The sequence below is a fragment of the Cupressus sempervirens genome, chromosome 9 (assembly GCF_028749045.1).
Source record: "Cupressus sempervirens isolate cs-2001-9-10 chromosome 9, ASM2874904v1, whole genome shotgun sequence".
In the NCBI taxonomy this organism is placed as follows: Eukaryota; Viridiplantae; Streptophyta; class Pinopsida; order Cupressales; family Cupressaceae; genus Cupressus; species Cupressus sempervirens.
The window spans coordinates 770452171-770596349 of record NC_143126.1 but is presented as its reverse complement, the minus strand read 5'-3'; the positions used below and the strand labels follow the sequence as shown (position 1 = coordinate 770596349).

General features: G+C 35.1%; 1 protein-coding gene and 1 pseudogene across 1 annotated transcript; one reads left to right on the top strand and one right to left on the bottom strand.

The window, feature by feature from the left end:
* Window positions 1-30204: 30204 nt before the first annotated feature.
* Window positions 30205-70022, bottom strand: LOC149540968 (uncharacterized protein At4g15970-like; annotated as a pseudogene).
* Window positions 70023-75518: 5496 nt separating this feature from the next.
* LOC149540967 (uncharacterized) lies at window positions 75519-79005 on the top strand. Its single transcript, XM_089802760.1, has 8 exons — window positions 75519-75921; window positions 76183-76405; window positions 76658-76899; window positions 77142-77260; window positions 77379-77446; window positions 77585-77771; window positions 77853-78026; window positions 78949-79005. Exons 1-8 carry the CDS (start codon window positions 75519-75521, stop codon window positions 79003-79005), a joined length of 1473 nt encoding a protein of 490 aa, XP_089658886.1.
* The last annotated feature ends 65174 nt before the right edge of the window (window positions 79006-144179 follow it).

Here is a 144179-nt window from a genome sequence, read left to right as displayed (position 1 = left end):
GCTAGATATAGCATTTGCAGTAATCTCTTAGTCAGTTCATGGTTTAAACAAAGAGAACGCATTGGACAACAACTAAGCATGTGTTGTGTTATTTACGTGGTACAATTGAGTATGAGATCATATATGTTCGAGGTGAAGGTATGAGATTGATAGCCTATACTTATACAAATTGGGTAGGTAGTACAATAGACAAAAGGAGCACTTCAAGGTGTTGTTTCAGTTTGGGATCCAAAGTTGTATCTTGGTTTAGTAAGAAGCATAAGCCTATGACCATGAGTTCAATAGAAGCAGAATACAGGGTAGCTAGCATGGCAACATGTGAAGCTATATGGCTTCGAAAATTTTTAGCGGTCTTATTTCTAGTTAGAAGGTTGATACTACTGTAATACACTATGACAATCAAATTTGCATCAAGTTGTTTGAAAATCTAGTATTTCATGATAGGTCTAAACATATAGACATCATATATCACTTCATCAAAGATTGTATCTAATGGGGGGTTATTTAGCTATAGTACATACCTACAGAGGAGCAGGTAGCAAACATTCTGTCTAAGGCATTAAAAAGGGCTAAACTCGTCTTCTTCAAAGATAAGTTGGATGGTATGTAGAACAAATTTCTTGTTAAGAGGGAGTGTTAGTTTGTTAGCTTTGGATAGTTGTTTTTCCACATGCTATTATTTAGTAAATAATAGTTTTCCTAACTAATTAGTTAGAGTGGAATAATTGACTCCTTTTAGAAGTAACTAGAAACCAACTTGGTTAGGGTTGTTAAGTTGTTTTTAATCTCGACCATTGATTGAGAAACAATCTTGACCATTGGTTTTCCAACAGGGGTTGTATAATAGAGGGTAATGGGGGCATTTGATGAACACAAGTTGTAGAAGCATTTACAGTGTTAGCAAATCATTATTCTTCATGACATCACATGTCATTTCAACCTACTTAAAATTTGAATATACATAATCGTAAATTAAAAATATAATGGTACATAATAGTGTAAAAGTGTCATGTTACTAATTCATGAACGTGGCTATCCTCTCGCAAAATATACAGTTGACCAATTTTCAAAAGATTGAAAACATCATGAATTTTTTTGAAAATTTTCAGCATTTGATTTTCATGATCTGCATAGTTTGTAGTTGAAAACAACAGAAAATTTGAAAAAAAGTCATTATGTTTTCGTGAATTTGAAAAAAAAAAGTTTAGACTTTGTTTTGTCTTTAATTTTTTTTTGTAGGAGATTAGCTTCTGCACTAATTCACAACATGCTATTATGTCCTTCCCTTGCTTTCTTGTTGGTGTCTCTGAAATTTCGTGGTAACTTGGAACCATCAAAATTAAGTTGTATACATAGGTGGCAGGGCCCACATTTACCCATCATTGTAGCTTCTTATACAAGTGAACAGCAGCTAACTATCCTATCCTCTTTGACAATAAAAGTTAAAAGGATTCATGTGTACTTAGTGAAGAGTGGCTAACTATCTTATCCTATTCGACAATAAAAGTAAAAAGGATTCATGTGTATATCAATGTTGCATTTCCCTTGTCAAGGTGAAGAAAGTGTACATTTTGCTTTTGTAGGATTTTTATTAGGAAAATTGTCGAAACATTCAGTTGGGTTCTTACGTGGAAGGTGTCTCGGTGATTGAAAAAACCTCCTCTGTTGATCGATTTCACTAATTTTGCCACTACATTTTACTTCAGCTAGGATCAATTCCGATTGAGTGGAGTTTTGCAACTCATGAAAATAGAAAGTGTGTGTAAACGACCATCATCCATCATCCAAATAGCCTTCACAGATCGCGCGATAAGTTATATAATTGTACTGACGTGTAAAAGAAAATGCACACTAGGTAAATGCCACATCTTGCTCTCAAATACGTTACATTACTTCATTTGAATTTTTCATGTTACGCTATTCAAGTACCTATAAATATAAATTATTAACTCTATATTGGTCATGTGCAAAGGCTATTTTGAAGAATTAGGGAAGGTTAAAATTTTATAATAAAATAATTGTTTAATATATAGAAGTAATAGATTGAAACGAAATGTGCATTTATTTAATATAGGTGCAAAGATTCAAGTATGACTAAACAAAGACGACAATCAGACTTCAAATTTAAAATAAAGAGAGTGGAAGAGAGAGTGAAAAATATATGAATAGAAAGAAAAGATAGAAGAGAATAATCTATGGGATAGAGAGGGATTAAGAGAGAGCTAGGAGATAGAAGTATTGGTGGAGGGAGAGGAAGAGAGAAATAAAGGGAATATATATATATATATATATATATATATATATAGAGTGTGTGTGTGTGTGTGTGTGTGTGTGTGTGTGTTAAATTGGTTATTTAGATAATTAGTTTAGAAATTATAAAATACTTTAAAGTGCATCATCCATCAACTACAATAGACATTTCAAATTTAAAGAATTTAGCTCTAATTTTTTTTTGGTAGAAAAGTCTGAATAAATTACAAATTTGATATGACGACTCCTATTAAAAAGCATAACTATCCAATTAATATTAGGGTTCCTAAATAAGGTCTCATCAAAGGAAAAATAGTACTATATAGCAATGGTGTTAGATTTGAATATGGCACCATTCTTAGCTTTTTTGACTCCCACAAAAATATTTTTTTTAAATTTGACCAAAAGCCATTTAACAATAGAAACACCAATACATAAATGTGAAGTGCACAAATTTTCATAGTAATCTTGTTTTACTTGAACTCAAGTGCAAACAATTGGTGGAAACCTTCCAAGTGTTTGGCACACCAATAAAATAAAAGGATAATGTTTCATGGAACATGACTATCAGTGTTTAGAAGACATACATTTTTTTCTTGAATGCAATCACATTGACACAAAGAACAATGATTACTAGATGCACTTTGTACACATAACTTCAATTGGCTTGCATCATTACAAATATTTATTAACCAAGATAGATCCGAAGTCTACCTTATAAATATTTATTAACCAAGATAGATCCCAAGTCCACGTTAGATGTAAAGTCTAAGAGTTTATTGCTAATTATTCTTTAATAAAGTTAGTATTTTGTTGTTTCTTTTGATTTTTTTCTATAATTGTGAAGGAATAATAACTACAATGATTATTGACCTATAATTTTTAAAGGACAAATTTTAATTAATTATTTATTGTTGTTAAATATTTCTTGTTTGTTTTGATCCATTTTTGTTGTTGTGAAGGAATCAAAGACAATAGGAATATTAATCATCAATTTAATATAAAGTTGATAAACATAAATTTAAATTTAATAATAGATTTAACCCAAAATAATTCATGTATATTGAGTTAAAGTATCACAATAAGACTAGGATATCATTATCAAGGTACATCAATGTTCATATGTCTTTAACAAAATGTAACGGTACTAACATATAGGTATCCATCGCATCCATCGTATCTCATCTAAAGGAACTTTCTCCATATTTCGACTCCAACCCATTTCAACATAAAAACCTAAAAAGTATATAAAAGATAAACAACCAACAAATAAAAGAAAATTTTCACTCACAAATTCCATGTTGAAACCAAAGAAAAGAGAAGAAAACAATAGATGTACTCTTCATATTTATTAGCATGGACAATTTGATATCATATGACTAGGACAAAGGTATCATTATTGAAGTATATCAATATCACAATAAAACTAAGGTACCATTACTAAGGTACATCAATGTTCATAACTAAATGTAAGAGTATTAACATATAGCTTTCCATCACATTCACCCTGTCCCATCTAAAATAGCTTTCACCTTATCACGAATCGAAACCCACTTCAACATCAATCTCGAATCGAAACCCACTTCAACATCAATCGAGCCGAGAACCAAACTGGAAAATCCTCCTTGTGCCGCCTCTGTATTGCTCAGGGAATTTGTCCTCACATTTTCTTCTCCTCTCTCAAGACCATGATTATGATTAATGGGCCATGTCAACTTTGGTAAAGAACCCCCGCACACATATTTGCGAGCCTTGTAAATGTTGTTGCAAATCCGGCCACCCTAAACATCACACACTAAAGAAAGAATTAAGCTTGGGAAAAAAAAATCAACTTTGACTATTTAACACTTTTGGTCTAGGAATTAAGCTTAGTGTGTGATGTTTAAGCCGTTCCCTGCAAATCCTCATGCTGCTCCACGAATCCTCCTCATAAATGCGATGGCTCCTATATACCTCTCATACTCTCAGCACAAATGCTAGATAACCCACCACACGCTCTATAACACCTTCCACGATATTCTCAGCACCATCTTCACCCTCAAGGGTAGTCTCGATGTAGTTTCTGATTATGTGTGGAAAAAGTGAATGCAACCCCACAGACGTCTCCGATTCGACTCCCTCCTGTGAGCAAACCACACTTATCTTCTCTCCCAAATGCACGCTCACCTTCAGCGCAGACCTATTCACAAGCCCAATTTTATAAATCACATCATTCCCCTGCAATAAGTCTTGCAGTGCAACTTCGAATTCGAAGCTAGAAAACATGCTCTCCATCTCAAGACTCAAACTTTACACCACTGAAGCACGTTTTTGCCATTAATGGCCGCCTGTGCGATGCCAATATTCTAGTCCTACTCTGCAGTCTGCACCAAAAAAACTGGTGGCCTAGCAGACCTCCTCGTTAATAATATTTTGTGCCTGAGGTAAAAATGCCAGCGGCTGCATGAGCTCAACAAGAATAGCAGCCGCCACTTTCGCAGCCTCTTGAGTCGCCTCTCTGGCTGTTTCGCATGCCACAGCCATGATCTCGGTGTGAAAATCTAACTATTGCAGTCACTGATTATTAATCTCCTATCATAAATTATTATTAAACTGTTGAAAACAAATTTCTAGCTAATATTGAAAAATAACACAACTCCAACTTCACTTGTAAAATACAGAAAGAAATGCGCAACGCAATAAATACAATATTTTCAGACAAATTGTCCCTAGAAAAACCCCTAAGGGAAAACCAATTCTACAGATGAGGAATTACATTAAACTTCAGCAAATCAATAGATACAAAATTCCTTGCCTCTTACTGGCAGAACTTTGACAACCTCCTAATTTATCCTGTTGATATTCCCCACTTCTATTCTTGCGCTAACACTGCGCCCTTACTAACACTGCAGGACTGTTTACTAACACTACAAACATTTCTCCAAAAATTATCTCTCCAAATGACCCAATGACCCCTTTTTATACTACTCTTGTTGGTAAACCAACGACCGAGATTAAATCAAACCAACGGCTGAGATTAAGACAACTCGATAGCCAATAATAGAATTGGTTGCAAGGTGTCCAAAAGGGAATCACTAAAATTAGTAAATAATTATCCTTGCAACAACCATTTACTAATTCCCGGCAAGTGGACAAACAGCTGTCCAAACTACCCATAACTAATGCTTCTATACATAGATAAGGATGAATAGCTATCCAAGCTACCCATAAATACTACTGCTATTTTTGGGTCAGAAATAACAGTTGTCCAGCTAACAATAATTAACACTCCCTCTTAGTGTGGAAGTTGTTCTGCAAGACACCTAACTTATCTCTGAAGAAGATAAATTTTGCCTTCCGCAATGCCTTAGTCAAAATGTCTGCTACCTGCTCATCTGTAGGTATGTGTTGTAGTCGAACAACTCCCCTTTGTACACAATCTTTGATGAAGTGATATCTGATATCTATATGTTTAGACCTTTCATGAAACACTAGATTCTCAGACAACTTGATGCAACTCTGATTGTTACAATGTATCACAGTAGTCTCAACCTTCTGACCAAACAAGGCTACTAACAACTTTCGAAGCCATATAGCTTCACATGTCGCCATGCTTACTGCTATGTATTCTGCTTCTTTTGAACTTAGAGCCACATACTTCTGCTTCCTGCTGAACCAAGATACAACTCCTGATCCCAAGCTGAAGCAACACCCTAAAGTTCTCCTTTTTTCTGTTGCACTCCCTGCCCAATCTGCGTCAGTATAGCCTATCAACCTGATACATTCACCTCGAACATATCTGATCCCATACTCGACTGTACCACGCAAGTAACTTAGCACATGCTTAGCAACTATCCAATGCATTCTCTTTGGTTCAACCATGAACTAACTAAGAGAGTTAACTACAAATGCTATATCTGGTCTAGTGTTGGCCAAATACATAAGCGAACCAATCAACTATCTATATAAAGTGGGATCTACATCTTTCTCCTTAGTTGTATCTACCTTCCTCCAATTCGTGATCATGGGTGTAGACATGGCTTTGCAATCCTCCATCCCAAATTTCTTCAAGATTTCAATGCAATATTTTCTTTGACCAAGGAAAATCTCCCCATCTGTCTATCACACTTCCATGCCTAGAAAGTAGTGCATAAGTCCTAAATCCTTCATCTTGAACTCTTCTACAAGGTTCCTCTTGCAATCCACTATGAGCCCTAGTGAACCTATAAGAAATAGGTCGTCCACATAAAGAACAAGAATGAGAATCTCACCCCTAACCATCAAGTAGTAGAGGTTAGCATCTGCTTCACTCTTCACAAAGCCCATTTTTTGTAAGTATGTATCAATGCACTCATACCACACTCTAGGAGCTTGCTTGAGTCCGTACAATGCTTTCTTCAATCTGCACATGTGGGTCTCTTTGTCGTGTGCTACAAAGCCTTCTAGTTGTTCTATGTATACCTCCTCCTTCAACTCACCATTAAGGAATGTTGTCTTGACATCCATTTGATGGATTTACCATCCCATCTGTGTTGCAAGTGAGATTACAGCTCGTATAGAAGTATACTTGGCAACAGGAGCAAATGTCTCCTCATAGTCTATTCCCTCCTTTTGAGAGAACCCCTTTGCCACGACCCTCTCCTTGTATTTCTCGATGCTACCATCTGCACCGTGCTTTATCTTATAGATCTAGCGTGATCCAACTACAACCCTATTTGTTGGTCTAGGTACTACCTCCCACACATCATTCTGCATTATTGAAGAATATTCCTCAACCATAGCATCTCGCCATACCTGATGTTCTGTAGCTTTCTGATAGCTAGAAGGCTCACTATCTACCAACTGACTTACTAATGCCACATAGTCATTGAACTTGGCTGGTTGTCTACACTGTCTAGTACTCTTCCTAGGAGCTCCCACAAACTCCTAAGTATCCCTTTGTGTATCTGGAACCACATGGTTCTTGCTGCCAACTGTAGAGGATGAAATGTCAACCTCTAAGTCTTCTAGATGCATTTCCTGTTGCACCTATTGCTCCATACTCTGTGAATCTTCACTAACTGAGTCTACACTCGTATTGGTAACTGTACTTGAGCTTTGCTGCCCTTGACTTGGTCTTGGAGCTTCTGTTGGCTGCTCACTTTGATCATCTGCTGGCAAATCTCTGGATCTCTTGAATGCCTTGTCCTCCATGAACTTGAAATCTCGTCTGAAAATAATTCTTTTAGTCCCCGAAATGAAAATCTTGAGTGCCTTTGAGGTCTCACTGTACCCAACAAAGTACCCCCTCTCCATAGTCTGATCTAACTTTGTATGTGTATCTCCAGGAATATGACAATATGCCAAACTCCCGAATATCCTGAAGTGACTAACATCTGGCTTCTTCCTTGTGAAAGCCTCGTCTGGTGTCATCTTCGCTAACACCTTGTGTGGAACTCTATTCTAAATGTAGACTGTTGTATTACACGCCTTTGCCCATAAGTAACGGGGCATGTCCTAGTCATGTAGAATAGCTCTTGCTGCCTTCGATATAGACAGTTCTTCCTCTCAGCAACTCCATTCTGCTGTGGATTGTAACGAACAATCTATTCTCCCTTGATTCCTTCTCTGGTGCAGAACTCTTGGAAGACATTTCCTTTGTACTCGCCTCCATTGTCTAACCGAAGAACCTTTATCTTCTTTCCTGTTGAATTCTCCACAAGAGCCTTGAACTCTTGGAATCGATTGAAAACCTCATCCTTAGTCTTCAAGAAGTCTATCCAGGTCTTTCTAGAGAAATAATCAATAAAAGTAACATAGTACTCATATCCTTTGAGAGATTTTGTCGACATTGGTCCACAAACATCTGAATGTACTAGATCAAGAACACCCTTAGATTTGGTGTCACTCCTTGGAAAATATGCTTTCGCAAACTTCCCCAACACACATCCCTTACATACATCATCATGCTCTGTGCTCACCTCTGGAACACCTATCACGGTCTCACGAAGCAATCTAGGTGCTCCATGATGAATATGGCCCATCCTCCTATGCCATAGCTCTCCAAGATCTCTAGGATTACTGTTGCTCATAAGTGCCTTAGGAGTATCAAACTGCAATCTATAAAGGTGACCATTCCTAACTCCAATAGTTATGGGTGATTTCCAATCCTTGTGCTTAATCAACGCATGTGTCCCTCTAAAGAGTACATTATACCCCCTATCCTGAAGAATAGATACAGAAATCAAATTCATACCTAGGGTATGTGCAAGATCATGGTGTACCAAACTATGGCCTTAAGTGGCAGTGAAAAATCAGCAAATCAGGTTTATGTCAACTTGACACATAATTTTGAAGTGGTTATGGAATTTATATCAAAAAGTTGTAAGAAAATAATTTGTAGAAAATTGAATGTAGTTTCTAAACTACTAGGCCTTATTAGGAGAAAAAAATAATTGATTGGTCAAAAGTTTGAATTTTAATGCAGTACTAAGAAAATTTCAAGGCGAAAATAAAAAGTAGGTGTATGTTTGACCACCTTCATCAAAATCAAATCATAATATGTTTTAAATATAATTATAGATATGAAAACTAGACTCATGCCCGGATGTGATGCATATTTTTTATTTTTATTCCAAATAAATAATTCAATATGAATTTTCTACCAAAACTTTTTCGGATTAAAAAAAGTCTCGTGTCTGACCACCCTAACTAATAGAAAATTTGATCAATTTTTTTTTTTCTTATACTAGGTGAAGTATAGAATGTGACGCAACTTTTAGATTTAAAAAATGTTATACCGTTTGAAAGTTATAGCTATTTTTCATTCAGCATGTCAATCAACACTTTACAATAATCTTCATTGATAATTAACTAATAAATACTTATCGAACTCAGAATTTGACAAAAATTATATTGATGGAATCTAGAGAGCGATATTAAAAAACCCATTTCGTTTCATTCAATTTCGATCAAAATAACATTGACAGACGGCTACCCGAAGTCTGAGTATCACTAAAACTCTCTATAAACACGTCTTTGGGGTTAAGCAGGCAGGCTTGGTAAATACCAAGCCTGATCAGATATCCGATTCGAAATCGGTTATCCGATTTCAAATCGGATATCCGATTTGACATCGGATATCTGATATGGCTTGTAGTCAAATTCTAAAAATCTTCAAATTTTGGAGGGGAATTCGATTTAAATGTTCTAGTTTTTTATTTTTAAATTATTTCACTTATATTAATATGTAAAGGCATATTTTAATATATTATATATATATAATCACGTAATGTAAACATACAAGATATAATCTAGTAATATATAATAATATCATATGTTAATCTTATTACAGTCTATAAATATAATATATATTATTATTATTTTTACTAAATATAATAACGTAATTTATATATATATAAAATACGTATTATATATTACTATATTAATATGTATATTAATATAATATATATATAAAAACCTAATATTTTTATTAAAATTAATATATATTATAAATATTATTATATTAATATGTATGTTATTAATATATCTATATAATAATGTAATATTTTCATTAAATATAATAATGTAATATGTATATGTATATATATATATATATATATAATTATATTAATATGCATATTATTAATATATATGTATATTATTAATATATAAGAGTCAAAGGGGGTCATAGGGTGACCTGTAACCCTCTTTGACCCATTAAATGACAATATATTTCTCTAGGGGTCCTAGGACCCCTAGGGACATATTCAAATGGGTATTATGAGTCAAAGGGGGTCATAGGGTGACCTATGACCCCCTTTGACCCATTGAATGATGACATATGTCCCTAGGGGTCCTAGGACCCCTAGGGACATATTCAAATGGGTAATATGGGTCAAAGGGGGTCATAGGGTGACCTATGACCCTCTTTGACCCATTAAATGACAACATATGTCCCTAGGGGTCCTAGGGGTCCTAGAGGGACATATTCAAATCGTTCATATGGGTCAAAGGGGGTCATAGGGTGACCTATGACCCCCTTTGACCAATTAAACGATGACATATGTCCCTACGGGTCCTATGACCCCTACGGACATAGTTGAATCGTTCATATGGGTCAAAGGGGGTCATAGGGTGACCTATGACCCTCTTTGACCCATAAAATGACGATATATGTCTCTAGGGGTCCTAGGACCCCTAGGGACATATTCGAATGGGTATTATGGGTAAAAGGGGGTCATAGGTCACCCTATGACCCTCTCTGACCCATTAAACGATGACATATGTCCCTAGGGGTCCTACGACCCCTAGGGACATAGTCGAATCGTTCGTATGGGTCAAAGGAGGTCATAGCATGACCTATGACCCCCTTTGACCCATTAAATGACGACATATGTCCCTAGGGGGGACATAGTCGAATCGTTCATATGGGTCAAAGGGGGTCATAGGTCACCCTATGACCCCCTTTGACCCATTAAATGACAACATATGTCCGTAGGGGTCCTTGGACCCCAAGGGACATATTCGAATAGGTAATATGGGTCAAAGGGGGTCATAAGGTGACCTATGACCCTCTTTGACCCATTAAACGATGACATATGTCCCTAGGGGTCCTACGACCAGTAGGGACATATTCAAATCGTTCATATGGGTCAAAGGGGGTCATAGGGTGACCTATGACTCCCTTTAACCCATTAAACGACAACATATGTCCCTAGGGGTCCTAGGACCCCTAGGGACATATTTGAATCGTTCATATGAGTTAAAGAGGGTCATAGGGTGACCTATGACCCTCTTTGACCCATTAAATGATGACATATGTCCTTAGGGGTCCTAGGACTCCTAGGGACATAGTCGAATCGTTCATATGGGTCAAAGGAGGTCATAGGGTGACCTATGACCCCCTTTGACCCATTAAACGATGAAATATGTCCCTAGGGGTCCTAGGACCCCTAGGGACATATTTGAATCATTCATATGGGTCAAAGGGCGTCATAGGGTGACCTATGACCCTTTTTGACCCATTAAATGATTATATATGTCTCTAGGGTCCTAGGACCCCTAGGGACATATTCGAATGGGTATTATGGGTCAAAGGGGTTCATAGAGTGACCTATGACCCTCTTTGATCCATTAAACAATGACATATGTCCCTAGGGGTCCTAAGACCCCTAGGGACATACTCGAATCATTCATATGGGTCAAAGGAGGTCATAGGGTAACCTATGACCCCCTTTGACCCATTAAAAGATGACATATGTCCCTAGGGGTCTTAGGACCCCTAGGGACATATTTGAATTGTTCATATGGGTCACCCTATGACCCCCTTTGACCTATTAAATGATGACATATGTCCCTAGGGGTTCTAGGACCCCTAGGGACATATTCGAATGGGTAATATGGGTCAAATGGGGTTATAGGGTAACCTATGACCCTCTTTGATCCATTAAACGACGACATATGTCCCTAGGGGTCCTAGGACCCCTACAGACATATTCGAATCGTTCATATGGGTCAAAGCAGATCATAGGTCAGGTCATAGGGTGACCTATGACCCCTTTTGAACCATTAAACAATGACATATGTCTCTAGGGGTCCTGGGACCCCTAGGGACATATTCGAATGGGTAATATGGGTCAAAGGGGGTCATAGGGTGACCTATGACCCCCTTTGACCCATTAAACGATGACATATGTCTCTAGGGGTCCTAGGTCCCCTAGGGACATATTCAAATGGGTAATATGGGTCAAAGGGGGTCATAGGGTGACCTATGACACTCTTTGACCCATTAAATGATGACATATGTCCCTAGGGGTCTTCGGACCCCAAGGGACATATTCGAATGGGTAATATGGGTCAGAGGGGGTCATACGGTGACCTATGACCCTCTTTGATCCATTAAATGATGACATATGTCCCTAGCGGTCCTAGGACCCCTAGGGACATATTTTTATAGTTCATATGGGTCAAAGGGGGTCATAAGGTGACCTATGACTCTCTTTGACCCATTAAATGATGACATATGTCCATAGGGGTCCTAAGACCCCTAGGGACATAGTCGAATCGTTCATATGGGTCAAAGGAGGTCATAGGGTGACCTGTGACCCCCCTTTGACCCATTAAACGATGACATATGTCCCTAGGGGTCCTAGGGCCCCTAGGGACATAGTCAAATTGTTCATATGGGTCAAAGGAGGTCATAGGGTGACCTATGACCCCCTTTGACCCATTAAATGACGATAGTTCATATGGGTCAAAGGGGGTCATAGATCATTGACCCATTAAATGATGACATATGTCCCTAGGTGTCCTTGGACCCCAAAGGACATATTCAAATGGGTTATATGGGTCAAAGGGTCATAGGGTGACCTATGACCCTCTTTGACCCATTAAACACGGACATATGTCTCTAGGGGTCCTAGGACCCCTAGGGACATAGTGGAATTGTTCATATGGGTCAAAAGAGGTCATAGGGTGACCTATGACCCCCTTTGACCCATTAAATGACGACATATGTCCCTAGGGGTCCTAGGACCCCTAGGGACATAGCCAAATCATTCATATGGGTCAAAGGGGGTCATAGGGTGACCTATGGTTTGACCCATTAAATGATGACTCTCTTTGTATTATATATTATTATATTAATATGTATAATAATATAATATATATATAAAAACATAATATTTTTATTAAATATAATATATATTATAAATATTGTTATATTAATATGTATGTCATTAATATATCTATATAATAACGTAATATTTTAGGATATACTATTTATACTATTTTAGGATAATAATTATAATATAAATAAACACTAAATATTAATATTATTATATGTATAGTAATAATAATAATACTATTATAGCTATAATAATAATATATATTAATACTATATATTGTAGCTTAATATAAATAAACACTATATATTTACACTATTATATCTATATTAATAATATTAATACTATTATAAGTATAATAATAATATTGATACTATAGGTATATTAATACTATTATATATTAATATTATTGATATTTTATACTAATACTAATATACTATTAACTTAGTTATAAATTAAAGTCGTTTGCCTCCAAATATTTTCGTAATATTAATATTATTGTGGCAAAGGAGGGAAACCTTAGCAAGTTTTCTCCCCGAAAGTCCTTTTCCTATATCGGATATCCGATTTTACCTGCATCAATTTCAAATATTTGACTATCCCTACAGACCTGACAACATTACTTTTTAACCTCTTTTTTCACGAGATTTGTAAAAAGTCACGTTTTGGGGCCCAACCAATCGAAAAGAATTCAAAAATATAACCTTAGGTGTTCGAATTTGTCATCTGAATGGGGAGCAGCAGTCGTCGAAAGAATAAATGTAAAAGGAAGGTATTCAATGAAGACATTCTGGCATATAAGGAAAAGGACAAAATGAAACACCGAAAAAAAAGACAAGGTATGCTAAATATCAATCAAGTTGATGATGAATTAATAGAAGGTGAAATCATAGAGTCAGATAATGAAAATGTACAGTTGGGGAATGAAAATGTACCTATTGAAAATGATAATGCGGAAATTTAAAATGTAGAGATTGAAAATTTTGAAGAAGAAATGCCACCAAGTCATAATCCAAATTGCATAATTGACTATGTTAAAGATGACAATGCACAAGAACCTTACATATCTCATAATTATAATCGACATGAAGGTTATAAAACACCAAAATGGATAATTGAAATTGATGAAACGATTATGACTAGTTTGGAAGGAAAAAAATTAGAAAGAACCATTCGGTTATGGGCTTCAAGACTATATCAGATGCTTTTCGGCAACAAGACAGTGGTAGAGCAATGTTAGCTTTTCATGCACTTATTAAAGATGCAAAAGATGAGACCTATGCTTTCCAAATTGAAAATTCGTGTCAATAAAAACTTGGAAAGAAATGCCATTATTGTGAAGAATCTTTTCAGTGCTCTCAATAGTGTTGGGAAAAATAGCAGAGAGAAGGATAATAGAGCTGATCAAAGGGTTATTACAACCTCTTTGGTAAGTCATCACTTGAGAAAGGGTAGATATATGAGACAAACTTGTATTGATTTGAATCTAAATCGTACTACTTTGAGAAGAGCACTTAGCCGATGAGAGAAAATTGATGATCCTCTTCAAAATGAAACATGGGCATTTGGTGGGAGACTTCCACGTTTTGATAAGAAGCTATCCGATGATGTGAAGGAAGAAATTACACAATTTTGGCACTCTAACTCACGAGTATCACCCAATGCTAAAGATGTCTTAAAGTTGAGAATTGGCATTAGAGACTGCACGCCACATCCTAAACACTATTTGGAGGTAAGTCAAACTATGTTGTTCAAACAATTTAGAGAGAGTCATCCAAGTTTTCATATATCACAGAAGGCTTTTGAATCTTTGAAGTCATTTTATTGTGTGCCACTCAAAATTCGAAATACATGTTGTTGCAAATATCATGTTGAGTTTTCTATGCACCATGAACTATTACGCTCCATCCATTCTACTTTGCATAGTAAAAAAATGTTGGAGGATTGTGGAGCTAGTGGGCTTCCAAAATCATCAAGAGACTTGTTAGATCAACTCTTATGTCGTAGAGTTGATGGTTGTTCCTTTTATAAAAATGCTTTCTTAAACTGAGAAGTGTTCAGAATGTGGTGGCTTATCCAAGTTTGAAACATGTTTCCATAAGGGGTGTGAACAAGATCTTGGAAAGACAATAGTGAAAAAAAGGGTCTATGAAATGGTGAAATACACATTGAAGAGTGGGAGTGAGAGCTCTAGATGTGAATTGGTTGGAAAAGATATCAATGTGGCTAATTTTATTTCAGATTTCAAGGCAAATCTTTTTTACAAGTATGCAAGACATAGTCACAGGTCTCAGTGGTTGGATCAACAATTTAGAACATGTAAGGAGACTTTTCCCATTGGCACTATTATATCAATTGTTGATTTTGCTGAGAACTACACATTGCAACCTCAAAATGAGACACAATCTTAGTATTACAACTCTATTCAGATTGCAATTTTTGTTCACATAACATATAGACATGCCCCTGATAGTGTGGAAGATAATCGAAAGATTATTAGAGAGTATCATTTTTATATGAGTGATGATAGATCTCACTCTCACGAGTTTGTGCAACATTATTTCGAGAATTTTTTTGATTTCTTACATGAGCATGCAATTGCTATGGATAGACATATCATTTGGTCAGATAATTGTACAGGTTAATTCAAGAATACTCACATGTTTTATTGGTTGTGTAGGATGAACGTAGAGAGAGGGGTGCCTCATATTTGGAGTTTTTTTGAGTCTGGCCATGGAAAAGGGGAACATGATGGAGCAGGGGCATGTGTGAAGAGAGCTCTAGTTAAGGAGCAACTGAAAATTTCAACAACAGAGTTTCTTGATGCTAGTAGCATTGTTGATTGGTGTAGTTTAGCATTATCACAGGGGGGGACTCTTAATTCAGTGGTATGCACGTTCTTTTAGTTGGTTTAGGAAGGGTCCATAGGTGATAGATCAGATTGTGCTACAATGAGAGACTCATCAAAAATGCATTCATTTCGGAGCTCTAATTCTAGTACATGGACCATTTGGACATGACAACTAGCTTGTTTTTGTCGTACCTATTTTCAGTGTGATTGGGATCACTGTGAGTCAAGTGAGTGGGTGGACACATGGGCTCCACATTATTGGTTAGCACATTATGTAAGAGGCAAACAAAAACTTGCACAACCGATCACAGATGATGATGGATTCATGTATCCTACTGGTTCAGTGGTTGTTGCTAGAACATGGCTGTGAACATACATGCTTAGAAGGAACGGAATTCCTGCATTCGAAGACTATCAGAAGCACAAAGTAATTCTCATATATTCGCATCTTATTATAGCAACAAATGTAAAGTTATTGAAGCATCAAGGAAGACCAAAAGTAAAAGAACTTTTTACTATTGCTAATGCTGATCATGAGGCCTTGTTGGAGACAGTAAAACAGAGAGAGGACCCTATTGGAATACTCGACTAGGTATATATACTTCTTATGTTATTTTCTTCATAATGATTTAATGAATTGATAATTATCTTGTTTAATACAATAAGTTACTAATTTTTTTATGATATTGGAATGTACGTAAATCATGAAGAGTTGGAGGGGGGTTGGTATTGGGGAGAATTTCTAAAATTTATGATGTAAAATGTGTAGTTTTTTGTATATGGTTTTTGTATTTTGGTAGGTTCTTTGTAAGGAATCATAAGAGGAAGATATTGAACAAGTTCTTCCAAATCATATTTGCAGGTGATACAAGGCTATAACAACAATTTTAAGAGCATTTATAACTATATGAAAGATAATTGCATGCAGATATCTTATTAAAAATTTGGTCTTTTCCTTATTTGACATAAAGTTGACATTATGATTATTAAAACTATTTTTATCAAACTAATCAAATAAGAAAAATCTAGAAAGTACGGATGAACAATTAGAATAATTGATTTCTTCCATTTTGTAACCAATCATAGCATTTGAAAGCATAAAGAGTCAATATATTGTATAATGTTTTGAAAGACTTTCATATTGAAAAGTTGTATGAAGCACATTTGGGATAAGCCATGAAATCCATGAAAGAAGATAGCATGTAGGATAAGCAATTAAAGCCAATAAGCAAGATAGCACATGCATAATGACATGATATGAAGTTGGATATGAAGGCTATTAGTGGATGAGTCATTAGAGGTATCAACAATCCCATCATAAATGAGATCTTGGATTTTATTTTCAACACTATGGAATCTTTAGTTTTATGAAATTTTCTTCCATGGAGATTAATTTAAGAATGCCCCTTGTGTATGTAAAGGTCTTAAGGGAGATTAATTTAAGAATGCAATATTCTCATCTAACTTTTTCTCAAGTTTAGAATTGATTTCTATCATGTGCTTAGAGAGATGAAGGTAAGAAAGATTATTTGTCTCTTCTAGCTCTTTGTATTGAACATATAGAAAGAGAGATGACAAGTGAACAAATTTAAGTGTAGTCAATAGATCAAGGAAACCATTTAGTGAAAGAAATTCTTAGTATGCATATCATAGACCATGAAGTTAGAAAATACCAATAGCTCTAAGACCAAAGAGCCATTTTAACCATGTTCAAGCACTAGAGACATAGAAAATCAAAGTCAATTTATGAAACTCCCCTTAGCAAAAAATGCAAACAAATATTTGCATTTGACGTTTTGACTTGGTTGAAAAAGTTTGACAATAATTGATAATATTGCAAGCTTGATGTTCAAAAGAATTTTTTTTTCCAAGAAAGATAGTGACACATGGAGTAGTCTTCAAACAATCATCCATCATTTGCGGCCACCCCATACCGAGGAGTCTCCAAGGTGCTCTAAGTGCATTTGGAGTTTGATTTTTCGAGGGTCATAACTCAGAGCTCGTGAGGGCTATGGATGAACTATCAAATTCTATAGGATGGTGATCCTGAGGCCTAAAATAACCTATTTCATTTTTGAGAGATCACATTCCGTTTGGATTCAGCACAACGATCTCGCTCGATGCCAAAACTTGCAGTGTGCCTCAGTTCATAGGTGCACCACAGCGTAACTTTGAAACCGCTGATCTTGGCATCGAATCGTCAGTGCCATTAGCTCTGGATGGCCGGGTGAACCCTAGTCACACCCTTGTTCTGGCCACAAAGACCATCCATCATTTGCAGCCACCCCATACCAAGGAGTCTCCAAGGTGCTCTAAGTGCATTTGGAGGTCGATCTTTCAAGGGTCATAACTTAGAGCTCGTGAGGGCTATCGATGAACTGTCAAATGCTACAAGACGGTGATCCTAAGGCCTAAAATAAATTATCTAATTTTTGAAAGATCACATTTCATTTGGATTCAGCACAGCGATCTCGCTCGATGCCAAAATTCGTAGTGTGCCTCAGTTCATAGGTGCACCACAGCGTAACTTTTAAATCACTGATCTTGGCATCGAATCGTCAATACCATTAGCTCTGGATGGTTGCGTAAACCCTAGTCACACCCTTGTTCTGGCCATGAAGACCATCCATCATTTGTGGCCACCCCGTACCGAGGAGTCTTCAAGGTGCTGTAAGTGCATTTTGAGGTCGATCCTTCAAGGGTCATAACTCAGAGCTCGTGAGGGCTATCGATGAACTATCAAATGCTACAGGATGGTGATCCTAAGGCCTAAAACAACCTATCTCATTTTTGAGAGATCACATTCCATTTGGATTCAGCATAGCGATCTCGCTCGATGCCAAAACTCGCAGTGTGCCTCAGTTCATAGGTGCACCATAGCGTAACTTTGAAACTGCTGATCTTGGCATCAAATCCTTAGTTCCATTAGCTCTAGATGGGTGAGTGAACCCTAGTCACACCCTTTTTCTGGCCATGAAGGCCATCCATCATTTGCGGCCACCCCATACTGAGGAGTCTTCAAGGTGCTCTAAGTGCATTTTGAGGTCGATCCTTTGAGGGTCATAACTCAGAGCTCGTGAGGGCTATCAATGAACTATCAAATGCTATAGGACGGTGATCCTGAGGCCTAAAATAACCTATCTCATTTTTGAGAGATCACATTCCATTTGGATTCAGCATAGCGATCTTGCTCGATGCCAAAACTCGCAATATGCCTCAGTTCATAGGTTCACCACAGCGTAACTTTGAAACCGCTGATCTTGGCATCGAATCATTAGTGCCATTAGCTCTAGATGGGTGGGTGAACCCTATTCATACCCTTTTTTTGGCCACGAAGACCATCCATCATTTGCGACCACCCCGTACCGAGGAGTCTCCAAGGTGCTCTAAGTGCATTTGGAGGTTGATCTTTCAAGGGTCATAACTTAGAGCTCGTGAGGGCTATCGATGAACTGTCAAATGCTACAAGATGGTGATCGTGAGGCCTAAAATAACCTATCTCATTTTTGAGATATCACATTTCATTTGGATTCAGCACAGTGATCTCGCTCGATGCCAAAACTCACAGTGTGCCTTAGTTCATAGGTGCACCACAGCGTAACTTTGAAACCGCTAATCTTGGCATCGAATCGTTAGTGCCATTAGCTCCGGATGGGAGGGTGAACCCTAGTCACACCCTTTTTCTGGCCACGAAGACCATCCATCATTTGCGGCCACCTCGTACCGAGGAGTCTTCATGGTGCTCTAAGTGCATTTTGAGGTCAATCCTTCGAGGGTCATAACTCAAAGCTTGTGAGGGATATCGATGAACTGTCAAATGGTACAAGATGGTGATCCTGAGGCCTAAAATAACCTATCTCATTTTTGAGAGATCACATTCCATTTGGATTTAGCACAGTGATCTCGCTCGATGCCAAAACTCGCAGTGTGCCTCAGTTCATAGGTGCACCACAGCGTAACTTTGAAACCGCTGATCTTGGCATCAAATTGTCAGTGCCATTAGCTCTAGATGGGCGGGTGAACCCTAGTCACACCCTTGTTCTGGCCACGAAGACCATCCATCATTTGTGGCCAGCCCGTACCGAGGAGTCTTCAAGGTGCTCTAAGTGCATTTTGAGGTCGATCCTTCGAGGGTCATAACTCAGAGCTCGTGAGGGCTATCAATGAACCGTTAGAGGAGACAAGTTCGTAAGGATGGAGTGGCTTAGTGTTTTTGCTAAAATATGTTAGTGGGAAGGCTTTATTAGAGGGTCTTGGCCAAACTAGTGGGGTGTTTTCCCACTCTCTAATTTTAGAGACGCGTAGGTTTTGGAGGGAGATTAGGGGAGCTCTACTACAACTATCCTTACCCTAGCTTGGACCAACGTTGGTATCTCAAACTTGCTTCGTTTCCATTTCTTTCTTTTAGCATGGTTAAGAAAATATGCAAGTGTGGAGTTTATCAATGGAGTATGCATTGCATTGCATTGTGGAGTAGCATTCATGTGAGTGCTTCAATGGTGTTCATTCCATGTAGATTAGTGTGACACCATTGTGCATCTTGTTGTATTGTGTGGAGTATTGTGAGTATGAGGTTTGGATTTTTTCTATTTCCTTGTTGTATTATGGGTGTTGATATTGTGTTGTGAAAATGTGATGTGCTCTTGAAAATTTCTTGTTTTATTTCTACTTGGTTTTGTTTTCTTGTTTTGTGCTTGAGTATTGTTATGGGATTGGGACTTACACTCACCCTTGTGGGAAGGGAAGAGAAGTCTAGGGTGAAGGGCTTAAGTTGGGTTCGAAAAATGTATTGAGAACCTTGGAGTATGGGCTCCATTGTATGCCATAACATTTCATATCTTTCTGGGGGTGATAAGGAAAGTATGGTGTAGAAAAGAAGTTTGAGGAGTTACAGCTGATGGTAGTGGGTTTGGAGGAGGAAATGTGGAGGCCCCGAGAGGGCATTAAATGGTTCATTTATGATAGCCCCGAGAGGGCACGAAATTTGGTGAATTATGATAGCCCCGAGAGGGCATGAAAATTGTTTATTGCAAATATGGTTTGGTATGGCAAGTCTCCATTTTAGAACACACCTTCACCCTATGTTTATGGTTCCATATGTGAAGCCATTGTGAAATAGTCTTGGGGTGAAATTGTTCAAGTTTGAAATGTAATGTTTATGCATTGAAAGATTGTATGTGTATTCCAGTTTGAGCCTTGTTCCCTAGCGCGAGGGTGGTCTCTTTGAGGCCTATGGTTGGGTGGAAAGCACCCATGGTCCTTTTTATTTTGTTGTGTTGCATATGCAGATTTGTGTCCAAGGGAGCAATGGAAATGGCTTGGAATGATCATCTTGCAGATTGATGTTGGATGAGAAAACTTGACATTGTGCCCTCATTTGCGAAGGAGGATTCACCAACTTGTTCATGTTCTCAACGATCATGTTGGACAATGTTCATGCTACTCATTTTCCATATCTTTCAATGTCCATGTTCCTTATGATTTTGAAAAATCCCTTATGTTGCCCCATTGTGATGGAAGGAGATTGTATCATTGTTACCTAATGTACGTGTAGAAGAAATAATTGATAAGGTTGTATATGCATGTTTCTTTTGGAGTTTATATTGTTATGAAAGCATTGGTACAAGTCACAGATTTGCTTTGACATCATTGTTATCATTTGAAAATGTGAAAGAAAGTTTTCTCGTTGTGGTATTGTAAATGACTAGTTGATAATAACAATCCATAGATGTTATGTGATACCATTGATTGTATAAATTTAAAACTTAGTAGATTGCTTCCAATCTTGTTGTGCACTCAATAATTTGGAAGAAATTGTTTATGTTCATATCACATGCATGGATAACATTGATTTTAATTACCAAGCTTAATGCAATTCTAAGCAAGAAAATCATCAAATTAATTTTATGATATAACAAAATGAAGTTTTTTGTAAGAGAAGACATAATAAAATCTATGAGATACATTGTTGTAGGCATGCATTTTCCTCTCTAGAAAATGTATGGTAAAGGCAAATAAATCCCTTCCTTAATACAAAGCAATAAAATATTAAAGAATATTCCCAGATTCTAGACTGCTATCCAATAAAAATAAAAATAATAATAGTATATAGAGACTAATGAGTGTCCTAGACTAATATATTTTCTAAGTGATAGAATGGTACACATTACAATCTTGTGACCTCTAAGTGACATCCAACACTCAAATAATAAATTAGTAATTAAATAAATAAAGGTATATTAGTGTGCATGTTAGAGAATATGAAAATTTTAAATATTTAACTCAAAAATAAAATAAAAGCCAAGATTGATTGGATGTACATATAATAGGGTTTTAATATGAAGTAAGTTGTTGGGATGATGGGATTGGAGAATCAAGGATAAGGATGGATGGTGGATTAAAATAATAACTCAAATCTAGTTTTATCTAGTCAATAAAGCACATTGATACATTGATACATATATGTCAGAACGACAAGATATGTTATATACAAACCTTATTTATACGCTTGCCCCTAATCCTTGCATAAACAATTCATCTAACAAATTTAAATTGACACACTCAATACGATGGTGTAGTAAGATGTGTTTAAATACAGATCATGAATTATTATTGAGTTAAGTACTTTGAATTGGCCCTTAGACTTACTAAGAGTTCCTCATTTTATGTGCTTACTAATTCGTACTATGAAACTACTTTGAATCTTAACATGCTTTGATAATAATAATATTGATAGTGAGAAAGTGAGCTTACGGTGAATAGTTAGATGTAATTTAATGTAAAAAGTAAATGTAATAGTATAGTAATTATAGTAATTAAAATAGTAAATGTAAAAGCATGCCAATGTAGCTAGATTAGTTAGTAGTTGATGAGCTAGATAGTTAGTAATTGTCTTTTATTAGAGTGAGTTCAATTTATGTATTGAAATAGTAATTTTTGTGTTTAGAAAACTGTAGTGAGTGCTAGTTTGGCGAGGAAGCAATGTTGATAGATAATGAGGATATAGTAATATAGTAATTGTCACATTAATATATATTTTAACGATTAATGAATGTGTGTACATTGGTAATGAGGATAATAAGTAATTTTGATCCCCTTCCCTTACATTCTAGAATCATGACCTAGTCCATATGATACAACCAACAGACCTTAATAGAATATTAGTATCAGAGGCTTGTTAGGATATGAATTACCTCACTAATTTATGAGTGTTTTATCTTGAACTTGCTCGTTTGACTCATGACGCTAACTTGAACTAGACTGTCATCCAATCTATTTGAAAACCACCTGTGACTAAAATGTTAACACCTTCACACTATTCACATGAGTCTTGAACTCCTATTCAATGATAACCTTGTTTTACGATATGTAATTTCTTATGCGACTTCATAAGCTACAAAAAAAAAAAAAAAAAATTGTTGTGTTTTTACTAGTAAAATTTAGAGCATGACACATGATTCACGATAAATTGAACAATACTAGATACTAAATTAATATGTATATCATTGTGCACGTAAATGACAAAAATATATATCAAAATACATGTATCCATAGAAAAATTTTTACACAAATATATATCAAAGATCATGTATCCATAGACAAAGTACTCAAATATATATATATCAAAATACATAGATCCATATACAAAATGTGGCTGATCCTGCCATCAGAATGTGTATAATATCAATGTTTCTATATACAATGTGGCAAATGCCATCTCAAAATGTCTCATGATGCATCCTATGAAAACTATACTATCCTAGGGTGTTGGTGGATGATCAAAATGCAGCCTCTTCGCTGCACTAGGTGGATCGGATGCCTCCTACATAAACAAAAAAGGAAAACCCAAAGTTAGACTACTAAATTTATATAATTCTACGTATCTAACATTGAATTACTCAAATGCATAATGATCTTTTCCATATTGGAGATTAATACTATCAAAATTTCATAATAAATACCTCTCTCGTCAACCTCCTGCGCCGGTCAGGAGTCCTCTTGTATGCCCTCGGCAATGTTGGTACCTCTGTGATTGTGGGCTGTATATGTTCAAATATCTTTGTCAAATGAATCTAAAATTTAAACTATAACATTATAATTCATAGAATGCTAAATTTATAAAATATTTAATCATGAATTCAAACTACAACTTACTATTGTAGGCTCCTCCTCAGGAGTGAGTGGCTACATCATCAAATCTACATAACTGTCCCATCGAACCTCATGTGCATTAGGAGTCTCCTATGAGATACAAAATAGTAGTTGTTAATATCACGGAAATTAGTTTTGAATTTATTTATGAAGATAAGTGATGCAAGAGCATCCCATGCTCATCAGGGGAACATTGAAGATCCAAGGCATTACAGAGGTCATGGAACATCTCTTGAAGTCAATTGGGCAATCCTTGCACCAATTATGGCTCATGGAAATATACAAAGTTATAATGTTGGACTCATATGTGGAAGAAAGTTGTAATTGGGCATGAGATAGGATTTTAGAATTTCATATGGTAGATGAGTCATTTGATAGGTTCATGTAGGTTGTCATGATCATATCTTGTCATTAGACAAGTCAAAACGTTCTAGAATTGAGTTTTGGGGTTTGAACAAGCAGGCCCTAGTTTTTAAGCCATTTTAAGGAGGGTTTTGAAGTTTGGGTGTTTAGGAGTGTGACCGAGCCCTATAATCTTGAAAATCCTTAGTGTGCCGATCCCTTTGTTGAAGCCTTGGTGTGTCTAATTCCTCCTTGTGTGTCCCAAAGTTGAAAGGTACATAAGTGGTGTCCAGAGATTTCTTCATGAGGAAAGAAAGAGAATCAGTGAGTTGGCCCTTGGGAAGGAAGAAAACTTGTTGTGAAAATGCCTCCTAAAAATCAAATGGCTAGAGAACTTGAAGAATTGAGAGAAGAGTTGGCAAAAGAGAAAAGAGAGAGGAGAGAACTTGAAGCATCTAGAGTGAGGGAAGAAAGACAGATGAGAAGAGAGAGGTTGAAGCTTATTGCAAGGATAGAATCCTTAGAAAAGGAAAGGCAAGAACCTAGAGGAGAAGAGGTTAGAGGAAGACATCATGGAGAGAACCATGAAGAAGAAGAGGTTGGTAATGCAAGGAAAGAGCATGAGACAATAGATGATCCTGAAGAAAGGAGATTTATGAGAATCATTAAGGCAGTACAAGGTAATGGTGGGAAGAACCATATTGATTTTCCAATATACCAGGGTAAAATGGATAGTGAAGAAGTGCTAGGGTGGATAGAGGCCCTTGAGAACTACTTTGATCTTGAAGACAGAGAGGCGGATAAGAAGGTAAAAGTAGCAACAACAAGATTGAGAGGAACATCACTCACTTGGTGGACTAGTGTTTAGAATGAGAGAGAGGAAAGGTGGTGCAGGGTACCTAACCTATGTGGCAGGGGGGAACAAGTATCTCTGTTGTCGGACACCTTGCCACTCCATGAAAGCGAGGATTCAAGTAGATTAGGAAGTTGGAATAAAGGTTTGGTCCATATTTTACAAGTTGGTCTATGTTTTGCAATAAAGGCACATGTAAGGCCCACAAGCATTTTGGTGTGGTTATAAACCAAGTGACTCCATGGGACCAAAAGGCCTTAGAATAGGGTATTTAGAGTCTAAACAATATTAGCAAAAAGTGGTTGTTTGTTTGTTTTATGGTTGGGAACGCCTATATGGTTGTTCCAACGGTCATGTAGAACTTTATATATGTCATATGTGATCTCAGTTGAAAGGGGGAGATCAGAGTGTACGGTGGTTTGGAGAAAAAACAATAAAAACTTCAATTTTCTGGAAATTCACTTAGTTGCTTTTAATAAATCCATATAACCAATTTTGAGTCAATGGATTAGTTTAGAAAGTTAGGGAATGCATAAAAACTATAGTTTAAAATTTGAATTTCAAATTCAAACGGTCATATTAGTTTTTGAGGGAAAGTAGTAATTTGGTATTTGTTTGATTAAATAAACCTTTGTAACCAACTTGGTCAATTGGACAGGTGCATATAAGCCTATTTAAGTTTTGATGAACATATGCAAGACATGAATCATTATTGGTATGGAAAAAATCATAGAAATTGTATAGAACAACAATCATACTTTCCTCTGCACCAATTAAAAAAATAAAAAATAAATGATACTTATACATACAATGGGGCTCTTTGTGCGAATGAAAATTCCTGATGATCTAGGACGCCGAATCTGTACAAGCTCATCGCCAGTAGCCACACCCTATATACAATAAATAATGTAATTAAATGAGATTACCACAAACATTTTACAAGAATGCATCAATATTTAATCAATTATAAAACATCTAATTACCTTTCCTTTGTCAATGCATGCTGGCTCACCCACTGCACTTTGTCCCCTCGGGGCAGGTGGTATCTGCAAGATAAAAGAAAGATTAGCAACCATATATGCTACAATATCAAATAGAAAAAAGAAATGCTAACACGACATAATGTACCATAGATTTCTCAAGGCCAAATGAAATGGCCGAGAGTGTAGCATCATCTATCTATCTGAGCTCCTCCTCGGTCATCAACTAAACATGAATGAAGATCACATACATGTAAAAGTCAGTATGGCTTAAAAAGTAAAATTACTCTATTATAAAAATTAACTTTAAATCACATATTTCATAGCAAAAAAATGTATACACGTACTGACACTGAAGGATTCCATGCCTCTACATTCCCCTCCTCTCTCGCATCAGGGTCTGTAGCCTTTGCACGTGCGTCTGGTGTATCCTCGTCTAATACAAAATGATACTCAGGAAGATCACCTATGGGACCTAGGAAAATATTCTTGCATGTAATGCAAGTGTGAGGCACACAAACGTGTGATGAGCTAGCCGATGATGAACTGGCACCAACATCATCAACACGAGGAGGCAGGACTAACCTAGCCTGAGATATCATTAGGCTACTCAACCTATGAATGGCTCTGATGGTCTGAGAGCTAGCCTCTGCCATAATATTTGGATGCTGCACTCGAGGAGGGGGGGAGATATTGGGGGGGAAAAAAGTGCCAAGTTTCTTCCACTGGGAAGAGGGTCTATCCTAAGGAGCTCCTAGTCCTAAGCCCATGTTGGGCTTCATGCTCCAATAGTTCACTTTAAGTTTCAACACAAATTTTGCATATAATTTTCTAAGGAAATAAAATGGTATGTCTAAATTTCCATGTGGAGGGATATCAAAGACCATCTTCCAACGGTCCCAAAAATTTGCACGTATGGCGTCATTTGTGCACCATTTAATCAATAGTTTGGTTTTTTTTGGGTCAACTGGTATACTCGTTTTTGGGTTAGCAAAAAGGCTTGCCAAATCATCTTTGGTTATGTTGAGGGCCGTGACCTCATCATAATCCAAACCATCATCAAACATCTGGTGCATTTCATCACGCCAACGAAGAGTGGCATTTTGTTGTTTTGTAAGGGTTTCAATGTTATCCACTATGGTGTTTAACGTGGATACCATAGGAGCCAGTGCAGGTACATTATTGTATGTTCTATGCAAACCTCTCAACTCAATGAGATTTTCATTTATCAAATCCTCGATTCGAGGAGGGTTTTGAGGAGGTAGAGGATCATTTGGTGGATGATTTTGTGGGGATACTGGATCGTTTGGTGGTGGGTTGCGAGGAATATTATTCCCTGCCTCAATGTCATCATTTTGATCAGCCATTCCTATTGAATTGCAAAACATAATATATATTTTAAAAAAATCTAAATTTTAACCATTTTTGTCAAAAAAACCCTAGATTCAACTAAAAAAAAAATCATGTTAAAATCTATTAAATTTAGGTTAAAAATGAGTCAGGGGGGGTGGAAAAACATACCTGATATCTGATATCCGATTTGTTATCTGATATTCGATTTGGTATCTGATATCTGATCTGACTGGCCCAAATTCGTGTGAAAATAAGGGTCGGGGGTCTGTGATTCTGTTCTTAATCCATGCACAGGTATCGGATATCTGATATTATATCAGATATCCGATATAACATCGGATATCCGATATGATATCGGATATCTGATATAACATCGGATATCCGATATGACAATATATATAATATAACATATATATTACATTTTATATATTTTTATATTATATTTTATATTTATTATATTAATTTACTATATATTATACCTTTTGATTATATATTATATTATAATATATTATTTTTTATTATTATATTATATTATATATATATTATATTACATTACTATATATTATAATATATGAAATATTATATTATATTATTATAATATAATATGTTATTATAATATTATTATTATAGTATAATATTATACGAGTATAATATAATAATAATATTATTATATTATAGTATAATAATTATTATTATAATAATATTAAATAATATATCATACTATCATATGATTTTAATTATTAGTTTGATATTGGATTTAAAATCAGATATCCGATATGATATCAGATATCCAATAAGGCTCGGCTTAACCTTCCAGGTTTGGTTCCTGGATAGGTAAAAAAAAGTCAGAGTGGATTTTGAAGCACTTTTAGGCATCTTCAAACTCTTTTTTTTTCACATCGCCACTTTTTGGCACACCATGATCCTGCAAATACCCCCTAAGCCTGGCACATATAACACATCATGAAGAGGAATTATCTTTCCATTCTCCCTCTGAAATTGAACAGTCCCTTTCCCAACAGGGTTGAGTTTGGACAAGTTTCCCATAGAAATATGGATGTTGGTGTCCTCCTCCTTGTAACTGGATAAGTACTTTCTAACTCCTATCATATGAAATGACGCCCCACTATCTATATATCAAACACACTATGAGGTTGAGCTAACCATACAAGCTATGAGTAAAAACTCATCTTCCATTCTGCTAGAGAGTTCTTCTGCACTTGTTGAAGCTGCCACCTGCTTCTTACCCTTCTTCCTCTCTGGGCAATCATTGACATAGTGGCCAAACTTGTGACATCCAAAGCACTTGACCTTAGAAAGGTCCTTCTTCTTCTTTTCACTTTGTGAATTTGATCCTTTGCTAGATCCCTTCTTTTCTTTCCCTTTACCCGCTAGGGTAACGTTCTCTTGTTGCACCTCATTTTTTTGACTCTTGTTGGCCCCATTGACAAGACTTAGTCTAAACTCCTCCTGAGTGAAATTAGTCCATAGTCGATCCCAACTCGGTAAAGTATCTCGTCCACTGACAACGTGAACAAAGACACTCCATTGTTTAGTAAACCCATTTAGGGCTATTCTCACTAGCTCATCATCACTAGGGCTATCTCCATCAGCTGCGAACTCATCCTTGACAAGTCTGAGCCTGGTGAGGTAACTTGTGATGTCTTCTCCCCGATTCATCCTAGTATTCTTTAGCTTCTCTTTGAGAATCAACTTCCTGTTGGTGGTAGCATTCTGGTATAGATTTAGAATGGCGTCCCACATCTTCTTTGCTGCATCTAGCTCCAAGATATGTGGAACAATATGATCCTTGACACCATCAAGGATAAGCCTCCTCGCTTTGGCATCATCCTTCCTATATGCTACAAACTGTGTTGCATCTGTTGGTAAAGGTACACCACTGGTAGCATAATCTTTGATACCATTCTCTTCCAACAATAAAGAAATTTTGGCCTTCCAGACACCAAAATTTGAGGGACCATCCAATCTATCTTGATCTCTCAAACCAGCTGAAGCCATCTCAAGGGTTTAAAGCAATAATAAATCTAAAGAGATCAAAATTTCTTTCCTAGGGCAAAACTCTTCTACCCTTAACAATGCTCTGATACCATGTGAAAAATCTAACTATTGTAGTCACTGATTATTAATCTCCTATCATAAATGATTATTAAACTATTGAAAACAAATTTCCAGCTAATATTGAAAAATAACACAACTGCAACTTCACTTGTAAAATACGGAAAGAAATGCGCAACACAATAAACACAATATTTTTAAACAAATTGTCCCTGGAAAAACCCATAAGGGAAAACCAGTTCTACAGATGAGGAATTATATTAAACTTCAGCAAATCAAGAGATACAAAATTCCTTGCCTCTTACTAGCAGAACTTCGACAACCTCCTAATTTCTTCCGCTGATATTCCCCACTGCTATCCCCACGCTAACACTACGCCCTTGCTAACACTACAAGGCTATTTGCTAACACTGCAAACATTTCTCCAAAACTTATCTTTCCAAATGACCCAATGACCCCTTTTTATACTACTCCTATTGGAAAACCAACGACCGAGATTAAATCAAACCAACGACTGAGATTAAGACAACTCGACAACCAATAATAGAATTGGTTGCAAGGTGTCCAAAAGGGAATCACTAAAATTAGTAAATAATTATCCTTGCAACAACCATTTACTAATTCTCGGCAAGTGGTCAAACAGTTGTCCAAACTACCCATAACTAATGCTTCTATACATAGATAAGGATGAACAACTATCCAAGCTACCCATAAATACTACTGCTATTTTCAGGTTAGAAATAATAGTTTTCCAACTAACAATAATTAACACTCGGCATCTACAAGAATCCACCACCGCTTCTCATTTTCTGCCTGTGACAAGAAGCAGGAACAGGAATACAATTTATCCAACAATTCCTCCACCCTGAACATACACCTAACGTACCTCTGGAGCGCTACAAGCAGAAGATCCAATTTTTCTTGCAAATGAAGAAGGGATTTAGGTGGATTGACATCAATGATATTGAAAATGTAATCTTTGCAATTGGGCATGCGTCGGGCTTCAACTGACCACGCCAGCTCCTTCATCTGGATGATCTCAATACACCCACATCTGACATCAAATTTAATAGAGTCATCGGAGGCCCATGAGCTCTACCATATGGAAATTTCAGTTTCCAAATCCAATATGTACTCATTGCTTCCCATGTTGAAAACTCAAGTAGATTATAATTGTTCTCCACCTCAAAAATTTGCTAGACCCCAGTCTGTGTGATTGGTTTTAAACAGTTCGATAATTATAAATAGTAGATTTCATGGGCCTTCTTGTCTGTTGCACTCTACTTTCCTTGCAGCATCCAAGAAACTAAGAGGATTAATTCCTCCAATTTCTCTTGCCTTCCATGTCCACCTCATTCAGTTTTCATAGCAATATCCAAGAAATTGGGAAGCTACCCCTCTAGCTCTTCATGGCATCCTCCTTTATCCAACTTTTTTCAGATCCCTTCGTCTTCCCTTCTCCTTTTTCCTCTCCCTCACCTCCTCTTCTTCTCTTCGATATCCCTCATTTCCTTCTTTGTTATTCCTCTATTTTTTTGCGTCTTTTCATTTTCATAGTATTATTCCATCTTTTTTCGTAAAAAGTGTAGAATACATTATTTTATTAATAAACTAATTTAAAACAACTAGTGTACATGCCTACTTCACTCAAAGTAAATTAGACTTTAAGAAAAGAATTTCACATAGCAATAAAGCTATTTTGATACTTTTCACAAATATTTTTTAATACATATATGAAAAGTATTTAAATTGAAGATATTCTTTTGTATTATGTTATTAATTAAGTCGATAGGCTTAGTGTGGGAACTTTGTTCCCCAAAATTTTTTTTGTAATGGAAAATTTGTAAGACTTGTTGATTTTTAATTTTTCTGATCCAGTCAACCGACTTTTAGAAATTTCTAAAAGATATTTAGTTTCACGGAAAAGTTTCTAATATGTGTTAATAGTTTTGCATATCCATTGCAAAAGCTACAAAGACCCCTTTCCAATCTTTAAAAAAAAATTAATTTAATGTTTAGATCGTTCGAAACTTTTTTGGAATGCTTTGCATAGAAAATTCTTCCAAACTTATAATTTGAGTTTTAATTTTATGCACAATGGAGAAATGGGATGTGTATAGCTTTGGAGTGTTGGCATTGGAAGCAATAAGCATAAAACATCCAGTCAGAGAAGGGTTCAAGGAGGCTTGGTTTAATGCAGCTCAAACTAATAATGGAAGTGAGCTTCAGTAAAGGATATTTTGGATGAATGACTTGAAGATCCACAAGAAGCTATGGTGGAAAATATTTTGTGGTTGTTAAAATTTATGGGGCCGCACAAGACTCTGCTTACAAAACCATTAACCATTCTCAACTATTTGCAGGCTCCTTGAATGGTAGAACAAATGCTTTTTTTTTCTTAGAATTTTCCAGACCATAGTTGCAAGTATGAATGGATTATAAAATGGTAGAACGTATGCTTTAAATTATATTCCCTAAGCTACCTCTTTTTTTTCTTCCCCTATATGTTGATTTTTTTCTTCCCCTAGATGTTGGGATCTAATCTTATTAGTGTACTCTTTAATGTTGAAATTACATAACAAATTTGTAGGATGTTGTTAATAGAATTTACATAACTAAAAAATGAAGTGATTGTGAGGCATTAAAGACCCAAGGAAATACAAAAAAGAGGAGATTTTACCACTTTTACAAGAAATTTTGGAGTTCAATTATTTGTTTTGTACATTTTTTTTTCAGTAAAGATGTGATAATTTTAGCCATGCCAATTTGTTGTTTTCCCTTGACATATTTTGAGATCTATGTGAAAACCTTTGAAGGGAAAGCCAAAGGCATGGGTATTCTTTTTTCTTATGTTTTTTTTTTTGGAATTTACAGTTCCTTTTTAGAGAGCCCAATTCATCTCTCTATTTATCGAGGTCTCCAGATATAGAGGAGAAAGAAATTGGTTTTTTATTTATATTTTTAGTTTTAGAGCTAAGATGAGATTTGAAGTAGTAGAGCAATAATTTAGGGTTAAATTTATTTGGCCTCTCATTTGATAATATTTTAAGAGAGGGAGAGCAATTAAGAAATGAAGAAAAAAAAGGAGACACTACTAAATATTTTATCTCAGTGGATATTCAATTTTTGTTTGAAACATTAGATGTATATAATAAACTTACAAAATATAAATATATATAATAAACTTACATACCCATCGTATATGTATGGGACTAATGTAAGCTACTTTTAATATGATATTTACTAAATATATATTTAGAATGACCAAATTTTTTTGCCTCATCTCAACAACAAAAGGTTACTCATTTTGGCTATTGAAGATAAAAAAAAGTCACCATTATGCACTAGACTTCAAAATTAGAATATTACCAGGTTGTGGTGTGGCATAGAGGTAATGCATGGAATTTAAATAAAAAAATTGAAATCCCTAAAAAATCTTTAAACTAAACATTGTTCTTTAATTTTCATTGTTTAATAATATATTTTAATAAATGTATAGTTCTTATATGATAGATTATTAAAAATTAATTTGTTTCGTTCAATTTTAAAACTTGTGTATGATTTATTTTTTTTAAATAAAATTATTTTGATGATAAATCATTAAATTTAATAACTTGTGTTAATTAAAAATATTCTAATCAAATCTTCGTATAAATTTTTTTATCGATCATTGTTAAGAAATTTAGAAATCTTCACAAGTCTTCAATTGAAAATGATACTATTTATATCATTTATTTATACAAGACCAATGTTTCAATTGTTATCATCTTAATAATACTAATATTTTAATAATAAGTAAATTATAAATGATGCAGTATAGGGGACTTTGAAGAAATATGAATGTTGTAATGTATGATGGATGCATCACATTTTTCATCTATGATTGGAATGGACATGATCCATGCAATCAATCTTTTATTTCTTAATTTATTTTGAAGACATTTGTCCATAATATGAAAAGAATTTTAACATGAACAGTTCTAAATGAATCTTTTGAAAAGTCTAGATTCCTTGATCAAGATTTATAAAAGCTAATAATATTTAAAACTTTAAAGTATCTTTTTTTCCTAAATTTTTAAGCAGTAAGACCTCTCCATTTTACAATTCCTAGATGAACAAAAAAAGACCTTTTATTTTTTTAATTATGTTAAAAATAATGAACAATTAGAAAGTTGTTAAATTTACAATTTCCAAGTGAACAAAAAAAGACCTTTTACTTTTTTAATGATGTAAAAAATAATGAACAATTAGAAATTTGTTAAATTTACAATTTCTAGATGAACAAAAAAAGACCTTTTATTTTTTTAATGATGTAAAAAAAATGAACAATTAGGAAGTTGTTAAATTTCCTTTCCCAAATTTGGAATATTCCAATTATCTAAGACCTCTCCATTTTACAAATTTCAGATGAAAAAAAAAAAACATTTATTTTTTAATGATGTAAAAAATAATGAACAACTAGATCCTAAATTTGGAACAATTATCTGTTAATTCCAGATTAGCAACAATGGTTTTTTCCCATCACTTATGGAGAAATTTATGTTAAATGTGAACTATTAATTGTTTTCTCCAGCTCTTTAGAAATTACATCCAAATTTTTGCTTCTTCCTTTATTTATTCAATGCAATTCACACATGTTGTAATTCTAGTTGATAAAAAATTATTTTCAGTGACTTTATGTTTTGTTTGTATTTTTCTATAAGTTTTGTTTCTCTGGCAAGATCTAGAATTGCACAAACAAGTTATTTGTGTGTACTGATGATAGAATTGTGATAGAATATGTTTTTAAATTTTATTGATGATTTTTGTTTTTGTTCTATTTTGGACAATATTGAGAGCAAACCATGTATAAGAGTCAAAGATGTAGATATTTTGGGAGTAGTCAACATGACCATAATTATTTGGAATGTGAATAACAATTGCAATATTGATTATTTTAGTTTTCATACATTAAGTAGAATTTAGTTAGTGATAGAATTTTTGAATTACAAGAATGTAACAAATTTTGAGAATATATATTTTTATTAAATAAAAAAAATTACAACATTTTATAGTTGGGAAGAATAATTTGATTTTCAAATTAGATAAAAATATATATTTCTTAAATATTTAACTCCTATTAATAAAAAAAAAAATGAAATCATTGAAACTTTTCTCATCAAAATTTTGTTATTAATGTGTCATATAACTTTTATAAATACAAATAAAATCTCTTAGGCAAGAGCCTATAACACAATGCTAACTTGTGAGCCTCTTATGTCAGAGGTCTTGGGTTCGAATTCACTTAACACATAAAAATAATTAATTATTAAAAAAAGAAATAATTAATCTTGGCTTCGTCCAATTACTGATTTAAAAAAAATCAGCTTTTTGTTGCATGTACAAAACTTGCAATTACTAGTTTTATTAGTTCCTTTAAAGCAGGCATTTGTTACCTGCAATTATTTATAAAATTTAGACCGATTAACTTTAAATATTTTTTAAATTCATTAAATTATTATAAAGTTTGATAAATTTCATGTATTTATAAATTTCAAAAAATGATAATTATCAATGTTTTAATTGGTTGTGAGTCATAAATGTAAGAAGAAAAAAGAATTACTAAAACTTAAAATTCAATAAATTTCTAGCTATCTTCAATGCAATTAAATACTCCAAATCCATAAGGTAAATTCTAGAATGTAGTTTATTTATCACCTATAAAATCATGTGCTTGTTCGGAGAAATAATTTTTGTCAATTACAACTAAAATTTGAAGGCTCATTCATTGTTCCGGACTAAAGCGTAAGGAAGGTGGAAAAAAATTTAAAAAAAATAAATAAATAATATATTTATGTATGTATGTATGTATGTATGTATGTATATTGGGTGAAACATTATATTTATATTAATACTAAATTGTTCAAAATAGCTCCTGGAGAAAAGAACTAGAAAAGAAAAGCTTTGGTCATTGCCTGATACAAAAAGGATAGAGAAGAAAAAATACTGCATCAAGAGAGAGTATCTATCAACACTAATGAATCTTGTCCTAGAGATTCCCAAATCAATAATATAGTGATTACAAAGAGTCTAAAACTCATATGAATAGAATTCATTGTTTGGTGCCAGAGACAAAACTAAGAGCCCAGCCAAAAACTATCATAAACATTGCCATCACTGATCTACATCCAAAACTCCAGTTGAGACCATGATATTAGAAAGCCATCTGATGCAAGTGCAATCCAAGACCATGACTTGTATACAATATCTCAAAAGAACAAGTGAAATCCATAAAAGAAAAAACATGTGAAATCATAGAGAAGTCATGATTTACTATTAAATAAAATATGAGAATGAGTCAATCTTATTCTAAACATATTCTTTTGCCACAATATTAACCAAGTTGGGGAGATCAAGGAAGTTAAGTAGGGAAAGTAACCTGAGTTAATATAAACCTCATCAATACCCAAATTAGCTAGACAATCAACTAAAAGATTGCCTTCTCTATAAGTATGCATGATGTAACATTTAGAGATTGAATCAAGAAAAGACCATACCTGATGTAATATATACTGTATGGACCAATTCTATACATGACATTTAATACATTCATTAATAATAATGGATGAATCCCCTTCAACATGTAACTTAGATATAGAAAGTGATTTTACAAGTTCCAAACCAAAAAGCAAGGCCAAGGCCTCAACTTTGTTATTAGTACACTGAGGGAGAGAAGATGATTTTGTTGTAATTGCATGAACTTAAAAATCTCTAATGACTATGCCATAGCCAAAGTTGATTGGATTTCCTCTAGAGGTCCCATAAAAATTGAGTTTGAAATAACCCTCACTTGGAGGAATCCACTTGGTTTGTGCTAGGATAAGAGGAATCTTGGATGGACACATTGGAGTAGGAAGATGAGGAAAAAGCAAACTCTTCCACTGATGAATAACATAGCCATCCTAAGGAGAAAAAACATGTTTATCCTTACATTTACTTACTCAAGTATTAACAAGCTCAACAATTAATCTCTCTAATCCTTCAAAAAATTCAGGTATTGGAGATGATGTCTGTCTAAAAATTTTATTGTTTCTTTCCCACCAAATTGCCCATACTACAGATGTAGGGATGCACTTCCAAAGACATGAAAATATTGATTTAGAATATAATATTGGCCATGCTTGGAATAAATTCCATGGAGAATTAGGTAATGGCATATAGAAATTAAGCTTATTAAGGACAAAATGCCAACAATCTTGGGCAAAAGGGTAGTTTAAGAGGAGGTGATCTGTTGTTTCTGTAAATTGTAGATAGAGAACATAGTGAAAGTGATTAGAAATGCTCAAACTATGAAGATGATCACTAGTTAAAATTTGGTTCTTTAGTGCAAGCCATGCAAAGCACCCTTCTTTTTGTAGAATTGAGCTATTCCAGTAGAATTCAAAAGCATGATATGTGGTATTATTAAATTGGTTGTGTTGGAGAGCTAAGTATCCTGGTTTAATAAAGTATTTACCATCTTTAGCTAGAACCCAAAAGAGGCAATCTGGTTGATTAGACATAAAAGAATTCCTTTTAGTTAGTACTTGTTTGAAAGAGGTAGCCTGATTGTGAGATATAAGAAGAATTGAGGGGTCTTGTCAAATGACTAGCTCTGTGACTCTATGAATAACTGATACATAATGAAGTGCCTCTCCCATTTGACTTTTGAAAGTTGTCCTGATGGATGCAACCTTGATGATCTTTTTTTTGTGATGGTTCTTGATTGTGACCCTGAGTGGTCTACATCGTTGAGCTGTTTGGATTTATGTTTCTTTATCAGTGACGTTGATTATGCTTTTGACTGATCTTTGAGATTATGATGTAATTTTTGGTTCACTAAGGTTTGTGTTAGTGGTTACCAGGATCGATGTGGTATCATGAGGTTGTTCCGTGATTACCTTGAGATGTGTGTAGAGATTGTTCTATGTACTATCACCATGCTACACTGGACTAGGTTCCTGTAGCAGTGGTTAGTCATGTTTATGACTATGGTTGTTTGTGTGTTTTAAGTGCCCTTTTAATGCAGAGTAATCAATCTTTATTAAATGCGTAAGTAATTAAATGGATTGTTCATGTGAGATTATTTGGTTATGTGTTGTAGAAATTTACCTTGTTACATTTATGATTAGAGAGATATTTGTTGCTCATGTTATGTTTACATTTGAGATGACCCGAGGGTCAGATGTTACTCTTTGATTCCAGTATCATAGATATTAGACTACTATGATGTTCAGTTAATCATATTGCGTGATGATGTCATTTTGAGATGACTATGTGTTTTATGATGTTATCTAGTTATCTGGTATTTGGACATACCTCTGATTTTGTTATGTGATGGATTTAATGCTATGGTTATTTACTTCATTCCTGCGTTGCTATGTCTTTTGTGAACGTGAGTGATGTAAATAGATTATTTTAATATAATTAAATAAATGGTTAAATTAGGTGATTTAATACATTTATTGCTTCAACTATGTTATTATATGCAATTGCACTTGATCGTGTTGTTTAGTGTGCAGGATTTATATCCCTGGCAATGGCACTTTGAGTTAGTGATTCAACCGTTCATATTTTACCAATGTCGCCTTTGTATGGTCGACGTATCTTTAATTAAATGTTTTAATTTAAACCTTTTGGTGATTATTAAATCCGAACTCATTTGCATTATGTGATTAGACCAGTAAGCGTGTCTATGCATTTAGAGGTTCGCATTGTCACAAAAGTTATTAAGGAGATTTATGAGTTTTTGGGTTTTCAGGATTTTTAATTGATTTATTTTAATTTCTGGCAGCTTTGCCATAGATGAATTCCTATTTATAGGAATAACTTGTTTTCATTTGGGTCGATTGGGGTTCAACTAGATTGGCTGGTTAAATGCCCTAATCGATTATTCACCCAAAAAGTGAATAAGTATCCAAAAAGGAATTTAATTCCTCACTTCTCACTTTTGAATTGGAAAGTTGGAGAGTAAAACCCAAAATCCTCCTCATGAGGATTTACTGTTTTGTTCGTTGTGGGAGCTACGGGCATGGGATCATCACGAGGTTGGGCTCGTTGGATCCAGCTTGGGGAAACCTTAGATTGCCGTGATTTTTAGCTACTTCTACGAGATATTTATTTTATGGTTCAGATTCCCGTTTTGCCCTTTTGGCTGTGAGGTAGGGCTTTCCTGTTTTATTGTTTCTGCTTGGTTTCTACTTCTTTTTTTGGTAGCCATTTGTTTGGAGGTTGAAAACTAGTGTTCCCCTCTGTTTCTGTACGTTAGTTCTACTCGGTTGGGTGGGTATGAACATTTCCCTATTTTTTGAGATGAGGGTTTGGAGTTTTGCACCGTTATGCTGGCCGTTTTTGCATACGGTGTCTGATTCCATTTATTTTTGGATTTTTGGGGTTTTTGAACCCAAAGGCCAAATGGGTTTTAATGTTGAAGTTTTTTCAAAATTTGAGATTTTCACCTCGTTTTGTGTGTCGCACTGTTTTCTCAAGTTTTCTTGGCACAATGTGGGTCATGGACTTGGATGATCCATTTGGATATCAGTCAGACCACTTTTGCACTTTTATGTTACATTGGGATGCGTGTTGCATCCGTACTCCTGACATTGTGTTCGGTTGAGTGATTTTATACTTGTTATGGTTTCTTTTGGACCTTTTCTTTTGTTCATGAACGCTAGGATTTGTGTAGAATCCATACTCTCGGATTGAGGCTGATTGAGTGAGTTCATGATGTTTGGTCTTGTTGCATCATTGGGATTCGTGTCGAATCCATACTCTCAGATTGAAGCCGATTGAGTGATTTAATGATGTATGGTTTTATTGGCTTTGGGATTCGTGTAGAATCTGTCCTCTTGAGTTGTTTTCGGTTGGGTGTTTTTTTTTCATTGTGTTCTCATTCCTATCCTTGTGTTATGATCTTCGCGATGGTTGTGTGCCACACACGAGTACGTGCGCATACATTTGTTGGGTGACTTGTGAGGCTCGATCTTTCATGAATTTGTCGAAAGTTATGATCATTGGGGTTGGGATGGGAGTATGCATGCCCACGGGCACTTGTCATAGGATGAGCATGGGTAGGGTAGGGTAGCATATGGAGGGGGCTTCTACCTCGCAGCCTAGTGATCATTGTGCCCAGAGGGTTTGCGAAGGAAGCTTTAATTAAGTGAAAATAAAATAAAATGTGTGACTGGTAATAAAACTTAAGATAATAAAAAGGTTTGGGGTGCAAGAGCCTTTCTGTTGAGGGATGTTGAATCTGCGCAAGTCCTAGCTTGGGCTTTTTGATGCCAAGCGACTCTCCATGATGTTAGTCCCTACTTAGTAGCCTTTTGAGTGTCTGACCATGACCTATACTCCTTGCATTGTCTTAGGTTCTTGGTTCAGCCATCATACTGTCTGGCGTGAGTGTTAGCCATGGATGTTGTATTTTATGTGTTTGCGGTTGGATCATTATCTCCATCAACACGACGGGTGTGGACCTATGGGTGCCACATGCTTGGGAGGCATAGCTACCTTCACCACTACTAGGGATTGGTGTACACATATGATCTTTGTCCTAGTGCGACCGTTGCTAGATGTCTTCACTTGGTACTTCGGGTTCTGGAGTATGCTTTCATTGGGATGCTTGTATATCATGTTTAGATGATGTTATTTTATTTGGCGCATTCCCTTAGTATGATGTGATTTGGTTTAGTAGTATATTTGTTGCTTACTATTGTTTAGCATGTGATAGGTGATGTTACCTACTGTAGGATTATCTTATGCATTATCACTAGCATGTTAGATTTCCTTGTGCTTATATTGTTGAATGTTTTTAGTAGTGATGTCCCTATTACGACAGTACCGACGATTTGGTCGGTGGCTTGGGATGTTACGCGCGGGGGATGGCTAGGACCCACAATGGTCTTATGATGCTATTGACAGTTGGGAGGAACCGCACACTTATTTGGTTGTTTAGCTCTGAAATGTATTTTTGTTCATTGCGATGTTTATTTCAGTATGTGCTTTGCTTTTATGTTTTAGATGGTTAGATGTTCCTCTTTCCTTGCTGTTAGTGCTCTCGAGTGTTCATTCCTCGATTTACGTGGATTTGGTACTCCCCGGTGTGGAGGTTTCCTTGTTTGTTTAGCTTTTTATTTATGTTTTGTGTCGCGCTGATTTATTTCCTTGCACGAGATTGTATTTTCCTCGCGTGAGACTATTTCTTCCTCGCGTGAGACTATTTCTTTCTCGCGTGAAATAATACACTTCCCATGCGAGAATGTAAATCTTTGTGCGGTGCGTAGGGAATCCTCGTGTGAGAATGTGAATCCTCGCACGAAGCTCAGTTGTCCTCACGTGAAGTGCGCACTTTCTCGCACGAAGCGGTGAAAGATCTTGCACGAAACTCTAGACTAGTTTTTCTTTCTTGTGCGAGAAACAGGGGCTGTCTGGGCTTGTCGGATGAAATTTCAAAAGTTGGTTTTGGACACCCTTTTGGTTTTTACACCTTCTTGGTTCAAAATAGATTTCCTAGGGGTTTTCTTTCTCGCATGAAAGAATACACTTCCCGCGCAAGAATGTAAATCTTCGCGTGGTGCGTAGGGAATCCTCGCGCAAGAATGTGAATCCTCGCACGAAGCTCAGTTGTCCTCGCACAAAGTACACACTTTCTCGCACGAAGCAGTGAAAGATCTCGCGCGAAACTCGAGACCAATTTTCTTTCTTGCACGAGAAACAGGGGCTATCTAGGCTTTTTGGATGAAAGTTCAAAAGTTGGTTTAAAAACCCCTTTTGGTTTTTACACCTTCTTAGTTCAAAATAGATTTCCTAGGGGTTTAAAATATATCGTTTAAGTATAAGTTGACGTATATTTACATCAACTTATACTTAAATGATATATTTTAATATATGCGACAAATCGTTTGAGATAGGTTTCAGACCTCTTGGAGATAAGTTATGGATTTTAGGAAATTTCAAGGCTTCAAAAATCTAGACTTAGCCAATTCTCAGGGCTTTAGGATTTCAAGCTTAGCCAAATTTTAGGATTCTGCATTTTACCCCAGCTTGGTGTTTTGTTGATGAGTGGTTGTTCTTGAACCCTCATCTTGTTGTGGTGGTTGTTGGCTTTTGTTCGTGTTTGTATTTTGGTAGTGGCGTTTGGAGATTCGTTGGTTGCCAGGATTGTGTTGAAGTCTTCTGTTGCGATCTTTGTGATCCCTGTATGATGTTGTCTTGTGCATTCATACTTGTTAAAAAAAAAAAAAATCTTCGCTTGATTTGAATCCTTGTTTCCAAGGATCTTCGGGCAAGGCATTACACATAAGTAGAAAAAGATGTCCCCCAAGCTTGAATCACTATGTTTGAGAAATCCTTTAACGAATCAATAGTGGCAGGATGGGGGGGAACCCATTCCATGAATCAAACTAAAAATTGACACTATCCTTGTTGTTCATTTGCCATGATATTAATGAACTAATAACTTCTCAAGAAGCCATCATGAAATCCAAAATGACAGACCCCTTTGGCAGGTCTAGCATAGTAAGAACTCTAGAAGGTTCCAAGTTATCTAAATATTTCTTTTGTAAAAGGCGACACCTTTTGGCAGAGGATTTTTCATACATTTACCAAACAAGTTTAGCATCAAAATCCTTATTCCTATTGGTAATGTTGGGAAGTCCAACACCTCCTATTCTGTAAGAGGTTGACATGTCACAAATAAAAATTAGTGGTATTTTCTTCTGACCATTCATATTATTGAACCAAAGAAAGGTGTGGATTAAAGTTTCAATTTGAGAGATGATACCTTTGGAGGTTTGTACAATGGAGAAGTAATAATTAGGAATGGTAGAAAGAATAGTTTTGATAAGAAAAATTCTACCCGAGAGGGATAACTAGTGAACCTTCCAAGCACTAATTCTACTATTGATATGATCAATCATAGATTTCCAATAAGAGGGTTTGTTTAATCCCATAAAAAGGGAACACCAAGATAAGTAGAAGGTAAATGATCACGGGAAAAACCAACAAGATGGATTATTCTTTGAGTAACCAATTGGGATGTATTAAAAACATAAATTCAGATTTAGTTACATTGATACATTAACCTAAAAATTGTGTATATAGGTCAATGGATTTCTTCATACTTTATGCTTCTTGATATTTAGATGATCCATACAGTAAAGTATCATCAACAAAAAGAAAATGGATTATGGACAAAGATGTACCTACAATATTGATATCTTTCCACAACTCTTTTTTATTAAAAGAGTTAATATGTCTACTAAAGACCTCTACCATAATGATAAACAAACATGGAGAAAGAGGGTCACCTTGATGAACTCCTTGGGAAGAGGCAAATAAACCTGCTGGTGCACCATTAATGAGAATGGAAAAATGTAAACTTGAAATCTAAGCTTTAATCCATTTACACCACCTAGAAGAAAAACTAAACTGATGAAGGTCTAGAAGAAGAAAATACCAATTCAATTTATCGTAAGCCTTCATCACAAAGGCTGCAATATAATTTTCTTTGTTGGAATGAAGGGTCTCATGGGCTATTATAGCCCCCTCAGTTGTTTCTCGACCAGGAACAAAACTCCCTTGTTTTGTTGATATAATTTTTGGAATAATGGGCTTAAGTTGCAAATAAATAGCCTTTGTGATAATCTTATAGACAGTGTTACATAAAGAAATAGGACAGCAAAAGAATAGGGATCATTAACCTTTGGGATGAGAGAAATATTGGTGGTATTTAAGTTCTTCAAAATGGAAACATTTTTCCTGGATTATTCAAGAACCTCAAGCAATTCAAAACAAATGTCATCCCAATTTTTTTTGAAAAAATAATGCAATGAATCCATCAGGGCCTGGTGCCTTATCAACAGGCATAGAAAAGACTACAACACATATCTCAAAAAGAGTAAATGGGGCTATAAGAATTAGATTGTCTTGTTGCATAATCAAAGAAGGAATGGAATCCAAGATCTCATCCACAAGGTGAGAAGAGGGTGGATCCTACGGTGACGGGGAAAGTAGATTAGAGAAGAACCTTACATTCTCAATTTGAATGCCCTTAGCATCAGAAATCAGATTTCCTAGATGGTCATGAATTGTAAAGATTGTGTTATTAGCCTTCTTTTGTTTGGTAGATGCATGAAAAAGCTTACTATTCTAATCCCCTTGTTGAAGCCACAATTCTCTAGACTTTTATCTCCAACGCTCTTCTTCTTTCTTACATAATTTAGACCACTCCTCTTGCAAATTCTTTTGTCTTGAATGCATATCAACATTTAAACCATGGAGTAAAATATGTTCATTAATCTTAGCTAGATTTTTCTACCACCTTTTTCTCCTCAAAAATATTTTTAAAGCCATGTTTATTCTAGATCTTGATTAAGGCCTTTGGCATACTGCATTTTCTTGTGAAACTGAAACATTTTGGTTCCTAGCTCTAGTGGAGCATCCTTCCATCATTGTTTTAAGAGGCCATCAAAGTGGTGATGACGATACCATACACTTTCAAACTTAAAAGATGGTGCAGAAGAACTAGTAAGAGGAGAATCTGATGGAAGAATGGACAATTGAATAGGGAAATGGTTAGATTCTAAATATGGTAATATATCTGATTGGATAGTATAATTTGCTAATTTCCAACATTGTGAACAAAAAAATCTATCCAATCTAACTGCAATCTGGTGGAACCCAACTCTTCTATTAGTCCAAGTGAAAGATCCAGCTTGTGGGTGAACATCAAATAGAGCATTATTGCCAACAAAGTCATTAAAGTCCCGGGTAGCTCTAGGAGGGGGAATAATCCCTCCATACTTATCCTTGGGATGAAGAATGGCATTAAAGTCACCAGCAATAATAAATTTGACACGTACTTATTGCTAGATAAAACCTGTAAGAGTAAACCATAAACTTTGTTTATCTGACGTAGGAATAGGGCCATAAACATTAATCAAATGGAATGAAAGTTCATAGTGTTGATTGGATAATATTTTCCAATTAGTTCCTTGATGGAGATGTTGAGTCTTGATAGTCTTAGGATTCCATAATACAACAAGGCCCCTAGAAGCACCTAAGCTAGGAACTTGTGAGGAATTCCATGATGACCAATATCCAATAGATTTATGAAAGTTATTTGTATATAATATTAAATTTGATTGAACAAACCATGTTTTAACTCAGAGATTTTTTTTTAAAAAAAACTAAGATTATGGTTGAATTTTTATGAAAAATATTTTACATTCTTTACAAATATTATATGCGTGCTATTTTGCAAAAGTAATTTTCTCTTTCATTTTTTAATATATTTTTCATTCTTGCTATATAAAAGTCAACATTTAGTTTATTGGAACTATGTCTTTCAATGTTTCTCCTACATTGTAATCTTGGCACCTTTAATTATCGCATAGAATTCTTATGATCACACATTTTATTTCATGATGATAAGAACTCAAATTTTAACATAATATTTTATTACAAATAAATTCCACTATTCTTTTAAATCTATTTTAAACTTGCATCATTCCACTAACTGTATATATTTGTAACTCTAAATACACTACACTATGATACAATTGGCATGAACTATGAACACCCTTACCTATTGCATTGAATTCATACGGTTCCATGCATTTTGTTTCATGACGATAAGACCTCAAATCTTACCATAATATTTTATTACAAATAAATGCAACTATATGTTTTTAATCCTTTTTAAAAATTTCATTATTCCAGTAACTCTACATATTTGTAACTCTAAATATATTACAATATTATACAATTGACAAGAACTATGATGCTTTGGATCTCTTGTTTTTTTTAGTAATACCTAGAAAATTATAACTAACTAGACCTACTTAAATTTTATCCCAGAGAAAATTGTTCAGAAAATATTTTGCTTATGCATAAAGAATTGTTAAGGATGTTAAAAAAAAAATCTTTAACAAACTTATTATATAAATATTTTTAAATATTGTCATATATTCTAATTTTATTTATATATTAAATATGAAAAAATAAAAATATATTTTCTTACGGTAAATTATGGTAATTAAGATGAAATGTGTATAATTCAAGCATAAATCAAAAATATTATTAGAATTGAGAGTACTAGATGTATAATAATTGGTTGAAATAAAATGCAAAATAATTAGACTGGTTGTTCGTGGGGACATTAATGACTAGACAATGTTGATATCAACTAGAATATGATTTCAATAGCTTATGATTTAGCTATCTCAATTTGAACGTATAGTTTGAGAACTACAATAATGAAATAATTATCTATGTATAATAATTGAGTCTCTATAGAGATATTCAAATTCAATAGCTATATCATGTATTTTCTCTGATAATAATTAGTAATTTAAGATTAATAATATTTAAAATATATATATATATATATATATATATATATATATTACTATTGAAGTGAAATGGTTATTTGGGCTTGACCAACATATAAAAACAAAATGGTAATGAGTTATTATGTTTTAATTATCTTAATAGTTTGTCAAAGTATTTGATGGCTTCATAAGACTTATTGAAACTTAGGTCACTTTACAATTGCTCGTTCTATAGTTTAAATGTTGTTATCTCAATGTCCTTGACATTCAATTCATAGTTGGCATTCATCATTTGACTTAGAGTATCCAATTGCATGTTGAAAATCTTGGTTAGCTCTAATGATTTTTCTTCCAGTATATTGGTTAAAATTCTTTTGTCCTCTTCAATCATGGCTTTATCTTCTATGACTTTCTTCTTATATTCAGTCACCTCACATAGCAGTATGGCTTGTGATTCTTGCTCTAACTTGAGACTTTTGATTTCCTCAGTTTGGGCTCTATCCTTGTCCATTAGATCTACAACTACCACATCAAATTTATTGGAGTCTCCATTAGCAAATAGCTTAGTAGTTTCTATCTCTTTGTATTGTGTGTCATTTTCCGTAATAGCAATTTCCTTCCTTCTCTTCAAGTATTTCTTTAGTTCTTCTCTTGCTTCATTCAATTGATGTAGAATGAGATGTATTTCAATCTCCTAATTCTCAATAGTCTTTCCCAACTTGTAGACTCCTATTTCAAGATCTTTCGTCAAAGCTGCAAAGCTTCTCTTTTAGAGAGCAAGGCTCTAATACCAATTGTTGGAATTATAATAGGAAAGGTAAACTTCTTAGAGCACGGGGAGGGATGAATTAGTAGTTTAAACTTGGACCCATGAAAAATTTCACCACACATCCATCTCATACATTTAATAAGTAAAATGAAATAACATGTAAAGCACATACATCTAAATCATGTAAACATATAAGCATTCACACACATATGACACCAGATATAATTATCGAAAAACCCTCCAAGTCAGAAGGTAAAACTGGGGTGGGATGACACCCACAAATCTTCACTACTACAGTAATAAAGTGTATCTAATGAAGGTTACAATGTTTTGATCATGACATGTTTTACCCTATTAAAGGATTTCAACACCCTGTTAGAAGTGTGCCTTGGTAAAGGACTTTAACTCACAATTAAGTAAGCACCCTATTAAAAGATTTAAATAGAGCCTATTAGGACTACTCTGTTAAGAGATTTGACTGATTCACCTGCTAGAATGATTCAGCGATGATCCTATGGTTAGCACTTGATTGCCTGATGAAAGATCACTTCTAAACTATTGTATTATTGATCCTTCTTGATCAAAAGTCTCTTTGTTGTATGCTCTTCTCTTTCCTCAGTTCTACTCTAATTGATTTGACACTGCAATCTCACTTCATAACTCCTTAGTCACCATGAATGCTCTATTTCCACATGAAAACTTCTCTATGCTCTCCTTCAATAGTCTAGATAGTTTAGGGTTTGTCCTCCTTAAGAAAACTTAGGTGACATAGGGTTAGATATGAATCAATGGCTATGATTCATCCATTTTTCACTTAAATCCTTCCCTTTTTTCTGATTGGTTGCATGTAATTTTATTGGGAATCCAACATAAGATTCATCCTTATCTCCAAAATATCGTAATTCATCCTTAAGTCAGCTCAAAAATGGCTTACATGGTTGTTTGTGCCATTACAAAAAACTATAACAAAACTATCTCACTCAACATCTGAAGTTTCTGATGCTCGACATAAACTAATTTCTACACTGAGACTTGGCATTTGTATCACTTGGCATGTACTACCTTCTCGGCTCTTGAATCACTCGACATACATCATCTACTAGGCACTTGAGTGACTCGACACACGAGTGGCTCGGCACTCACTGTTGACTTGACATGCTCTATAATATACATGTTGTACTTGGCATATACTATTTGTTTGACATTAAGTAAGTAAATAACTTAAGTGTGTAGACACTCATTTGTCAAAACCAATCTGAGATCAATAGACAACATATGTCCTTAGGGGTCCTAGGACCCCTAGGGATCTACTTGGTTGCTTTGAATACATCGAAAGGCATCATACGATAACCTATGACCTTTTCGACGCATTTCATGATAATATTATATTTAATAATAATATAATACTATATATTTTAATATAATAATATATTATTATTATATTATATAACAATAATAATCATATATATTATTATATCATTTTAAATAATAATAACCATATAATATTAATATATATATTTAATAATAATAATAATAATTATTATATATATTACTATATTATATTTAATAATAATAATCATAATAATAATCATAATAATCGTAATATTACTATATATAATAATAATATAATATTACTATATAATAATAATAACCATATAAGAATTTTTCTAAGGGAAAAATTCACCCAGGAACTAAGAACTCAAACACAAGCACACAGTAGACCAAAGAGAGAGAGTATGATCAGAATAACAATGTATTCAATAACTGGTTCATTAGAGTACACTAGGAGTGCCTATATATAATGGCCTCTGAGATACATCTAGAATGTCTCGTAATTAGCACTATGATGTGTCATACAACTAAACACATGTCCACCAGATATGGGTTATCGTCCATTAAGCATGGAAGTAAGAGCAATGATGAGAGGATAAGCCTACAAGGGTGTGACACGCAAAATAGTGTTGTAGACACCATGTGCTTAAATAGAGTTGTGTACTCCTATTTTGTCTACATGAAAACTCACAAAGGTGCGCAAACTACTAAGTGTCTCACAAATAAAAATAATAAAATAATGCAAAATAATTAAATAATGCATTAACCTAAGTAACTTAAGTAAGTGTAATAAGTAAATACTTATTTACACCAACACCCCCCCTTAAGTGAAACTTAGGGGAATGCCCTTAAGCTTACGAAACTAGGATGAAAATGCATAATGGGTCCCAGCTACTAGGCCATATTAGGTACCCATGTACATAATGAAAATGCAATCTCCCATAAAGCGGGGAAAGAGGGAAAACCTCATGGGAAAAACCCTCCCCCAAAAAGAGAGATAAAGAAGGATGCATCGATGGATGGAGTAATCAAGAACCCTCCATTATGACATACATCCAGTATATAAATAAGAGAATGAAAGAAGGAAGAGAGATAGAATAGGCTCCCCCCCCAAAAGAAGAATGCCAACAAGTGAAAGCTGCTCCGATGAAGAAGTTGGTCCATGAATGTAGAATAGTGTTCCTCCCCTTAGGAAGAGACAATGGAAAAGGTACACTCCTAAAGATGTATGGTGGCCCTAAAACTTGCTCAAGTATCCTTGTGCTGATGCTGAAGTTCACCCCTTCCAACTGTGCTGAAAAGAATGAATGTAGATCTGTCAAGGATGTCTGTTGAACCTGTTCCACTAAACCATCCATCTCCTCAACTGACAAAGAGAATTCCACTAATTTCTATTCATAAGGATCCACAATCATGCCAACATGTGAAGATTGATCATGTAGAGAATGGACATGAGGGTCAGAGTGACCCCTCCCAACAATTGTAGAAGAATCATCATCAATGAGAAGATGTAAGTCCTCAAGTCTATCTCCCAAGTCAACTAAAGTTGGAGCTAGAAGACAAGATGTACCATGATGTGATGGACCTTTCACTATGGCAATGTAAGCACGTGGACTAGATTGATGTGACCTCTCACTACAACTGTCGATAGAACCCCACATGTCTGAACCTGTTGAAGCACTATCGCTAGTGTCACTATCAGTTTCCACTATGTATGAAGTGCGGAGAGGAGTAGAGGACAAGATAGGAGAAATTTCCTCAAAGTGAACATCCTTCTCCACAAAAATCTCATGTGTCTCTGGATCCATAAAACTATAAGCCTTCACATTATCTTCATAACCGATAATGGTACAAGGCCTAGGTGTCGGTGCCTTGAAACTCCTGGTGGAAAGGTTAACTCATGCTGGACAATCGAAGACTCTGAAGTGACTCACAACCAGTTTTCTATCGCACCATGCCTCAAAAGGAGTCCTGCTATTTAAGGCTGGATGAGGAGACCTATTAAGTATGTGAGTAGCACTAGTAATGGCTTTAACTTCAAGTGTAGGATCGAGAGACTTGGTCTTTATCATGAAACTTTCCATGGTCTTGAGAGTCCTAATCCTCATAGCTCCAACATTTGTCTTGTTCGGACTGAATGTTGGTGAGTTCTGAAGATCAATCCCCTCAATTCTACAAAAGTTCTTAAGTCTTCTATCAACATATCTATTCTCATTGTCCACCCTTAGTACTTTGATGGCTTTCCTTGACTTATGTTCAACACGAGTCTTGAAGTCTTGAAGCTTATGAACAACTTTATTCTTATGATGAAGGAAGAAGACCCAAGTGAATCTCAAAAATTCATCAACAAATGTGAGTATGTAGTGGCCTTGGCTGACTGAAGTCATTGCAAAGGGTCCTGCTAATACCATGTGAACTAGCTAAAGAACAATCATAGCTCGAGAAAACTTCCCTTTATCATACTTATCCTTGAGATTCATATCCAATGAACAAGATGAACATTCTCCCTTTAAAAAGTTGATATTAGGTACACCTTTGACCATGCATTTTGAGAAAAGTTGCTGAAGAGAGTGGAAGTCAAGGTGAGAAAACCACTCATGCCATAAGTTGATTTGTGAAGTAGACTGAGTTAACAAGGCTTGAGAAGAACTCTTAGGCACAAAGTGGGAGAGGAAATAAAGCCTCTTGTCATCATTGACTTTCCCAACTGCTACCAATGAATCATCTTTGAGACTTTGCACCATCACTGAATCTGGAAGGAACTCAACCTTATGACCATCTCCAAGGTGAGTGATTTGGTAAACTGATAGGAGATTGGAGCTTAGATTTGGAACATAGAGAACATCTTTGAATTCCCTATCTTCCATTTCTACATGTCCTTTCCCTTCAACTTCCATCTTAGTGTCATCTCCCACGAAGATGTGTGGTACCTTTGACTGCTTCAATGAAGGAAAGTCTTCCCTTGAAGAACCCATGTGGTAGGAGGCACCTGAGTCAAGTATCCATTCCAAAGAAGAATTTGTGTTTGACATAAGTGCTTGACCTTTCCCCTTCGAAGAGGTAGGAGTAGAATCCTTGGAAGTACCTGGCACTTGAATCTTGTTCTTCTTGAGTAGATTTTCTAAATAATCGATTCTTTTTGTCTTGCAATGATGCTCGTCATGATTTGTCTTTTTGTAATATGCACAAAAGAGTTTGTCCTTCTTTTCATTACTTCCTTTCTTGTTTGAAGAAGAACCGCTTTGTTGAGAGGAGGATTGTTGTGTCTCAGATTGTGTTTTCTGCTTCCACTATTTCTTCTTCTTGTTGCTTTTCCCCCCTTGACTAGATTTATGATCATCACTAGCCACCAAGGCTTTGGTCTTAGATGATTTGAGAAGTCCAAAATCCACCAAGTGAGATTTTTCAACAATCAACATGTCTATGAATCCATCAAAGGAATGCTTCTGGTAAGAAGATCCCATGGTCAACCTATGAGTATTGAAACTCAAAACAAAGTTGGCGTACTCAGAAGGTAGCTTCTTCAGGATGTGATGAATCAACCTGTCATCCTTCACGGGATTTCCACAATCTTTTAGAAGTGCCCTATACTCATTGACTTTAATGATATAATCCTGAATTGTGTCATAATTCTTAGGATCCAAGAGAAGTAGATCATCCTCAATTTGAAATCTCTTTTCTTCATCCACTTTACCATACAACTGTTCAAGTTTATCCCCAGCTTCCTTAGATTTTGAAAAAAATTTAATGTGAAAGAGAAGATCCCCATGGACACAACTCCTAATTACACCTAAAGCTTCTCGATCTTATCTTTGCCAATCAATGAGTTCTTTAGCATCAGTAGGTTTGGTAATTGTACCATCAACATAAAGACAATATCCTTTTTCCATTAATCTACTCCATGCAATATCTTTCCATGTAGAATAGTTGCGTGAAGTTAGAGGAGGACATTTAAAACCCATGATGCAGAAATGAAAAGAGCACAATAGAGAGATACAAAAACACAGTACACACCCTCCCTTTTCACTCAATCAAAAGACCCCCCCAAAAGAGATGTTGTTGGCACTTTATAAGTAGTGCATTTACAATGGGCCACTTGTCAAAAATGAACAAAGTGGACTTTCTGATTTTGCTTTTACAACTGCCTTATATGGCTGAAATCTGTCACTTAAGCACTTTAGCTCAGATTTACAACAATTCAGAAAAAAGAATCAAAGCTTTACAATGCCAAAGAACGCCTAATTCTGAAAGTGAGAAATTGGTCCACACAACCCTAGAATTTGACTCCAGATCTAGAAAGTTGATAAAAAAAATAGACACTTTCAAAAAAAATGAAACCTGAAAAAGTGACCAAATGTGCCCGTACTGAGCTTCTGAAGTTGCAAAATGCAAGATTATGCAAGTACAGTCACCAAAAAATGCAATTTTTGCAAAATCTATGCACCAAAACTAGAAAAAAAATACCACCACTTGAAAATTCAAGAAATTCTACCTGATTTCAAAAAAAATTGCACTTGAATCGGAGTCCAAATGTCTGAGATAAGGGCTCGCAAAGTCAGGCTACCAAACTGAAAAGCAATCTGGAGAGGGGTTTGGAAGGAAAACTGTGAGTCTAAATTTGATGGTCAAACAACCCTCATTACAGTTGTAAAATGCCTAATTTTGATGATCAAACGACCATCAATTTTAACATAGCGTTATGCTAATGTTAGCAAAAAATATGCACCCTCGGATGATGTGGCAAATGACTATGCCTTTCGTACTGTACAGAATAACACATGTCAATTTTTGTACGCTGATGTGTTAAAGAGGGTTCCACAAGTGATGCGACAGTCCTTGCTATTGCTAACTTGGCTCCACGTGGCAAGGGCAGTCGTTCTTGCAGGGTGATAGCTGGCTAGTGTACACGTGGTAGTTTTGTGTAAGGAAGAGCAACTAAAAACTTCCGTGTGGTGAAAAGTCTTCGTTGCCAGGAGTTTTTAATACTCAATTCGGGCATGATTTTTTAAACTTCAAAACAAAATGCCGACTGGAAGAACTCTACCAGAAAGGTAGGTTGCAGGGTGCCGAAAAAGGCAGTCGCCTGCCAAGATCCTCTATCGCGCAGGGGGCAGTAAATCTGCAATACCAAAGAAACTAAAAACTACCCCAAAAAATGAAAGTTGTTGTCGAGAACATGAATACAATTGCCGATTGTTGGGAGTTTAATTCCACATGCAGTGGGAAGCAAACTTTGCGATCTTTAATACAATGAACCAGCGAACGAAAAACAAAAATGTTGTGGCTGCCAGATTTGGAAGAGACGTCGCTAGGTTATGTAGTGCCAACTATGTAACTTTGCGTATTTGCTTTGTATGGCGTGTTTGATGTGGTTAAGGAAGGGAGTCGTAGTCACCTGCTAGTCGAGATCTACACGATGCACCACTTCCTGCCATTGCCTGTTTAGTTTAGTATATATTGTGCTTGTATATGCATGGATTTTATGAAAGTTGCAGGTACCGGTTATCGACTTCCCTGAATTGCTAGGATGAGCGTACCCTATCACACTATCCCAATGATAAGAGAAGGGAGATAAATTCTCAAGTCCAAATCCCAACCCTTTAAGCCATTTGTCCTAATTGAAAATTAGGACAAGTATCTGAGTTGAGTACCCTCCGAATACGTTGGATGATGTAATTCATGATATAAACCCTTGGCTTGATTCTGTATGTATTTTGGCTATGATGGGTTTTCATATTTTTACCTTGTGAGTCTTTGATGTATTTTCTATTAATTAAGCCTAATTAAAAAGATTTAATTAATGGTTTAATTTAATGAAAAATTAATATGGTATTTTAATATTTATTTTATTTAATTAATTAGGAAATTAATTAAATAAAATAATTAAATATGAAAATAAAAAGTTAAAAGTTTAAAAGTTGGAATGTGACAACATTTATTTTAATAATAATATATTTGAAGATCATTTTTTAATAAATGACTAAATAATAATATTATTAAAGCTACTAAATATTTTGGCAATTAAGTTTTGGAAAATGAAATTTAAAAGTGGAAAATATATTTAAAATTATTAAAAGATTCTAGATTTCATGTGATTAAAATATAAATATATTAAGATTGAAAAGTGGAGATATTAAAGTTAGTGCATGAGATTTAATTAATAAATTAATTAAATTGGAAAAAGTAAAGTAAATATTATATTAATTATTGAGCATTATTTTAATATTTTCTCACATAGGAGTTGGAAAATTCTTGAAAGTTGTCATGTAGACAACATAGGGGTTTGCACTCTAAGTATGCACAAGTTGTCTACACTTAGAAGTTAGCATTTTATTTGAGCACATGGTGTCTACAACCTTAAGACTCATCTAGAAGGTTGGAGAAGACCCATGCTTAGTTGTCATGCTTATCTTCTAGTTGTTTCTAGAGACACTCTAGATGCATCTTAGAGGCCTTTAAATAGAGGCTCTCCTAGTGTGTTTGGACAAGCTTAATGGAAGCTACAAGCTTCAAGCTAAAATGGAAGCTTCAAAGCTTTCATGCATTTGAAAAGCTCATATGTCTCTACATGCTCTTATGCTTCAATATGCTCTTATGCTTCTTCTAGCACTTCTAGTCACTTGGAGGATTCGATTGGCTTGGATCTTGGAGGAATTGCGAATGATGGAGAAGGAAGGGATTTTCTATGGACGTCTAAGGCATGGTAAATTTAGCATCAGTGTCCAGGTGCACTTGTGATATTCACATACTCTCTTTGCACTATTTCTCTTCCTCTCTTCATCATGTCTGTTATATATGTGTCTTAATACTCTTTGTGATTGAATCTACAATTTGGAATTGAAATCTTAAAATTTTATTTGGTTGAGAAGAAAACAATAGAAAACTCTAGATCCAATTAAGGAAGAAATTAGATCTGAAACGGGTTTGGGTTCGAATTAGAATCAAATTGAGAAAAGATGATTTCAAATTTATAGTTAAACCTGTTAGATGAATAGTTATGGTTAGATGTAATTCAACGTTAAGGGATCTTTAAAGAATGTAATCTATTATGTTATGTTATGTTTACTTTTAGTTGGATGTTACTATTGCTTCTGCCAGTGTTGTGAATGGTTTTAATTTCATGTTAAAAAAAAAATTGTTTGGCGAACTTAGTGAAATTCTTCGGATCCCTTGGCAATTGGTTTTAGAATAGCTCGACATATAACCATAAGGTGGATTTCAACTATTATAAATCTATACGATGTTTCGGTATGAGAGTGGTTTTAGAAAGTATTGAGCATTTTCATGACTATGGGAACTCTATCGAAATTTGGATAATTCTTGGTAGCTAGTCAGGACCCAATACAAAATGCAGAATCAAGTCATTTTAACTTCTTACATTGGACACTGTCATCATTTGAAGAATGATTGATAAAACCTAGATAATCTATGTAATTTTGATCGGCTGTTTCCTCACCTTTAGTGGTTTACTTGTCATCTTTTAATATATGCAAATATGATAAGATGTTTCCAATGGATGATATCCCCACTGTTAGTTGTCTTCTTTTCAGTTACAAATTATCTGAAAGGCATGATCGATTTAGGTTCTATCCTTAGATGATTTTGATTCACTGTGTAACCATAGCTATTCTCTCAATAACATCCTTATGAAAAAGAGAGATGCTGGTCAATAAAAATCAACATTTGGAGTGTCAATCATCTACATCAATTTAATACCATTCCATGTGCTAGGGTTCAAGGCACAGTAGTTTGGAAGGCTAATTGAATCCTAAGGAGTCAAGTTTCTAGCCACCGCATCTTCATTGAACCCTACACTTCTGAACTAGCTGGATCAGCCAGCCGTATCATTGTCATGGAGTTTGTAAGTAAAATTCATAACAAGTTCTGATTTGGAAATTGTACTAAAATTTACAATCATTGATCTCTATCACCATGAGAATGGTGTTGGATCATCTTCATTATATTTCATTTTACAAAACTTAATTGCTAAAATATTTATAATAATTGAAATCGTATATAAATAAAACATTTTTGAAAATGTTTATTAAAAAAATAAAATAACATATGGTTATTGGGGAGGGACGAATTTTCGTACCCCCCCCCACGGCCTAAGATTTGAGGATGCAAGTACCATGTACCCACGACTGGCGATAGGCAAGACAAGCCGCAGCATGATTAATCAAATAGCGACCATAGTCGTAGGTTTGTACAAAGGTCACAAGGGTGGACAGTTCCCAGTACCCGTGCCAAGTTTGAGTGCCAAATTTGATAGTGTGTAGGGTATGACAATGGAAAGTTTATGTTATATTTGCTTTGGCAATAATAAATCGATTGTGTAATTCGATTTTATATTAATAAATATTGTTTTATGATATATATATTAACTATTCATCTAACATCACATCCTTATTAAATAGCAATGATACATTCGGCATTCATAAATTACATTTTCAATTGCTCAATCATCCACTGTACATGACATATGGTATGAAAAGCTTAAAAGAATAAACATCCGTGTAAACAAAGAACATCATCATCCAATACTAATCCATGATGCAATTAAAGTAAATGAAACCACATATCATACATGATACATCATCATCATAAAGATATAAACATCCATCATAAAAGATAATCATATATCACAAATATAAATAACTAAGTGCACGGTTCCTCCCAACCATAAATAGCATCATTAGACCATCGTGGATCTTAGCCATCCCTCCGTGCGTAACATCCCAAAACATCGAAGAGATCATCGCCTATAAACATAGTAGGAATGTCACTCCTAAAACATCCTACTAACATGCAAAGAAAAGCATAATATGTCATCAACTAACATATGCAAATCATCAATGTAAGAAACATACCAGTAAATACATCCATCATAGGGTATATCATCTATCATAATGATCCAAGAATAGAATGAAGATAAATACCAACCAAGAAAGCTCCAGCCACAGTGTTTCGGATGGATCTCAAATGATAAGAGTGGAAATACACTACCACCCGACCGCGTGGAACCTAAGTGGTCCACTCCCACCGTGCTGAGGAGATAATCTCAAGTCCCATACAGGTTATCCAAATCACATAGCACAAATCTCTATGAGTCCAGGAATCCTAAAAGTATAATAACACAAAGGTTTCATCACACAAAACTAACATCTAATTCCCAGAGGCACAACAATGACATGTAGGAAACCTACTATGCAAGCGGGAAAGTGTCATCGCAATTATCACATACAAGTTACCCTGGCAGTTAGCTAAACTCCACAGGTCCATACTGATCTCATGCGGCCACTAGTATCCTCTCATACTGACGAGGCATACTACGAAATGCACGATGGCAACCATGCGTCCTCACTACTCCCATCCTAGCCTGTACAAGCACTCAAGGCATGAGTGAGAACCAAAACAATTATCTTTTTAAGTTCATTTAATCCCCATTTAGTGTGTAAATGTTATCACTTATTAACCAAACTTATAATGAGTTACCCTGGTAGCCACTTAGGACCTCGGCCCCCATTGCAAGCCACTTCCCGACACTGCAAGTAGATAACCTACCCTAAGCTCATGGAATTATAAAATCACCACAGTCCTGTACAAGCGACTGTAAAGAAAATCCAAAAGATAATCCATAAAAAGAATCATCAAATATCCATGATAAAAGCATCAAATATCCATAATAAGAATCATCAAATCTCCAAGATAAGAATCATCAAATCTCCATGAGCATCTGAAAAAAATCCATAGAAAATCATGACCACAACAGTTCTCTATTGGCAATTGAAGGCATCACTTATAATCATAAGTATCCATTGGTTCTCAATAACCAAAATATATCTCAAAATCATACTAATCAAAGACTCCAAAATGGTTGAGTCAAACATGTCATAACATGACATCATCCATAAATAAATCAACATTTTAGTCCCATCATGGCAACTAGAAAATAATCCAAGAATAACTGATCGATGAATCAAAAATGATTAGCTCAAGTGTCTCAGATACATATATCTCAGCTTCACACATGAAGACTGATGAATAATTACAATCAGTAAATGCAAACATTTCATAGAGCATACAATCACATAACCATGGTTGGGTTTATAAAGATCAAGACCAAATAAGATCAACATGCCAACACATCTCATAACCCCCAAGCCTCTGGTAACAACCTAAGACTGGTCAACACTAGTCAACCCAAAACCCAAAACAAGAAGCATATAGAATACATGATGCAAACACATGTTTTGGTTGTGCTATATTACATAGTTGAATTAAGTGTAGAGTTTCAGTTTTCATTTCAAGTATACTTCAAGTGTCTTAAGTTTCATCATTTGACCTACAAGTCAACCCAATTGTTCCCCGATAGCATTATCCTTCTATTATTAAGAATTACATTCTAAGAATAACTTAAGGATAAATACTCACTAAACTGATCATCGTTGACCTTTAATTAACTTGTTCTCTTTATTTAACTATGATCCATATTCTAATTGATTAACTCTCCTTTAATGTTACTTCAACTTTTCAACATAATCAAGGATCGTTATTCATTTATAAGAGAATCAATTATCAATCTTTGAATAAGAAGAATATAACTTTATCAAAATGATCAATTTAATCTACCAATTAACATAGGTACACAATTCCATGACTCTTGTCATTCTAATAGTTTTCAATTCAATATTACTACGTCTCACCATTAAAACATCTAAGGTCATTATTCAAGTCATCAAATTAAGACCTATCATCTTTGATATCAATATTTTTTACAATCTCATTTAAAAGAATTGCATAATTATTAATTAAATCCAATTAACTCTAGTTAATTGATTTAATTAACAATTACACAACCATACCAAAAACCTAAAGAATATCAATTGACCTACAATAGTTGTACGTAGAAAGTCAACTTCAATACAAATATTAATATTTCAATAATACTAATAATAATAGCAAGTTATTTTGGAAATCTTATCCATAAATCTATAATGACCATACTTGTCACTCTATCAATGAATACTAACTTTTTTTTCTTAACATACCCGTATCATTTGATTCAACTAATTATCAATCAACTCTATGCCATTTCATTAACATTAGGATTAATAATCTCTCAATTATTTAGGTCCAAGTTTTATTACAGATAACATCATGATAATATAACTAACTTCCCATTAATATCGAATAAAATCATTGCACTACTAAGAGCAATATACTCCCCCTTATTTCCAAGAAATGATTTCCATTGTTCAAATTATGAGAATGATACCTATCGCCTTCCATAAAATGTTTCCCCTATAATACTCTCCTCGGATAAATATTCTAAACCACTCATTCATTAACAGCTACCAATCGTCATCATGATAAAATGAATTAACTTCCCTTCATTATTTCCTACTTATCATGCTGTCAAATAAATCCCATTTGTTTAAAATATTAAAGTTATGCACTTCAATATCTTGACAAGATTCAGAACTTAATTACACTTCCCTTCCATAACTTCTATTATTAACTTAAATCGAATTAAGCAATAACTATAAGAAAGCATTTATACTATTATCCATTAATAGTCTTACAATTATTAACAAATAGCAACCTTATTAATAATTTTAACACTAATGATTTAAATTATCAATATTCTCACCGATTCACCATTGGTTTAGCCAACTAAATTTTGACTACATTAATCAACCATAATTAATAATTTAATAATAACTTGTAAATGAACAAGTTATATTAACAAGTTATGATAATAATCTTATTAAATAAATTGACAATAAATTACTTAATAATTTTTAAATCAAAATCTAAATTATTATTAATAACGCATCAATAATTTATTACAATATTAAAAATCACTTATAAAATTATATATATATATATATATATATATATAAAAACCAACAAGCAACACTTTATAATAATAAGACTTTAATATATAAAAATATGTTGCAATTTGAATCATGATATTGAGCGGTATGAGATTGCTCTGGCTTAATAAACTGTGTTGTTTACTGCCCACCGTAGGTACACCACGCCTGCATGGGTATGTGGACGTTGTCGGAGGTACGTGTGTGTGTGGCAATTTTGGGATCTGCCCCTATCGCAAGCGTTTTGCGATGTGGGGTACCCATAGGTACCCTGCTCTAATACCAAATGTAATGCCCTGCCAAGGGATCCAAAGAATTTCACTAAATTTGCCAAAAAAATTTTTGTTTAAAACATGAAAGTAAAACCATTCATAACATTCACATGATAGCGGAAGCAATAGCAACAATTCAAATGAAAGCAAACATAACATAACATAATAGATTACATTATTTAAAGATCCCTTAACGTTGAATCACATCTAATTATAAATATTTTAGCAATTATATATATATAAATATTTTAGCAATTAAGCATATAAATATTTTGGCTGTAAAGCATATGCTCACATTCTTGATGAAAGAAGGAGAAAACTTGAAAGGAAGAGTAAGAAGTGCATAATGGTTGGATATAGTGAGGAATCAAAAGGATATAGTTTATACAATCCTAGAACTAATGAAATCTATATTAAAAGAAATTTATGGTTTGATGAAGATATTAAGAATGATAAGTCTCCAACATTATCTTTCTTCCCAATTTTGATTGATGAAGAAAATTCTATTTCTACCAATGGTCAAAGTCAAGGTGTACAAACTACTACATGGGAAGAGACTCAAGTTGAAGAATCAAGTGAAAGTGATAATGAAAATCCAAGGAATTTACCAAGAAGGTCCTAGAAATATATTTGCTAACTATGCTCTTATGACTTAGGTGATGCAGGTTGACACTCCAAGCACGTATAAAGAAGCAAAAGGAAAAGATGAATGGGAGGCAGCTATGCAAGAAGAATACAATTCTTTGATAAAGAATGGAACATGGGAACTAACAACACTTCTAGAAGGCAAAAATGTGGTTGGTTGCAAGTGGACCTATAGAACCAAGTTCACATCAGATGGAGCTATTGAAAAATATAAAGCAAGGTTAGTGGTTAAAGGTTTCTCACAAGAAGAAGGTATAGACTATATTAAAACCTTTGCTCGAGTAGCTAAGATGAATTTCATTCATACAATAGTTGCTTTAGCTACAAAGCTTGGTTGGAAAGTTTTTCAAATGGATTTAAAAAGTGCATTTTTGCATGGTGATTTAAAGGAAGAAATTTACATGCAACAACCACCAGGATTTATTAAATATGGTGAAGAAAATTTGGTGTGTAGATTAAGAAAATCACTCTATGGTCTTAAACAAGCACCAAGGGATGGTGCTAAAAAATAAATAAGTACTTTCTAGATGTTGGATTTAAAAGAAGTAAAGTTGATCCAGACGTGTATGTAAAACATAGTAATGATAAATTTTTTATCATTGTATTGTATGTGGATGACTTGATTATTACAGGAGATCACACACATGATATTGAGAAAACTAAAGATCAACTCAAACAGGTTTTTGAAATAACTAATTTAGGACTAATGCACTACTTTTTGGGTATGCAAGTATGGCAAGAAGAAAGAAGGATCATGCTTTCCCAAACTAAGTATGCTCTTGATGTACTTTAAAAATTCAATATGAGTGATTGTAAACCATGTAATACACCATGTGAAGTAGGACATAAGATTTTATTTTTTATTTTAGAAAAAATTATGTTACTTATGAAAATTGAATATTTCATCTATTGAAATTTGTACATAAAAACATTTATATAGTTATTTGGTAATTTTATTTTTCTACTGATATTTTGTTTATCCAATTATTTCAAGTATAAATACATCTCATAATAATATTAAATAATTATAAATATAATTTTATACAACATCTCCCTCTTTCTAAAAAATCATAGCATTAAATTCAGGTCATATAAGTTAAAAATTGTGAATATAAACATATAATAATCTTAAAGAAATATATAATAATAATAAATTTCCATTAAATTCCAAATTTTTATTTCTATCAACCAATTAATAACACATTTAAAATTTAGTTATACTAGCATTTTCTTATATTCAATAATGTACTTACAAAGGGCCACATTCTATTCTACTTCTCCAACCCACCTCTCTCCTTCTTTTTAATTCAAAAGTGTTATTCAGATTGAAAGATTTGAATAAAATCCAATCATCAAGAGTGTCTCTCAAATAAGTCATCTTCTTCTTTAAACCTACACAACAATTGGGGTGCATAGTATAGACTTCTTCTAATTTTGCCTTCAATTCACAAAATCCACTAAAGTAAATTGTATCAAGGAATAAAATATCTATGAGAATTTGAGTAAAATTTGAGGAATATTTCATCATATTAAAGACATCTTGATCATGCCTATTAGGATTTATAGTAGTATATGCATGCCAAAGTTCATAGAGTTTAGCAGTTCTTTCATTCGTTTTAACAAATGAAAATTTGTATTTGGATCATTTGAGATACTACGTGAATTATGTTTATATAAATCACAAGATACTTGAAAATCTGCCTCAACCTAGAACCTCTCCAATGGATTTCGTAACCACATTATATCTACATCCTGTAAAAAATATTCGGACAAAATTAGTAAAATACATTATATCTACATCTATAAAGAAAAATTAGTAAAATTCATTATATCTACATCCTGTAAATAATATTCGAACAAAAGTAGTAAAATATTTTAAGACAGATAAACTATAAGAGCGTGAAAGTATGAGACAACGAATTTGAAGATGAATACATGAGATGTCTCAGACAAAGGTAGAAAGACAAATTAGGAGATTACATGTATTAGACAAAGCTTCTTGTTAAGCTTTTTGCTTTGTTTCTTTTTTTGTTTTGATTTTTAGTATTAAAAAAAAATAGATTTGGTGAAATTTTCTACTATTCAATACTATCTAATTAGATTTGGTTAAAAAAATATCATTTAATTTTAATCTATTAGAATAATGAACAATATAGAGTTCTAACTGTTTTATTTTGATAAATAAGAGAAAGATTGTGTGGAATTCTATTTCAAATTCTATTCTTATTAGTTTATTTTCTATACTAATTAATTTATTAGATAAAATAGAATTTAAATTTTAAAATTTATCAAATTTATTATTATTGTTAAAAATTTGAACATTTAAAGGTGAAATATACACACTTCACCACATCAAAGATAAATAGTAGAACTTTGAATGAAGTAGAACTTTGAATGATTTTCAATGTTATAAATTTTGTATATAGAAAACTAGAATAAAATTAAAGATAAAAAAACATTAATTGAAATATTTATAGACTAATCAAAACTTTTAACTCAATAGCTAATTAAAAAGATCACTTCTACTTAAACACCAAATATACCAAAACAACCACATAGACTAGTAAACTTTCTTTAAATACGGAACCAAATATCCTAGAGTCAATCTAATGAAACTACAATTATTAGAATAACAATGTCAATTTTTTTGATGATCTTTACAGTAAACATCTACAATGTGGGGTATGTGAGGAAACTTACAGTAAACACAAAATTATATCCTCGCTCAACCACAGTCTTGAAGAAGAGAATTTTAGTCTACATCATCTTTATATAATCCTTTGTCCCAAAGGACTTCTCCTCGGTAAAATCAACTCCTTCAGTCCTGAGCTCATAGCAATGAGGATGAATTTCTATGCAGCGGTTGAAAGCTTTTGCATCCATGGCCACAATGAGGAGGTGGTTAAGTAAGTCATGTGTTCCTTCCCCAATCCTAAAACTCTCAAGAAAAAGATCTATCAAATTGTTTGGGTCAATCCATGCCCCATTCACTAGTGTGAGGATCAGAGTCTTGTTTGGCATTGAAGCCTTTGCCAAAGCAATTTCCAACTCATCTGAATCACTTGCAACCTCTATTTGAAAACAAACCCAAAATAATATTGAGTTAGAAAACAGTGTGATTCAAACCATAGATTATTACAAAAGATATGTTAATCTGAATTAAACTTACATATGGAGGTGTGGCTTCAGTTTCTGTAGATAGAGGCCAATAAGTTCGCTTAGTTAGATAGAAACACACCAATAAAACCAGTGTTAGAGAAATAATCAGAAACATATCTCTAATTGGCTTATCAAATATGGTTTCTCCTTTCATCTTCAAATTGGAAGAGCCTAATCAGCCTTAGAATAACTGATTTAGTCTTGAGAGCTGCATTCTAATGTCTTGGAGATTATATACAGTGAAAACGGCTTTGTCAACCATATTAGGTTTTTTTGAACTAACTCATAATTCTAGGGCGTGCAATGTGCAACTTTTATATTTGGCATTACACTACCATCGTTTATTTGGGCGTTGTGAATGATGTATTCAAAGTTTTTAATCAAATGTATTATATTGAATTGAACAAAAGAAAGGTTTTTTTATCATCCATTAGTGGGATTGGAAATATATTGTATTGGGTTACACAGAAAGAGAGCTGACAATCGTGACAAGAGCAATCATTGATTGGCAACTGACAAATGCATAAATAGCCTCTTTTGTTCACAAAGTGGACATTAACAGATGGGCCATCATGGGTGGATGCCCAATTTATGGGGTGTAACTAAATTCAACAAGCACTGCAGGGCAGCATAGTTCCTACCAAGTGCATAACTATGGTAGAATTTGATTTTGGTAGGAGTTATGTCAGATTAGAAAGGGCAAGATTTTCAATCAATCAAGGTGGTATGGGTCAGTTGATTCCAAAGACTCTCACTCCAAAGACTGGTTTCATAGTTGTTTAGCATTTATTTTAAATCAATCAAGGTAGTATGGATTTGTTGATTCCAAAGACACTCCTTCCAAAGACGGTCCTTCCAAAACTAGTTTCATGGATAATGTTTCACAGTTTTTTACTGTTTTCATGGATGATGTTTCACGGTTGTTTATTGTTTATTATATGTATCAAATTTCAAAATTTTCTTATTGTTAAATATTGTATTGTAATGGGTGGAGGCCCTAGCTCGATTGGCTAAATCTTCTTCGTGGTACTGGTGGGCGTGTTTTGCCAGCGCTATCGGTCACATTATAAAGTTTTCTCGGTGCACTACAGTTTATAAGGGGGCCGTGTTGTACTCGATTCCTGCAATCTAAAAAAAAATTATTGTATTGTAACATTTTCCATAGGAATGCTCTAATTCATTTTCCACGGTTATATTACTATTACATTAGCTTTAGCTTCTTTTACTTTATTGATTGTGTCTATATAGTAAAATAAATTAACTAATAATAAATATGGTAAAACATAGATATTGACAGTTATATTCTTATATCTCAATGTTTTAATAAAATTAACTATATATTGCTCTAATGTCGACTCTTTCCATTTTATAAGAGAATGGAAAAAATAGAATGAATGTAGTAAACACAAATTGATTAGAACTTGATGATGGCATTTAGAATAGTTATCACAAATATTTTCTTCACCAATTTTCTTGACTCTTGAAAACAATAGAATTTTTTATTTTATAAATGACATTCGCATTTTTTATACCTTAATTTTATTAATACAGAATTAATAGAATACCAACATTTAGATTCCAATTCAGCTCTAATTCACTTATTTACTTTTAAAAAAATGAAATAAATGCTCGATTGCATTACTGCATAATCAAATAAAATTTTTATTGCATTCCTTCCTTTCACCACTCTCTTGGATTTTTTGGTATGGAATTGATTATGCAGTATAATATCTTTAATTGTACAAACAAAAAAAGCTTGGCTCTACTATTGTCAAATAAATGTTAGCGTTAATGCAAACCTACATCTTGCCTACAAAGTACACTCAACATTGAAAATGTATTTGCCAATTCACAATGAATCTCCATTGGTTATGGGATTAGGGAAATGCCATTAGAAAAACCCTCCCATCTAGAATCTATATAAAATTAAAAATATGTAGCTGCTCAAATTAATATTTAATTGGTTCACAAATAAAGTAAGGAAACAAGATTTTAAAAATTGAAAATTCAGTCCTCATGTAATAAATAAATGACTGTAGGTTCACAAATAAAGTAAGGAAATGAGATTTAAAAAGTTGAAAATTCAGTCCCCATATGATAAATAAATGACTGTATGCTAAACAAAGAAACTCACATTAAAGACAGTGCAATTCTATCAATGTAGGGGAGGGAGGGAACAAACACTGAACTCACAGCCACACTCGCTAATTGTGGATGATACCTCATACCTGCAAGCATGGATGATACCTGATACCTACAAGTGGCACTACGTCTACTTGTGGTACAATTGAACCATATGAATCAATTGATTATAAAGTCGTATTGATTTGGTACTTGAATTGAACTGCCAATAACTTTATCACTATCAGATCTGCTTTCAATTCTGTGTTTATTCGTTTGCAGATTATGGAAATTTCTATTAATATCATAAATTGAACAACCAAACCTAGGGAAAAACACCATACTCCCCAAACAAAAACCAGCAATCTAGATTACCATTTGAGAAGTAGAAAACACACACAGCTCCTTTTCATAAACAGATGATAGGATAATTAAACTGTTGTAGACTAGTGAACCACCAGCAATGCTGTTAAATTAACTGCAAGCCCATGTTAGAAAAGAGAATAATGAACCTTAAGAACCTTGTGATCATGATGGATAGTCTATGCTAGATTTTGAGGAACCACAACCTTACTACTTTGTAAAACTGGAAAGTTGCTTTAGGGAATTATCAATTCTTTGTGCATGAGTCTCGTAAAGAAAAGGATGTCTCTTAAGTTTAATGAAAGGGGAATCTCCATAATTTAGAACAGATCTAGATAGTCATCAGCAGCAGCCAATTTCAAAATCAGTTCCAAGAATATCATCCAATAAGATGCCAAAATGCAAAATAATTTTAAAAAGGTTGACAAATCCAAATAATTCTCATCAAACATGTTATGGAAAGTCATTTTTTCTCTTCATAGATCTGGATTTATAATTCAATTAAATGAGAGGTAATCCTCCCTCTTAACTATAAAATTCCAAACTCTTTAAACTAGTAAACATGTCTGTCCAATTGAAAAGTGAAGATTGAAAGCCTTGAAAACATAGTTGATGAATGATTTCCCATTGCATGTACATGAAGAAGCATAAAGCCCTTTACTGCCCGCATAAAAGGAGAATGCATTTATCTGTGTATTAAAGCCAACAACCAAAGTGACAATGCCAAACCCCCTACTTGTCCACACATTTTTGCCACTGTCACATACACATTTCAAGCTTCCACAATGGCAATGCTAGAGCACCTTCCAACCTGAAGATGTATTGTAAAAAAAATCAAGTTAATTTCATCAGAACAAATGTCACAACCCTTGTACAAAGTGTGGTAGGAGAAGAAGTACATCAAATGCTTGTAAGAGATGAGGGACCTATATGTCATGTAGAAACAATAGTTTTAGTTCATGGTTTTGGGGATAGCTCATTCTCTTTCAAAAATGTCCAGTCAATTCTCACAAACAGCAAAACAAAAAATAGTACCGCATTTTTCTACCAAAACAAAAACAAAGATATATACATTATGAAATCCATTTGCAGTAATTCAACTGTGTAATGCCCCGTCAAGGGATCTAAAGAATTAACCTAGAATTTCACTAAGTTTGGTAGCATTTTTTTTTTTAAATATGAAAATAAATACCACATATAATTTATACTCATTAACGAAAGCAATAGCAATGTCCATCTAAATGTAAACATAACATTCACAACTGGTTACATTGTTTAAAGATCCCTTAACATTGAATTACATCTAAATCAACTAACATTATTGAATTCCATCAAATATAACAACCACATGAAATAATATTGATAAGTCCAATGGTCATACATTACATTTCCAAATGCTCAATCATCCACTGTACATGTCATAGGGTATGAAAAGCCTAAAAGAATATACATATGTGAAATAAGATACATCATCCTATTCTAATCCATGATACATCAAAGTAAAGATAATCACATGATACACATGATACATCATCATAGAAGACATATACATCGATCATAAAAATCAAACATAATAAACTAAGTGCACGGTTCCTCCCAACCGTTAATAGCATCATAGACCATCGTGGGCCCTAGGTATCCCTCCGTGCATAACATTCCAAAATCACCGAAGAGGTCATCGGTATTAACATAGTAGGAATGTCACTCCTAACATATACTATATCATATGCAGAAAGTAATCTAACATGCAAATAAAAGCATAAGATAACATCATCTAACATATGCTAATCATCAATGAAAGGATACATATCCACCATCATGAAGGACGCAACAACCACAATGTCTCAATGAATCTCAAATGATAAGAGTAGAAAAACACTACCACTTGACTGCGTGGTACCTAAGTGGTCCACTCCCACCGTGCTGAGGAGATAATCTCAAGTCCCAAATAGGCTATCCAAAATCACATAGTATAAAACTCTATAAGTCTAGGAATTCTGAAAGTATACTAACTCAAAGGTTCCAAACACAAAATCGACATCTAATTCCCAGGGGCACACAAAGACATGTAGGAACCTACTATGCAAGCGGGAAAGTGTCATCGCATTTATCACATACAAGTTACCCTGGCAGTTAGCTAAACTCCACAAGTCCATACTAATCTCATGAGGCCACTAGTATCCTCTCATACTGACGAGGCATACCAACCATGCGTTCTCTCTACTCCCTTCCTAGTCTATACAAGCACTCAAGGCATGGACGAGAACAAAACACTTATCTTTTTAGGTTCATTTAGTTAGTATTAGGTGTGAATGTTTTCACTTATTAATCCAACTTACAATGAGGTACCTTGGCAGCATCTTAGAGCCCCGGCCCCCATTGCAAGCCACTTCCTAACACTACATGCAAATAACCTACCCTAAGCTCATGGAATCATAAATCTCAAAATCACAAAAGATAATCCATAAAATCATCAAATATGCATAAAAGCATCAAATCTCCATGAGCAAGCATCCATAGAAAATCATGATCACAACAGCTCTCTATTGGCAACTAAAGTATCATTGATAATCAAAAGTATCCATTGGTTCTCAATAACAAAAATATATCTCATTTATATTGATTGAAGACTCCAAAATGGTTGAGTCAAAACATGTCACAACATGACATCATCAAGAATAAATCCACATTCAGTCCCATCATGGCGACTAGAAAATAAACCAAGGATAACTGATCGATGAACAAAAAATGGTTAAGTCAAGTAAGAATCTCAACTATAACAATCAGTAATTACAAACATTACATAGAGCATTCCATCACCTAACCATGGTTGGGGTTATAAAGATTGAGATTAAAACATCATCATGACATCACAATCACATCACCCCCAAGCCTCTGGTAGATGTCCTATAACTGGTCAACACTAGTCAACTCAAAATCCAAAACAATAGCATAAAGAATACACAATGCAAACATATGTTTTGGTTTTGCTAAATTTACATACTTGAATCTAAATGTAGAGGTCTCAGTTTATGTTTTCAAGTTTGGGGAATGAATGGAGGAACATTTTGTACATTTTCCTAACACGTGTTGTTTTGGATAGATAAAAGTTTTCCTTTATAAGTCCAAAATCCATCTCCCAATTATAATATTTGTTTGAAAACGACCCCCACCAACTACTAATTATATTTCATTATATATATTATTAAATCAATTGATTAAATCTTAATAGTTAACTTACAATATTATAAAATAATTCACCCTTATAAAAGATGAACCTTTATTATAAATCATTTATCAAATATATAATAATTTAAATTCATTAATAACATACTTACATACTTACATATATACATATACATATACATATATATATATATATATATATATATATATATATATATATATATATATATATATATATATATATATATATATATATATATATATATATACATACGTATATAAATATATATTAATATAACATTTTATATAAAAAATGAAATATAAATTGAATTTCATAGCTTACATTCTTTCTTTTTAAAAAACAAAGCCAAATCATAAAAGCACCCGTCGTCGTATCAACGACTGTCACAAATGTGACATCCGCCGCGGGTACCCTGCGACTGTTGCCTTGATGGCACTGGCGCAGGTACGCTGTGTAGCAGGTACCCAGCAACCATTTCAAAGGCATGGGTACGGGGAGGTGCAATTCTGCCCCACCCAATATGTAAATTATTATTATTATTTTTTCACATATTCAAAATCGTATTTCACAAATGTGAATGAAATTCAGATCTTTAATAAACATTATCGATTGCGATTCCATATTTGATTTTTCCAATTAAATAAATATATATGTATATATACATAGGTATGTATATATATATAAAGGTAAATATATGTATATATATATATATATATATATATATATATATATATATATATATATATATATATATATATATATATATATATATATATATATTTGTGTGTGTGTGTGTGTGTGTGTGTGTGTATACATGCATAGTTAATCAATATCACAACACATAAACACATATATATATGTGTGTGTGTGTGTGTGTGTGTGTGTGTGTGTGTGTGTGTGTTTATGTGTGCAAATTCAAAAATATAAACAGTTTATTTAAAAATTCTAATTTTTAGAATTTTCCTATAAACTTAAATCTCAAAATTTATACAAATATTAATCTAATGGATTTGGCTATGAATTTAAACCTAGCCCTGTGTTCTTTTCTGATTTATGCATAAAAGATTCTCAAATAAATTTTAACTACTCATATTGAAAATGCATACAATTAAGATAGGAAAATCCTCAGAAGACATATGGAAGACACAAAGAAGACAGAGAATGCAAGATGTAGAAATAGCATAAGTAAAATCACAAGAATCTACCCGGGCTCTGATGCTAATTTGCTCTTCCTCAGAAAACCTGCAGAGCAAGCTCCTCCCTTCGTCATAATTCTCGAGTCCTCCAATGCTCCAAATGCTCTCCAAATGCTATCTCTAAGCTTCTAGGAATGCCTGAATATAAAGAGTTCTCAGGAAACACCTAGAATGCTTCTAGAAATAGCTAGAAGGTGTCACCAACTAAGCATGTGTCTTTTCTAACCTTCTAGATGAATCATAAGGTTGTAGACACTATGGGCTTAATTGATGCACTAACCTCCGTGTTGTTGACATAAGAGAAATAGAAAGGTGCGTTAACTCCTAGGCAAGCTTATAACTCCAATTTTACTTTTTATATAATTTCTATTTAAATTTTTATAACTTTCATTTTAATTTTTATAACTTTTATTATTATTATTAATTTATTACTTTTATTATTATTTATAATTATTATTAATTTTAATTTCTAATTTTATTTTTTAAAATCTTTTTTCCTCAATTAATTCACATTTAATTATTTATAATCAAAATATCAAAGACCATGATATTTTATATTAATCTTCTCAAATAATTAATTTATTAATTAAATCCATTTATTAAGACTTAATTAATGGAAAATTCACTATAGACCTCCAAGATAAAATATAAAAACCCATCATAGAGCAATTCACACAAAATCAGTCTAAAGGGTTAAAAATCATGAAATATGTCATCCGACACATTCAGTGGGTAAAGTATCCAGATCCTTGTCCTACCTCACTAGGACAAATGGTTTAAGGGTTTGGGATTTGGACTTGAGAATTTATCTCCCTTCTCTTATCATTGAGATAGTATAATAGGGTACGCTCATCCTGGCAATTCAGGGAAGTCGATACTCGATCCTTACAACCTGCAGAAAAACCATGCATGTACATACAATATATATAATGCTAAGCTAAACAGGCAAAAGCAGGAAGTGGTGCATCATGTAGATCTCGACTAAGTAGGTAACTACGACTCCCTTCCTTAACCATATCAGAAACGCCATACAATATGAACAAACATGCACACCATACACATGCAAGTATGGGGTAAGTATCTATAATAAAGCACATTAGATAATAAACCATCTAACTAATCATCAACAATAACTAAAAGCAATGTAGTGATCATCATGCATACATGAAATGTAAAGTCTAAATGATCTCATCATATACTAACTGAATCCATAACATAATGTCTGATAGTCTCAAAACAATACCACTAATCCATCAACATAAAACTAGTCTATCATAGTCTGATAATAACAACAACAATGTGGGTTAAGGGACAACTAAAGGGTTTCATGGGTTGTGCGCTACGATGGGTGTCTGTGCAAGGTCGACGAGCTAGGGCAGCCGTGCCCTAGCTCCGTTCTAAGCTTTCTGTACGTGCACCTGCGGGGGCAGGTGATTCAGTCGGCATGAAGGTTGGTGTCTGGTCTATAATGCCATTTTTGTAGGCTGTTCTCTACTCTTGGTTCGGTCTGCGGGCAGTGGGGACGGTGGGTCGTGCGTCACCTGGTTCGTGGTCCCCTACGGTGATTACTCCAGGCCGGTGGAAGAATGACGATGGGTGAGCTGCCATGGGTCTCACTTGACATTATTTTGCATGATGCAGAGGACATGCATCCGCCAAATCAAGGGGTGAGGGTGTTTGATAATGCCCTTTTTTCTTAGAGTTCAAGAGTTACAGCTTCAAATCCGTCTAGCAGTTCTTGAATCACAAAGATAAACGGGTGCCTGGAGCGATGCAAAGAAAGACCTAAATTGGTAATCCCTTACGAGATGATTGCTGAGGATGTGGAATACTATTCAAAGCATTCGTTGTACTGTATATTTCTAGGTTTAAGAGTATCCCTTCAATTTCTAGAAAACTAGGCTCAAAGAATCTGGGAGCTAGAGGGTGAAATGGATGTCACGTTGTTTGCAAACAACTTTTTCATGGTTACATTCGCCTACATGGCAGATCGTAATAGGGTATTTGAGGGCGGGCCCTATTTTTACAACCAGGTTGGGCTATTTGTTAAGCCATGCCATGCAGGATTTAACCCCTCTGAGGAGATTTCGAATTGGGTCCCAGTGTGGGTTCGGCTAGCCAGATTTCCAATAGAGTGTTGTTGAGAGGATGTTTTCCATATGCTCGCTTCGATGTTGGGGAAACCGGTTGGGTCCTCAACCCAAACCCTTAGGAAGAGGGTTATGACTTTTGCTCAAATCTGTATGGAGCTTGATTTGAGTAGACCACTGCCAGATGAGGTTGAATTGTGCACATGACCACATTCTTGGGTGCAGCAACTCGATTATGAGACCCTTCCCTTCCGGTGTCGACTTTGTCATGAATATGGCCACCTACTGTGTAGGTGCCCGAAGGTCAAGCCGGTTGAACATCGGCCTCCACTCCCTCCTTGTCACAATCTTGGGGCTGATAAAGGGAAGAAGCCAAATTCAAGAGAGGAAAAGGATGTTGAGGGCTTTGTACAGGTCAAGGCTCGCAATCGTAATAGAGGTCAAAAGAGGACTTTGATGGAGAGACAGGAGGAGGATACCTTTAATAGATTTGAAGTCCTAGATGAACTGGGGCAGCAAGAAGTTATTCCGGGATCTAGTAGCTTGGCTCAATTAGTTGTGGAGCCTGATTAGGAGATTGTCTCTTCCGACCCTCCTCCTACTCCACAGGTTGAACTTGCTATGCCTATGGTCACTGATGGGCAGGCAGGGGCTCAGGTGTCTCTGGGGTTAAATGTTGATCGGGGTCAGGAAGTAGGGGGTGTTGCCCTTCCTGCAAGGAGTGTAGTTTCGGATATGGATAAGCGTGGCAAGTCTTCTCCTCACTTGGGTATTCTTCAGAAGGATGGCAAGAAGGGGGTTTTTGAGAAAAGTGGTAAAAGTGGGCGTAAGAAGGACATGGAGAAGATTAAGATGATTGGGGAGAATCTGGTGGAGTCAGGAGCTATCAAGACCTTGGATTCTCATTTCTCGACTCCCCAGAAATGATCATTATTTCATGGAATGCAAGGGGCTTGAATAGTGGCCCTAAACAAAAAGTTGTTTGAGAATTGGTTAGAATTCATTCTCCTGATGTTCTTTTTCTTCAGGAGACCAAATTTGTTGTTGAGAGTATGATGAGTATAGCTCCTAAATTGTGGAAGAATGGTCAATGTCAGTGCATTGGAGCTCTGGGATCTTCAGGGGGGGTAGCTTGCCTTTGGAACCCATGAAAGATCCAGCCTATGTGGTGGATATCCTTTAGATCATCTATTTCCCTGGTCTCTCTATGCTACGAGTCAGGAGAGTCTGTTCTTCTCTCCAATGTCTATGCCCCTATTGAGCTCCAAGGTAAGATCCTTACATGGAATAATATTCATTATGTTCGTGGGTTATTTCCTTATTTTCCATGGATTATTGTTGGAGACTTTAATGCTATTCTAGATCTCTCTGAAAAATGGGGGGGTATTGCAAGACTTGAGCCCTCCTCTGTGCTTCTTCGGGATGACATTTTAGCACTCAATCTCATAGATATCAAGCCTAGTAATGGCCAGTTCACTTGGAATAATAGAAGAATAGGAGATAATTGCATTGTGGAATGACTAGATCGTTTCATGGTATCCTATTTTTGGGTGGGTGGATTATGGTCATCCAGGTCTGATATATTAGATTGGAGAGGGTCAGATCACTGGCCCATTAAGTTAGTTATCTCCTCCAATCGGTTGCCTCAGAAGCCACCTTTTAAATTCTAGCTTATGTGGTTAAGGGACCCAGATCTATATGGCTATGTAGCTGAGTGGTGGAAGGATGGTAGACCTGCCTTTGGTATAGCAATGTATATCTTTGCTAAACTCCTACAATATGTTAAATATCAGCTTAAAAGATGGAACAGATATTGCTTTGGTAATATTTTTCAAGAGAAATATGCAGCCCAGGCTGAGTTGAATGATATTACCAGGTTGTTAAGGGAAGAGGGGGTGTCAGATTATTTGTTGCGTGAGGAAGCTAGGACTCTGAAAACTTTGGAGGAGTGGGAACTGAGAGAGAAAATCTACTGGAAACAAAAAGCTCGTATTGAATGGCTTCAAGAAGGTGATAAGAATACTACTTTATTCTTCAATTTAGTTCAGGCCAAACAACATGGTAACTCCATATCAACCTTGGTGAATGTTAGGGGAGAGACGCTCTCTTCTTCTCAGGAGATTTTCAGCAAAGCTGTACAGTATTTTGAGTCTTTATTTAGGGAGGTTTCACAGGGGGACTCGATTGAAGAGGCCCAGGTCCTTTCTTGTATTCCTTCTTTAGTTTCTTTGGAAATGAAAGAGCATCTTATGAGCTCCATCTCTTTGGAAGAATTAGAGGGGACTGTTTTCTAGATGAAAAAAGGAAAAGCTCCAGGTCCAGGCGGCTTTCCGATTGAGTTCTTCCAGGAATTTTGAGATATTATCAAGTTAGATTTACTGGCAGTTGTTCAGGAATCCCAGAGCAACAAGTAAATGCTCCGGGCTCTGAATTCTACTTTCCTTGCTCTCATCCCCATGGGGGAAGGGGCTAATCGGATTAGTCAATTTTTCCCTATCTCTCTTTGCAATGTTATTTATAAAATTATATCTAAGCTGATTGCTAACAGGTTAAAAAAGTGGCTTCCAATATTAATTTCTGAAGAACGGAGTGGCTTTGTGATGGGGCGCCATATCCTGGATGGGGTGGTTGTGGTGACTAAGACTATTCATTCTATGGCCAAGTCTAAAGACAAGGCTATGTTCATTAAGTTGGACATGGCTAACGCATATGACAGAGTCCATTGGTCATTTCTCCAAAGGGTTCTGGGTGCCTTTGGTGTTGAGGAGGAATGGATTCGATGGGTTATGAGTTGTGTGAACTCGACTTCTTTCTCAGTCTTGATTAATGGGGAACACTCTAATCTCTTTGGTGCTTCTCGGGGATTACGGCAGGGCAATCCCCTATCTCCTTATTCGTTTCTACTTTTCGCAGAAGGTCTGGGCCGATTGATAAAAAGTAATGTTGAAGGGGGCTTTATTCAGGGCTGGCAATGGGGAGGAGGCCTCCTTGTGCAATCTCACCTACAGTTTGTGGATGATATACCCTTGATGGGTATGGCTACCGTTCGGGAGGCTTTAAATATACGCAAAGTGTTGGATGTTTATCTTGTTGCTTCAGGTCAGATGATTAATGACGACAAATCTTCCATTTATTTCTTTAATACTCCACTTTCTATTTAGAGGAGAATCGCCCATATTCTTAGATTCCAAATTGGAAGTCTTCCAATGTTCTACCTCGACATTCCTATCTCTGGTGGTAGGCATTCTAAGGATTCATGGAAGGTTATTCTTGACAAGTTCTGGGCCAAAGTTACTCATTGTACCCACCGCTAGCTATCCTTTGCTGGTCGGGTCCAACTAATTCAATCTGTGGTTCAAGCTCTTCCTCTCTATAGGAGTATGGTTCAGGTGGCGCCATTGAGCTTTGTTAGGGAACTGGACTCCTTAGCAAGACAATTTTTATGGGCTGGTAATCTATCTTCAACCAATTGGAGTCTTGTCAAATGGGAGGTTGTCGATAGCCCAAAATGGTTTGGTGGTCTTGGTTTATGGCAATCAATGCTTACTGGTACTGCTCTAGCTGCTAAATTGTATTGGCATTGGTGTGTGGAAAAGGAATAGGTTTGAGCTAGAATTTTGTCTCTGAAGTACCTCCTAGGGATCCCCCATAATGATATTCCTCGGTATGGTTTGTGTGGGAAAGGCTCTGTGATTTGGAGTACTCTCAAAAAAGGAGCGGCACTCATTAAGGGTGGCTTACAATGGATCTACAAAAGTGGCTCAGAGGCTTAGTTCTAGCATGATGCTTGGGATGGGTATCCTCCCCTAGTTGTTCAGTATCCTCATTTGCGTAGGTTGGCTCAGAGTTTCTGTGATGCTGGATGGTCAAGAGTGTGTGACTTTAAATCTTTTTCCCCTCAGGGTCAGCTGGTGGAGGCAAGGTGGAAGAATCCGGAGGAGTGGCCTATTTTTGGTTCGGAAGCGGAGTGGGCTAAGCTCCAGTTCATTCTTTTGAGGTGGGACTGTAATGCCCTTAGGGGTGAGGATGTGCTGGCCTGGTCCCCTAATCCCAAGGGCATTTATACTATTTCCTTTGGTTATTAGGATTTACTCTCCCAACAGCTGGTGGGAGGGGAGGTTCAATGGTGGAAGAAAGTTTGGAGTCAATTTTCTTGGCCAAAATGTAACTGCTTTATCTGGACCTTGGTTTGGAACAAATGCCTGACTTGGGACAATATTTGGAAGAGGGGTTTTTCTAGCCCATCGAGATGTATCCTTTGTAGTAGTGAGGAAGAAGACTCTATGCATTTATTCTTCCATTGCTCTTTCACTCTACAGTTATGGCATTTCTGGTGGGATGTTTGGAAATGCTCGTGCATTCACGCCTCCTCTCTGATGGAGTTTTGGTTGAGACTAAGGAGGCCCCCATCCCTGGCTCCCTTCTTGCAGGATGTTTGGCATACTAGACCTACCTTTTTGCTATGGCCAGTCTAGTTGGAACGAAATCGGAGAATATTTTGAGGAGAAGCTTTGGGGATTCAGCAGGTTTGGATTAGAATTTTGGGAATGATTCAGGACACAGTCTTAGCTAAAAATGAGGTAGTGATGCCTCTTGAGAGGGACGATGCTATAATGGTTGACAGGTTTTGAATTCAAGGAATATCTCCAAGCTTTGCCTTTGTAAGGAGAAGCAGAAGGGTGAAACATAAAGTCCAAAGGATAGGGAAGTGGATGACCCCTCCGGCTAGCATTTTAAAAGTTAATACTGATGGTTCCTCTAGGGGAAATCCAGGGCCTACTGGTATAGGTGGGATTGGTAGGGACTCTTCTGGAAGGGTGGTTTTTATATTCTCAGTTAATAAAGGGATGCAAATTGTTAATAGAATGGAAGGGTTGGCTATTCTTTATGCTTTGCAGAGGGCATATGCTCTGGGGTGGCGCAAGGTGATTTGTGAATCTGATTCTCAGGTTCTTGTGAATCTTCTACTTGAGAGGAAGTCTTCAGATTTTAGCTGGGAGTTGTCTTTGATAGTGCAATAGATATTACAGGTTAGTTCTATGATGGATTTAGTGTTTTATACCCATATTCCAAGGGAGTGGAATAGGGCAGCTGATAGTTTGGCAAAGTGGGCATCTGGAAATGTAGATGGTTGGCGGATTGATGAGTGGGAGAAGTTGCCAAGTGAGTTACGTCAAGACTTGGAGAGAACATTGACAGAGGATGTAAGTGGTATTAGGGAGAGTTGATTTTGCTTCTACAGTTTTTTTGTGGTTTTTAGTGTTTCCTGAGGTTTAGGCCTTGTTCTGTTTTGTACTTCTTTGCTCTCTTCTTCAATAAAGTTTTTACCCCCTTTTTTTTCAAAAAAAATAACAACAATGTACAGAAAAGATGTGAACGAGGGTAGGCACTACAAACTGACTATAGTGGAAGACAGTATATAACTATCTTACTAACCTTTGAATAGAAGTATAATTAATAGCATCAATTGTATTCAGAGGAAATAGAAAGCAGATTAAATCTCCAAGCACAACACTTGTCCATATGTTCTCTAGACACGAGTTCTACATGCAGGGTCTTTCACAACTGTCAACAACTCCATACTGAAGTAAAATGAATCATCATTAACTTAGCAAGTTTTTAGGGCAAAAGCGAAAGGGATGGCTAGACAAAATGGCGGTGTTACAGACTGTCTATAGCTTGAAAAACCCAAAACCCCATAATGTGGTTTTCCCTTACAATAACCCTGCATCGTACCTCAGAATGTGTGCTTACTATTTTGTTAGATAGCTATCCTCTATCGTCGCGCCTTCTCCTACATCGTTAAACTCAAATTTAGCCTCAGACCACCTGCGACCATAGAGATATCAAATCACTCAATAGGAAAAAGCCATTTGATTAATATAATAAATATGGTACTTAAAATTCATGCAACTTCACCAACTAGACTATGAAGGAGAGAGCAAATGTTTTTAAAACTGAATCATTATTAGCTGTTGAAGCTAAGTTTAATCATTGTTTAATGCAACCCCTAGGAAATAGTTCTCTGCCTCAGCAGGAACTAATAATTGGTGGCATTCTCTTTTTCCTCATTGGAAGGCACAAATTCTTTTCGGATGTTTGATTTGTTGTTGTTCTTGTTTTCAGTTTCGAGTGATGCCTGATGGAGATATATATCATGCTGTGGAAAATCCTAGCGTGTAGAACCTTTTCATATGGTTAATACAAGTCACCATCAAAATCAAAGGCTTAAAGTGTGTTTAGTTTAAGACAATGTTTTATAAACTAACAGTTGAATTTTCATTTTTAGTTTTACTTGTTCTTAGTTAAATAATTTTTTTTTTTTAATGTTTAGATGTATATAAGTCTAGTTCAATTGGTTTATCTAATTAATCTAAATCATATCTTTAGTCCTTTTCTATTATAAAAAGTTCACAAGTTTAACTATGAGGTCATCCTAAAATTCATAATGCTGATCTATTTAATAGAAAAATAAAATTTAAGCACCTAGTTGACTAGCTTTATTTTACACTTTAGTCTTAGCTTAACCATGGACAAATTTTCATTAGTTGGTTTTATGTTTTAATCATGCAAAATAATGTATCCTACATTTTAAGGATGCCATAAAATAGGATGATCAATACATTGGATACAATCATTTGCATCTACATTATATGGCAAGATCAAGTAAAGGGTTTGGACATACTCATTTATTGCATGTCTGATTAGAAAATAACACACATGTTTCAAAAACCAACAATGTTCTTGAAACAAGTTTGAGTTCAAAATCACACTTCAAATTATGTTACTGATTATAGAACTCAAGGTGAAGTCTCACATTATGAATGGAACAATGCTAATAAATCTTTTAGGAATTTTAAAATCTGATAGCTCCAAAGCAAGTTTGAATATAAAATCATTCTTCAAACACTAGTTCCAGAACTCGTGACAAAGTCCAACATCAATAATGAAACAACGGCCAATGAACGATTCAAGAATTTTACAACCTGACACTCTTTTAGGACAAGTTTGAGTTCAAAAGTGCATTATGGATTTCAATAATAATTCTAGAACTAGAGGTGTGAGACTATATCAACTTGAATGGAACATTGATCTTAAAGTACATAGTAACAACTCAATGGGAAATTATGAACCTTCTATTAAGACGTTTTGGATCTAACAACTAGTTTAAAACCCAAAGTTAGAAATGGAACAAACGTTAAAGAGCTAGCAAAACTAGACTAGAACTTTTGAACTTCCTATAGAGTATTTTTTTGTGTCCAGAACAAATTGTGTTATTTGAACTTCTAAAATTCCTTTATAGTATGTTGAGAATTATGATTTATGATTTGTTTTATTTTTTAATAAATATTATTGAGGCTGTTCTTTTTTAATTCCCTTTACTTCAATGACCCTTGGCATCTCATGAAAATTGCATAAATTGATTTTGATTGGGATGATACTACTTATTGGCTTTCATGCTTCTTTATTGATTTTTTTACTTAATATGGTTTTTCAATCCATAGATTTTGCACTATGTATTGTAATTGGAATCTATAATTTAGATCAATGATTCATAGCTTATTCACTCTTGTATATCTCATTGCACATAGACAACTTATCAAAGGTTTGAATGGAAAGAAAATGACCCTTCAAATTATCCATGTTTGAGATGCACATGATTGTAGATGGTGGGATAGCTGACTAGTTTATTAGAAGAACCATTAAAAAAATTAATGGAAGAAATCTTGATGCTTAAGAAGTTAGGCTCACAAATGAACACCACAAAATCAATATTTGGTAACTCCAAAGGTTCTTCACTTAAGGGAAAATACATTACCATGCTCATTCATATGGAGGGGTTTATAATTGGAAACGCATGGGAAATATATTTCCTGAATAGGAGCTTGAGGGAGATGTTTGGGGAGGGGATGGGAGTTTATATAGGAAAACATCTGGGTAAGTGCATCAAGATGCTAGGAAAAAAGAAGGGTGTAAGTGGCCATTATTTTTTTGAAATTAGGTTTATAGTTAAATACCAAAGAGAAATATGAAGTCATGCACTAAAAACTAGGAGTTTTGCAAATAATAAGAATTGTAGTGCACTATAAATCTATTTTGAAAACTACAAAAATTTTAATTTAATATGGTAAGAGGGTCAAACCTACAATAGACAAAACAAATTCTCTTGATTTTTGAGAAAATCATAACTTAGTATGTTTTATGCACATCAAAAAAGATATAGTTAGATTTGGTCTTTTGAGAAATAATTTCATAGAACGATAGGTAAGAGTGAGAGCTACAAGTTATTTATCTAAAAAAAAAAATATCTGTTGATTTTTTTTTTACAAGATTTTGAAGTGGTGACTATTACAAGCTAGAGTTGTCATTTCACAAAAGATCGACCCATTCATGCCCAATACAACTACTCGACTTATAAAACATAGGAGGTGGTTAAGCCATGTCACAAATCCCAAAGAGGAAGGCTAGTGGTTAGTCCAACAATTCCCCCCTCAATGATAGCCAAGGAGATTTAAACCTGTGACCATGCTCTGATATCACTTGTTACAAGCTAGAGCTGTCATTGCACCAAAAGATCGACCTAGTAATGCCTGATACAACCATTAGACTTATAGAACATAAGAGGCGGTTAAGCCATGTCACGAATCCCAAAGGGGAAGGCTAGCGGTTAGTCCAACAGTGACATCTTGAAAATTAGGTGCTTGTTCATACATTGCATATAACTTGCATCAATTTTTATTTCTATTTTTAAATCTTGTAAGTGTATAGAATCAAGTGTGCAACAATATTATAAACTTTATTTTAGTTTGGTCAAGTAGATGAAAATTCATTAAGAAAATAGTAGACATATGCCTCTCAAAATTGTGAAGACACTAGTAAAGAAAATAAAATTTTAGTATGGTAATTGTTCAAGGTGGAAATGGCATCAATGAGTGTAAAAATGAAGACTATAAATCATACAAGTTTAACACTTTCTCCCTAAGTCATTCAATACAAGAGAATGAGGGACTTCCAAACATAACTCTCAATTTATGACCGAAGTTAGAATAGAAAATTGTAGATAAAGGTACAAAGGGATGCCAATACTAAACCCAAGTTATATCAAGAAAATATGTAAGAAAGAAATATTTCATGCAATGTAAATTAAGTAAAGATATCCAATGTAAATGTGAAATTGAACTAGTGAGAAGTGTAATATAGGTCTAGGTGCTAAGTATATGCAATCAACCCAATTAAGGTACAAAAATAGGTCTACACTAAAAGATGAAATAAGTGATAAAGTACTTACCTCAAAATGTGCAAGGGAATGTTTCATTTTGCTCCAACAATTATGGATTTAAAACTGACTAAACTTCTAGTTGTATATTTGTGATCATGATAGAAAGTTCAAAAAAAAGTTCTTTTCAAGTCATACCTTTAGGAACAATTTCACTTGGTGGTAAAGCGTCATGTCAATTTGTGACAAGATAGACATGTTCCCAAGACACAATAGAAAATTTGACCAAACTTCTTTTAAAAGGTCTTGGCAAGTAGTTTCCAAATTTGTGGTTGCAAAAAGAAAGTTTAATATAGTATTGGTGTGTGTGTGTGTGTAGTTATGAAGGGGTTTGACTAAGTCAACCCCATGTTTCAGTGATTTCTACCTCCATGAATAGCCATTAAAAATAATGTTGTGTGTGTACATTTAGTGTTCATGAACCCTGTATAGTAGATCTAGAATGTAAAGAGATAGGAAATTCTAAGAATATACTTTATGAGTGAAACCCTAGCATGTATATTTTCTTGTAAATATACATATGTGCAAAATATGAAGAGACAAAGATCATATCTACATATAACATGGAAATAACATGGAAATCTTACATATAACTCTACTCATCTTCATGATCTCATTGCATCTCCACATCAAGGTGTCATGTAGTGATTGAATGTTTGAATTGAAAGAATTTTGATGAAGAACTCACTTTACAATGAAAGTGTTAAGAAGGTTAGTAGTTAAGTGTATTCAAACATCTGCCTTTAGTTATATATATATATATATATATATATATATATATATATATATATATATATATATATATATATATATATATATATATATATATATATGATCTCTGAAATTAACATTTTCTCCTCCTCATCATATTTTGGAAGGATCTCTGAAATTAAAAATCAACTAAGTTCCATTGGGAACAAAGTAGAAGATCAAGAACTCTCTATATTAGCACTTAGAGGATTACCACTATCACGGGAAGCATTCATTCAAGTTGGCAGTAGACCCTCAATCCCATCATTTGATCAACTAAAGAGTGATTGTACATTAGAAGAGTCAAGATTAATCTCTAGAGGTATTGTATTAAATCTAGAAGAGAAAATCAAGCCCTTTTCTTAGCTCCTAATCATCAAGGAAAAAAGAGGAAATTTAATGGAAAGAAACATGACTATAAGAAAAAGAATAATAAATTCAATAGAACTGATTCCTCCAAAGTTAAATGTTATAAGTGTAATAAATTCAAACATATCTTTAGTAAATATCTTGAAAGGGAAAGAATCTTAGCCTCATTATCCGAATGTAAGAAAGATGAAAATCTATTATTCTACACTGCTTTACCAAGTGAAATAAATTCTAATAAAAGTGTGTGGATAATAGATAGTGGTGCTTCCCGACATATAATAGGATTCAGGGAAAATTTTGAAACACTCAAAAATTACATATCTAAAGGAGTTACTACTGGAGACAACTCCACTCATCCAGTCAAAGGTATTGGGACACGTTCTATTCAACCAAGGTCTGGAGTTACATAAAAATTGAAAGATGTTCTATTTGTACCTAGCATAAAAAGAAATCTAATTTCAATCTCTAGATTAACTGGTGAAGGATTTCAAGTTACATTCAACAAAGACAAAGTTTTGTACTAGCCTAAAAACTCAAATCTAAAAAATGCTATTACCATAGGGACCAGAGGTGGGACCTTATACAAACTATGCAACATTCAAAACCAAGCTCTTAATCATAAAATATTAAATGATATCTTTACATATTAAATATTTGTGATGTTATTATTAAATATTTGTGAATACAGATATCTTTACATATTAACTATTTGTAACGTTATTATTAAAATTAGATTGTGTAGTTTTCGAATCAAGTCAATTGATTGATATTTTATGAATATTGCTTCTTTTATCATCAAAGGTTGTGATCCAAAATGTTGATAAAAAAACACAATCTACTTAAAAAGGAACTGCAATAAGAACTCATGAGAATGAATGAAACACTAAACATTCACTGCATCTAGATTTAATGCTCAGAAAGAACCAAATTTTTAATTCAAAATAAAATCATGAATTAGAAAACAACGCTATTAATTTTTTTTGGAATAAAGAAAATTCAAAATTGTTTTTCAATAGAATAATACGTTTTAAGGTAATATACATGAATATATCTAAGCCCAATAAATCTATTATAAATGTAAGTGCTAGTGTGTAGTATATATGTTTTTGTATCATTCTATTATAGATTGTTTAGACATAATTGAATCGAATTACATTGTAGAATATTTCTATGAATTGTGAAAAGATGATATCTTTAAATATTAATCTTTGTGATGTTGCTACAAGGATTCAATTGTATAATTTTTGAACTAAATTTATTGTTAGTTTGTTTCCTGGATTCGATTGTGTGTGAACAAAACAAAAAAATTGTTCACACACAATCGAATCTAGAAAACAAACTAACAATACTGATTGATTTTGGAAATTTAATAGATCTGAATTTATTGACTCATATTTCATTAATAATACTCTATAAAAACATGTTTCTCATTACAACGAATGAAACTGTAAGCACTTATTACATTTAAGTGTTCAGCTCATAAAGACATATATAAAATATATCTTTCATGGAAAAAAATGTTCTTCTAAATTTCTTTTTTAATAAAAAAAAATCAAATATTCTTCTTAATAGATTCATACATTTATAATTAATAAATATCAAATGGCGATGTCTATGTCGGCATCAAAACTGCAATTTTAAAATAAATTTAAATTTAAGACACAATTTAAAATAAATTTAAATTTAATTTTTAAAATCAGTAAATTGTCAATTTGATACCAGCATAGAATTGGCATATCTAATATTTTTATTAGCCAACTAAATGGTCTGTAAATATTAGGGCCCGTTTGGTGAGCGGAATACGAATACGCATTCTAGAATACATATTTCGGAATACGTATTCTAGAATAGAACTATTCCTGTTCTCCGTTTAGTTCAGCGAATATTTGATAGGAATTTGCGGACCGGAAAATTTATGTTTTCTAAAATAAATAAAAATGGAATAGGAATACGTATTCCAATACCACCTATTTTGGTGGAATTGCAAAACCCCATTTTTAAGCCAAAAATGGGATACGTATTCCATTTTTGCTTCGTATTCCAATCCCGTTTCAGTGCATTTAAACAAAAAATTCACAATTTTTGGAATACGTATTTCTATTCCGCTCACCAAACGGGCCCTTAGTGTTTACTATGTAGTGTCCGTATTTGAAGATTAGCTTCCAGGTGGCAGCTAAAAGCAATTGAAAGGAAAATACGATGGCCGTTTATTGTCGGGAATAGTTCCGTCGCCAAAATTTGCTCTGTACGAATGTAAAACGGACGACAAATAAATCATCCGGCATTTCATGTACGACCAAAGACGCCGAGAATAAGTTTCCTCCTAATTGCAGATGAAACGGAAAAGATATGTTTTGACATTCTAACAGCAGAAGGGTTTTTGCCCATTACAACAATGTTCATAATTTTCCACAAGACCGATTACAAATGTTAAAGGGAGATTCGGCTGGAGATGAGATTTTAACCGATAATTTGAAAATGGCGGACTAACCGGGCGTTCTTAACTGGTTAAAATCTGCCGGATTTAACTTAGAAATTTGTTACTTACATGCTTTAGGGTTTTAAAAGCTCTCAGCATCGTCGATCCATAAATCAGATACTGGGATTTGCAGAGCCAATGCTATGCTCCTCGGCTTCATTTTCATCGCTCTGTCAACTGCCTCTTCGTAACAAAGCAAACCATCGTCTCTACGCTTCCCCCTTTTCGGCTCATCCACAACGACCATACACAGCAGATTCCCAAGTCTTGAGCGTCCCTCGATCGTATTTTTGTACAAGTTTCTCACATAACGCTCTCTCCTACTTGCCCTTTCCGTCTCTGAAATCTTCATCTCAGGCAAAACCCTCGCAATTGCATCCTCGTAACGTTGCTTTGTAGCCTTGCAAATATCACTGCAGGTACTACTCCGCGGAACATCCGAAAGCCGTTCGTGACCACAAATCACACAAATACTCCCCAGAAAAGCAAGGTGCCTGATCAAGTGCCCGAGAAGACCTTCCACGAGATTATTATCAGTTAGGGCAGCCTCGTTTCGGCCCAGGGCAGACCTGATGTACTCTTTCGCGGTGCCGGGCAGCAGGTAACCCAACCCCAAGGAGGTCCCGGTCTCGAGTCCCTCCTGAGAGCAGACGACCTCCACGGACTCCGTCAAAAACACGCGCACAGTGAGGGGACGGTCGTTGGCCACACCAATTCGCAGAAGCACGTCATCTCCCTCCAAAAACTCATGAACAGCACCACTTGTTAATTATTGTTAGTTGGACAGCTGTTCGTCCTTATCTATGAATAGTGGTTGTATTTATGGGTGGTTTGGACAGCTGTTTGTCTACTTGCTAAAAATTAGTAAATGGTTATTATTTACTAATTTTAGAGATTCCCTTTTGGACACCTTGCAACCAATTCTATTATTGGCTGTTGAGTTGTCTTAATCTCAGCGGTTGGTTTGATTTAATCTCGGTCGTTGGTTTACCAACGAGAGTAGTATAAAAGGGGGTCTAGGGGGTATTTGGAGGGGAAGGCAGGAAGCTTTTGGAGAAGCAGTTTGCAGTGTTAGCAAACAGTCTTGCAGTGTTAGCAAGGAAGCTTTTGGAGAAGCAGTTTGCAGTGTTAGCAAACAGTCTTGCAGTGTTAGCAAGGAAGCTTTTGGAGAAGCAGTTTGCAGTGTTAGCAAACAGTTTTGCAGTGTTAGCAAGGAAGCTTTTGGAGAAGCAGTTTGCAGTGTTAGCAAACAGTCTTGCAGTGTTAGCATGAGGAAGCTTTTGGAGAAGCAGTTTGCAGTGTTAGCAATGAAGCTTTTGGAGAAGCTGTTTGCAGTGTTAGCAAACAGTCTTGCAGTGTTAGCAAGGGCAAAGAGAGAAGCTTTTGTGAAGCAGTTTGCAGTGTTAGCAAACAGTCTTGCAGTGTTAGCAAGGGCGCAGTGTTAGCGCAGGGATAGCAGTGAGAAATATCAGCGGGAGAAATTAGGAGGTTGTCGGAGTTCTGCCAGTGTGAGGCAAGGAATTTTGTATCTCTTGATTTGCTGAAGTTTAATATAATTTCTCATCTGTAGAACTGGTTTTCCCTTAGGGGTTTTTCCAGGGACAATTTGTCCGAAAATATTGTGTTGATTCTGTTGCGCATTTCTTTCCGTATTTTAAGTGAAGTTGTAGTTGTGTTATTTTTTGATACTAGCTGGAAATTTATTTTCAGCAGTTTAATAATCATTTGTGATAGGAGATTAATAATCAGTGACTGCAATAGTTTTATTTTTCACATGGTATCAGAGCATTGTTAAGGGTAGAAGAGTTTTGCCCTAGGAAAGAAATTTTGATCTCTTTAGATTTATTATTGCTTTAAACCCTTGAGATGGCTTCAGCTGGTTTGAGAGATCAGGATAGATTGGATGGTGCCTCAAATTTTGGTGTCTGGAAGGCCAGAATTTCTTTATTGTTGGAAGAGAATGGTATCAAGGATTATGCTACCAGTGGTGTACCTGTACCAACGGATGCAACACAGCTTGCAGCATATAGGAAGGACGATGCCAAAGCGAGGAGGATTATCCTTGATGGTGTCAAGGATCATAGTGTTCCACATATCTCGGAGCTAGATACAGTAAAGAAGATGTGGGACGCCATTCTAAATCTGTACCAGAATGCTACCACTAACAGGAAGTTGATTCTCAGAGAGAAGCTAAAGAATACCCGGATGAATCAGGGAGAAGACGTCACAAGTTACCTCACCAGGCTCAGACTTGTCAAGGATGAGTTAGCAGCTGTTGGAGATAGCCCTTTTGATGATGAGCTAGTGAGAATAGCCCTAAATGGGTTTACTAAACAATGGAGTGTCTTTGTTCAAGTTGTCAGTGGATGAGATACTTTACCGAGTTGGGATCGACTATGGACTGATTTCACTCAGGAGGAGTTTAGACTAAGTCTTGTCAATGGGGCCAACAAGAGTCAAAAAAATGAGGTGGAACAAGAGAACGTTGCCCTAGCGGGTAAAGGGAAAGCAAAGAAGGGATCTAGCAAAGGATCAAATTCACAAAGTGAAAAGAAGAAGAAGGACCTTTCTAAGGTCAAGTGCTTTGGATGTCACGAGTTTGGCCACTATGTCAGTGATTGCCCAGAGAGGAAAAAGGGTAAGAAGCAGGTGGCAGCTTCAGCAAGTGCAGAAGAACTCTCCAGCAGAATGGAAGATGAGTTTTCACTCATAGCTTGTATGGTTAGCTCAACCTCACAGTGTGTTTGGTATATAGATAGTGGGGCGTCATTTCATATGACAGGAGTTAGAGAGTACTTCTCCAGTTACAAGGAGGACACCAACATCCAGATTTCTATGGGAAACTTGTCCAAACTCAACCCTGTTGGGAAAGGGACTGTTCAGTTTCAGAGGGAGAATGGAAAGATAATTCCTCTTCATGATGTGTTATATGTGCCGGGCTTAGGTATGAATTTGATTTCTGTATCTGTTCTTCAGGATAGGGGGTATAATGTACTCTTTAGAGGGACACATGTGTTGATTAAGCACAAGGATTGGAAATCACCCATAACTATTGGAGTTAGGAGTGGTCGCCTTTATAGATTGCAGTTTGATACTCCTAAGGCACTTATGAGCAACAATAATCCTAGAGATCTTGGAGAGCTATGGCATAGGAGGTTGGGCCATATTCATCATGGAGCACTTAGATTTCTTCGTGAGACCGTGACAGGTGTTCCAGAGGTGAGCACAGAGCATGATGATGTATGTAAGGGATGTGTGTTGGGGAAGTTTGCGAAAGCATCTTTTCCAAGGAGTGACACCAGATCTAAGGGTGTTCTTGATCTAGTACATTCAGATGTTTGTGGACCAATGTCAACGAAATCTCTCAGAGGATATGAGTACTATGTTACTTTTATTGATGACTTCTCTAGAAAGACCTGGATATACTTCTTGAAGACTAAAGATGAGGTTTTCAGTCGATTCCAAGAGTTCAAGGCTCTTGTGGAGAACTCGACAGGAAAGAAGATAAAGGTTCTTCGGTCAGACAATGGAGGCGAGTACAAAGGAAATGTCTTCCAGGAGTTTTGCACCAGAGAAGGAATCAAGAGAGAATGGACTGTTCCTTACAATCCACAGCAGAATGGAGTTGCTGAGAGGAAGAACTGTTCTATATCGGAGGCAGCAAGAGCTATGCTACATGACCAGGACATGCCCCGTTACTTATGGGCAGAGGCGTGTAATACATCAGTCTACATTTAGAATAGAGTTCCACACAAGGTGCTAGGGAAGATGACACCAGAGGAGGCTTTCACAGGGAAGAAGCCAGATGTTAGTCACTTCAGGATATTCGGGAGTTTGGCATATTGTCATATTCCTGGAGATACACGTACAAAGTTAGATCAGACTGCAGAGAGGGGGTACTTTGTTGGGTACAATGAGACCTCAAAGGCATACAGGGTTTTCATTCCGGGGACTAAAAGAGTTATTGTCAGACGGGATGTCAAGTTCTTGGAGGACAAGGCATTCAAGAGATCCAGAGATTTGCCAGCAGATGATCAGAGTGAGCAGCCAACAGAAGCTCCAAGACCAAGTCAAGGGCATCAAAGCTCAAGTACAGTTACCAGTACGAGTGTAGACTCAGTTAGTGAAGATTCACAGAGTATGGAGCAACAGGAAATGCATTTGGAAGATTTAGCGGTTGACATTTCATCCTCTTCAGTTGGCAGCAGGAACCATGTGGTTCCAGATACACAAAGGGATACTCAGGAGTTTGTGGGAGCTCCTAGGAAGAGTACTAGACAGCGAAGACAACCAACCAAGTTCAATGACTATGTGGCATTAGTTAGTCAGTTGGTAGATAGTGAGCCTTCTAGCTATCAGGAAGCTGCAGAACATCAGGTATGGCGAGATGCTATGGTTGAGGAATATTCTTCAATAATGCAGAATGATGTGTGGGAGGTAGTACCTAGACCAACAGATAGGGCTGTAGTTGGATCACGCTGGATCTATAAGATAAAGCACGGTGCAGATGGTAGCATCGAGAAATACAAGGCTAGGTTTGTGGCAAAGGGGTTCTCTCAGAAGGAGGGAATAGACTATGAGGAGACATTTGCTCTAGTTGCCAGGTATACTTCTATACGAGCTGTAATCTCACTTGCAGCACAGATGGGATGGCAGATCCATCAAATGGATGTCAAGACAGCATTCCTCAATGGTGAGTTGAAGGAGGAGGTATACATAAAACAACCAGAAGGCTTTGTAGCACATAGCAAAGAGACCCACGTGTGCAGATTGAAGAAAGTTGTTCGACTACAATACATACCTACAGATGAGCAGGTAGCAGACATTCTGACGAAGGCTTTCGGAAAGGCCAAATTTATCTTCTTCAGAGATAAGATGGGTGTCATGCAGAACAGCTTCCTCGCTAAGAGGGAGTGTTAATTATTGTTAGTTGGACAGCTGTTATTTCTGACCCGAAAATAGCAGTACTATTTATGGGTAGCTTGGACAGCTGTTCGTCCTTATCTATGAATAGCGGTTGTATTTATGGGTGGTTTGGATAGCTGTTTGTCCACTTGCCAAAAATTAGTAAATGGTTATTATTTACTAATTTTAGAGATTCCCTTTTGGACACCTTGCAACCAATTCTATTATTGGCTGTTGAGTTGTCTTAATCTCAGTCGTTGGTTTGATTTAATCTCGGTCGTTGGTTTACCAACGAGAGTAGTATAAAAGGGGGTCTAGGGAGCATTTGGAGGGGAAGGCAAGAAGCTTTTGGAGAAGCAGTTTGCAGTGTTAGCAAACAGTCTTGCAATATTAGCAAGGAAGCTTTTGGAGAAGCAGTTTGCAGTGTTAGCAAACAGTCTTGCAGTCTTAGCAAGGAAGCTTTTGGAGAAGTAGTTTGCAGTGTTAGCAAACAGTCTTGCAGTGTTAGCATGAGGAAGCTTTTGGAGAAGCAGTTTGCAGTGTTAGCAAACAGTCTTGCAGTGTTAGCAAGGAAGCTTTTGGAGAAGCTGTTTGCAGTGTTAGCAAACAGTCTTGCAGTGTTAGCAAGGGCAAAGAGAGAAGCTTTTGTGAAGTAGTTTGCAGTGTTAGCAAACAGTCTTGCAGTGTTAGCAAGGGCGCAGTGTTAGCGCAGGGATAGCAGTGAGAAATATCAGTGGGAGAAATTAGGAGGTTGTCGGAGTTCTGCCAGTGTGAGGCAAGGAATTTTGTATCTCTTGATTTGCTGAAGTTTAATATAATTTCTCATCTGTAGAACTGGTTTTCCCTTAGGGGTTTTTCTAGGGACAATTTGTCCGAAAATATTGTGTTGATTCTGTTGCGCATTTCTTTCCGTATTTTAAGTGAAGTTGCAGTTGTGTTATTTTTTGATATTAGCTGGAAATTTATTTTCAGCAGTTTAATAATCATTTGTGATAGGAGATTAATAATCAGTGACTGCAATAGTTTGATTTTTCACACCACTGAAAAACATTTCCATTCTCAGCGGTCTTTGCCTCAATCATTCTCGTGCTGCAAGCCCAGAGCTGCTGCCGGCCATCGGAAATAGGGGAGTTGACTTGGTCAACGAGAATGGCCACCGCTGCTTGTGCTGCCTCGTGAAGCGCCTCTTTCGTAGACTCACAAGTCGGCCATTATCGCCGCGTCAACAACAATTCACCACCGCTTATCTTCTCCGGCGAGGGAAAACAAAAGGGAAAATGCATACAATTTATCCAGCGCTTCATCCATCCTGCGCACAGACTCCATGGATGCCTTATACTGTTCAAGCAGAATCTCAAACTTTGCAGGCAAATTGGGCGGTGCGGCAGCTTCTGAGAAAAGTAGAGTGGCTTGATCCAATCGTTTGACATGCATGATATTGAAGGAATATTCGCTAGGGTTTTGCAAGGGAAGGGCTTGAGTCGACCATACTAGGCCTCTCATTCCCAATTTGATGTGTCGTGGCCTGCGAATGAATTTCATGTTGCAATCCGCATAGCGAGAACATTTCCAGTTGACGATATCGGTTTGCAGATTCAATTCGTAGTCATCCAGCGCCATTAAAACTGTTGCAATTTTTCAACCCTAAATCACCACTACGCTGCTCAATTGTTTTGTTTCGCCTCCAGGAAAAGATAATTTGAAGGAACCGTTGCATAGATGGTGATGCGTTTGAAGAGATTAAGGCCGACGACTCGTGAGTTTCGTGGGTGACTTTGTTGAGAAATTTCAAAGAAATTGTCCCTCAAAGACTTCTGATGGAAACTCCTGTTAATGCCGATGATTTAAATGTGCGTGAAGCTTGAAAACAAAGGCACCCGGGTAAAGGAGGAATAATTTAACTTGGAAAATGCCGAGGCCCACCTCGTCCAATCATCGTTGTACGTTCTCACAGATGTGCCGTTCTTCGATCGCATGAGTGCACTATTGGAGATTGAAGTATCTGATGCAATTAGCTTCCACCATGGTGCATTACCATTTTCTATGCGAATCAAGCTCTTTAATGGAGGTGGTGTCATGAACGTCCTAATCAGAATATTTGCTTTGTGGAGATTTTTTCAATTCTTTCCAATAAAAAATGGACTAAGTTGGTTTCTTAGAGAGTCTAATACTAGCACTTATTTCCAGTAGGTTTAGGGGTTCATTCAATTGTCAAACCAAAACATGTTAAATTTTTCATAACCCGCATTTAAAATCATTATGTACATGTTGCATCAAAACTTATTTTTACCATACTAATTTCAAATGATTGTGAAATAGATGAGATCTTTAAATCAATCATACCTTTTCAAATATAAGACAACATCCTTTTACAGTGAGTAGAACACCCTTTCAACAATAACTAGAACGAAAATGGTTGCCACTAATGCAATTTGACATTAATTTGAAGACAGTAAATTTTTTTTACCATTTTAGATTTTACTGATCTTTGAAGAATCTAAGTTAAGCTTCAAAAACCCTTTGTGTAAGAAAAGTATGTGAATTGTATAAACAATGTGTAAGAAAAGTGAGTGAACAGTATCAGCAATGCATACAAGTGGCTGTTGGGATTAGAATATACATCTAGATCATATGATAAAACTTCATGTTCTAAAACCTTGTAGGTTTGGCAGGTAAAATTATCTAGACCATATGATAAAGCTTCATGTTCTAAAACCTTGTAAGTTTGACAGAGAAAATTATTTTTGGTCAATTTATAACCTACAATTGAATATTTGAAATCATATGACAATGTTCAACTATCTATTTTTTAACATGACTCCCATATGCCATTCCACTACCAACATACCTTGTGTCAACATTTATAGTTAATAAAAACAAAGAGTGGGCATTTAAAAGAATTATGGGTAATGAAATTCACCCAATTAGTCATTTCTTATACACATAGTATCAAATATGAGGTAATTTTTACTTTTCCAGAATCAAATGCCTCCGATAGACATTGCACATAGTTGTAATTTGTTTGTTTAAATGCCTAACATTGGTTAGAAGGCGGTATCTTCATAAACCATTATGTGAGAGTCAATTGCATACATTTGAGAAAAATAATGATATGAATTAAGTAAATGGAATATTAGTAGTCCTAATACCTATATCAATCTACTGATCACTTGAGCAGTCATATGCTTTACATGTGGAAAGAGCTCATTTGGTGTCTATGACTCATCTCTAGTTGTACTTGCAGTCGTTTACCTCTAGTTAGCTATCCTTTTTCTTGGCTCTGTAAAACTTTGTTTTCCCACAAACCAACTTTGTTTATCCCTTATTCCCTTCAAATTTTCACCTTGTCTTGAAAATGATGAAACTTCAAAAATACTTTCCTAGAGTGGATATTCTCCCGATTCATTTTCGATTTGTATTGGAGAGTGTACTTTTTTTCCATTTTATGTTCATATTTTAATATCTTCATTGATTTTAACATTTGAATTTTATTTTATGTCATAATATATAATAATATCATACTATTACTAACTTGTTTGATTTAGTTGGAACCATTATCATGGGTCTTTGTTGGAACCATATTCACAAACCAACTTTGTTTCATACACAATATCCTCTTTACCCCATTTTTTCTGATTTGATGATGATTAATCTATTAATAATGTTACAAATTCATATGAATATAAATTTACAGTATCAAATCATATGAATATAAATTTATACAATCAACTTATACATAAAAAAATATGACAAGAGATATCCTTTTGTATACAATTTTACTAAAGAGGAACCATTTATATATAATTTTACCAAAGAAGAAGGAGAATGCTTATTAAATGCAGCTATGTTGGTGACATGGTGTTGTTCTCTGCTTGCAATCTGATATCTAATTTGCTTGATGTCCTTCTTAACTTCTTGTAATTCACATAAGAATTTCTACATTATGCAATAAGTTGGGCTTCTACCCACTTCTAAAACTTCACCATCCTCTCAATTCTGAAACTTCCTGCAATATAGATCAACCATATTTGAAACTCAATTAGAAGGATCTATGTTGTCTCCCTGTTTTTTGGTATTACTCCACCATATATAAGGTTAAAGCACAATAATGTGCATGTGCTAATACTTGAACTCATATCTAATACACAAGGTAACCTATAAATTTTGAAAATGCCTTTTCTTCCAACTTCTTGTAAAAGAAACGAGACCAAAATAATATTTATTACTTTCTATGCTATAAATACTATTACGTTCTTAGAATAGTTAAAAGAAAATTTGAGTTTTCAAGAACAAACAAAGATTATGAAGTTTCAGTACACTGGTTGTAAGAGTTGAGAAAGTGATTTGCATGAGATACATAATTGAGTTTGAAGAGATATTATCTAACCTTAACAAAATGGTATATTTTGGGAGTACATAAATTAATTTTCCTTCAAAGATTGCAACACATTTGGAACACAAATTGGCATCGATGTAATGCATAGAGAAGTGGAAGAATTAAACCAAATGTTGATTTTCTCTATGAGCTAATAGCTATATATAGCATTTAATGGAGTGTCATCTTTCCTATGTAGCTTTAGCAATGTCACATCCACATTGCTTGGATATACATTGGTTGTAGAGAATGGAGAAATCAATCAATTTGGTTCCACGAAATGAGCCAGAGGTGAAGCACATATGTAAGAAAGATTAATTTTCAAGCTCTAGCAAGTTATGACATTGAGAAGATCTTCTCCAAGTTATTTTGTGTTAGGAAAGAAACTTTGTGGCAGGGCATTATGATACTTACCACATTTTCTAGTAGCACACATCTTTTTCAATATCCAACCACTCTATTTCTGATATAAGAAAATTTTCTAAGTGCAAAACAAATCAAAGTTAAAACTCAATAATTGTGTAAAGGAATTTTAGTTGACATAATTGGCAAATGATGGATAAATGAGTATACCAGTCATTTCCCTGCAACAAAGCAAAAAGAAGGAGCTTTTGGCACAATTTTTACTTTTTACATATTAAGCAAGGATCTAAACTATGTTGTTCAAATTGTGTTGTCATCTTGGAATATTAGAAATTTGATTCATAGATGGATTTCCTTTTTCAAAGTGGATTAGGCAATTGTAGAACCACCATTAAAATAGCTTGTCTTAGCTTTTGTTACGTTGTTCTTATTTTATGTCCCATTTTAATTGTGTTCTTGTTTTGAAATATACAATGTATTTTATATAAATGTAAAAGCCTTTCACCTCTTCTTTAAGGAAACCTAAAAGGTCAAAGATGACAGATCTAACATATTAGCTAGAATGCATTCATGAGAACTGGCCCAACTTCCTCTGTCAACGTATGCTTTTGCAATGTTTCAAAAGAAAAAAAGTTCATTTCTTTCCATTGAAAAAGACAATGCTAATGTTAAAGGGATGGGCTAATCTCTAGACAAAATGCATTAAAGCCAAAAATAAAGTCAATTTGTTTTTTCTAGATTCACAAAAAACGTAGTGACTTTCTTCCAATTTTTTTGTTATTTTTTACTACAAACTATGCAAATCATGAAGATCAAATGCAGAAAATTTTAGAAAAATTCATGATGTTTTTTATTTTTTAAAAATTGGTCAATTGTACAGTATGTAGGGAGGATAGCCGAGTCCAATGTTAAATAAGGCCTATGGCAGTCTATTATAGGTATGTCTCTAGACATGGTCTCTACCAATTGTACTATCTGACACACATCAATTCTATTTTGTTTGATTAAAAATTCTTATTAGACTCAAATTTCCTTTCCTTCTGTCTTGAAGAAAGTTAGGGTATGTCCAATTAAATTTTTTGAAATCTTAACTCAAAAGCAAAAATCATGACTAATTAAGAAAACATAGTGGTCATAGGTGAATATACCCAACTAAAATTTTTTGACTCAAATTTATATGATTTTGATCATGGGAGAAGCTAAAATTATAATCAGATCCTAACACAATGCAAAAGATTTTAAATGACATCTACTTTTAAAATACCCCAAAAAAATTTGTTGGATATCATTTATCTTGTTTTTGGATTTGATGATGTGTAACTTGTATAATGTGGTCATCCTTTAATGAAATTCAATTTTGGCATCTTATCTTCTATAATATGGGCCATTGTTGGGAGGAAGGAACAAGCTTAAAGTAAATGCAAAAATTTGATAGTGTATTAATTGTGATAATATAGACTATAGTTGATCTTCTCACAAAATATATTAGTCCTTATCATTTCAAAAAATATATTAGTTCATATCATTTCATTTTATGTAATTAGAAGTTTAATATAAGTTATTAATAAATTATATTTATTAATATTTAAATTAATATAAAATTATTGCATACTGAATTTCATTTATAGCATAAAAACTTAGTAAACTTATCTTCCTTCTCCACTTTAGGATTGAATCTCAAAAATATTTCCAATTGTACATGAATTTATCTTCCTTAATAATTTGTTTCAAAGCACATTAAATCTTAATTTTCTATTTGAGGATTTGGCATATTGTAATATCCCAAATGATACATGTACAAAGTTAGATTAGACTGTAGATAGATGGTACCTTGTTGGGTGCAATGAAATGTCAAAGGCATATGTGATTTTTATCTCTGAGACCAAAAGAATTATTGCCAGACATGATGTCAAGTTCATGGAGGACAAGGAATTTAGAAGGTCCATCTATTTGCTAGTAGATGAGCAGATTGAGCAACCAACAGAAGCTCCAAGGCTTATTCAAGGGTAGCATAGCTCAAGTATAGTTACCAGTACAAGTGTAAGCTCAAGTCGTGAAGATTCACAGAATGTGAAGCAACTAGTGCAACAAGAAATACATCAAGAAGACATGTAGAGGTTGACATTTCATCCTCTACAGTTGGTAGTAGGAATTGTGAGGTTCAAGATACACAAAGGGATACTCAGGAGTTTGTGGGAGCTCCTAGGAAGAGTACTAGACAACAGAGCCAAGCAACCAAGTTTAATGACTATGTGGCATTAGTCAGTCAGTTGGTAGATAGTGAGCCTTCCAACTATTAGGAGGTTGCAAAAAATCAAGTATGGAGAGATTCTATGGTTGAGAAATATTCCTCAATAATGCATAATGATGTGTGGGAGGTAGTTCCTAGACCAACAGATAGGGTAGTGGTTGGATCACATTGGAACTATAAGATAAAGCATAGTGCAAATGGTAGTATTGAGAAATACAAGGCAAAGTTCATGGCAAAGGGGTTCTCTTAGAAGGAGGGAATAAACTATGAGGAAACATTTTCTTTATTGGTTAGGTATACTTCTATACGAGCTATAATCTCATTTTCTATATATATAGATGGGATGGAAAATCCATCAAATAGATGTCAAGACAATATTCCTTAATGGTGAGTTGAAGGAGGAGGTATAAATAGAGTAACTAGAAAGCTTTGTAGCACACAACAAGGAGACCCACATGTGTAGATTGAAAAGAGCCTTGTACAAATTCAAGCAAGCTCCCAAAGTGTGGTATGAGCACATTGATCTACATATTTGCAAGAAATAGGCTTTGTGAAGATTGAAGTGGATGCTAACCTCTACTACTTGGTGGTTGGGGGTGAGGTTATCATTCTTGTTCTTTATGTGCACAACTTATTTATTATAGGTTCACTAGGAATCATAGAGGATTTTAAGAGGGATCTTGCAAAAGAGTCTAAGATGAAGGATTTGGGACTTATGCACTACTTTCTAGACATAGAGTTATGTTAGATAGATGGAGTGATTTTCCTTGGTCAAGGGAAATATTGTAGTGAAATCTTGAAGAGATTCAAGATGGAGTATTCAAAAGCCATGTCTACACCCATGATCATGAATTGGACTAAGATAGATACATCCAAGGAAAAGGATGTAGATCCGACCTTATATAGGCAATTGATTGGTTCACATATGCATTTGGTCAAGACTAGGCTAGATATAGCATTTGCAGTAAGCTCTCTTAGTCAGTTCATGGTTTAACCAAAGAGAATGCATTGGACAACAACTAAGCATGTGTTGTGTTACTTACATGGTATAATTGAGTATGAGATCATATATGTTTGAGGTGAAAGTATCAAATAGATAGCCTATACTGATGCAGATTGGACAGGTATTACAATAGACAAAAGGAGCACTTCAGGGTGTTGTTTCAGTTTAGGATTTGAAGTTGTATGGGTAAGTGCACCAAGTTGTGGTGCCAAAAGGGGGGTATAAGTGGACACCTTTTTCATGAAATCGGCAAATTCTGGACTTCAACAAGAATTTGAAGATAGTTACGCTCAAAATTTTAAGATATGACAAAAACAAAAGTCGTAGTCCTTTGAATCTAGTTTCTAAACTACTAATTTTTTTTCAAAATGGTTTAGTTTTAGGTCCTCAAAAAAGGGGACCACAGAAAGTGGTACCATTTATTCCAAAAAAACATAACATAGTACAAAGTGTGGCCCCCCTAAAATTTTAACTTTTTTTTTGAAATTCTTTAATCGCTCTGGTCAAAAGTTACTTAACACTATGTAGTTTATCCCAGATTTTTCATGTAATTTTATAATGTGTATTTTTTTTAATGAATTTTTAAATTAGACCCATCCCAAAAACGTAAAATATCTGTGTGCTCTCCCTAGAAATGATTGAAAACTAATCTAAAATCAAAACTTATTTTTTCCAAAGTGTGTAGAATGGAGTCTAGTTTCTAAAAAACTAAGTTGTTACAAAATTCGATGAATGAGCTAAAATCTATAGCCCAATTAGTACATGGTGGTTTCTGACAAAAAATGAACATACATTCAAAAGAAATTAGAGATGAAAGACTTAAAATAGTTCAAATTAAAAATAAATTATATGGTTAGATAGCTAACACAGAGACCTATAATGTTATGTAACCTGATCTTATCGATACCCAACCACGAGGAATCTTGAAGGGGAGCACACAAGAAAAAATAATCATTTTTTGTATGTTTGCTGGAAAACACGTCTTAGACCTGTTTATAAACTCCAAACCTTTGGGTTGGATCTCCAAGGCAAAACCAAGCCTTAGGCTTGGTTTTAATGCAAATCTTTGAATAGCGCGTGCGCCCTATAGCGCGCACGTGCTATTAAAATGCTAGTGAATTTGAGGTAGTGCGCACGCGCTATAGTGCACATGCACTATTGAGACCTAAATTTCAAACCAAAACCAAGAGAGAGCTAGGGGGGTGGGGCAAGGGAATGGCTATTTGTGTGTGTGAGAGAGATAGAGAGAAAGTAGGGGATGGGAGAGGGGAGAGAGGAAGTGAGAAAGAGTAGGGGTGGCAGAGAGAGTATAGGATGGGAGATAGAGGAAATGTGAGAGAGTAGGGGTGGCAAAGAGAGTACAAGATGCAAGAGAGAGGAAGTGTGAGAGAGAGAGTAGAGGTGGCAAAGAGAGAGTACAAGATGGGGGAGAGAGATTGAAAGTAGGGGATGGGAGAGAGAGGAAGTGTGAGAGAGAGTACAAGTTGGGAGAGAGAGAGTAGGCGGTGGGAGACGAAGTGGGAGAGGAAGAGCGAGAGAGAGGAGGATGGGAGTGCATGTGTGTGAAAGAGAGAGAGTAGGGAATGGGAGAGGGGGAAGATAGAGTAGCTTGAGAGAGAGTAGGGGATGGAAGAGAGAGTAGGTGATGGGAGAGGGAGTGGGAGAGGGAGAGAGAGAGGGGGGATGGAAATGTGTGTAAGAGAGAAAGAGAGAGAGTGTGAAAATGTGAGAGAGGGTAGGGGGTAGCAGAGAGAGAGTAGAGAGGGAGAGAGAGAGAGAGAGAGAGAGAGAGTAGGCAGTGGGAGAGGGAGAGTGAGTGAGAGAAAAAGTAGAGGATGGGAGAGGAGAGAGGGGGGATGGGTGTGTGTGAAAGAGAGATAGTAGGGAATGAGAGAGGGGAGAGAGAGATAGAGAGAGTAGGGGATGGGATAGAAAGAGAGTAGACAATGGCAGAGGGAGTGGGAGAGGGAGAGAGAGGGTGGATGGAAGAGAAAGAGATTAGGCAATGGCAGAGGGAGTGGGAGAGGGAGAGAGAGGGGGGATGGAAGTGTGTGTAAGAGAGAAAGTAAGGGATGGGAGAGAGTGTGAGAGAGAGTAGGGGTGGCAAAGAGAGAGAGTGAGAGTAGGGGATGGGAGAGAGAGAGAGAGAGAGAGAGAGAGAGAGAGAGAGAGAGAGAGAGAGAGAGAGAGTGAGAGAGAGAGAGTAGGCGATGGGAGAGGGAGTGGGAGGGAGAGAGAGGGGGGGAATGGAAGTGTGTAAGAGAGATAGAGTTGGGGATGGGAGAGAGTAGGCAATGGGAGAGGGAGTGAGAGAGAGAGAGAGAGGGGTGGGGGGAATGGGAATGTGTATAAGAGAGATAGAGTAGGGGATGGGAGAGAGTGTGAGATTTTGAGAGAGAGTAGGGGGTGGTAGAGAGAGCTTGTACAGGATGGGGGTGAGAGAGAGAGAGAGGGAGAGAGAGAGTAGGGGATGGGAGAGAGTGTGAGAGAGAGTAGGGGATGGAAGAGAGAGAGTGAGAGTAGGGGATGGGAGAGAGAAAGTAAAGAGGGAAAGAGAGTAATTGAGAGAGAGAGAGAGATAGTAGGTGGTGCAAGAGGGAGTGGGAGAGGGAGAGAGAGGGGGGATGGGAGTGTGTGTGACAAATCTAGAGAGTAGGGGATGGGAGAGGAGAGAGAGAGGGGGGGATGGGAGTGTGTGTCTATGAAAGAGAGAGAGTAGGGGATGGGAGAGGGGAGAGAGAGAGTAGGGGATGGGGGAGAGAAAGTAGGCAGTGGGAGAGGGAGTGGGAGAGGGAGAGAGAGAGGGGGAATGGGAATGTGTGTAAGAGAGACAGAGTAGGGGATGGGAGAGAGTGTGAGAGTGTGAGAGAGAGTAGGTGGTGGCGGAGAGAGCTCGTAGGGGATGGGAGAGAGAGAGTGAGATTAGGGGATGGGAGTGTGAGAGAGAGTAGGGGATGGGGGAGAGAGAGAGTGAGAGTAAGGGATGGGATGGGAGAGAGAGAGAGTAGAGAGGGAGAGAGAGAACTTGAGAGAGAGAGAGATCTAGTAGGCGGTAGGAGAGGGAGAGGGAGAGAGATAGGGGGGATGTGAGTGTGCGTGATAGATGTAGAGAGTAGGGGATGGGAGAGAAGAGAGTGGGGGGATAAGAGTGTGTGTGTCTGTGAAAGAGAGAGAGTAGGGGATGGGAGAGAGTGTGAGAGTGTGAGAGAGAGTAGGGGGTGGCAAAGAGAGAGTACGGGATGGGAGAGACAGAGTGAAAGGATGGGAGAGATAGATTGAAAGGATGGGAGAGAGTGAGAGAGAGAGTAGGGGGCGGTAGAGAGAGAGAGAGAGTACAGGATGGGAGAGAGTATGAGAGAGAGTAGGGGATGGGAGAGAGTGTGAGAGAGAGTTGGGAATGGGAGAGAGAGAGAGTAAGAGTAGGGGATGGGAGAGAGAGAGAGAGTAGAGAGGGAGAGAGAGAAATTGAGAGAGAGAAATAGTAGGTGACCTGGGAGAGGGAGTGGGCGAGGAGGAGAGAGAGGGATGGGAGTGCGTGTGACAAATCTAGAGAGTAGGGGATGGGAGAGAAGAGAGGGGGGGGATGGGAGTGTGAGTGTGAGTGTGAGTGTGTGTGTGTGTGTGTGTGTGTGTGTGTGTGTCTATGAAAGAGAGAGAGTAGGGGATAGGAGAGAGTGTGAGAGAGAGTAGGGGGTGGCAAAGAGAGAGTACGAGATGGGAGAGACAGAGTGAAAGGATGGGAAAGAGTCTAAGAGAGAGTAGGAGGTGGTAGAGAGAGAGAGAGAGAGAGAGTACAAGATGAGAGAGATAGAGTGAAAGGATGAGAGAGAGTGTCAGAGAGAGTAGGGGATGGGAGAGAGTGTGAGAGAGAGTTGGGGATTGGAGAGAGAGAGAGAGTAAGAGTAGGGGATGGGAGAGAGAGAGAGAGTAGAGAAGGAGAGAGAGAACTTGAGAGAGAGAGAGAGAGATAGTAGGTGGTGGGAGAGGGAGTGGGAGAGGAGGAGAGAGATGGATGGGAGTGCGTGTGAGCGATCTAGAGAGTAAGGGATGGGAGAGGGGAGAGAGAGAGGGGGATGGGAGTGTGTATCTACAAAAGAGAGAGTTTAGGGGATGGGAGAGGGGAGAGAGAGAGTAGCCCAAGAGAGAGAGAGAGAGAGCAGTGGATGGGAGAGAGGGGCGGATGGGAGTGTGTGTAAGAGAGAGTAGGGGATGGGAGAGAGTGTGAGAGAGAGTAGGAGGTGGTAGAGAGAGAGAGAGAGTAAGAAGTGGGAGAGGGAGGATGGGAGTGTGTGTGAGAGATCTAAAGAGGAGGGGATGGGAGAGGAGAGAGGGTGAGAGAGATAGAGAGAGTAGGCGGTGGGAGAGGGAGAGAGAGAGAGAGTAAAGGATGGGAGAGGGGAGAGAGAGAGAGTAGGGGATGGGAGAGGGGAGAGAGTAGGAAGAGAGAGAGAGTAGGGAGAGAGAGAGAGAGTAGGGAGGGTGGAGAGTGATGTGTTCTCATATAGTGCGTACGCGCTATAGTGTGTACGCGCTATAGCGCATACGCACTATGTGAAATCACCTAAAAATAGTCAAAAAGCAACTTTGGGGCACATTTCATTCATTCTCTGCTTTTGTTCTATTCTGCACTCTGTTATCTCGATAGAAATCATGAGTTTCAACAAAGCAAACACTCTTTCAAGGTGTCAAACACTATTTCAAGCTAACAAACACTATTTCAAGGTGGCAAACACTTTTGGAAGCTAGCAAACACTAAATTCAATCATTGGATACACGATTTGAAGACTTTTTGAATATTCCTTGTATAGAAAAGGTTAGTGCAATCTATTTTAAATATTGTTTGTTGATATATAGATACATATTTGATTATAATTTGACATGTTGTTTAATATATAGTGAATTCATTGAAATTTGTATGTTTCAATGAAATGTTATTTCGAAATGGTTAGAAATTTGACAAGCTGTTTTATATATATATTGTGTATTCATTCAAATAATTATAATTTTTATATGTATTTGAATAATTTTTAATTTACACATTTTAAGTAATTCAAATGTTTGAATAATTTGACATGTAGAAATCATCACCATGCCAAGGAAGAAACCAAAAAATCAAACAAATGAAGATAGGGAGAGAGATTTGGCAATTAAAAGAGATAAAATGAAATTACTATGTGAGAAAAAAAAATAGCAAAGCAATAATGAAGAATTGAATTTTGAAGAGGATCAAGAACCACCGGTACCAAGAAACAAAGAGGAAGAAATGGAAAGACAAAGAGAACGAATGAGACTGTTACACTCAAGAAGACAATTGAATTGTGAAGCTACACCATCTTCTAATGTTGGAGTCATATCGTCCACTACACCATCTTCCAATGTTGAAGTCATATCATCCTCTCATGTTGAAGAGACACCGATTTGTAGATCTGACGATATACACACTCCATCATGTCATGTTGAAGGAACAACATCAACACATCAAGTAGGTGATATTCCATCTTTTGCATCTTATTGCCAAGGCACATCATCTTTGGTTCAAGGTACACAATACACTCAACCTTATGTTGATGTTCAAAATGTTGAGAGAATTGAAGAGATTATAACAACTTCTAGAATTCATTTTAGAAGACCAAAATATTTGATTGATATTGATAGTAACATTTTGAAATCAATGCCTGACAAGATAAGCAAGCGTACTTGTCAAAGAAAAGTTAATCGTATGTGGAGATTATTTTTTGATGAATTAAATATTACAGTTCAATGCCAATTATTTTTTGAAATGATGAGGAATTTAAAATTTAGGCCTATCATGAAGATTCTTGGGCAATAAGATGCAAGAGATGTTGTAAGAAGGAGGATTGGAAGCCAAAATCGTGAGCCACATGCGAAACATTTTTTGGACACAACTCAGACACAATTTTTAAAAAAATTTATTGGTATGCATCCTCAAATTCAAATAATTCAAAGATTTTTTGAGATGGGTAAACCTTTTTATGTGAAGATAAATCACACACGCACAACTTGTTGTTGTAGGATACATATTGAATTTTCTAACCATTTTGATGTTTTTAGGCATATATGTGTAATTTTGCATTCTTAGTTTGTTTTGCAGGATTGTGACATAAATGAGCCACCAAGATCTTCAAGGGAATTCATATCCAACATTTTATGTGAAATAAGGGACGACCAACAATTTTACAAGACATCATGCTTGGATGGTACATGCTTATTTTGTGGTTATTTGCAACTTTTATCAACTTGTCAACATATGGATAGTACACATGCAATTGGAAATGAAATAGTAGATTATGGAAAATTTAAGACAGTGACATATGCTCTAAAAGATGGGAAACATGGTAAAATATGTGATTTAGTCATTGAAAAGATTCCAATGTATGAGTTCATGAAAATTTTTTGTGAAAACATTATTTACGAGTATGCAAGGCATACCCATAGAGCTTGATGGTTGGATTTACAATTCGAGTTGTGTAAGGATACGTTTCCACTGGATACCATTGTTTCGGTTGTAGATTTCGTAGAGAACTACACACTACAACCACAAAATGAGGTGCAAGAAAAGTATTAGACTTCTCAACAGGTTTCCATATTTGTTCACATAACATTCATGCATTCACTTACAAGTACAGAGGATGACAGGAAGATTTTGAGGGAATACCTTTTTTACATCAGCGATGATCGATCACATTCTACAGAGTTCGTACATGGTTGTTTTCAACTATTTTATGGAGATTTGGCTAATAGGGGCATCACATATCGTCAGCACATTATTTGGTCAGACAATTGTGCATCTCAATTCAAGAATGCACGGATGTTCTACTGGTTGAGCAGGATGCACAAGTTGTGTAGAATTCAATACATGTGGAATTTCACAAAGGCTGGTCATGGAAAGGGAGAGCATGATGGTGCAGGCGCATGCATCAAAAGAGCCTTAGCTCATGAAGAACTAAAGTACAAAGATGGAGCAATATTGACATATGCAAAATCCATCGTCCAGTGGTGTAACGCTACAATGGGTCAAGGTATGGAAGGTGAGTCTACGGTTCGTAGATTTTTTGGTTGATAGATAATACTAACATTGCACCATATCAGGATTGTTGCACACTAACAGGATCCAGTGAGTTGCACTCTTTTAGAAGCTCTGATGTAGGTTCATGGAGTATCCACAGATGAAAAATGGCATGCTATTGTCCATCATGTGCAGAGAAAAATTGGGATGACTGTGAGTTGACTGAATGGGTGGACAAATGGGATATATGGGTTTTGGACCCAATTGACACCTATCATCCCCCACAAGCACTGGAAATGGTACAGATGGAATTGTCTATTGACCTTAACCGCTTGTTTGATCTAGTGCAACCTGGTAATATATATATTTATATATCTTTGCAATTTCAATATGTAACTTTATAACTTTTACGCAAGTATTTTCTGAATTAATGACCACATTTTGTACATTTGTCACTACAGGCCATGTTTTTGCTGTTATTGCACCTGAAGACAATGAAGAAGGGATAGATTATTATTTATGTCATTGTGTTCAAGCCAAACAAAAATTGGATCACTCGGTTATAGATGGTGAAGGTTTAGAGTACCATGTCGGTGCGGTGGTTGTAACTGGCACATGGCTTAGACGATATTCTATGAAGAACCCTAACTTGTGGTTATTTGAGGATTGGCAAACAGAGATGAAGATTCTTCATTATTCAAATCTTGTTGTCGCATCAAATGTCCACTTGATAAAATATGGTGTAAAACCACATAATAAGAATCTTTGGAGAGTTCGCGAGTCAGACCATGAAGCAATACTTGAGACATTAAAATGTCGAGCAGATCCAGTTGGCTCATTAGATTGAATACAGAGAGAGGGAGAGAGAGAAAGAGTGATCAACTGGATCCAAATACATTGTTGCAACCTCTTCCCCAAGACTGTCCACATGAGTAAGGTGGACCGTATTGTTATGATGCGTAAGTGATGAGATTTAGTTTAAATCATAGATTTTATGTCTTGATTTGTTTAGAATCTAGATTTTCTGTTTTAATGTCTCCTATTTTTTTAAAGCTAGAACAATATTTTTCATATTTTCTTATTGTGACGATATTTTTCTTTCATTGCATGTTCTCTTGGATGACAGGAGGGAGAGACGAAAAATAAGTAGATTTCCAAATAGCCAGCCACCCTTCTTCATGTAATTTATTCATTTAAGGTAAAAGTCCCCTTTCCTTTGTTTGGCTTTGGTATTTGGTTATTTAAAGTCATTATTCTAGTTGGACCTTCGTATGTTTGAATTTGGGATTGTTCAGTGTCTATTTGTTATGATTATACTGAATTATTAATTCTACGATGTTTCTATTATTTAATTATTTAAAATAAATTAAAACTTTTTGTATAAAATTATTATTTTTTATTTCTATCTATTTGTTATGATTATTTCTATTATTTAAAATAAATTAATTATATAATATCTCTATGATGAACTATTTATATTTCTAACCTTTACATATTTTACACCATGACCAACAATCAAACTATTATAACAATACAAATACATTTAAACAGTAATGTAAGAATGGTTTAGTTCACATAAAAAATAAGTCTATCTTAGATATTCTAAATACATCACAAAACTTTATCGCTTCAAAAAAATTGGAATCTCTCCCATCTACTTGAGTTCCCATCAATTGTCCATAAAACTGGGAAAGGGAATAGGTGCTATGCTCCCAATCCCAACATCCTCCTGTCCACTACTAGGAGATGTGTGTAATGTAGGATTTAGCTCCATCAACTTAGTCATTTTTTTCACTAGTTGATTGGGACTCTCACCATTTGTTGCCAACTATGGTGACAATGCTTGGGGTTACAATTATTAAGTAAGAATATTTCCTAATCTAGGGATTAGAGCATTGAACATATCAGAATGTGATTTATGCTATGGGAGAAGAGGTATGTTGGGCATCCTAATTGATTCTAGGGCTAGTGCAATTACATCTCCTTCCAATAGTGTTGTAAATATAATTTCTATAGTTGTTGAAGGTGCACCTCCAATATTTGGTCTATATCTCTTTCAAACATTTAGATTATCCTCCATTTCTTTCCTCTTCTATTCCTTTAGTGCAACCTTCTCTGCAACTCATTTTCCCCTCTCTATAGCATCTAAGATCTCATTTCTTGCAATCTTTTTCTCTCTCCCATCTTTCCTATCCCTGATCTTCTCCTTCATGTAAAGTGCATTAGCCTCAAATAACTTCTTAGTCTCTCTTGTTCCTTAGAATTTTGTATCCTTTTCTTTGGTAGCTATAGGAATCTACTGGGTAAACCACTATGTTGTTTTCTCTCTAGTTTTTTATAATTGAAAATGTAGTTTTTTATATGTCTCTTAGCCTTGAACAAATAAAAATTGGAATTCTCTAACCAACAGTAATGTAAGGAGACCCATCCTGCTAGTTTAGGCCACTATGCCCAAACTAACCAATGAATTCTTCCGATCCTATAGGGTTTCTTCTTGACCCTATTCCCAAGAGGATATCTCCCAACTATCCCCTTCCCTAGGATCTATGCACACCAATTGACTATGTGACAAAGAACTCATGGTTGATAAATCTGAAGGAATTTCGTAGGAATACCTTTCTTTCCAAAATCACTCTCATCTATCCATGTTACTTCAGATTCTGGTTGATCCTTCCATTTGATAAGATGCTCCATATAGGTGCCATGACAAGTCTTCTTCTTGATTCTTGAATCCATAACCTTTTCAGCTTTTGGCTGAGATTATAATGGGATAGTGACTTCTTCAACCTTTGATTTTGTTTGTCCTTCTATGAATGTAGGCCCTTTATATTGAACTTAGTCCTTGACATTAAAGATAAGGTAAATTTCCAAGTTTGGTGGGAGTTCTATTTTGTCGGCATTAGAACCATAATTTGCAAGTACCTTACAAGGTCCTATCCTATGCATTTGTAGCTTGGTTGGAACACCCTATGCAAGTACCAAAACTCATCCTTGGCATCATATCATGGCCTCAACACCTTGGATCATCTCAAAACATTTCATCTAACATGTTCCAACTCCTTGCACGCTCTCAGCAACTCATCTCTTACACTTTCTCAATTTTGCCTCTTCTAGGCTTGTTCCAACTAGCCCTTGCCAGTCACTAATTTGTTTTTTTCTCCAAAATTTTCCACAGAACTTCATAAACTATTTGGTGATTAAAATACCCTTTTCCTCACTCTAAAATATACTCCAAAACCAACTACACTTGTTTTGTAAAATATCACTCAAAACTGGCTATTTCAGTCTGCCAACTAGGCCTAGTTTGAGGCCATTTACAAAGAAAATCACAATCCCTTGACTTTTGGAACTCCCATGACCCAAAAAAGTTTTAAGACACGACTCAAATGCAAGGATTCTTCTATTTTTTTGGTCTCATGATCAACTTTATAATGGTCTTTACAAAACCCTCCTTTCTAGCCCCTTTACCCTAGGGCTTTCTAGAACTCTTACTTTGCAACATCTCTAGAACCCCAAAATGGTTCAAACACCTTCACTTTAGTTATATTAGATGAATTCAAACATAATATGCAACTCTTGTTTGGAGAAAACACTAAATCCACCCTTGGAGCAATCACATACCCCTTTTTATGCACTCAAATTTTAGGGAAAACTATGTAAATACTTCTTAAATGGTTTCAACACTTGACTTTTCAGATGGAAATGGTTAGTATAGACTCAAACCAACAAGAAAAATCCCAAACTTGAGGTTTCTCAACACTCAACAATCAAATTTCAAAACTGTTACCAGCACTTACTACTAGGAAAATTTCTAGTTTTAATGGTCAAACTCCCAAACCGTAGAAAGGACCCCCTACTGTTTTTGCATTTTTAAACACTCTTTTTGGAGACCTACAATAACCTCTCTCACTTTTTGGAGATCACACTCCTTTTTCATTTTACAACACCATCTCGGGTGATGCTGAAACTTGCAATGTCGACTAGTACAAAGTTGCCAACTACCAAATCTCTCTCACCTTTCCTCATGGGATAGAACTATTAGCTCTGTTAGCTCTATGTGGTCGGGTAAACCCTATCCCCAACCTTTTCCTATCCCCTTCAGTGCTCGAACGTTCTCAGGCACGCCAATCCAGAATGTCCCCAAGGGTCACTAAATGCCATAGGGTTGCGATCTTTGACGGGGCATATCTCAGAGCTCGTGCAAGGTATCGACGTAATTCTAGTTCCTACAGGACCGTGTTGCAGAGACCTAAAATAACCTCTCTCACTTTTTGGAGATCACACTCCATTTTTGTTTTACAACGCCATCTCGGGTGATGCTGAAACTTGCAATGTGGGCCAGTACAAAGTTTCCAACTGCCAAATCTCTCTCATCTTTCATCGTGGGATCAAACAGTCTGCTCCATTAGCTCCGAGTGGCCGGGTAAACCCTATCCCCAACCTCTTGCTGTCCCCTTCAGTGCTCGAATGTTCGCAGGCACACTGAACCAGAATGTCCCTAAGGGTCACTAAATGCCATAGGGCTGCAATCTTTGATGGGGCATATCTCGAAGCTTGTGCAAGGTATGGATGTGATTCTAGTTCCTATAGAACCGTGTTGCAGAGACCTACAATAACCTCTCTCATTTTTTAGAGATCACATTCCATTTTCATTTTACAATGCCATTTTGGGTGATGCCAAAACTTGTAGTGTTGGCCAGTACAAAGTTGCCAACTACCAAATCTCTCTCATCTTTCGTCGTGGGATCAAACTATCTACTCCATTAGCTCCAGGTGGCCGGGTAAACTCTATCCCCAACCTCTTCCTGTCCCCTTCAGTGCTCGAACATTCTTAGGCACACTGAACCAGAATGTCCCTAAGGGTCACTAAATGCCATAGGGCTGCGAGCTTTAATGGGGCATATCTCGAAGCTCGTGTGAGGTATGGATTTGATTCTAGTTCCTACAAGATCGTGTTGCAGAGACCTACAATAACCTCTCTCTCTTTTTGGAGATCAGATTCTGTTTTCATTTTACAACGCCATCTCGGGTGATGCTGAAACTTGTAGTGTTGGCCAGTACAAAGTTGCCAACTGCCAAATCTCTCTCATCTTTCGTCGTGGGATCAAACTGTCTGCTCCATTAGCTTTGGGTGGCCAGGTAAACTCTATCCCCAACTTGTCTTTTCCTCTTCAGTGCTCGAACATTCTCAGGCACGCCGAACCAGAATGTCCCTAAGGGTCACTAAATGCCACAGGGCTGTGATCTTTGACGGGGCATATCTCAGAGCTTGTGTAAGATATGGATGAGATTCTAATTCCTATAGGACTGTGTTGTAGAGACCTACAATAACCTCTCTCGCTTTTTGGAGATCACATTTCATTTTCATTCTATAATGCCATCTCGGGTGATGCTGAAACTTGTAGTGTTGGCCAGTACAAAGTTGCCAACTGCCAAATCTCTCTCATCTTTTGTCATGGGATCAAACTGTCTGCTCCATTAGCTCCAGGTGGCCGGGTAAACCCTATCCCCAACCTCTTCCTGTCCCCTTAAGTGCTCGAACGTTCTCAGGCACACTGAACCAGAATGTCCCTAAGGGTCACTAAATGCCATAGGGCTGCGATCTTTGATGGGGCATATCTCGAAGCTCGTGTGAGCTATGGATGCAATTCTAGTTCCTATAGGACCATGTTGCAGAGACCTACAATAACCTCTCTCACCTTTTGGAGATCACATTCTGTTTTCATTTAACAACGCCATCTTGGGTGATGCTGAAACTTGTAGTGTTGGCCAGTACAAAGTTGCCAACTACCAAATCTCTCTCATCTTTCATCGTGGGATCAAACTGTCTGCTCCATTAGCTCCAAGTGGCCGGGTAAACCCTATTCCCAACCTTTTCTTTTCCCCTTCAGTGCTTGAACATTCTCAGGCACACCGAACCAGAATGTCCCTAAAGGTCACTAAATGCCACAGGGCTGTGATCTTTGATGGAGCATATCTCAGAGCTCATGCAAGATATGGATGAGATTCTAATTCCTACAGGACTATGTTGCAGAGACCTACAATAACCTCTCTCACTTTTTGGAGATCACATTCTATTTTCATTCTACAATGCCATCTCGGATGATGCTGAAACTTGTAGTGTTGGCCAGTACAAAGTTGCCAACTGCCAAATCTCTCTCATCTTTCGTTTTGGGATCAAACTATCTGCTCCATTAGTTCTGGGTGGCTGGATAAACCCTATCCCCAACCTCTTCCTGTCCCCTTCAGTGCTCGAACGTTCTCAGGCACACTGAACCAGAATGTCCCTAAGGGTCACTAAATGCCACAGGGCTGCGATCTTTGACGGGGCATATCTATGGGCTGTCAATACTTCGACTATACTTTAAGTCAATGATTATCAATATGTGAAAAAATGGAACTCGTTGTATTTTGAAGTACTGAGAAGATGCCCTTGCCCTTCCCCAGGATTTTCAGAAATGGGAGACATTAGGTAAGAGAGTGAAAATGTTACTATCGCTTCAATGCACATGACGCAATTGGAAATGCAAATTTTGATGGTAATCATTTTGTGATAAGGGAGAGACTAGGGATGATCATTGTTACTATCTCTTTAGTAGTGGAATTTTCTTTTCTCTTGAATTTGGTGGTGGGGGATCAGTGGTAAGACTCCTTGGATATTCCTTCTTATGATGTTAGTGACAAGTGTTGCTCTTTGAAAACACTTGTACAATCTTTTTTAAATTATTAGATAAAAACAAAGAATTGTAAGTATTAAACATGATTAGTCTTTAGTTCCTAGAAGATCTTTATTTCCCCATCAATGCATTTAGAAAGTTAAGTTTTAAGAAGATCATAAATAGAAAAAATTAGAGAAGCGATTTAAACATTTATATTGATTGGAAACATGTGAGTCTTGAGTTTCCTCTACCTTTTCAAGAACGTTCCTTAGCTAGCAGACCTAATTCCACATTCCATAAGACTGTCATTGTGCTAAATATTTAGGAAACCAACTGCTCTAAGATAAAGCTTCCTGGTCAATAATAATCTAGCCTATTGAGGTACATAATACTTCTCAATTAAACTTGTGTTAATTCAGTAATAATTTTGTAATTAACTACAATTTCAGTATTTGTGTACAAGGGGTGACTGAGAAAACTATTTGAGGTCCAATTTGAAAATATATTTGTAAGGATCTCGACCAAGGTTCACAACTTCGATGATTAATACATTCATTCAGGCCAGAACCTCACTAAAAAAAAATAATATATAAAAAAGGTAGTGAATAATGTCATGTCTAGACCCAAATCAACCAATGAAAGTCAAATTAGCATAATGTGGAACAACAATATATGCATTGAGTGGGTTGTCATAAAAAAGCTTCATAATAAAATTCATGTCTAGAATTAAAAGACCTTAAAGAACATTTATGATTGTAACACAAATGGCCATTCAAAACAGAATATGATTACAATATGTGAAATAGCATTACAAGAACTTGTAATGCTCTTGTGAACATCGTGTTAATTCTTGTAAGAATCCCTAAGATGCTTGTTATACTCAAAATTTTGTTGAAATTGAATTAATTTTTATCCTGTCGGTTAATTGGCTTAGGGTGATATATGCTTCTTGGATGGAATAATGAGTTCGTGATTAACTCTGTATTAAGATTCATAGCATCTTCTAGTTATTTGCAAAGGAAATTTATAAATTACTTGCTAATGTCATATGGCTTGCTTGAGAAAGATGTTTGTGTTCTAATTGATGTGTACTAATGACTATCCACATTTAGTTCTTCAATATCCTATTTGACAAGCTTTCCATAGACATTTCTTTGCCATACTAAGTATTTTTGAAAACATTTGAGTAGAAGGACTATAGTAGATACTACATTATGTTTTTACAAATAAAGTAATGGGTTAAAGACTATTATTTCCAAGGTATTATGTCATAGTATTTTACTTGTAATGATCTTAGACTAATGATATTCTTGAAGGTAACTTTGACATGTAGCAAGAAAGACAACCTACAGCCAAGGCTATATTGTGCCTACAACCAAAGCCATAAATGCTCACAACCAAAGCCACTAGTGCACATAGCCAAAGCCATGGATGCTTATAGCCAAAGTTACAAGTGTTCGTAGCCAAAGCCATGAGTACATGATGTCGATGATCACAATTGTTTACAACTATTCACCAGAAACAACTTCTTTGCAGTTTTTGAGAAATACTAATAAAGCAAAAAAGAACATCTACTAGTTGGTAGACATAATGGCAACTCTCTAGCAATTGAATTTAATTTCATACACAAACATATCTAATTTAATGTCATACATGAACAAACATATAATATAAAATGATAACCAATAATTTCATATACATTAACAAACACATAATCTATTATGATAACCAATAATGTCGTATATGAACAAACATATCATATATTAACCAATAATGTCATACATCAAATATGTCATACATCAAATATAGAATGTCATATGTACATCAAATGTGTATCGAATATGTCTCTCAGATGCCTATATATATACATGGGGAAGGAAATAAGTCTCTCTATATATGTATCAAATATCTCAACTACATATTTTCCTTCCCATGAGGGGAAGGAAACAAGTCTCTCGACGTCCTCTGCCGTCGTGTGGAGGGAGACAGTGGAGATGACGAGGCCCTCCTGACACGCTCACTTGACCTTTTGTTGAGGCTCTTCTCCAGGTCCAACTGATACAAAGAAAGTAGATATGAATCAATATTTATTATATGTTGAAATCAAATATATGTACTCACAAAATCAATTATTTTCTTACCGCCAACAAATAGTCACTCTGTAAGTCCACCTCAAATGCTCGTGGACGATCAGGTGTGACAAGACCCTACAAAAATTCAACAAATATAATCACTTATAAATAGAATTAGAAATTTTGAGATTAACTATTATAAACAACAACTAAAATGAAGAAAATTCTTTCATACCTCCGTCAGTGGCTGTGAGCTAGCCACAGCTACGGCCACTCCACTATCAATAGACTGTCACAGATGAGGAGGTGTGTCCGACATCATGAGCTGCATGTGATACAATACACGTTATATCTAACATGAAACATGGAATAAATATAATCAAATGAATTAAATTAACATGAAACAACTGTACCTGTGTGAAGCTCGTATGATGTCTCTACTCTGCGTCCGTGGTAAAGGTTGAGGGTCCTGTGGAGAACTGATGCACATGCATATTTTTTTTGGTCAATCCTTAATATGATTACGTAATAAATATATGTATTAATTAAAATGATTAAATTGATACATACCTCAGGACTCGTCGAAGGGACAAAAAATGGGCCTGGAGGATCGCTGCTAGGCCTAGGAACACTTTGACCCTAAATTTTGAACAATGTCAATAAATCCTAATTAATTAATCATTCACTATATGTATGAAATGTGATCAAATTAGTAATTTACCCATGTGTCAATGCCAAATGTCTCATTCAGGAAATGATCGGTGACAAGCCCATCATCTGCACCATCTCCGACATGAGTGCCAAATGTGCATAGGGATCTGCATGAAGTACACATGTGACCATGACGTATAGAAGGCTCCCCCTCAACTAATGGGCTTGTGGAATGGATGAGGGTCTGCGTCAAAGCATTAATGGTCCATGGAGTGCTGGCCTCTACATGTTCCTTCACAACTGAAGGAATAATCACATGCTCATGTTGTGGATGGACCATGGGTGCCCTAACTACATTAGGGTCACGACGTGCTCTTCGCCTCTCAAATGATGACTCCCCACCTCTACCCTGGGAGTCTAACATATCAAAATAATTGGGGATCTCCCCAAAGACAAACTCACAATATAATTTCTTCAAAAAATACATGGGGACCTCGTGATTGTTGCAAGGAGGGGCATCAAAAACCATCCAGCATCTATCCCAAAAATTATTTCTAATAGCATCATGTATGCACCAATGGATGGGGAATCATTTAGTACCCTCTCTAACAGTATTTTGCTCACTGAGTTTTCTAAATAATGCACATATACTACCTTTTGGTATTTCCTTTTTTCTAACATCTTCATATGACAATTTATTTGCATAAAATCTTTTTTGTTCATCCCTCTTAGCCCACCAAATATCTAACTAACCACTAACTAAGGCTATCTGAGTGTTAATGGATTCAAGGGATGATGCCAATTGAGCCGTCATTGGATTGGTTTGTCCGGATTCTTTCAATCGAGCAATGATTCCTTCTAATTGAGTTTTGCCTCTCTCTATTTCATTTCTTATATTTTCTTGTGTTCCTGGTGGAGGTCTTGCAATTGGTTTGGGTTGTAGAATTTGTTCTTCTTCTAGAGGAGGGTTTTGGTTTTTGGGTTCTTGAGGGTTTTGATGTTCTTCTGGATTTTCCGGTTGATTATGAACATTTCTTGATAAAAAATCAATTGAAATTCAAATAAATAAACAAATCTAAATGAAATTTGTAAAAACCCTACAAAAGAATATAAAAAACTTACAAAGCAATATGAAAAATATATCAAACAATGCAAAGTTAGGTTTATATCACTTGCGGCGTCGTCGTGGGTGCACTTGTGGTCTTGGATCTCGTCGACGAGGAGGCATTTTGGCAAATGGTGGTGCAAATGTTGAGTCTTCAACTCGCGTACGCGCTGCTCACTGTAGGAGTAGAAGAAAATGCTGATTAAAATGATGGGCTGCAGGTTTGCAGCCCATCATATATACTTTTTAATTTTTTTTAAAACACGTACATGCTATAGCGCGTACGCACTATAGCGCACACGCGCTATAGCACGTATGCGCTTTTTAAAATAGGAAAAAAAATTTCCTTGTCACCTTTTTGGCATCACAACTCGGTGCATATGCCCATATCTTGGTTCAGCAAGAAGCAGAAGCCTATGACTATGAGTTTAGTAGAAGCAAAATACATAGTAGCTAGTATGGCAACATGTGAAGCTATATGGCTTCAAAACTTGTTAGTGGTCTTATTTCTAGTTATAAGGTTGATACTAGTGTGATACACTGTGACAATCAAAGTTGCATCAAGTTCTTTGAGAATCGAGTATTTCATGATAGGTTTAAACATATAGACATCATATATCACTTCATCAAAGATTGTGTACAACGAGGGTTTGTTCAGCTACTATACATACCTATAGAGGAGCATGCATTGGAGAAGGCTAAACTCATCTTCTTTAGAGATAAGTTGGGTGTTATGTAGAACAACTTCCTTGCTAAGAGGGAGTGTTAGTTTGTTAACTTTCGATAGTTGTTTGTCCACATGTTATTATTTAGTAAATAATAGTTGTCCTAACTAATTGGTTAGAGTAGAATAATTGACTCCTTTTAGAAGTAACTAGAAACCAACTTGGTTAGGGTTTTAAAGTTATTTTTAATCTCGATCGTTGATTGAGAAACAATCTTGATCGTTGGTTTTCCAATAGGAGTAGTATAGTAGAGGGTAATGTGGACATTTAGTAAACACAAGTTGTAGAAACATTTACAGTGTTAGTAAATCATTATTCTTCATGACATCACATGCCATCTCAACCTACTTAAAATTTGAATATACATAATCATAAATTAAAAATATAATGGTAACATAAAAGTGTAAAAGTGTCATATTACTAATTCACAACGGGAGCTATCCTCTCACAAAAATGTATAGTTGACCAATTTTCAAAAAATTGAAAACATCATGAATTTTTAAAAAAAAATTCAGCATTTGGTCTTCATAATCTGCATAGTTTATAGTCGAAAACAACAAAAAAATTGAAAAACATCACTATATTTTTATGAATCTGAAAACAAATGAAATTTGACTTTATTTTGTCTTTAGTAATTTTTTTTGGTGAGATATTAATTCACAAAATGCGATTATCTCCTTCCCTTGCTTTCTTATTGGGGTCTCTGAAATTTCGTGGTAACTTGAAACCATCAAAATTAAGTTGCATACGTAGGTGGGAAGGCCCACATTTACCCATCGTTGTAGCTTCTCATACAAGCTCCAAAGATTCTACTTTAGGAGTTGCCTAAGGTAGTAGTGAGGAAGAAGGATAGAATCATGTTGTATCAATCATACATAGATGATAGATGAAGAATTCAGTACTGACATGATTATATCTACATGGAAAATATGCATAACTTAAAGTGTCTTTGACAATATTGTCAAAGAGGGAGAGATGTTGTGAAATAATTACCCTAAGAAAGAGGGAGAAAATTAAAGAAATTGTTGTCAACAATATAAAATATTTTGATTGATTTCATGATCAAATATGATAAAGGGAGCATATGTGTTGCATATCAGAGCTGCATGGATGAGAATCATAATGAAACTAAAGAAATAGATTGTTGGATATAGAGACGTGAATCAAATAGAAACTAAGGATATTAATGAAGATATGATATTGTACATAGAGGTAGTTTTTGTGATTTAGTAATGTTTTGGATTGTATGGTAACTATAGGTATTATCATTAATGCCAAAGAGGGAGATTGTTGGAAACTACAATTGGAAGAATTAAATTATGTTGTCATTAATGTCAAACCTTATTGGTGAGATAGTTTTCTATATGATTTAAGTGTCATATCTATGTGATTGATAAAGAGGATTTACGAAATTGGCCATGACAAAAATACCTAGAGGAAAGCTTGAGTTATGAAGAGGAAACTACAAATGAACACTTGATTAGTTGGACCTTGACAAGATAAAGTGATTATTCAAATCATGCTAGAAGAGAGGAAGATAATTGTACTTAAGCCCTGAAGAAGAGATCAAAGATAGACCAAATGCACATGCTTGAACAAGAAACAAAGAAGAATATTAAGGAACTTGAAGTATATGCCAAGTGATGCTAGTATCAACCAAGCCACAATAATTGTTGAGTAGAAATAGTGTTGACCAAGCATCAGTATTGACCGAGTGATAGTATATGTACTAAACAAGAAATCTAGTAACGACCTAGTAATCTAGTGATCACCAAGTGTTAGAACATAGTGTTGGCCGAGGGACAACATTTTTACAGTTTATGAGAAATCACAATTTCTAGTTGACAGAGTTGATTTCTTGGAATATGGAAAGCCTGTTGAAGATAAGGATGGATGACTTGGAACATTTAAATCGATGAAAACCATGTTTGTTTGCTTCTATACAAGATTCATGAAGAAGTTCATAGAAAAGAAAATGATGAAGAAAAAGGTGGACATATTCATTGTATATGTTGAATTTGATCATAACCTTAAGATCTATGGTGGTGTTTCAGCATCAAAATATCAGAATTATCTATTTAAGGAGGTACAAGGGCTAACCTTAAAGAGTAGTTTAAGGTTGGAGAAGTTGTTGATGCTATTGACTAGAAAACTTAAGTAGGAGGCTGAGAAAAATTGAGAAGAGAAGTGTGATTTCTTGAACAGTTTCCAAGCAAATTAGAGACTGAGATAAAAATGAAGGCTTGTCAATGGATCAACTTGTGAGTTGAGTTGAGATCTGTATTTACAAAGTTAGATCAAAACCTGCTATTACTTTCCAAACATTGTATTAGCATTAAAATCCTTTAGTCAAGGTTCACCTAACAGTCATATGTAAATCCTTTAATCAAGGTGGTATTCTAATAGAATTTTCTAAAGTCCTCTAACAAGGCTACTCTTAATAGGGTCATTAAATACTTTAACAAAGTCACATTTAACAGTGTGTTTTGTAACCTTTAATATTGTTGGCTCCTAATAAAGCTCACTTCAGAAGAGTGAAAAGATTGGTGACATGTTATTGGTGATTTTTCTCAACTTGAGTTTCAATGTTAGATCCTAGTGTCAAACTTGTGTGGATGTTATATTTGATGATTTACTATTAATGTTTATATTATTGAAGTCTATTATATTTAGGAAAGTGGACTGCTATTTAATGTTACTGAAAGTTGACTACAAAGGCCAAGTAATTAAATGTTAAGATTTGAAGTTGTTTAAGTGTTTGTTTATTCAATTGGTACATCTAGACCTTGGATAACTAATTCAACCCCCACTGCCCCGCCCCCTCTCAATTATTCCAAACACTCCATAGTTTGACAAAAAGTAAAATGAAAAAATCTGGTTACTTTTCTAAACACTTCTTCTTAGCTCCACATATTAGAAATACTACATAATATATAGAATAAATACACAACCTATGGAAGACTTAGCAACAATATAAAATAAATATATTGATAGGACTAGGCTAGGGTAATGTAGATAGTGGAAAAACACTCCTAGGTATCCCTAATTACAAAATTTACCCCTAAACAACTAGGAACAACTTTTCCCTTATCCTATCCTATCCATTCAGGCTTGATCATGAATTGTGAGCTTCATTCTAGGCCTCCCTAATGAGTAACTTGACCTTGCAAGGGTTGGAGGCCTCTTTCTAGGGTGTAGTAGACTTCTTTACAATCATTTTCCCTATTTCAAATATTTTGATTCTATACAATCCCCTCAAATTCATTCAAATCCTCTATTAGGCCTAGTAGCCCTTTATTAGCCCTCCTAATGGACTAAAAAGGGATTTGTCCAAAAATTCCTCAATAAATCTCCAAACTAATTACAGACATTGACACCCTTTTCCAAGGTCCTCAAGATTCTTGAGGTTGCAGGTCTCCAACTTGTGTCTGATGCCCTAACCCTATTTTTAAGTGTTGCTAGGGCTTTAGTGCCCTTGGAGACCAACCAAAAATCAAAGCACTCTTCCTCCATTCCTTGGGTTCTTGGAGACTTTTCCTTTCACATGTAGGGGCTCCACTCGATTCTACACTGGTTCATAACACTCATTCATCCCAATTAGCTTTGCCCTTGCAAGTACAACACTTTCCTTGGCTCAATTTCTAGCCGAGTACCTCAATGTCTCGACTAGGGCTTCCAAGGAATTGGCTTGGCCCATCATTGATGACTCCATTATTTTCCCCACATAATCTAAAGGATTTCTACTAGAATTCCTCAAGTTTTCATGAGGTTTCAACCATGGGGAATGTTGTTAGACATCATTTTGTCCAGATTGCCCAACACAAGCCAACAAGCAGCCTATTTACTAAAACATTTATTTTGCACACAAAATGGATTGTGAAAAACTTATACAAAAACAAAAAACCTAGTAAAAACAAATTAGAAACTATCCTACAAATAAAATTCCTAATTCCAATCACATAGCAACCGCAAACTCACATTCTCATTCAATTTGTCATTGATTTGTTGATCTGATGTATGGTGTCATACAACTCCAAAACTTCTAAACCATACAAAATGCTTTAGAGGGCCTTCATACCCATGCCACAAATGACTCAAATAAACTTTTCTCATTGGTGACCCCTTAACCACTTCTAACCAATTTTGTAACTTTTACAAGAAAATTTGCACTTTTTGCAAAATTGTCAATATGCAATTTTTGCATTTTTGCTACTTGGACTTGGTAGGACTAAAACTTATGACTCCAAATAAACTATGGAAGATATTTAAGTCATATCTATACCATTTCCATGCCTACCTATCTTTCTTTACATATTTATCCCTCTAAAACCACATTTTGCACTTTTCTCCTAATTGACAACAATGAAACATTGCACCTAATGTGCTCACCTCATGCATACATTAATGCTTCTTGTTTCACTTACATGACTCATGACTCACTCATTACTCCTTATTCCTAACTACTAGGTCTAGGTCCTATCTGTAGGGCCCATTTGTCATTGCACCAAAAGCCATGACTGTTAGTGAACATGGAGCACCACATAATTAACCACCCGTGGGCAGGGGAGCACGTTGCATCACCCAAAAATCTCCCCCTTGACGTGCATACCAGGTGCTTACGCGGGTCGGGAAGGCACCGGGGAGATTTGAACCCATGACCAAGCCAAAAGCCCTGACTGTTAGTGAACATGGAACACCACATAATTAACCACCCATGGGCAGGGGAGCGCGTCGCATCACCCAACAATCTCCCCCTCGACGCGCATACCAGGTGCTTACGCGGGTCGGGAAGGCACCGGGGAGATTTGAACCCATGACCAAGCCAAAACCAGGCTCTAATACCAATTGTAGGGCCCATTTTTCATTGCACAAAAATCCATGACTATTAGTGAACATGGAACACCACATAATTAACCACCCATGGGCAGGACAACGCGTCGCATCACCCAACACTATTCAGACTCCGAGACCCTTATTTTCTTCTTAGACCTAACCTAGGTGCTCCCGCACCATATACTCATTTCCTTATTCATAATAAGAAAAAAAATATTATAACATATATAAACTCAAATTTTTTAAATAACCAACAATAATTAAATTAGACGACAACTACATTGCTTTTATATATGTATATCTATATATACTCAACAAAGTTATAATTATTAACATGTAGTGTAAACTCCAAAAATTTATTTATGATCTTTATGTTAGTAACAACATTATATATGTGTGAACATATAACAAAAATATATCAATACATACATAAAATTTTGTTGCAAAATCATTTTTGCAATGTATCTATGAATATTTATAAAAAAATCTTCAATATGTGTGTGTGTGGCGGAAATGTGGACAACATATACTTGATTTCTATAACAAGGAGTATATGTGTGTGTGGGAGAGAGAGAGAGAGAGAGAGAGAGAGAGAGAGAGAGAGAGAGAGAGAGAGAGAGAGAGAGAGAGAGAGAGGTTCAGATAACATATGCATAATTTCTATAACAAGGAGGAAAGATAAAGTGCAACCAAAATTAACTTTTAGTTCCTCATTCTCAATGTGAACTATTTAATATATATTTACAATATTTGTGGTTGTAAGTGTCCACATGAACCCTATCATACATAGTACACAAGAATTACTATATTTTTATATGCATTATAAATGAGCAGTCTAAGTTAATCAAGGCATTGATATATTTTATGGAATATACAAAAATAATTGTACTAGTCTACTAATTAAATAAACAAATATGAAATCAAGTGTATCAAATTTCCACAATCCATTTAAATATTACAGATCTTCTGGTTTTGATCGTGTATATATTTTTTAGCATCAATATTTCAAATCACACTCTGTGATCTTCATCAACATGATATAAGATAATGTTGGATATGTAAAATCAAACATATTAAACATTCTCTTACATCTCGATGATGGATCACATAGTGTGATATGAAATGTTGATGCTAAAAAATATATCCAAAATAAAACCCAAAAGATCTATAAAAAATATGAAATCACATAATCATATTAGAAAATCAAATAAAAGATACATGGTTATGCATAATTGGAACCTCAAGGAAAAGCTAATGACTCCCAATTTTAATTATAAATTTTTGTAAAAGGCTTCAGAAGGTATGCCAAACCATTTTGAAAAATTATCCCAAGGCTGAGCACAAACCGATCCATTTAGCTCTATAATGATGAAATTTTACTAATTCTCCTAGATATAAAATGAATTACAAGGCATGTGGAGTATCGAGTTGGTCCAAAACCAATAAATTAAAATTTAACTAATAAAACACTAGTTACCATACAATCGAAATATAATACCTCTAGTTACCATACAATCCAAAACATACACTGTTTTTGCCACCACTTTTTACTTCAGCCAGGATCAATTCTGATCGAAAGATCGGGTGGAGCTTTACAACTCATGAATATAGAAAGTGTGTGTGAAGGGCTAGGGCTTAATCCCAAATGTCCTTCACAGATCACGCGATACGTTACAGCTTGCTTTCAGATAAGCGTCTTTCGAAAGTCCACGTTACATCACTTGATTTGAATTTTTCCTGTTACGCTGTTTGAATTATCAACTCTATCTTGGTCATGTGCAATGGGTATTTCGAAGAATTAGGGAAGGTTAAAATTTTATAATAAAATAGATTGAAACGAAATGTGCATTTATTTAATATAGGTGCAAAGATTCAAGTATGACTAAGCAAAGACGACAATCAGGCTTCAAATTTAAAATAGAGTGGAAGAGACAGTGAAAAATATATGAATAGAAAGAAGGAAAGATAGAAGAGAATAATGTATGGGAAAGAGACGGATTAAGAGACAGTTGGGAGATAGAAGTATTGGTGTTAAATTGGTTATTTAGATAATTAGTTTAGAAATTATAATACATTTTAAAGTGCATCATCCATCAAGTACAATAGATATTTCAAATATAAAGAATTTAGCTCCAATAAATTACAAATTTGATATGATGATTCTTATTTAAAAACATAACTATCTAATTAATATTAAGATTTCTAAAGGAGGTCCTATCAAAGAAAAAATAGTACTATATAGCAATGGTGTTAGATTTGAATGTGGCACCATTCCTAGCTTTCCTAACTCCCACAAAAATATTTTTTAAAAATTTGATAAAAAACCATTTAACAATAGAAACACCAATACATAAATGTGAAGTGCACAAATTTTCATACTAATCATATTTTACTTGAACTCAAGTGCAAACAATTGGTGGAAACCTTCCAAAGTGTTTGGCACACCAATGAATAAAAGGATAATGTTCGATGGAACATGACTATCAATGTTTTGAAGACATACATTTTTTTCTTGAAAGCAATCACATTGACGCAAAGAACAATGATTACTAGATGCACTTTGTACACATAACTTCAACTGCCTTGCATCATTTTAAATATTTATTAACCAAGATAGATCCCAAGTCTACCTTAGATGTAAAGTCTAAGAGTTCATTGCTAATTATTCTTTAATAAAGTTAGTATTTTGTTGTTTCTTTTGATTGTTTTCTATCATTGTAAAGGAGTAATAACTACAATGATTATTGACCTATAATTATTAAAGGGTAAATTTTAATTAATTATTTATTGATGTTGAATATTTCTTGTTTGTTTTGATCTCTTTTTCTTGTTGTGAAGGAATCAAAGATAACAGTAATATTGGTCATCAATTTAATATAAAGTCGATAAACAAAAATTTAACATTTTAATAATAGATTTAACCCAAAACAATTAATGCATATTGAGTTAAAATTATCACAATAAGACTAGGGTATCATTATCGAGGTACATCAATGTTCATACGTCTTTAACAAAATGTAGCAGTACTAACTTATAGGTATCCATCACATCCGTCTTATCCCATCTAAAGAAGCTTTCTCCATATTTCAACTCCAACCCATTTCAACATCAAAACCTGACAAGTATATAAAAGATGAACAACCAACAAATAAAAGATTAAAATTTTCACTGACAAATTCCATATTGAAACCAAAGAAAAGAAAAGAAAACAACAAAAGTACTCTTCATATTTATTAGTATGAACAATTTGATATCATAAGACTAGGACAAAGGTATCATTATTGAAGTATATCAATATCACAATAAAACTAAGATATCATTACTAAGATATATCCATGTTCATAACTAAATGTAAGTGTATTAACATATGGCTTTCCATCACATTCACCCTGTCCCATCTAAAACAGCTTTCACCTTATCACGAATCGAAACCCACTTCGACATCAATCTCTGAGAACCAAACTGACAAGACCTCCTCGTGCCGCCTCTGTATTGCTCAGGGAATTTGTCCTCACATTTTCCTCTCCTCTCCCAAGAGCATGATTATGATCAGTGGGCCATGTCAAACTTGGTAAAGAACCCCCGCACACATATTTGCGAGCCTTGCAAATGTTGCTGCAAATCCTCATGCTGCTCCATGAATCCTCCTGATAAATGCGATGGCTCCCACAAACCTCGCATACTCTTGGCACAAACGCCAGATAACCCACCACACGCTCTATAACACCTTTCACGACATTCTCAGCACCATCTTCGCCCACAGGGGCGGTCTCGATGTAGTTTCTGATCATGTGCGGCAAAAGCGAACGCAACCCCACAGACGTCTCGGGTTCGACTCCCTCCTGTGAACAAACCACGCTTATCTTCTCTCCCAAACGCACATTCACCTTCAGCACAGAGCTATTCACAAGCCCAAATTTACAAACAACATCATTCCCCTGCAACAAAGTCTTCTACTGCAACTTCGAGTTCGAAGCTGGGAAACGTGCTCTCCGTCTCCAAGATCCGAACTTTACACCACTGAAGCACGTTTCCGCCATTAATGACCGCCTGTGCGACGCCAATATTCCAGGCCTCCTCTGTACCAGAAAAACTGGTGGCCCAGCAGACCTCCTCTTTATTAATATTTTGCGTCTGAGGTAAAAACGCCAGTGGCTGCATGAGCTCAACAAGAATAGCCGCGGCCGCTTTCGCAGCCTCTTGAGTCGCCTCTCTGGCTGTTTCACATGCCACAGCCATGATCTCGGCATCTACAAGAATCCACCACCGCTTCTCATTTTCTGCCCGGGACAAGAAGCAGGAACAGGCATACAATTTATCCAGCAATTCCTTCACCCTGAACATAGACCTGACGTACCTCTGGAGCGCTGCAAGCAGAAGATCCAATTTGGCTTGCAAATAAAGAAGGGATTCGGGTGGATTGACATCAATGATTTTGAAAATGTAATCTTTGCAATTGGGCATGCGCCGGGCTTCAACTGACCACGCCAGCCCTTTCATTCGCATGATCTCAATACGCCCACATCCGACATCAAATTTAATGGAGTCATATGGCGATTTCAATTTCCAAATCCAATATGTACTCATTGCTGCCCATGTTGAAAACTCGATTAGATTATAATTGTCCTCCGCCTCAGAACTTTGCTGTACACCACAATCTGTGTGATTGGTTTTAAACAGTTGGGTAAATATAAGTAGCAGGTTTCATGGGCCTTCTTGTCTGTTGCACTCTACTTTCCTCGCAGCATCCAGGAAACGGAGAGGATTAATTCCTCCAATTTCTCTAGCCTTCCATGTCCACTTCATTCGCTTTTCATAGCAATATCCAGGAAATGCAGTTCCATTTTCTTTTCCCCTTCCTCACACTGGCTAGGAAATTGGGAAGCTGCCCCTCCAGCTCTTCATGGCATCCTCTTTTATCCAACATTTTTCAGATCCCTTCGTCTTCCCCTTTTCCTTTTTCCTCTCCCTCGCCTCCTCCTTTTCTCTTCAATATCCCCCATTTCCTTCTTTGTTATTCCTCTATTTTTCCGCGTCTTTTCATTTTCATAGTCTAATTCTATCTTTAAAAAAAATTTGTAGAATACATTATTTTATTAATAAACTAATTTAAAACAACTAGTGTACATGTGTACTTCACAGCAAGGAAATTAGACTTGAAGAAAATAATTTCAAAAAAATTGTAGAATACATTATTTTATTAATAAACTAATTTAAAACAACTAGTGTACATGTGTACTTCACTGCAAGGAAATTAGACTTGAAGAAAAGAATTTCACATAGCAATAAAGCTATTTTGATACTTTTCACAAATATTTTTCAATATATATATGAAAAGTATTTAAATTCAAGATATTCTTTTGTATTATGTTATTAATTAAGTCGATAGGTTTATTGTAGGAGTTTTGTTCTCCAAAATTGTTTTTAAATGGAAAATTTGTAAGACTTGTTGATTTTTAATTTTCTAATCTGGTCAACCCAATTTTAGAAATTTCTAAAAGGTATTTAGTTTCACAGGCAAGTTTGTAATATGTGTTAATAGTCTTGCATATCCACTGCAAAAGATGCAATGACCCCTTTCTAATCTTTAAAAAAAAAGTAATTTAATGTAGATCATTTGAAACTTTTTTGGAACGCTTTCCATAGAAAATTCTTCCAAACTTATAATTTGATTTTTAAATTTATGCACAATGGAGAAATGCAATGTGTATAGCTCTGGAGTGCTGGTGTTGGAAGCAATAAGCATAAAACATCCAGTCATAGAAGGGCTCAAGGAGGCCTAGTTTAATGCAAATCAAAGTAATAATGGAGGTGAGCTTCGGTAAAGGATATTTTGGATGAAAGACTCGAAGATCCACAAGAAGCTATGGTGGAAAATATTGTGTGGCTGTTAAAATTTATGGGGCCACACAAGACACGGCTTACAAAATCATTAACCATTCTCAACTATTTGCAGGCTACATAAATTGTAGAACATGTGTTTTTTTTCCCTAGAATTTTCTAGACCATAGTTACAAGTATGAATGTATTATAAATTGGTAGAATGCATGTTTTAAATTATATTCCCTAAGATGCCCTTTTTTTCTTCCACTACATGTTGGGATCTAATCTCATTAGTGTACTCTTTAATGTTGAAATTACATAACAAATTTGTAGGATGTTGTTAATAGAATTTACATAACTAAGTGATGAAGTGATTGTGGGGCCTTAAAGACCCAAGGAAATGCGAAAAAGAGGAGATTTTACCACTTTTACAAGAGATTTTGGAGTTTGATTATTTGTTTTGTACATTTTTTTTAAAGGAAAGTTGTGATAATTTTAGCCATGCTAATTTGTTGTTTTCCCTTGACATATTTTGATATCTATGTGAAAAGATTTGAAGGAAAAGCCAGAGGCATGGGTATTAATTTTTCTTATTTTTTTTGGAATTCACAGTTCCTTTTTAGAGAGCCCAATTCATCTCTCTATTTATCGAGCTCTCCAAATATAGAGGAAAAAGAAATTGGTCTCTGATTTATATTTTATTTTTAGAGCTAAGATTAGATTTGAAGTAGTGGAGCAATGATTTTGGGGTAGATTTATTTGGCCCTCTCATTTGATAATATTTTAAGAGAGGGAGAGCAATTAAGAAATGAAGAAAAAAATGAGACATTGTAAATATTTTATCTCACTAGATATTCAATTTTTGTTTGAAACATTAGATATATATAATAATTACACAATACAAATATATATAATAAACTTACATACCCTTCGTATATGTATGGGATTAGTGTAAGCTACTTTTAATATCATATTTACTAAATATATATTTAGAATGACCAAAATTTAATGCCTCATCTCAACAACAAAAGGTTCCTCATTTTGGCTACTGAACATAAAAAAATGTCACCATTATGCCCTAGACTTCAAAATTAGAATATTACTAGCTTGTGGCATGCCATTGAGGTAATGTGTGGAATTTAAATAAAAAAATCAAAATCCTTAAAAAATCTTTAAACTAAACATTGTTCTTTAATTTCCAGTGTTTAATAATATATTTTAATAAACATATAGTTCTTTTATATGATAGATTATTAAAAATATTTTTTTCGTTCAATTTTAAAACTTGCGTATGATTAAATTTTTTTAATAAAATTATTTTGATGATAAACCATTAAATTTAATAACTTGTGTCAATTAAAAATATTTTAATTGAATCTTCCTATAAAATTATTGATAGATCACTGTTAAGAAATTTTTAGATCTTCACAAGTCTTCAATTGAAAATGATACTATTTATAAATTTTTTTATATGTTTAAAATCTCACAATTAAATCTAAGTATAACTTACAATTCATTTATAAATACACAAGATTAAATAGGTCCAAGACCTTGGATGTTTAGAGAAGAAATAGTTTGTTACTATTTATATCATTTATTTATACAAGTCTAATGTTTCAATCCTTATCATCTTAATAATACCAATCTTTCAATAGTAAGGAAATTATAAATGATGCAGTACAGGGAACTTCGAAGAAATCTGAATGTTGTAGAGTATGATGGATACATCACATTTTTCATTTACAGTTGGAATGGACATGATCTATGTAGTCAATTTCTTATTTCTTAATTTATTTTGAAGACCTTTGTCCATAATATGAGAAGAATTTTAACATGAAAAATTCTAAATGAATCTTTTGAAAAGTTTAGATTCCTTCGTCAAAATTTATAAAAGCTAATAATTGTCAAAACTTTAAAGTATCATTTTTTCCTAAATTTTTAAGCAGTAAGACCTCTCCATTTTACAATTTCCAGATGAACAAAAAAAGACCTTTTATTTTTTAATAATGTAAAAAATAATTAACAATTAGAAATTTGTTAAATTTCCTTTCCCAAATTTGGAACATTCTACAAAACTTTTATTTTTTAATGATGTAAAAAATAATGAACAATTAGAAAGTAATGAAATTTCCTTTCCCAAATTTGGAACAATTATATGCTAATTCCAGATTAGCAACAATGGTTTTTTCCCATTACTTATGGAGAAATTTATGTTAAATGTGAACTATTAATTGTTTTCTCCACCTCTTCAGAAATTACATGCACATTTTTTCTTCTTCCTTTATTTATTCATTGCAATTCACACATATTGTAATTATGGTTGATAAAAAAATTATTTTCAATGACTTTATGTTTTGTCTGTATTTTTTTATAAGTTTTGTTTCTTCAGCAAGATCTAGAATTGGACAAACAAGTTATCTATGGGTACCAATGATAGAATTGTGATAGAATATATATTTTTATTTTATTGATGATTCTTTTTTTTGTTCTATTTTCGATATTATTGAGAGCAAACCAATGTATAAGAGTCAAAGATGTAGATATTTTGGGAGCAGTCAACATGACCATATTTATTTGGAACATGAATAACAATTGCTATATTGATTATTTTAGCTTTCATGCATTAAGTAGAATTTAGTTAGTGATATAATTTTTAAATTACAAGAATGTGCAAAAAAAAAAAAAAAAAACAACAAATTTTGCGAATATACATTTTTATTAAATAAAAATAATTACTAGATTTTATAATTGGGAAGAATAATTTGATTTTCAAATTACATAAAATATATATTTCTTAAATATTTAGCACCTATTAAGAAAAACAAAATGAAATCATTGGTACTTTTCTCATCAAGTTTTTTTATATTAATGTGTCATATAAATTTTATAGATACAAATAAAATCTCTATCTTAGGCAAGAGCCTACAACACAATGGTAACTTGTGAGACTCTCACGTGGAAGGTCTTGGGTTCGAATTCACTTAACACATAAAAAATAATTAATTAAAAAAAATAACAATAATTAATCTAGGCTTCGACCAACTACTGATAAAAAAAAAAAAAAATCTATTAACTTTTTGTTGCATGTACAAGACATGCAACATTAATCTAGGCTTCGGCTAATTACCGATCAAAATAAAATCTCTATCAACTTTTTGTTGCATTTACAAAACATGCAACTGCTAGTTTTATTAGTTGCTTTATAGCAGACATTTGTTAGCTACAATTATTTCTAAAATTTAAACCCAATTAACTTTAAATATTTTTTGAATTCATTAAATTATTATAAAGTTTGATAAATTTCATGTATTTACAAATCTCAAAAAATGATAATTATCAATGTTTCAATTGGTTGCAACTCATAAATGTAAGGAGAAAAAAGAATTAGTAAAACTTGAAATTCAATAAATTTCTAGCTATCTTCAATGCAATTAAATACTCCAAATCCATAAGGTAAATTCTAGAATGTAGTTTATTTATCACCTATAAAATCATGTGCTTGTTTGGAGAAGCAATTTTTGCCAATTACAACTGAAATTTGAAGGCTCATTCATTGTTTCGGACTAAAGCATAAGGAAGGTGGAAAAAATAAAAAATAAAAATTTAAAAAAAAAAAAATATATATATATATATATATAGGGAAAAACATTATATATATACAATACTAAATGGTTCAAAATATCTCCCGGAGAAAAGAACCAGAAAAGAACAACTTTGGTCATTACCTGATACAAAAAAGATAGAGAAGAAGAAATACTGCATCAAGAGAGAGTATCTATCAACACTAATTAATCTTTTTCTAGATATTCCCAAATTGAGAATATAGTGATTACAAAGAGCCCAAAACTCATATGAATACAATTCATTGTTTGGTGCCAGAGATAGAACTAAGAGCCCAACCAAAAACTGTCATAAATATTATCATCACTGATCTACATCCAAAACTCCAATTGAGACCATGATATTAGAAAGGCATTTGATGCAAGTGCAATCCAATACCCTGACCTACATACAATATCTCAAAAGAACAAGTGAGATCTATAAAAGGAAAAACATGTGAAATCATAGTGAAGTCATGATTTACTATTAATAAAAGATGAGAATGACTCAAGCTTATTCTAAAAATATTCTTTTGTCATAATATTAACCAAGTTGGGGAGATCAAGGAAGTTAAGTAGGGAAAGAAAAGAATTAATATAAACCCCGTTAGTACCCAAATTAGCTAGACAATCAACTAAAAGATTGCCTTCTCTATAAGTATGCATGATGTAACATTTAGAGATTGAATCAAGAAGAGACCATACTTGATGTAATATATATAGTATAGACCAATTATATACATGGATTATTAATAATAATGGATGAATCCCCTTCAACATTTAACTTAGATATAGAAAGTGATTTTACAAGTTCCAAACCAAAAAGCAAGGCGAAGGCCTCAACTTTATTATTAGTACACTCAGGAAGAAAAGATGATTTTGCTGCAATCACATGACCTTAAAAATCTCTAATGACTATGCCATAGCCAAAGTTGCTTGGATTTCCTCTAGAGGCCCCATAAAGATTGAGTTTGAAATAACCCTCACTTGGAGGAATCCACTTGGTTTGTGCTGGGATAAGAGGAATCTTGGATGGACACAATGGAGTAGGAAGATGAGGAAAAAGTAAACTCTTCCACTAATGAATAACATAGCAATCCCAAGGGAAAAAAACATGTTTATCCTTATATTTATTTATTGAAGCATTAACTAGCTCAAAAATTAATCTCTCTAATCCTTCCAAAAATTGAGGGTTTGGAGATGACACCTGTCTAAAAATTATCTTGTTTCTTTTCCACCAAATTTTCCATACTACAGATGTAGGGATGTACTTCAAAAGACATGAAAATATTGATTTAGAGTATAAGATTGGCCATGCTTGGAATAAATCCCATAGAGAATTAGGTAATGGCATATAGAAATTAAGCTTATCAGGGACAAAATGCCAACAATCTTGAAAAAAAGGGTAGTTTAAGAGGAGGTGATCTGTTGTTTCTATAACTTGTAGATAGAGAACATAGTTAAAGGGATTAGAAATGCTCAAACTATGAAGATGATCACTAGTTAAAATTTGGTTCTTTAGTGCAAGCCATGCAAATGTAATATCCTCCCTTGATTTCCTTTGACTTGCAGAAATTTAACTTAAGGAATATTGTCAAACACTTTGTATGCAAACTCATAAAGCTGATTTCCTCAATAAATTGCTTTCCAATGAGTAGATTTACGAACAACTATGAAGTGACATTAAAATGCATAATACACATCATAACATTTTCACAAACACTTGGTACACATTCAATAGTATATGAAAAATCTGGAAACTCTTTCAATCTGCTAATAAAGGGTGAGTTTTAAATGTAGATGTGCACTTACAGCTGCCTTAAAGGCTACAACAACTATTCAGACTTGTATTCAACAATTATTATGCAAAATATCAAAATTTGACAGAAGAAACCTGGAATTAGTGGCCGTAGTATTTTGTAGATGTACGCGGCCAGCCCTCCAAACTTCTAATTAGCTAGAAAAACAAGTAAACTTGATACCAACACTGTTCACGCCATACTGTAGCAAAATATTGTTCATGTTGACTGTAGCAAAAACTAACTTCAGATTTGCACTTCAAACCCTTGTAAATTTCTTTATGCAAACGCCCCAAATGAAACACAGTGTATTTCCTGAAGTGAAAACACCCTTGATCCTCCTGACTGTGTCTTCCAACAGTGAAGAGATTGCTAGCAAAGAGGGATTCCGTACTCCAAGCCCGATAATCAAATATCCAGCAACATAACATTAATCTTCATCCAAGCAAAGATAAAAAAAGCTCTTCCATTTCTTTTATAGTGTTCTCACAAGAGCTCAATCCTTCATTTTCTCAATGTGGGATAAAATATAACTCCATTTATGTACCTTATGTCTCCAATGTGTTATAAAAATAAAGGGAACTCTTTTAATTTAAATATTTCCCACAAACTATAGTCTATGCATTAATAAAGTTAAATATTTAAATTTAACTTTATAAAATGGCTTTATCAATGCATAACAAATCTTATCAATGATAAATAAATCTTCTTGTCGATTTTAAACAATTACCATCGACATACCACTGTGACTGAATGTCCGGCCATGTCCAAGAAGACTTACTATAAATAGTAAGTATGCCCAAAGTTGCCTCAGAACCCCTCAGAAAGACCTGCAACTGAAACTGTCTAGGCCAAATGGCCTCTAAGCCCCTTTAATGTCCTAGTTAGCCTACGAGACTGTGGGGAAATAGGCTAACGACAACATCATGCTATGAATGCTAGAAAGGGGACATTACAGCAAAGCATCATGCTTTTGGTAGAACTAAGCTATTCTAGCAAAATTCAAAAGAATAATATGTGGGTTGATTAAACTGGTTGTGTTGGAGAGCTAAGTATCCTAGTTTAATAGAGTATTTACCATCTTTAGTTGGAACCCAAAAGAGGCAATCTGGTTGATTAGACATAAAAGCATTCATTTCAGCTAGTACTTGTTTGAAAGATGTAGCCTGATTGTGGGATATAAGAAGAATTGAGGGGTCTTGCCAAATGACTAGCCCTGTGAATCTATGAATAACTGAGACATAAGTAGAAAAAGATGTCCCCCGAGCTTGAATCACTACATTTGAGAAATCATTTAAAGAATCAATAGTGGCAAGGGGGGGAACCCATTCCATGAATCAAACTAAAAATTGACACTATCCCTGTTGTTCACTTACCATGATATGAATGAAGTAATAACTTCTCGAGAAGCCATCACGAAATCCAAAATGACAGACCCCTTTGGCAGGTCTAGCACAGTAAGAACTTTGGAAGGTTCCAAGTTATCTAAATATTTCTTTTGTAAAAGGCAACACCATTTGGTAGAGGATTTTTCATACATTTACCAAACAACTTTAGCATCAAAAGCCCTATTCCTATTGGTAATGTTGGGAAGTCCAACACCTCCTATTCTATAAGAGGTTGGCACATGTGGCATGAATAGAAATTAGTGGTACTTTCTTCTTACCATTCATATTATCTGACCAAAGAAAGGTGCGGATTAAAGATTCAATTTAAGAGATGATACCTTTGGGGGCTCGTAGAATGGAGAAGTAATAATTAGGAATGGCAGAAAGAACAGTTTTGATAAGAAAAATTATACCCAAGAGGGATAACTAGTGAACCTTCCAAGCACTAATTCTACTATTGATACGATCAATCACAGATTTCCAATAAGAGGGTTTGTTTAATCCCATAAAAAGGGAACACCAAGATAAATAGAAGGTAAATGATCACAGGGAAAACTAAGAAGATGGATTATTCTTTGAGTAACCAATTGGGATGTGTTAAAAACATAAAATTTAGATTTAGTTGCATTGATACAATAACCTAAAAATTGTGTCTATAGGTCAATGGCTTTCTTCATACTTTATGCTTCTTGATATGTAGATGATCCACAGAGTAAAGTATCATCAGCAAAAAGAGAATGGGTTAGGGACAAAGATGTACCTACAATATTGACACCTTTTCGCAACTCTTTTTGATTAAAAGAGTTAATAAGTCTGCTAAAGGCCTCTGCCATAATGATAAACAAGCATGGAGAAAAAGGATCACCTTGATGAACTCCTTGGGAAGAGGCAAAGAAACCTACTGGTGCATCATTAATGAGAATGGAAAAATGTGCACCTAAAATGCAAGCTTCAATCCATTTGCACCATCTAGAAGAAAAACTAAATTGATGAAGGAGTAGAACAAGAAAAGACCTATTCAGTTTATCGTAAGCCTTCATCATATCTAATTTGGAAACAAAGGCTGCAATATAATGTTTTTTGATGGAATGTAGGGTCTCATGGGCTATTATATTTTCCTAATTTTTATAGATAATTTTTTAGGTGCTAAAAAATGCTAAAAATTAGGGGTCTAGTTTCCACCACAAAACCATATGAAAATAAACTTATTTCCCTTTTATCTCAAACTATTTTATAGATAACATATATATCTATAACAATAAAAAATTAAAATCAGCTTTAGAACTATATTTTCTCTTTTATAAGGATTGAAATTTCAACTCACCTGAAATTGATTGTTTTCATCTCCCACCATATTTTTCAAAACAAATCTATTCTAACCAAGAGAAAAAATATACATTCTAGAAAAGGAATCTCTCCTCTAGAATGTCATATGATTTTTAGATTTTTTTGATATGATTAATATTTTTTCTTTCTCAAAATCGACATCTTTGCGAGTGTTAAAATATGTGGTTGTGGAATTTTTAAATTTCAATATACTATATCTGAGTAAAACACTATAAACTCCACATGAGAATATTTTTGACTCTGAGCTTTATAAAATGGTGTTTATATGTTATTAAAAAAAGTATTGTAAAAAATAGTAAGAGTTATTGAAACACCACTTTTCTAAACTAATTTTATTTCTTCAGTAATTGTATACAAACTAGTATAAAACATACATTAAATAAACATTTCCAGTTGGAAAAGTGTGAGACCATATATAACTTATCTAGAATGAATTTATCTAGATCATATATTTTTTAAAAATTGAATTTTAGATAAAATACTCAAATTCAATCATTCTGATACATCAGCATGAAAGGTGACATAGCTTTGTACTTTTATCTAGAAGTTCAAGGAAATATAAAGGATAGCACGAGCTATGTAACAAAAGTAATAGATTATCAAAGTTATTTTGGAAGCTTTTAGAATCCTAGGTTTATAATTTGAGGGATGATCAATTGCAACCCATGTCAAAATTGTATATTTACAATAGCGATGTAAAGAAATTATTTTTGTGGGCCAAATTGATGATAATCTAGTGACACTCTTTGATATTCTGTACTTTGATCTAGATTTTTTATTTCCATTGCTTCTCACTCTCACTACAGGGTTAGACATCTCCATTGGGGTTTGTTTAATCTTGGTTGTGTGAAGTGGTATCAAGTTGTTGGTTACGGATTGTGCCATCACTTAGAATCTTGTGTCTTGACTTGCATGTATTGTTATTGTGGAGTGATAGAAGTAAAGATTATAATCTGCATCAATTGACGACTAGTGTAAGTCAGAAATAAAATAAGAGAACAACTGGGGCAGGGCAAGCATTTTAAGTAATGTCGGAAGTTGAGGTAACATATTTAAAAGTAAATGGGATATGTAGAAATAGGTAAGTTGGGCTCTCTGTACTCTGGTTAATGGCTCCCATACCAACATAGCCAAGTAGGATGCCCTGTAATGGTTGTAGAATTCAAACAATACACTTGTCACAATCAACTATTTAATTTGTACAAATATTATAATTATGTTCATAGAACAGAAGTTTCAAAAAGAACCATACGAAGCTTCTCCACAACCACCTGAGACGTTTAGAAGAGATAACAAAAGTGTATTTTATTTTTTTTAAATTTTCTTTTGAAAAAATGATAATGATTTTAAACATTAGTTGTAGGTTGTATCTTGAATTTTTGACTATCTCATTTTCATCCAGATAAAATAGAATACTACTGTGCTTACTTAAGACTAATTAAGTTGAACCACAAACTATAAGTACTATTATGTATGCCCAAATTTATAAAATTAATAAAATTTAAATTTATTTGAAATTATATAAATTCTACAATCATAGAATGTTAATTAACATATAGATGCATTTTGCCATAAAATATTAACTTATCTTTTATAGGAATTAATTCTTTCATTTTGAAATATACATGTTAGATATATAATATAATCTAAATATCATATAGATTACAATATCTTTACCATAGTTATTTATGAAAATATATGTTATGATATTGAATTTATATCTACATGACCATGTACACTATGGCTAGATAATGGAGAATGATTAAATTGATAAATTCTACTTGTATCTCATGTAAAATTTTTAATTTTAATACTATAATTATGTTTATAGATTTTTACATTTTTCTTAATGGCATTCTTATATCAATATAAATTGACATTGAAAATAGATCCAAAATCTTGATCTCATACATCTAAAAAATATTTGAAATCTATATGTCACCCATTTAACAAAGATTCAAAAACTTAATGACAGACGTTAAATAAAGATCTAAAACTTTGATGTTACTAATTTTACCTCAATGAATAGAAGTATTGAGTAAAAACCTATGCAACTAAGACATAAAAATTTCAAGACAAAAAAAATATTAATTAAAATATTTGAAACAAAAAAATATAGGTCAAACGTTAAAACTTTGAAAGAAATAACATTCACTACACTTTTACTATTAGACAAATTTGTCCTCCTTTTTACACAAAAGGTAGGGACTCCAGCTCCACTAGAACTCTTGTTAGATCAATTGAATGGCATGAAGCATGCTAAATTACTTTCTATGTGTTAGGGTTGTAAGGAGTTTTAATTTTCTTTCTCTTCTTATTATGTATAGTCAGTGTGCACATATTTAATTAAATATACTAGTAATGTTTATTATGTATACTCAATATACATAATCTTTAATTAAATATACTAGTAACATTAACGTATAAAAGTGTGATGTTGCATCCTCCTTCCAATTACCTACCTCTGCTCTCTTGTTGGCGTCTGTGAAATTTCATGGTAATTATTTGAAACTATCAAAATTAAGCTACTTCTGTAAGTGGCAAGGTCCATGACGTTCACCCATCATTGTAGCTTCGTGGCTAACTCCCCAAGCTTGTTCGACAATAAAGGTCAAAAGGATTCATGTGTACTTAGCGAATGACATCCATCAATGCTGCATTTTCCATGTCAAGGAAAACAAAGTGTACATTTTTCTTTTGCGGGATTTTTATTAGGAAATTTGTCGAAAGATTCAATTGGGTTCTTACATGTTGAAGGTATCTTGATAATCGAAAGAAGACTCCGTTGATCACTTTCACTATTTTTGCCACCGCTTTTAGCTTCAATTTTTTTTTCTGAGGTTTGAATAGTCCAACCCAATACAAATTTGATACAACTCATTTCAAAATGGGACAGGCTAATCTCCAGACAAAATGTACTAAAGACAAAATAAAGTCTTCATTTTTTTCTTCAGATTCACGAAAATATAGTGAGTTTTTTTTCCAATTTTTTGTTGTTTTCGACTACAAACTATGCAGATCATGAAGATCAGATGCTGAAATTTTTGAAAAAATCTATGATGTTTTCTATTTTTTGAAAATTGGTCATTTGTACAGTTTGTAGAGAGGATAGCCTCATCAATAGTGTTAGATTTGAATATTGCACCATTCCAAACTTTCTTTAACTCCCACTAAAAGATATTTTTAAAATTTGACCCATCATCATTGAACAATACAAACACCAATACATAAATGTTTTTACTTGCAACTCAAGCACAAAGAATTGGTGGAAACCTTCAAACTTTTGAACACCATGAAATAATAAGATAATGTTTCATGGAACATGACTATCAATGTTTAGAAGAATAGTGTTTTTCCTAAGGCAATTACATTGTCACCTAGAACAATGATGACTAGATGGACTTTATAGACATAAATGATTAAGATACTTCCAATATAATTATTCTCCAATAAAGTTTGTGTTTTCTTATTTCTTTTTATTATTATCTAGCATTGTGAAAGGGTAATAGTTACATTGATTACCTATATGTTAGCTGTTTCTTTTGATTGATTTATAGTACTATAAAAGAATACTAAATTAGAATCATAATGATTACCAATTTATTATAGAATTCATAAACATAAAATTTAATAACTCTAATTTTAATATATATCAAATATAAACAACAACCATTAAAAAATTTAAAAGTCACTCACAAATTCTATGTTGAAACCAAATAGAAAAGACACAACAAGAGATGTGCTCTTCATGATTATTAGTATGGGCAATTTGATATCATAAGACTAGAACAAAGGTATGGACCAATATTATTAGTATGGACACTAGGAGACGTGCATGCAAAAATATGTAGAAAATCACACAAACTTTTTGACAGATTGTTATTATCATAGGTTATGTAAAAATGTTGAAGCATAGTGTTTGACAAAATACCTCAAACAAATATCTTTTCAATACCCTAAGTGCAGTACTTTAACAATAGAGAAATTCTATCAATGTTGTTGTTGCAACTGCCTTGGAAGATGTGTGTGCAAAAATGTATAAACCTAGAGAAGAGAAAAAAGAGAAAGCTGGCTGGAAAATTTATCCAGATTCTCAAGGCTTGTGGATCTAAGCTCATGAAAGAAATGTCATGCCGAAATACAAACAACAAGAACATCAATAATGTGAATAAGTAGTTGAAATATATGTGTCTCGTTATTGGATCATGAATATTGAAAGAAAACACCATGTGATTTTGAAAGATGTTGGATCTAAACATAATATGGTATTTAGTCAAACATTTTATCAAATTTTTTAAATTATTATTCTTTTGTGACTAAATATTAAGTATCTTCTATTTGTATGTCAAAATGTGTTGCTAGTTTAGAATATGGTGTTAAAAAATATTATTAAAATATCAATATAAGAAATTGTTATTCTTAGTTTTTATCAATAAATATATCTAATGCAGGTGTAATGTTGTCATTCTATCATTTGTATGAATTATTATGTCATGAGTTTCAAAGATCTATAGAGCTTTTGAATGTGATATACATTCAAGCGATCTTTAAATTTTCATTAATTATTTTTAGTCTCTTCTTTCTTTTTATGTAGGTGTTTTGTTGTCATTTTGTCATTTGTATGAATTATTATGTCACGAGTTTCAAAGATCTGATAGAGCTTATGAACACGATATATATTCAAGTCATCTTAAAATTTTCATTAATTACTTTTTTGGTCTCTTCTCTGTCTTTTTTTTAAGGTTGACATTGTGATATAGTAGATAAGTAGTATGGACACTAGAACAAAGGTATCATTATTAAAATATATCAATATCTGAATAAAACTAAGGTATCATCACTAAGGTACATCAATGTTCATAACTAAATGTAAGACTATTACCAAATAGCTTTCCATCACATTCACCCTGTCCCATCTAAAACAGCTTTCACCTTATCACGAATTGAAACCCACTTCAACATCAATCTCTGAGAACCAAACTGGCAAGTCCTCCTCGTGTCGCCTCTGAATTGCTCAGGGAATTTGTCCTCACATTTTCTTCTCCTCTCCCAAGACCATGATTATGATCAGTGGGCCATGTCAACTTTGGCAAAGAACCCCCGCACACATTTTTGCGAGCCTCGCAAATGTTGCTGCAAGTCCCGCTCGACGAAGCCTCGAAAAAATGCGATGGCTCCCACAAACGTCGCACACTCTCGACAGAAACACCAGATAACCCACCACACGCTCTAAAATTCCTTCAACACTGTCTTTGTTCTTAGCAGCAGTCGTGATGTAATTTATAATGAGTTGCGGCAACAACGAACACAACCCCACAGACGTCTCGGGTTTGACTCCCTCCTGTGTGCAAACCACGCTTACCTTCTCTCCCAAACGCACATTCACCTTTAGCGTGGAGCTATTCACAAGCCCAATTCCGGAAATCACATCATTCCCCTGCAACAAGTCTTCTACTGCAACTTCAAGCTCGAAGCTGGGAAACCTGCTCTCCATCTCCAAAACCCAAACTTTACACCACTGAAGCACATTTCTGCCATTAATGGCCGCCTGTGCGACGCCAATATTCTAGGCCTCCTTTGTACCAAAAAAAACTGGTGGCCCAGCAGACCTCTTTAATAATATTTCTCGCCCGAGGTAAAAACGGCAGCGGCTGCATGAGCTCAACAAGAATAGCTGCCACGGCTTTCGTAGCCTCTTGAGTCGCCTTTCTGGCTATTTCGCATGCCACAGCCATGATCTCGACATCTACAAGAATCCAATACCGCTTCTCATTTTCAGCCCGGGACAACAAGCAGGAACATGCATACAATTTATCTAGCAATTCTTCTACCCTGACCATAGACCTGATGTACCTCTGGAGCGCTACAAGCAGAAGATCCAATTTGGCTTTGAAATGAAGAAGGGATCTGGGTGGATTGACATCAACGATATTGAAAGTGTAATCTTTGCAATTGGGCATGCGCCGGGCTTCGACTGACCACGCCAGGCCCTTCATCTGGATGATCTCAATACGCCCACATCCGACATCAAATTTAATGGAGTCATCTGAGGCCCTGGAGCTCTGCCATATGGCGATTTTAGTTTCCAAATCCAATATGTACTCATTGCTGCCCATGTCGAAAACTCGAGTAGATTATAATTGTCCTCCGCCTCAAAAATTTGCTAGACCCCAGTTTGTGTGATTGGTTTTATAACAGTTGGGTAATTATAAGTAGCAGATTTCATGGGCCTTCTTGTCTATTGCACTCTACTTTCCTCGCAGCATCCAGGAAACGGAGAGGATTAATTCGTCCAATTTCTCTAGCCTTCCTTGTCCACTTCATTCGGTTTTCATAGCAATATCCAGGAAATGTAGTTCCATTTTCTTTTCTCCTTCCTCACACTGGCTAGGAAATTGGGAAGCTGCCCCACCAGCTCTTCATGGCATCCTCTTTTATCCAACTTTTTTCAGATCCCTTCGTCTTCCTCTTATCCTTTTTCCTCTCCCTCGCCTCCTCCTCCTTACCTTTTGACATTTCTTTCCGTGTGTGGTCATTTTCATAGTATTTTCCTATTTCTTTTATTCTAGAATATATATATATATATATAGCAATTTCACATAGCAATAAAGCTATTTTTATACTTTTCTCTTACACAAATATATATATATATATATATATAAAGTTGTAAAATTCAAGACATTTTTTTGTATTATGTCATTTTGTTAGTCCCTACCTTGTATGGATAGTAATGCTTTAGTGCAAATAAAATCAAAACTAATAACCTAATGTTTGGATGTGGAAATATTTAATAATTATTTTATGTTTGCAAAATTCTAATTTTGCTATTGGTTGCATCAATTTTTGGTAGGGGTAATATTTGAGAAAAATCTGGAAAAATGCATACAAAATTGAAGAGGCGATAAGTATTGATTTAATAGCATTTATTATTATGTGGTGGAGCTATTAGAGAGCGGTAAGGATTAATTTATTGCACAAGATGATTGCATGAGAAGAAAACTTTTAAAACATTGCTATTGACAGTTTTGCAGTTATTCATAGTGATAGGGATGATTGCAGATAGCGAGGCAACTGTAGAAAGCGATGGTTGTAAACTGAGACAAAGACATATGTAAGTTCTCTCCTTCTTTGTGGCCTCTTTCCTCGTGGGCCTCTTTTTCTTGCCTCATTCTTTTATCAAAACATAGAAAAGATTGAGGTTGAATAGTTTCCTGTGAAGAGCTATTTCTATGTTCAATTCAAATTGTCTTTGTTCTTATACATCACGATACCTGTGATAGGAATTACCCACTATCTCTATGATAGACGTTAGCTATTTTACCTATGATAGTCATTACCCATTATTCGTATGATAGGCGTTAGAGGAATTAGGGGAAAATTTCAAAGAGAAAATGGTGGAACTCAATTTAATCAAAATTGGTTTTAAGATTGTTATTTAGGGCTTCTTTACTTGTTCATGATTGCTTGTATTGTAGTCAAAGAAATACTCATTTATTCAATTCGTTATAGTGCCCATGAATAGTACATTTCCCTTGCAAAATTTCTGTCTTATGTTCTTGTGTTATGATTTTGTTATTGATGAAAGAAAACCCTCCTATTTAAAAATTGTGAACATACAACTCATTTCCCCACAAGTGCTTCTCGAACCTTTGGAGCTCTCAACTTGAACTTAGCCAAAGCATTGTTCCTTAGGTATAGTACCAAGAATAAATCCATAGTCCAAATACTGCAGCCCCAAAAAAACCGCAATGCCCACAAAGTTAACACAAGAAAGCCCTTCGACTGCAGCCAACAATCCAAATGGTCCACTGGGTAGTCCTGACCCTATTTTCACTTTAGTATAAACGAACCATCCTATCAACCCAAATACAACCAAGAAACTTATGCCCTCAAGAGCATCGAGGGAGCTACTTGGACCAATGGGAAGCCCACACCTAGTTGTTTTCAAGGTGTAGAGAGACCATCCCACCAATAGATTTACAAATAGACCTCCCACAATTTTTGCTTTTCCAATGAGTCATAGGGTTTCTGCTTCATCCTTCACCTGCACTTTGGCTACGACAACTAAATTTTGCACAAGGTTCCAGTCCACCTTTGCACTCAACCACTTCTTACCTTAGGAGCTAGTTCAACTCTTCAAAACTCTCTCCAAATTCTTCGTAGATATGCCATCCATGCCTCCTATAGATTTCATCACTTTACCAAATTTAGCTCCCCTCCCCTTTTCAGAGCTTTGGTGAGTACAGAGAAATCCTATTGAGATGGACCGCATTGCTCAAAATGAGAGATGGTAAAAAAGCCCCGCCAATTTAATTAGTGATTTTATTATTTGGTCAATTTGATCTAAAAAACTCATATATTCTTTCTCCACTATCAAAGATTGAACATTTGTTAATTTCAGAGCATTTATGGATCCCTTGTTTAGTACAAGATTCAGCCATACCAATGTTGAATAGATTGCCTCATAGGTATCCCATTTCATTGCAAATCCTCTTCTAAATCTTCTAAATTTCCATATGCATGCCACATAATTTGAGTTCTGAAGATTGCCAAAGTA

What these genes read in the sequence shown, in the direction of transcription:
- LOC149540967 (XM_089802760.1), top strand. Translation starts at nt 75,519, where the DNA reads ATGGCTAACGCATATGACAGAGTCCATTGGTCATTTCTCCAAAGGGTT. An exon ending in TTTGTGAATCTGATTCTCAG is followed by an intron (nt 77,772 to 77,852) that starts GTTCTTGTGAAT and finishes TAGATATTACAG; the next exon opens with GTTAGTTCTATGATGGATTT. An exon ending in AGAGAACATTGACAGAGGAT is followed by an intron (nt 78,027 to 78,948) that starts GTAAGTGGTATT and finishes TCTTGTTTTCAG; the next exon opens with TTTCGAGTGATGCCTGATGG.